This window comes from Manacus candei, unplaced genomic scaffold (assembly GCF_025592945.1).
Source record: "Manacus candei isolate 608988 ecotype Guabito, Panama unplaced genomic scaffold, ASM2559294v1 h1tg000089l, whole genome shotgun sequence".
NCBI lineage: Eukaryota > Metazoa > Chordata > Aves > Passeriformes > Pipridae > Manacus > Manacus candei.
In genome coordinates, this window is record NW_026138137.1 from 2234245 (window position 1) to 2378423 (window position 144179).

At 39.6% G+C, this 144179-nt stretch overlaps 4 protein-coding genes and 1 long non-coding RNA gene across 7 annotated transcripts; 3 read left to right on the forward strand and 2 right to left on the reverse strand.

The window, feature by feature from the left end:
• Window positions 1-260: 260 nt before the first annotated feature.
• On the forward strand, window positions 261-3443 carry MNX1 (motor neuron and pancreas homeobox 1). The gene is made up of 3 exons (XM_051812875.1): window positions 261-873; window positions 2856-3016; window positions 3108-3443. The coding sequence occupies exons 1-3, from the start codon at window positions 261-263 to the stop codon at window positions 3441-3443; spliced, it is 1110 nt and encodes a 369-aa protein (XP_051668835.1).
• Window positions 3444-14613: 11170 nt separating this feature from the next.
• NOM1 (nucleolar protein with MIF4G domain 1) lies at window positions 14614-29758 on the reverse strand. Its single transcript, XM_051812889.1, has 11 exons — window positions 28553-29758; window positions 27655-27779; window positions 26527-26722; window positions 24207-24530; window positions 23601-23711; window positions 22338-22505; window positions 21638-21759; window positions 17733-17865; window positions 17239-17370; window positions 16426-16535; window positions 14614-15559 (listed from the first exon to the last, which is right to left on the reverse strand). Exons 1-11 carry the CDS (start codon window positions 29741-29743, stop codon window positions 15382-15384), a joined length of 2790 nt encoding a protein of 929 aa, XP_051668849.1. The 5' UTR covers window positions 29744-29758; the 3' UTR covers window positions 14614-15381.
• A 6828-nt stretch (window positions 29759-36586) lies between these two features.
• LOC127482524 (uncharacterized) lies at window positions 36587-45832 on the forward strand. Its single transcript, XR_007908644.1, has 5 exons — window positions 36587-36658; window positions 37977-38059; window positions 39148-39264; window positions 40928-41049; window positions 44670-45832. It is a non-coding gene; the product is annotated as an uncharacterized LOC127482524 (long non-coding RNA).
• A 4987-nt stretch (window positions 45833-50819) lies between these two features.
• LMBR1 (limb development membrane protein 1) lies at window positions 50820-117216 on the forward strand. Of its 3 annotated transcripts, XM_051812891.1 has the most exons (17): window positions 50820-51081; window positions 66317-66389; window positions 68805-68844; window positions 71223-71362; window positions 76476-76579; window positions 95041-95167; window positions 95380-95448; window positions 97902-97966; window positions 99054-99126; window positions 104647-104727; window positions 105739-105815; window positions 106080-106157; window positions 107066-107139; window positions 107375-107465; window positions 108943-109009; window positions 113265-113426; window positions 115347-117216. In XM_051812891.1, the coding sequence occupies exons 1-17, from the start codon at window positions 51019-51021 to the stop codon at window positions 115427-115429; spliced, it is 1467 nt and encodes a 488-aa protein (XP_051668851.1). In that variant the 5' UTR covers window positions 50820-51018; the 3' UTR covers window positions 115430-117216. The 3 variants fall into 3 exon arrangements, with proteins under 3 accessions (XP_051668851.1, XP_051668852.1, XP_051668853.1); XM_051812892.1 differs by lacking the exons at window positions 68805-68844; window positions 71223-71362 and having other exon boundaries at window positions 50843-51081; XM_051812893.1 differs by lacking the exons at window positions 50820-51081; window positions 66317-66389; window positions 71223-71362.
• An 11446-nt stretch (window positions 117217-128662) lies between these two features.
• On the reverse strand, window positions 128663-136051 carry RNF32 (ring finger protein 32). Its single transcript, XM_051812876.1, is given in 7 exon segments — window positions 128663-128821; window positions 129005-129125; window positions 129127-129164; window positions 129603-129635; window positions 134861-134883; window positions 135229-135507; window positions 136036-136051. Coding segments are annotated over 7 exon segments (669 nt in total).
• Window positions 136052-144179: the final 8128 nt, after the last annotated feature.

A 144179-nucleotide genomic window follows, 5' to 3' on the forward strand; every position in this document is an offset into this window, starting at 1 on the left:
ATCCCGGAGTCCCCCGGGGTGTGTGCGGGAGGGGGCGGGCGCTCCGCCGTGACGGGTGGGCGGCGGGGCCAGTGAGGGGCGAGGCCGCGGCGGTGCGGGGCCAATGGGAGCCGCCTGCGGGCCTTGAAGGGGCGCGCCCCGCGGAGCGCGGCCGCAGTGCCGCCCCCGCCGCCGGGAGACGCGGCCGGCCTGGGGCAGCCCAGCGGTCCCGCCCGCCCACGGCCGCCTCCCTCCCTCCTTCCCTCCCGCCGGCGCTCCTCATGGAAAAATCCAAAAATTTCCGCATCGACGCGCTGCTGGCTGTCGACCCCCCCAAGGCGGCGGCGGCGGGGCAGAGCGCGCCGCTGGCCCTGGTCACCTCGCTGGGAGGCAGCGGGAGCAGCAGCAGCGGGAGCGGCAGCCCGCCGTCCTCGTCTTCCTCCTCTTCCTCGTCGTCCTCTTCGTCCTCCTCCGAGCATCCCGCCGGCGGCCCCGCCGACTGCCTGCGCACCGACAGCCCGTCCCCGCCGCGGCTCCTGGCCGCGCACTGCGCGCTCGTCCCCAAGCCCGGGTTCCTGCCCGGGGCGGGCGCGGGAGCCCACCCGCACCACCACGCCTCGGCGGCCGGCATGGCCCTGGGACTGCACCCCGCGGCGCCCGGCGGGCCGGGAATGCCGGCGCAGGCGGCCCTGTACGGGCACCCCGTGTACGGGTACTCGGCGCTGGGCGGGCAGCACCCGGCGCTCTCCTACCCCTACTCGCAGGTGCAGGGAGCGCACCCCTCGCACCCCGCCGCCGACCCCATCAAGCTCAGCGCCGGCACCTTCCAGCTGGACCAGTGGCTCCGGGCCTCCACAGCCGGCATGATCCTGCCCAAGATGCCCGACTTCAACTGTGAGTATTCTCCTCCCTCCGCAGGGCAGCCGCGTCCCTTCCCTCCCCTGTCCCGCTGCGGGGGCCTACCGGCAGCTGCCTCCTTCCGAGAAGGGAGAAACCTCCTCCTACCCCCGCCTAAATAAATTGCAGAGTTAAACCTGAGGCGATATTCTTATTTTTTGAAAATTTTTTATTAAGAAAAAAAGGAAAGAAATAGCGGTCCACAATGGAAACGGGGAGGTGCGGTCACCTCTCCGTTCCCGGCCCTTGAGGAGCCCCGGGCAGCCCGGCCTCTCACGGCAGGTTAAACGGGAAGGTGGCAGATCTCTCCCTGCCTTTGCAAAACGCCCGTTCCGGAGGGTAAAAGCCGCTGGGGAGGGGAGGTGGGGGTGTTGTGTTTAGGGCAGGGGCAGGAATCCCCATGGTGTCCCCCAAAATCCCAATTTCAGTGTAGTCCCCCCCCAAAAAGCGGGGTGGCAAGTCACATCACTCGTGCAGCGTTCTTAATTTTATTTATCTTTTATAGGAAATAGGCTTTTAATAATGATGTCGGGTCCTCTGGGTAGAGGGGTGTAGGGAGGATCTGGGGTCGGCCAAAAATGTGGGGTTCTGCGCTCCCTGGGGATAACGAATGGACAAATATAATCGGAAGGGTGTAGGTTTGGGCCCAAGGAAGGCTGGGATCGCTGAATGGAGCCAGGCGATCCCGGAGTCCCAGCAAAGCGCGGAGCTGAGCTCTAGGCCTCGCGGCGATGGGGACCTTGCATGCATCTGGTTTAAGCAAAGATCATTTTCGGAGGTGTGAGCTCTCGGTGGGAATGGCCGGTTTAACAATACCGGAGGTGTAGTTTTACGAAAATCATGCCAGGAAAAGAATTGCGATTTTTTTTTTTTTCTCCCCCTTCTACTTCGCACACACATTCTCAGACAAAAAAGTCCTTTGTTTTCACTCGAATTGGGGTTGTTTAGACTGGAACATTCAGGAAGAAAAAATAATTAGGAGAGCTGTCAGAGCCCTGCCTCTCAAACAAGGGGCAGAGGGGAATAAATAACCGAGCGAAACGGGAATGGAGCCTCGGAAAATCGCACGGCGGTGAGAAAATCTCCCGGGCGCTGCGGCCGGGAGCGGACACTGTCCTTTTCTTTCTGCCGCTTTAGCGAGCTGCCACCAACCGCGGCCGGGGAGCGGGAGCCACCCCTTCCTAGATTTCTGATTTTTCTAAACCAAATAAACCAAAGTAGCCAAAATACTTCCAGACATGGGTCGTAGCGCTGCCCCGGGGGTGTCCGAACCCCACGAAGGGGCTCAGTCCCCGTTTGCTCGCCGCTGGATTTTTTTTTTCCTCATCTTTTATAAATCCTTAATTTTGCTTATTATTTTTGAACGTGGAAACTACGCCTTTTTTTTTTCCCCTTTCAAATATAGTTTTCCACCCCTCGCTGCTGATTTACGCCCCGAGGGGCGGGCGGTGACCGGCACTCCCAGGGCGGTGCGGAGCAGGCCCCTGGCTCGGTCAGGGTCCCGGCCCGCCGGAGGGGTGCCCGCCTGCAATCCCGCTAATTAAACGGATATGGGCGGGCTGGGATTGCGGCAGGTTTAACTAAAACATTAAATGGAGCAAATTGCCGCTCCCTCGAGAGCCCAGTGCCCCTTCGCCGCGATCTCTGGCTTCGGTTTATTGTCTCGCGTTTGTTAGGCTCTTGGGAAATCAAGAGACATATTTTGCTTTATTTAAAAGATTAAATTTAATTTTTTTTTTTTTTGGTCCCTGTGGGGAATCCCCTGACACTATGAAAGCCGGAAAACCTCGGAGCCGGGGGACTTGGAGGCTGGAAGAAATCCCTGCCTCGGTCCATGCTCCGGTGGATAGTTGTCCATCCTTGCTTCACACACACACACACAGAGTCTTTCCTCCCTTCCCACGGCCCTCCCGGGGGATGCGCGGGCACGGCAGGGCGGCTCCGCGCTCACCTCCGCGCTCCTCTCTGTCCTTTCCCAGCCCAGGCGCAGTCCAACCTGCTGGGGAAGTGCCGCCGGCCTCGCACGGCCTTCACCAGCCAGCAGCTGCTGGAGCTGGAGCACCAGTTCAAGCTCAACAAGTATCTCTCGCGGCCCAAGCGCTTCGAGGTGGCCACGTCGCTCATGCTGACCGAGACACAGGTGAGTTCCCGCGGCGAGGGGCGGGTGGGGGACGCTGCCCTCGGGGGTGGCGGATGAGGTGATGTGTGTGTGCGTGTCCCGTCTCCCGCAGGTGAAGATCTGGTTCCAGAACCGACGCATGAAGTGGAAGCGCAGCAAGAAGGCGAAGGAGCAGGCGGCGCAGGAGGCCGAGAAGCAGAAGGGGGGCGGAGGGGAGGACAAGGGGGATGAGGACCTGCTGCTGCCCGCCCCCGAGAAGAGCGGCGGGAGGAGGATGCGGGAACTGCCCGACAGCGAACCTGAGGACGAGGAAGAGGAGGAGGAGGAAGAGGAGGTGGCGGCGGCGGCCGGGAGGTGCTGCCCGTACCACTCCTCCGACTGCTCCGAGGCGGACGAGGAGGACACGCAGCCCCGGGGCCGGCACGGGGCCCCGTCGCAGTCCCAGTGAGCCCCCCCGCACGCCCCGCTCCCTCCAGCCGTCCTTCCGTAGGGGAGCCCTGCCGCTCGTGGTTGGCACCGGCCCCACTCCCTCCCTTGTTCCGATTTCTCCCTGCTTGGAGAGGGATGGAGAAGAGGATCCTCCGCATGCCGGGCGGGGAAGAGGATTTACGGTGAATACAGTGTTATTATTGACTGAAAAACAGACAAAACTTGAGCTCCCCACCCCCCATCCCTGCCCCCTGGAAGCTCGTTCCTTTCGCTAAGTATTGGAAGTGTTTTGTTCTTACTATATATCGGGAAAACTGTTTATGTCATGAACGTTAAAACTGCTGGAAATCTCAATACTGTCTTTATTTTTGTATATGGTATTTATAAAAAAAAAAAAATTACCTCTACTTATGCATGCTAAATTATTCCCTAGGCCCTCCCACCCTTGCGATGGGGTGGAAAATAAATGGCGTTTTGTACTAGCGGTGTATGAGCGCTGTGTGAGGGGGGAGAGATGCTCGGCGCTCTCGAGCCAGGGAATCCCGGTGTTCTGGGAGGTGCCGAAGCGCTCGGGAAGGAGCGGGGAACCCCTTTCTAACCCGAATTCAATCCGGTGTCTCAGCTGTCGTGTGATGTCTGACAGCGGCGTGGGGTTTTCCTGAGAGCAGCGCACGGGAGATGCGTATCCCGGGCGGGTTCCGTCGCGCGATGCTTTCGGGAATCCGGGAGAATGGCGGGACCAATCTCCCCCCTCGCAGGAGCAGCGCTGTCTTCCAGGGGCTGCTCGACTTCCAAAACAACGCGGGCCTCCGGCGGGTGGGAGGGGACTCGGGGCCCCCGTGCCCTCCCCGGTACCGAGGACTGGACCCCCCACCGTCCTCGGCGGCAGAGTGCGGGGTTTTCGATAACTGCGGGGATTTATCTCGCCAATAAATTTGCGGATCAATTAATCCCTGTCACCGCAGCTCTTCCTCAAATCAATTATAGCGAATTTAAATATAATCACTGGCTCATCCCCGCCAGCTCGGGGCCACGTCTGGCAATTCATCCCCGCGAATGAATTACGGGGCGGCTCCGCTCTGCTCCCGCCTAGGGCCGCGCAGGGGAGCGGAGGGACCCGGCCCCCTCATCCCGGGTGTCACCGCCTCGTGGGTCACCGCAGAGCCTCGGAGGCTGAGAACGAGGAGCTCTGAAACATGGAGCGTTCTCACTCTCATGCGTTTTTACAATTAATAATAATAATAATAATAATAATAATAATAATAAAAGGTATTTCCTACAAACGCATGTTAACCTTTCAAATGGAAACAGCGTGGCCCCTCTAAACGGCTTCTATAAAAATCCGGCCCGCGAAACACAGGCTAGTGGATGCATGAGATTATGGGATGAGATTCAGGAAGGAAAAGCTTCAGGTGGGGCGGCTGGAGGTGCCATTCAGGCATTAACGCGGTTAGTTACCAGCTCCCCGGCCCTGCACGCACAGCGCCCCGGGGCGACACGCCAAAAATCACGATAAATCATAAAACCGGATGGATCCCATGTGTCAAAATACTTGATCGGGATAAATTTGATTTGGGATTGATCGATACGTACGCCCTTGGACGGAAACAATCACCTAGGAGTCTCTGATTTAAATTTGTAAACGATTTTCTTTCGGCCACAGGCTGTGAAGACTTTAGGGCGATAGAAGTATAAAGGCATCAATATCTCTGTGGTTTTCACGCCGCTTGCTGCGGCTGCGTCTTCGCGGGTGAACAGCCTTGCAGGAGCGCGCAATACCCGCGCAGGGCCGCGGTGGCTCCTCCACCCTAATCCCGGTGACACGTCCGAGTTACTGTCATCAGGATTTACCTCTTGCTCACACCTTGAAATGTCTAAACCGTATCAGTCTGGAGGACACATCGTTATCTTAAAAAATTATCTATAAATGAAATATAATGCATAGCGTGCATAATAATAATAATAACAACAACAATAATTATTTTAATTATAATTAATAATTTTCAAGAGGTATCTGGGATCACCTCCCCGGAAAAAGATCTTCCCTCAGTCATTAATTTCCAGTTAAATACCCACTAAATAAACTGGCAGATGTGCCCCATCGGAACAGAAATTTTCTGTATGCCCAAGAGGTGTGTGTCCAAACGTGTCCCAGCCCCATGAAAACCAGCCTTGCGGGTACAGGCAGCTATTCACGGACTCGGTATCAAAGTCCTACCGGTGTATTGTGTCTGTCTCAATAAAATTAATCTCTTTAAAGCCCAGCGTCTCACAAGAATACCTTCAGTGTTCCAGACTACAAGGGCAAATATGTTTTTCAGATTCTGTTTTTATGGACGGATTAAAGTTTATTTTCCATAATAGGGCACCTAATAAAACTCATAAAGCTCTGTCAGTCTTACAGCTGGTGGCCTCATTTAACACTTTCACTTCGTAAATCATTTTACAACTTACCAGGTGTTTCCAAAACTGAAAGGAAAGGAGGGGGGAAGAGAGCAAGAGGGGGAAAGAGAAATTAAAGTCACTTAAAATATAGATACAGTCCTTTGGCGGTGGCTGCGTTTGCATTGTCGCTTGGACGGGCTTCAAAGAAGGTGTCGATCCCAACGGGGGAGAAAAGCCTTTTAATCAGGATTTCCCACGCTCTTTTGAAGTGCGGAGGCTCGTCCCCACGTGCAGGGCAATCAAAGGCTCAGGGTGATTAGCGGAGCCGGTAACATGCGCGACACGCGACACGCTCCGCGCTCTGCGCCGCGCCCCGCCCGGCCCGGGGAAGCTCCGCGCCCGCCCCTCGAGCGCCCTGGGCCGGAGGGGTCTCTGCCGGAGGTGCCTCGGGGTTTGCCCAGCCTGTCAGCAGCAAAAGGGCCCGTTGTCACTCGCGCCCCAGGTCAGCCAGAGGCTGGAGACGGAAGGGATGCTCTCTCTGGCTGAGCATCGCTCGGAGTCCCCCTCTCACCCAGCTCCGGGGTGCCCTCCCATCCAGCCTCATCCCTCTGCTCCCGACCCCGGTATTCCTCACCCTGCCCCAGGGGCCTCGTAATTCCAGTTTACCTCCACCCCACCCAAGTTTCCTGAAAAAAATATGGGCCTCCCTGCACCCATGCCCAGGGTCTCCCCCACCCAGGCCTGGGGTGCCCCGTTGGTGCTGGTGGGGTTGCAGTGCCTCGAGCCCCAGAGCAGGCAGGGCCAGCAAGGCTTTAATCTAAACCCCTGTTTGTAATTTCATTATTCTGCCGGTTCCCTCCCCCAGACACAGTAGGTAACAAGCCTCTTAAAACTTTCATTGCTGTACTTGAGAAGTGGTAAGTATGAACATGGACCTTTGGTAGGCATTTTACTTTAAAAAGCAACATGGTTTGGGCATGGATGTCATTAACTGGCAATTTCATAAGCATTAAGTGCTAAAACAAAAGAACCAAAATAGGATCCATATGTTCCAGGTAAACCTGCTAAAAGTCTTTCAAATGGGAAACCATAAATATATAATCTCCCTCAAACTCTCTGTGAAACTGCTGGGAATGAAATACTCCACTAGCAGAAAGATTATTGATTATTTCTGAAGCCTAAACTGTTATGCTCATCCAAAACTAAGGGATTAATGTTCTATTTCTCTATTTCTCAGTAAGACCCCATCCCATACTTCTTCATCCTCCTCTTACACCCCTTCCCTTTATGCTTGAGGGGCTGGACACAGCAGGGCCGTGGTGGGAGGACTGCATTCTGCATCCCTGCTGCTCCCTGAGTGTGCTGGCAGCTGCATCACTCCTGTGGATCCTTCCTGGCTCTGATCTCTGTTACAGCTCTGATTCCTTTGCTGGGGAGCTACACTAAGGCTTGGTTTCACCAGAGACGCCCCAGGATGGTGAATCTTGGTGTAGATTCCCTTTCTTTTCCAGCTTTCCCCTTGTGTGCTGTGAGTGCCAGGATAACCACACCATGCTTCATTCTTTTTAATTCCTGAGCCAGGCATCTCTCCTGTGATGTGCAGGGTGCTTCTTGGTCAGCTGTTTGAATTCCATGAACAGCAACACAGGACAAATAGTGAAAGGGATTAAGCTCCCAGGGGACCTTACTCTCCCTCAGGTGTTGTGTAGTGCCCAAATTACAGTCTTTCTGTCCCCAGAATGGTGGTTCAGGTCTGGCCAGAGTTAAATACCACCTGCACATTATTCTGGGAATTAACAACTGTGATACAGATCTTTCATTTTTCACTAATACTCACGCAACCAGAATAACATCAATGGTGGATTGGGGTTGCCCTACATTAGAAGAGGTGGTTCTGTGATTTCTGAGACTTTTTGCGTCATTTTTCTTGCCTTGAAGGTTGTGTAATATCTCCTCCAAACAGTCTTCTTCAAGGGTAGTGGACCCAGAAGGTATTTACTGTGTTCTTCTCCCTACTCTGAGGACTGAAGTATTTTAATTTAGCTGAAGTCCTGGGTCAAAACAGAAGCATCTGCAATGGAAATGGGATCACCTACAACATGTAGGTGGTCTTTCTCTGATCACAAGATACTATAAAAATTTGGTTTTCATGTTTCTCTAGGAAAAGAAACAGTTTTTCCTGAGTTAGTCTAACTGGGACTGGTTTCTAAAATGAGTAGATGAGAATAAAAATACCCTTTTCCTCTAGAAAAACCCAGCAGAGCCAGTGGCTTGCAATGAATTGTGTAGCTGCAAGGATTAGTTCCATTTTAATGCTTGCAGAAAGGACATTTGCAGGCAGATCACAATTTCCTCTAATTAATCCATTATTTTAAATTATTATTCACAGGACTTCTGTTAATGTTCTTGGCCAATGGTAGCTTTGGGCAGGTGGTACCCATGTCTGAGGAAGGAGCACAGATAGGCAATGCAGAAGCCTCTAATTCAGCTGCCTCCTCTCTTCCCGCTCAGAGGAGATGGGGACAAAGAATTCCTTTTCCCATCCAGCTCTGCTTGGCTGTGGGTACCATTTCCATAAATAATGATTAAAAAAAAAGGCAACCAGCATGGATTTTAACGTGAGGCTGGAGCAGGGGAGCAATCTGAATTTAGAACAACATCTCAAGGCATGGGGCAGAGTGTCCATTGCTTGCTATCCCTGGATGCCCTTTCTGGAAAGTACGTGGAAGCCAAGCACAAGCCGCCTCCAGCGCTAATTTCTGCAGTGTAATAGCAGCTGGCAAAGCACAGGGGTCTGCGGAGACGATCTAATGATTCTTTCTGGACTTCAACATGATGAATCTATAAAGCATGCATTGCTGTAGCAGCTAGGTGCAATTTTAGAAATGTTAATGAGTAATTACACAAAGGTTGTCCACAGTCATCGATGTTAATCACTGTTCTTTTGCCAGGGATAATTAAGATGACACTTCAGCAGCATCAGCCAGTGGTTCCCTGTGTCTGTGCTGTCTCCTTCTCCCCTCCCAGCTCCTGCTGTGGCTCTCATCCTCCTTCAGGGATCTCTTGACTCCCTTTATTCCACCCATGCCCTTAGCCCCCATCTTTTCCGAAGGGCCTGATTGACCATAGATTTTTAAGCTGTTTATGAACATTTCACGTGGTCTTGTGAGGGTGAGCTGAGGGTGCTGGGAGAAGCAGATTTGGGTGATATGAGGCTGCCTCTATACTCCTGCTCAGAGCATCACAGCGCTCAGCTCTGTTCTGCAGGTCACTTGTTTAGACAATGTGTGCAAGTTATTTCACCTTTCTTCAGCCTCTGCCTCATGAAACAGGTGGTCTTCTCACCTTTTTTGCCATGTTGTGTCTCTTGGAGACCTGAAGAATGGATCATGGCCAGTATAAATGACCACCATGGAGGAGATGGAATAACAGCTGTGTGATTTGTTGTAATAAAACTTATACATTTTATCCATATTTTCACTCTTCAGCCCGTGATCAGATGCTGTTCAGTGTAACACAAGTTTCAGGTCACAGAAAGCCCGTGATGGAGGTTTTAGCAGAGGAGAGATACCCCACCTGTGCCACTGTGGGCAGGTGAGGGGTGAGTTCACTCAGGCCTCTCCTGCAGATTTCCCAGGTAAATGAGTGGAACTGCCTGTTGGCTCCCTGGCTGTAGGATAGTGAGGACACGAGCGTGTGACCTGTTCACCTGCAGGGACCACAGACAGAGTCACATTGAGAACGGGAAGGCCAACCCAAGGAGTCTAAAGTTGGATCACTCTCAGGGAGCAGGAGCTCCTGGCAGCTTGCACCATGAAGAAGATCTGTTGTGTTGTCTTTGAAGCTGCCCTGAGGGGACACCACTCCTGTAGTAACTCAGAACCTCATGGGTGCCCTTTGCTTTGGGGATGGGAGGAAGAAATCCCTTTCGTCAGCTAAGGATGGCAAGATACCTGAAGCCCCCACTCCTTTATTCCTCCAAATCTTCATCTTCAGGAATGATAAATACATATATAGGTTAGATTTAAGGGTCAATTCTAATAACAGAGGAAAATGGGCTAATGTTGAAAAGGCTTAAATGTGCCCTTCTGCAAAACCTGTTGATCCTGTGCCTCTGACAACTCCACGTCAGCCCTGTGTAGCCCTGGCTCCTCCCTGGAGGAGCCCATTTCAGGGAAACTGTTACTCAGCTTCTGTGAGGGTGTCAAAAACTTGGCCAGGAATAAAGATCTGCTTCCCCAGCCCTTAGCAGTGTGAAGGCTCCCTAAACTCACAAACCTGGTGTGAGGTTTCACAGGAACAGGGCAGCCCAGAAGCATGGATGGGTCCAGTGTCTCTCCGGATCTGATTCTCACATTGATTTCAGACCAAAGGTAGGAAACCTGAACTGATTCAAAACCCACAGCAGCTTTTAAGATGACTTAATGCCTGCTGCTCAAGCTCTGAAGCGTTGGTGAAGAGTTCCCTTGAGCCTCCCTCAACAGCTTTTATCATCACAGGAACCATTTAAGAGTCTCAAATGCCATCCCTATCTTACTGCAGTGCTTCCTCATCCCTGCCACACAGTACCTGCATAATCCCTGGTGTAATAAAAGTCTTCAAGAGACCCACAGACTTAGTCTTAAACCATTTAGGTAGGGAAATTTGGAAAGTAAACACCATCTAGCCAACATTTTAAGGGTGAATTGAACTACAGAATAAGGAAAAAGAAATTCCATTCAGAGTCTAAGGCTTTGGCTGAGGAGGAAAGATGCTTTTGTGAATAAGGTGCAGGCCAAGGAGATGCAATCGAGGTGACTTATTTTTCCCCAAGGTGACACCAAACATAACTTATTGTCTCTATACTAGAAAAACATATTGTTCCATCCCCTGGCTGTAACCAACAGCTGCTCCCCAGTGGCTTCACTGCCTCCAACAATATTCCCTGCTATTTCACACCAGAGCTGTGTTGGCCTGTGCACCCAAGAGAGAATTGAGGGTACTCTTACTGTCTGAATGGTAAAAGGTCCATAATGGAGTTTCTAATGGAAAATGTGTCACAGTTGGAAATCTCTCACTTATGAAAATGAAACAACCATCTCACTGTAACTGACAAAAGACTTTGAAGGAACTATTAAAAAACGGTCTCTATTATTTAATTTTACTCAGTACCTCTCATTCTAGTAGCATTGGTTAGGCATTTCCAAATCACTTTGAAGTGAATTCCACTCCATTCACATGAGGTGGGCTGGTTTTGGTGTGTGAATTTCTTTGTCCTAGGACACAAGTTTTAAGGAACTTTTGGTGCCAGCTGGCTCTCCCCAAGCTTATCCTTGATAAATGCTCATTCATTTCCTTAAAGTGTTATTAGGGAAACCACGTGGTATCCGATTTGGAATTGTGCATGAATCTAAATTAGCCAAAGTCTTACTGTAATTAGTTTTAAAGCAAGGCTGCAGGTCACACCAGAATTTGGGGATAGCACAGCTGTTTTATATGGGCAGCTGTGATGTCCATCCCTGCAGGCCTCCTGGTAAACTAAGCTTTACTGGAGGGTGAAGGAAAGTTCCTCCAGGAGATGAAATCACAAAAAGTGGCATATGGTAAAAGAGTCATATCTCTACCTACAATTCCTGAAATCAGTCCAACCCAAAAAGTCTTCGTTAAAACATGCACTCAGCCTTTTAAAATCGACCCTATGGATCACATTGTCTCCTGAAAACAAAATTGCTTCACCTACTGCAGGAAAAAAAAAATCACATACTGACTCTCACACACACATAGCCAGGCACTAAGCTGCAATTACACTCAGTGCAACAAAAATTTGAGTATTGGAGTTACCACTTGCATATTTATTAAGCTGAAATCACTGTCGCGCACAATTGGCACCGCGCTGCTCGCGGGCTGTAACTTCTCACGTCCAGAGTTCACCCGCAGAACAATGGGAATCAAACGATCCCAGATGTGCTCTGAGCACAGTATTGGGTTGCACACCTTCCCCAGCGCCAGGCAGGGCAGACCCGCCGTGTCTGCGCCTCCCGAGCACGACTGACATCAACCCGTCATCCCCGGGGCGCAGGACAATGGAAAAACGGCAAGTTGGAAAAGCCCTGCAAATACTTGGCCCATTCAGGTGCAGTGTTAAAACCCTGCCAGAAGGACTTGCCTATGATTTATCAGCGTAACACTCCGGCCAAAGCTAAAAACCAGACTTCGCTGCCCCGTTAGTTTTGATACAGAAAACAGAGAGAGTTTAAAACATCGCTGTCCAGCTTAAAAGAAAACAAAAATCCAAACTGCTGTAATGAGTGGATCGTGCTGTTTCAAGGGGGAATTCAAATGTGCTGCTACATAGCTCAAAAATCAAACATCCAGCTTTTAGTTAAATGCATCTAAAGAAAATGACGCCGTGTTTTCCACTGGCTTGTCAGGAGTAAGGATTGCTGTTGCAACCGTAGCTTTGGTTTTCCAGCACAGTGTATTTTTACCAACCCAAAGCTCTTTTCCTCTCGTTAAGTAGCAGCTCCCCTAAACCTCCTGTATGGAAGAATTTTGGACGTTTTAAGTGGCATCTCTGTCCCTGGAACCATCAGGGAACATTTCTCACAGAGGTTTGGTGTTGGCTGACACACCAATACTCAACAGGAATAAATCTCAGTTTTGGGTATGTGTGTTATTGAGCACTTATTCCGTGGCAGACAAAGCAAAATGTGTCCCAGCTGGGTGTAACTTCCCCAGCAGCCTCTGCTGGCAGGCAGTGCTGAGTGTGCAGTCCTGCAGGAAGCTGCCTGCCAGCATTTTCAGTCTTGCTGCTGTTCCAGAGAGACGTTATAGCACTGACAGCCCTGCTGTAAGGAGGAGACACTCCAGCCGGGCCAGCTCTGCTGGGACAAGTTTTTTCTCCAGGCTTAAAAGTATATATATAAAAAAAAAATTCTATATATTTTCTGTATATAAAAAAACACATTTAGGCACACACGTAGACATGTACAATACCCATAAAATATGTGAATATAAAATAATCTCAGCTTTCCTTTTCACACATGCTTTATATCCTTTATGTCCCTAGGATGCATTGATGGCAGAAGCGACAGCTTGCAGACACATACGTACATCAACAGCAGACTCTGCCAGGCCTTCCACCTTTGGAAAGCTGTGGCAGTCTGGCCAGTAGGACCATGGAAAAAATTGTTAAATATGGCAAGATCCAGGACTTAGGAATTCACATTTATCTTGGAATTGTCTAATTTTTGTTGGACAGTTACTCCCTCACCAAAGCACAGCAGGAGGGCAGGACTTATGCAGAATCACCCACAAAAACTGTTCCTGCACCATGACTGTGGCTGGCAGCATATTTCATCTGCTCTCCTTGAAAAGTCATTTTTTAAAAAAACCCTATGTTTTTACATAAATATGGCAAATATAAAAGCCGCAGGCAGGTAAAAACTGTTTTCCTCAGAAACAAAGGAATGGCTCTGATAACATTAAGTTTGAATAAAACATACCAGACTTTGGGATAAATAATAACTAATTCAAGTGTCACTGTAAAAAAAAAAAAAAAAAAAGCAATTGCAATGTTCGACTGTAAGGTTAAAACCATCCCCTCTAATTGCACAGCAACACCTGCATCCACTGCCTCAGGCAACTGCAGCAAGTGAATAGACTCAGACCCATAAAACTCCTGGCAATCCTGCCACTGCAGCAAAGTGTGGTCAGCTCTGATCACTGAGCACAGTGCTCACACCAGGGACAGGCAGCCTGTCACCCCTGATCTAAGGAAGATGGTTTGAGATTTATCTCGAGGAGCAAAGTCACCTCAACCTCCCTGCTAGAGCAGTGTGTTTCCATTTAGGTGTTATTAAACCACAAACATGTTCACACACTGGGTCTACCTAAACTCCTACAGAAAAGGTAATTAATTAGGTGGCTGCTGCAGTCTAGGGGGAGCAATTTTTACTCAGAGTCCCATGCGTTCCACAGCAGCCAGCTTCTAGGGGCTGGCACAGATTTTCCCCTGAGTCCACACTCCAAAACTTAAATACAAGGTTTGGTGTGGTTGGTTGTAAGGCAGCTCACGCTGCCTGAAGTTGTGACTTTTGTAGCCATCAAAATAGTGTCGATTCTGCTGCTGCCCATGTTTCTGTTAATTGGCATGAATTCCAGAAATATTGTAACTTAATTTTTTTCTTCTTCTGTCTTGTTGCATCTATGATGCAACTGAGGGGAAATGGACAGTTTTGTACTCTTAAAAGCTGCCAATGATATGAAACATGAGGAAAAAAAAGCATCTTGCTTTGTTCTTTTGATAGTAATTCTCTTCTGTGTTAGTTGTTACCTTGCTAGTGTAACCTGGGGTTTTGAAAGTGGATCTTTCTGCTCCCAGAACACCTTGCTCCCTACAGAGGAAAGGTGAGGAAAAACAGCTCCCTGGCTCCTGGGGGAAGCACTACTGTGCCTGAAAACATTACTCACACACCTGAGCAAGCAAAGGATTCTACATTCAACAATTGGATTAAAAAATAATTTTTCCCAACAGGGACGGATCAATTGGTATCAAATGCAATTAGGAGGCACCATAAGTGGCCTACTGAACACCAGAGGCCAGCCTGGCTACAGAAATAGGGCCAACACCTCCAACATAAGTAGATCATGTAGATACACACTGCAGACAATAAAGTACTTTCCCCTCTCCACCCAATTTAAGGTCATTCCTTTCCTGCCAGGCCAGCTAGAATAAAACTAATACAAAAAGCAAAGCATTTAGAAAAACGGCAGTTTAACGTGTAGTGGTAAGGTGACAAAAGAAACAAACCATTAACAGTGTGTTATACAGAAATGTACACCATTTATTTTAAACATCCGATTGGAAGATGTGAGCAAATTCTTAAAGAAGGTGTTCTCTTATTAAATATTCATATTGATGATATTCTTTATCTTTTTTACACAAGTGACTAGGCAAATCCAATTCTAAAGCTGTGGAAAACAGGCTAAAAAAATGCAATAAAATTACGCTGTGATGTCTAAACCCAATATAATTGGGCAAAGTCAGATCTTCAAGTCACTTTTCGAGAGCTTTGAATCCAACTGAAGATCTTTTTCCTGACCAACAGTCAGGGAAACAATTCACAGAATTAGCAAATAACTTCCAACACTTAAGGAAAAAAGTTGATTTCTTCCCAAACCGACTCACCAGTACTTGTGCCATCTAGTGGCCCCTTTCTTTAGGCAAGTGCCTTTAATTAAGTCTACTTTATTATTTATGGTGCCATTATTTTACAATTTTAAAAGGTTAGGATGTGCAATGCAGAACACTGCAGCTGACTGAGAGTATCATGGAAGAGAAATTCAGCCTCTTTTCCAGATACCAACTATCAACACGAAGCACTTGTATCAAAAAGGGACATGACAAAAATATATTTTCCCTTTCTTCAAAAAGGCCTCGTATCCCCTTCAATTAAACCTCTCACTAGTGTGTAGAGCAAAGTAACTATATTTACATTAAAAAATGAATCCTTTAGAGTAAAATGGCCCTCCTCATTCTCAATTATTTGTGTCTGAAATATTTTTCTGTATGTTTTATCAGAAAAACAGAACTATAGCTTCAATTTGGGTTCTTTTGCCTCCAAAGCTTTGGTTGCTACTTCAACTCTTTCTTTTAACAAGCTAGCTTCTTCAGCACTCTTTTGGGCCTGTGCATGTTTCAGTAAGAAGTGGGTAAGGAAGAGTTTCAAGCCTTCCCGTAGCATTCCCAGTTTGGGGTTGTCTGATACCCTGTAAAGATACAGATAAAAAATATTATTTACTCTTCTGCCATTTCAGAAGTTTCTTAATTTTCTTCATCTTCTTCAAATAGAGACATAGAAAAACCCCAACCTATAAAAGGAGCTTTATTGAAGAGGCTTTCAAATTACCAAGTCTGGTTTGGCAAACAGCCCAAACACTCAACATACAACTGGCCCTCAACAATAAAATAGAATACTGCAGCCTCAGACTTGCTTTATGTAAACAATTACATTACAGCAAAAAATGAGGCAAACACTCTGTTCAAACTTCCTTGTGTTAAAAGATCACCACCTAATTTCTTCTCGCTTCATGTGACACTGCAAGTCTTATCCACTCAAGTCCTCAGCCTCTTCAAGGATGGAGATTTCCCAGCCTCTTCAGGCCACCCAGTCTCATATCAAAAATAAGATTTTTCAGACAGTGTTGATGAAAACCCCATAAAGAAATCCCCCAAATCTCTTCCTCATTAGTACTACTTTATTTTTCCTTCTTAACATACCTCCTAGCAATGACTGCTGGCAGAGTGAATCCCACTGCACACAGATGGTAGAACAGCAATAAGGGAAACAGGTAATTACAGAACTCTGCTCATGAAAATCCTTTCACCAACATGATACATTGAATATTTGAAAGCTTTAGTTTGTGTCACACTCGTTATGCTGCATCTCTGTCAGAGCCTGTGCCAACACACAAGTGATACACTCACTTCCTGCACTCATCCAGGAGAGCTGACTTTTAAGGGATGGCTGATGTGTGGAAAAGGCATCGTGTAACTCCAAACAAAATAAGCAAACTTCTTATCTTCCTAATTACTCCCCAACAAGGGTTCCCTGGAGATCTCTCTGATCACTTACCTCATAAAAATGTCAGTCAGTTCTTCAGCATCTGCTTTGATTAACAGTGTGCTTAATACTTGTCGCAAGAAACGGACTTTGGGTTTGTCTAGTTCACTAAATTCAATTACCTGGTAGGCAGAGGGAGAGAATTAGATTAATTCAAATATTTCAAACAGCTGTCTTCTCTTCTAAATGAACAGCAAATGAACAGCTCTTAGCACACCAACTGGCCTCTGCATATACTGAGTCTTGACTTTGGCACAGAAGAATTAGCTGAGAATGCTGCCTCCAAAAGCCAATCAATAAGGAAAGCAGAGAATCTTCTAAGGAATAGAAGTCTACTAGTACCAGAACACCAGATGTAATCTATCAACTAGGTAAATACTTCATAAGTACCTAGGACAATCCATTTAATTGCCTGTTTAATTTCAACTATTCTTATAATAAGATTCTATGGACTTCCCATTCTGAAATCCAGATGCTCAGTAGATTTCCTTTCTTGTCTAATAAAAATCAACATCAGCTAAAAATCATAGCACAAAATCCACTGCTAAAGCCTGTTAATGAAGGAGCCTCAGTTCCAACTCTGGATACTCTAAAGAAAATAATCTTAAAACTGTAGATTTGCTGTATGCCCAGGTCACCACAGGTTCTCCTTTCCCCAAATGACAGCACTACTGTAATCAAATGGAATAATTTGCTAAGCTTAGAACAAATTTTGTCTTAGCATAATCAGCTAAAGTACCATCTAGGTAAGAGAGAAAACACACCTTCCACAGAACTAGAAAAAGGAAGGAAAACAAAGAAAGATTTGGAAAGAGACACACCAACCTTGAGAACTGAAAGTGGCAGTGACTTTGTCCTTATTAAGTGAGCCAACAGTGAAACCAAGTTGGAGATGGCAGCAGCTGACAGGTTTTCTAAGTCTCTGATTTTGTCCCAAATACTGAACTGAAATGTCACCTAGGGGTCAAAGGTAAAAAAAGTAATCCTACAAATCAAGCAGCTGTTTAAGTGAGTAACAACATAACAAACCTATTGACCTTCTATTCTTTACGAGCCCTCTGTTAATTAACAGAAATGCTTGATCAGACTGTTCCAATTCTTTTAAAATGCATGAAACAGAAGAAAGCAAACCTTCTCCAGTAGTCATTTTATTTCCTACTCATATCTGACCACAAGTCCTGAATGCACAGCTATACCAGCAGAATTTTTCCCTGGGATCAAGATCGTAATGGGCATGCATCCATCCTCAGGTATTTAATAATTGTTTTCCTAACCACAGTCATGACACTAAACCAAAGAAGGAACAGGTTTTTCTTTACCTGAAATCGTCTTTCATATCCACAAAACTTGTTAGCCAAAAATGCATAGAAGGGGTTAAATGTCTTCTCCTGTAAGCAGCAGTACAGGACGACATGAACTATTTCTCTCTCCTGCTGATCTTTCAGTCCAAGCCTAAAATTTAGCAAGAGGATGAGAATCATTTAGTAAGGAAAAAATTACTGATGCAAAGTAAGAGCTACAGTCGACATCTGAGAGTAATACTTTAAAAACCCCTCCAAACATCACATTAAATTTTACTTGTTATAAAGTTCTTATGAAGCCTTTACTGAATGGACTCAAAAATTTAAGACTGTGAGCTAAACCAATATCCTGGTATGGCAATGTGGAAATGCTACAATATTATGGGTGTTAAAGGAGTGGCTGCAAGAGCAAGACCTCAACAGACAGACGTTGAATGATGCAAGTGTAATCACTCCCTGTTGGAAGGAAAGGTAGCCCACTCCATGTTTGTAGCTCTCCACAAACTAAAATAGAGGAGAGGGCACAGTTACTATGGTTGTGCCTTTGAGCACAGCAGTAGGACTGCAGCAAATGCTGCTGCACAGAGACCACTACAAAGGTTAAACAGTGGAACAAGAACTGTAGGGCCCTGTTGCAGTTATCTCACACTTGTACCTATGGCCATGGGAGGAAAAACAGCCTTTGGATTCACTGGAGAAACACATCCAGGGTGCTTCACTTCCGTGGTACTTAGTTGGGATAAGAAAATATTCTAAGGTGTTTTTCCTACTTAGTTGGTGATATGAATTTTTTTAATCTGTATGTCAACTCCATCATACTTGAAATCCATTTTTGTTTGATAGCAGCCTAAGAGGATGCAGTCAGTGATTTCAAAGCACCTTAGAAAAAAGCCTGAAGAAAACAGTATCTCTGACTACTTATGCTGGCTGCCTCTGTATGAAGGCCAAGCACTGAACAGCCTTCCAGTCTAAAGGAGGGCTGAGACACTTTGGCAGGGAATGGTAACTAACTGGCAATGCACCTGGTCTGTGAATTATATGATTTAACTTCTAGGGCTGCCAAATGCTTGGCAGCATTAAAACCAATTAAAATGAAAAATGTTTCGTATTATAATCTGAAAAATATCAAACAAAATTCTTCTCATTGCTTCAAGCTCAAGTTTCACATTAGTACAACTCAAGCATACTTTCTAACCAGGTTTGACTCCACTGGAACTTGCCTGCAGAGTAGTTTGTCATTGCTTGATTCTACTACCCCTCGTTTGTATACACCCCCAGACATCTGCATTGCATTTGATCACAGACACACCAGATTAACAGAGAAAAATACTGCTGGTTAAGCCACAACTCCACAGAATTTAAGGTTTTACAATAGGAAAATCTGTGATGATTTCTAGGCTGATTGCTAATGAGCAGTGAAAACTTAGCAGACTTAGAAGTCTGCTTCTCCAAAAGAGACCATCACTGTGAGTGCTGTGTCTATGATATAACTCACCTGCTCCCTCATCAACCAAGTTCCATCTGATTTTAGTACAGAGCAACTAAAAGGGCTTTTTACAAATATACAGGTTTTCAGCCACTGGACATGCTTTTAATAGATGACTTGTGAAGTTACACTGTAATTATTTATTTGGTACACTCTCTTTTTCGTTCTTTATCATCACTTCTATCATAACTTGCTTTTTTAGGAAATACTCATGTTGCCAGACAGTTGTAACCAAGTAACAACACTTGGATATTCAGTTTTGTTCTTACCTTCACTTTTTCATAGAACTAGCAGTATTGTATCTTTTCAGACCTAGCATTCCTAAGTATTTAAATTTGAAGAGTCTGGACTTTCTTTCACTGCTGAGCTTCACCATAAACCTGTACAGATTTCATAAACCCAAAAATATCTGATAAAGAATGTGCAACCACCTCACCAATTAAATCTTCATGAGTTACAGTATTCCCATGGACTTGTATGTGTTGATTGCTTTAAGAATTTCCCACCATTAAATGGGATAACTGCCTCTGAAGTAGGTTATTTACTGCCAGCAGAAGCCTGCCTCTAAGTGGGTTAGTTGTCACCAGCTGAAGTCCAAGACTATCACTGCCTTCAGATCAAAATTAGCAACTCTCAAACCCACCTTTTAAAAGTCAGCTCAAATTATTTCAGTAGATACAATCCCTTTCGTAGATACTCGCTATCCTGAATTACACAGCCCACTACAACAGGATAAGTGAGCCTCTTAAAAAGTGTTAATATCTTCTGTGATGCCAAGTTTCTCACATTCATTATCTATACCAAACAACTTTTAAAACTGCCTCTCCATCAAACTGAAGCAGCATTCACTTCCTCTCCTGAGTGAAACTGGGTGTGAAGGAGGTGTGGCCTTTCAAGCTCATGAAGAAGATCAAGTCCCTCTCTCTTCTTTGTCTCCAGTGATTTCCCAGCCCTCCCTTTACATTTACTCCTCTGCAATCACAAGCTGAGCCACTTCAGGGAACTGTTCTGGCTTCAAACTAATTACTTTCATTTGCAGTAAGGAGGAGAAGGACTAGCAAAGCTATAGTAGCCTGGATTTTAAATAGTTTAAATTATCCTTTAGCCACACCTCAACTCTGCCAGCAGACCTAGCAGAAGGTCAATCAACAAGAACAGTTAAAATACTTCTTTATATGCTCTTCCTCATGAGACTGACATCAAACATATGAATATAAATTCCCATGCACTCTGAAACACATGTTCACATTGAAATTAATTCCTTCACTGACAGTTCTGTGTACTTTCCACTATACTCTGCCAGATGTGGGCAGATTAGGGAATTCCCCTCTCTGAGTTTGCTGTACAAAATCCTTACCAACACACACCAGGCAATTTGCAGAGGGTTTTTCTGCCAAGCCTGTATGTATTCAGATTTGTGTACTAGTTTAAATAGTACAGATGAGAGTCAAACCCAATTTGCAAATTGAGCTACCAGGTCTTGGCAAGAGCTGCAGCAGCAGCAGCTAATTTCTTTTAATTGAACAGGCCATATTAAGATATTGGAATGACTCCATCACAGTCTTAAATTCAAGCTGTGTTTTGCAGAAGTGGCATTTAATCAAATATTAGTTGACTTTATTACAAAGTCTGTTTTGGTTTGGTAAGCAAATTAAATAATTGCATGCCACCCTGGCAAAACAATTCCTTTGAATTACAAGGCTGTGACAGAAAAGTTCAGACCTGATCTCTCCCTTCCCACTTACTTAATATTCTCACAATTAATATTCTGACAAACACAAAGAATAGGTTAGTTTGAGGTTTTCCCTGATCACATCTTGTTCTAAAGAGCTGTTTGCCAAGGGGGAAGGAAACTGGTCAATGTGAAATGTGACCCTGGAGCAAAGCCAAAGCTAATAAATTCTGCAAGAGGGAAGTGGAGGTGCTAGAACACTACCAGGTCATGCAAGTGTGGGCAGAGACCTACAACATGGCTTAACAAGGTGGCAAGAAGTCAAGGAAGTGGCAGAAGTACAGAAACCACAGAAATCCAGCTACAAAACCAAGAGATGTTCTGCAGGGTCTTTTGGTCTGTCTCTGTAAGGGAACAAGCCTGCAACAGCCTTCCATCCACTGGACTGGGACACAGCTCCAATGCCAAAAGATACAGGCTCCTTATGCCAAAAGATGCCATAAATCACAGTTATAGCTGTGAGTGACAAGAACAGGGGCTACACCTTTCCTCTGACTGCCAGTCAGTTCTGCCTGCTCCCATTAGCCCTTATACCAGGGGTTTGGTCCCTTCTCCTACCCTTTCACCTTACATGGATCCCTAGCTATTCACTTCTTTTAATTGTACTATCAATTAAATGCTCTTAAGCCCATTTAATGCTATTTTTCCAACCCATTCAGTGCTATTTTTAGTTCTGGGTTGTCTTCTGTTCTAGTCTGTACTTACTTGAGCAGCTTTTCAAAGGCATCCATGAAGTCTTCACTTGTCATCAAGACACAAAAAATACTTCTCCTGATATCAGTGTTCATTCTCTGCTTCCGAGCAAGCTCCATTATCTTTGAACTCACCTGAAAATAAGGTTATATGCTATTATAGTTATGAGTTATGCTTGATTTAAGAAAGCTACTTCTGTGCAGCCTTGAATAATACCACTAATGAAGCTCTCCAGTAAACTATGAATCAGCAATCCAAAGGTCCTGAGCTTTTGTCCAGAGGCACGGGCATCATCAGGAGCTTTTTCAAATATGGAAATACATTTTAATCCATTTTAATTGTGCCAATCATTTTTTAAGACGTGCTTCTCTGATGTAAGTCACCATGACCATCTCACCACATTACTTTTAGAATCAGCTTGGATATATGCCACAGATAGACAACACTACTAGCAAATCCACTTCTAAATCAAGTCTCTTCTTTCACTTTTGCAATTCCACAGGATAAGAAACAGCAAGCTACACCAAAATATTTGTAGTAACAGCTTTTGTGAAGTGCATCAGTACATTTTAAAAAACATAACAGCAGAATTTACAGTCTTACAAGTGCCCGTGAAAGTTTTCTTGGTGGGCTCTGAAATGAACTTATTCACCTGTACGAAGAACCTTCAAAAGATCACAAACACTTAAGACTTGTAACTGCCTGGATTTACCTTTCCTAAATGCAGTTTTTGCTGAGTCCTGCTGTTTGTATCACTGATCATTGGTGCTCCACTCCAGGATGACCCCACGATCCACCACCGACCAACCTGATCGGCGCTGAGCAGAGATTCCAGGGAGACGCGGAGCTGAGTGTCTCTTCCCGAAGCACCACTGCGAACCTTGAGTAACAAAACACAAACAAAAACCAACACAGAAGCTTTTATTTGAAACTTTTTTTTCTTTTTAAAAGAAAACAACAAATATTTTAATTGCTTAAAATTACTTTTAAACAAATACTTCAAACAGGTAAGTTAATCTCCATAAGGTCTTCCCATGTTTCCTGCCCAACCTTTGTTTCAGTCAGCAGCCTGAAAAGGATTTACAAGCTCCCCATATGCTATAATTTTTGAAATGCAAAAAGTTGGCTAAATCTACATGTAGAAGCTCTTGATATTTTTTTAGTTTTAAAAAGGAGATAATAAATGAAAAAGTAGCCATCTTCCAATCACAAAATTTGACTGGAATTCCGACAATGCTGATACCGATGATTTGCAGCATCTTACAATCTGGTCATGATTTTCCTTTTGAACACTTGGGATTAAATAAACGACACAAGAAACTGCCTTAAGTTCTGCACAGTTCAAATAACAAAAATGTTAAACTCTTTGAACAAAATAAGAATTTTCAACAAAAGAGTCTAGAAGTGTATCAGGAAGACCCTGAAAATTTGAGGAAATTCTACAAACTAGGTTACCTAGCTTGTTTTTGTCTGGCCTATTATACTAATATGCATATCCAGCACTTATAAATTACTTTCATCCCTTTTATACTGGGTTGTTCTAGACAAACTGCCCTCTGTCACAAAAAAAACCTCAAAAAAACCAAGAAGAAGGAACATCCAGCTTTTCTGAAGTGTTAGACTTCCAAAATAATTCTGGTGAAGCAAGGAGCAGGTGTGCACACCCAGAACCAGAATTTGTCATATTGACTCGTTTCTTCTACACAGTCATTAAACATCTAACAATCTTTTTCATATACCTTTTATAGGACTTTGAGGCAAAGTCTTTGGCTAAGTATTTATGTCCTTTCTCAAACTGTTCTGCCGAAGGCTGGACAAGGAGATAAAAGTTAATGATATAAGAAGTGATTTCTGTCCACCAGTTTCAGACTGTTAAATGAATTAAAATACTACAGTCCATCAAGCCAACATACAATACAGATAATTACTCCTGGTTTAAGGATAACTGGGCTACACATGCCAAGAAAGTTCTCACCAGTGTTCTTTGCAACTTGCGGAGTCTTTCGACTGGCTCGGGATCATAACCAGGGATCTTCCTCATGTCATTATTCCTTAGTGCCAACATAGTCTCCAGCATAAAACGAACCTATAGGGAAATGTTTCTGTGGGTTATGTGCTGTGGGTTTATTAAATACAGTAGAGAGTGTACTTTGAAACTACAACTCTGTGAGAATAAGCAGCTCAGCTGGAAACAAAGGTTTAAGATTACATGACTACAAATGGATGTTTACCCCTATTATATTAATTTGTGTACAAGCTTCAACTCAACGCTTAATCTGTCAAACACCACGTCTCAGTGACCATTTTTTGAAGTGTGCAAAGTATCATCAAACTGTCCACTGCATAAGATATAAAACAGTCCTGTGTCACCATCACAAGCATTTTGGTGTCTGTGTCCTAAGTACTAACAGAGCAAGACAGAAAAGAAGAATGCAAATAAATGAATGCAACAACCAAACACTAATGGTAATTTAGAACATAAGTAGAATGTAGCAGAAAATATTTTTCTAAATTAAGTAGCGTATCCAGGTACTTATTAAAGTCTATTGAGATGATAAAATCCTTAAAAACACACACATACCCTAGTCTGATCCTGGAATTTCTTCTCTGCTGTGCTTGCTTTCCTCTGAGCTTCGGTAATCAGTTCCTTCAAAGCCAATGCATCATCTTTTCTTAAGGAAAAGCCCACGTTTTTCAGAAGAAACAAAATCAGCTCAATCTCTTTTTCAGTGAAAGTGCTAACAAGCTTTTTCAGAATATCAAAGATCAGCAGGCAATGAACCACATGGAAGTTATAGAGATGAGCAATCAAGGCAAGCAGATTTTCACATTCTTTCCCTTCAGCATCACTTTTACAGAGTTCATCAAATTTCTTCACCACAGCTTCCAAAAAGTGAGCACCGACCTGGCAACAATTCCATTAAAGGGAGAAAAAAAAACATCCAGCAGTTAACTGTAAGTAGATTTTACAGACATCTGTAAAACATTTATTTTTGGGTCACTGCCACTGTTAATTTTAAAGAAATATTGTTGCTCCTTTCAACTATTACAGATGTTCTAAATTTGCATGCACAAACATCTAAGTGGTGTGATGTTTTCAAAACAGTTTATGTTATTTACACCTCATATATGACATCCAGTTGTCTTCTAAAGCCTGCGCAAGAAAAACACGTTATAAACTTACAGTACACATACATCAGCATTTGTTTACATAATTTTCATGGACAGATATAAGCAATTTTCCAGCTGTCAGGCTAGCATGCTGCTACTGCTAGTCATTCATCCAGTAAAAGCTGTATATCAAAAGCCAAACACATCACTGAGTTCAGCAGTCCAGAACAAAATCCTTAACAGGGGGATAAAAAATAATATTGTGAAACAACCCCCAAAATACTGAGTTTTCACAGCTTAGGCTGATTTTGAAGTGGGGATAATTCTTAGCCATTTGTCAATGATACAGTTTAGAAAAGAAATTTTGGAATCTCTGTATTTCTGAAGAGAAGGTTGATGCTCAAGACTGGAATTAGAAAGCATACCAAAACATTGCTGCTAAACAAGACTCTACCCATTATTATGGTGCTAAAATCTGCTGACTGTTCTTATGAAAACCAGGAGTCCCAGCAGCAGCACTGACTTGCATTACAAGCCTTGACTAGCTCAGGTTTTAACTATCCAATGACTGCACAAATGTATAAACACAGCTACTGGAATCTCAACTTCTGCATTGCTCAACCTAATCTTCAATCCAGCTGTACTATCACACTTTCATGTAATGCATATACTACATTTATTTTACAGAAAAAAATTATAGTAAACTGAAATACTTCAGTCTTGGATTCAAAGGTGCTGTGTAACCAAGCCAGTGGTACAGAACAGAGTCTGGATATCATCTACCAATTTCTGACACCTATTAGTATATCTGTATCTAAACCTCATCACCAGGTATTTTGTAAAGTTTCAACTTCTGAGAAGATTTTGATTCTGTTCTTAATATAGCTTTGTAGTATTACATTATATTTCCAGTCAGAACTGCCATTCAAGCAGAAGGGTGACAAAATAAAAGTTTGGTATCAAGGTTGCACGGAGAAAGCTGCTGTAATTGCATCCATCTGATATTTAATACGGTTTCAGGGCCAGTATTCAGGCCACTATATGACAAACCCAAGAACTTGCATCCATACACCTTTTGCATTGAGATGTAGGAAAAAAAAAGTGTAATTTGATGGGAAGATGGTGCTAAAGCACCTCAGTTCCCTGACAGACATTTCATTGAAATTAGCTAAAATCTTTGACATCAGTAGCTTCAGCATTTCCCTAACAGTAAGCAAAAGAGATTTTTTCTCAATTATTCATCAGGCTTAAAAACACAAAAGAAAATTCCCCCCCAAACTACCATGCTTTTTGAATTTTTTTATATTCCGGAGCATTATTATACCTACTTAATTCCACTGATGCTTTGGGTTAGAAAAGAACTTATTTCCACCAATGTGAAAGGGCTTCTGTAACTGTAACACTTTTCTTATCTGGATACACATAATTCAAAATCAATACCCTCAAATACCCCAGAGAATAGAAATGGATTAGTGTAATTAAAGGGGGGAGAATTCGAAGTTTAAAAATTTTTGGTTCCTGGATGCAGAAAGATTTTGATGAAAAAATGGTGGTTTTAAAGCTGACCAGTGGTAACTCATGGAGGAAATAAAATCAGATAAAGCAACAGACTTGGACCCTTTCACTTGTGGACACCTTGCAAATAAGTTACAATTATTGATGAAACTCAACTAAAGATGCTTTTTAGTGACACGCATTTAAAAATGACATGGCAATCAAAACAAAACATCAAGGAGAACACTCTACATTGTGTATTATTAAACAAAATTAGTCCCAGACACAAGAATTACCTCAATTCCTACATTGTGATGAAGAATGCTAACCAGAAGGACATGCTCCATCACCAACCTCGTAGGCATGGCAACTGCAGTGACGCAGGCATTCATGAGAATATCTGTCAGAGTGTCATTCATGTCCTTTCTGCTGTTGGCCATGTAGAGCTCTTCCATCTGTCCACTAATGGAGGACAAGTTTGGTTCACTCAACCTATGGAGAAACAAAATCCACTGTTCACTTTCTCTTTTCTTTACACAGTTCCACAATTTTGAGTTTACCCAGCAAACAATAATTTTTTTAGAGAAATTAGAGTGGCTTAAGAAAAGACTTAAGATTGAAAAAATGACTGGAAGGAGCCTTTTGTATTTTTGTGTGCTCACTTAACTAAAAAAGTAATATATTTAATTCTGGTGTAGCTTTTGAAAAAATATTTACATGTAAAAACACATTAGCAGCATTTATAAAGCACTGTTGATGTGCTTACTGATACACCAAACAGATTTATTAAGAAAACAGACTATGCTTAGCAGTTGTAACTATAGCACATCACAGTCTCTGAAGAAATGAACTATGCAAATAATTCCTACTGTAACATACAAGGTGTATCAAATTTTGAATGACTGAACAACCTCTAGTCTGCATATTACAGATAACAGATAAAATGCCATTAGATTTCTTATTTAAAAATATTCTAAAACTACAATGAATGTTCATTATTTTTTTCTGTTCTGAAGTACTTTAATTTAGGAAGTGTTGCTCCTTCTCAGTCATAGTGCTGGAGAAATTTAATAATTTAAAAAAAAACCAGAGGTTTTTTTGGGAAGGAGTTAAAGCTCACACTGAGGGTTTTTTGTAAGCATATTCCAACTGACACTTAGTGAATTATACCTACCACTTGCAGGCAACTGCTGTGTGGAATTCTGCCCAATCTTAAATTTATTTTCTAGATTTTTTAATGTCTATAATGACTAACTTTGAAGAATTTATATCAACACAGATAATTATTCTTAACAATAGCAGACATGATTGCCAACTTAAAATCAGCTTGTGGAGAGAAAAGTCACATCCTTGTCACTTGGCTTTGACTGATGAGCACTGTCACACTGAACCAGAAAGATTAACAACTTTCATTATTACATTACCTATTAATGAGGCCATTCACCATTTTCTTCAGTCTTCCCAATTCTTCTCTTTTCTTGTCATCTAATGTCTCCTGAGCTCTCCTTACTTGTGGGGGAACATACTTTGTAGCACTGTGATTATGACTCTTACCAGGAAAAGAAGAAAACAAGATACCAGATGAAACCATGATCTTAAATACTTGAACTCCAACATACATTTCTATTTAAGATTAATACACCAACCTTAAAGATAAATCTTACTATCTAATAACCAATGCCAAAGGAACAAAATACAGAAAAGAAGCAGGCAAGAAGTTACCCTTTACGACCAACTTGACAGCGGGAAAGCCCCTCTTCCCTACACATGAAATTTTCTTTACGTTATGGTTACTAAAACCTGACATCCTATGTTTTACCCAGGTTTTATCAGTGACAGTTTAGGTTAGCGCCATGAGGGCTGTGTGACCTCCTCTCCTCCACTCATGCTACAAGAACTAACACAGGCAGGACCTCTGGGATCATTTAGAAGTAACACTTCAGTGTGTGACAGATGCTAATTTTAACACAAGCTGTCTTTGCCCACAGCAGAAGCACTTAAGGATATTCTCACACTCTAAAGCCAGAGTAGCTCCAGATCCCACGTGCCTTAGGTATTACCAGCCACCATCCTGATTTGGGGTGGTGTCTATCAGCTCTCCATGTCTATCAGCTGTCCCTAGGTCTTGGTAGACCTCTCAAGCCAACACTGCTGCTGGGCCAGGTGTGGTTTTGAACCAGGACAACACTTCACGTGGCCCGACTGGACAGCAAACACCTGTGCTTTACAGAGGCGATGTAACTCTGCTCTGTGTTCTGGTCGCCGCATGTCCTTTGAGCAGCAGGTTTGTGTTCTCAGAGGCGAACATCCCACCTCTCCTACCTCATCCTCCTCTTCATCCTCCTCCTGCTCCAGGGGCTCGCTGGCCTCTGGCTCCTCGTCGTTCTCGGGGGATGAGGACGAGCTCTCGCTCTCCCACTGTCCTTCCTCGTCATCCCCCTCGGAGGGGTCTGAGGCGTCTTCCTGATCCTCCTCGTTCTCCTCCTCATCCTTCACTTCCTCCTCATCATCATCATCCTTCTCGTCGTCATCCTCCGGCTCCGGCGGGCGCTCCCGCGGCCTTGGCTTGGTTTCCTTCTCCTTTCCCTCCTCCTCCTCGTCGCTGCTCTCGCACAGCCTGCTGAGCCCAGCCCGGGTGCCCAGGGCTCCCAGCACGTATCCCAGCCCGTCCCGCAGGAAACTCTGCGGTACCCGCTCGGCCGCGGGCCCCTCCTGCTTCCTGCGCCGCTTCCCGAGCCCCAGCTGCCGCTCCAGCCGACGGATCTCCTTCTCCTCCTCCTCGTTGGCCTCCAGCAGGGCCCGTTTCCGCGCCGAGGCGGCGGCGGCGGCCGAGGGGGCCGAAAGGGCTGTCGATGCTGGTGCCGACACCGGACCCGGCCGCTGCTTCCCGGCGGCGGGCGAGGTCGGGGCTGCGGGGCGGGCGGCAGGAACCGGCTTGGCTGGAGCATGTTTAGCCGGAGCAGGCTTGACCGGAGCGGGCTTGGCCGGAGCGGGTTTAGAAGAGTACGGCTTGGCAGGAGCAGGCTTGTCCGGGTCGGCGAGAGCCTCCACCAGCTCCCCGCGTTGGAGTCGTCGCCGTCGGCTCCGCTTGAGCCTGCGCTTCTCCTTCCTGGCGTCCCGACGGCTCCTGCGGCTCTGCCTCTCTGAGTCCCTCAGCAGGGCCAGCGGCGGCTGGTCGCCGGCCGCCTGCACGAAGTCGTGCACCGCCTGCCGCAGCCGGTCCAGCTTGCCGCCGCGGCGGGCGCGGGCAGCCCCTGGCCGCCTCATCCCCTTCGCGCCGCCCGCCGCCACGCCGCGCCTGGGCGCCGCCATCTTGGGGCAGGACCGCACCGCCTCTTCCGCCGCGCGGCCGCCATGGCGGTCACAGCGCCCCCTGTTGGGCGGCGCCTCAGGCCGCCCTAGCTCTGAAGGGGAGGGACTCTTGTGACTCCACACCGGAGATCCCCCCTTTTGTGCATATATATATTTAAGAATTCCAGAGTCAATTAAGTTGGAGAAGACTTTCGAGATCATCGAGTCCTACCTTTGACCGAACATGACCATGTCAACTAGACCGTGACGCTGAGTGCCACTTCCAGTCTTTTCTTAAACCTTTTCTTAAACACCTCTTAAACTGCTCCCTGGGCAGCCCGTTCCAATATCTAATGACCCTTTCTGTGAAGAAATTCTTCCTAATGTCCAACCTAAACCTCTCCTGGCACAGCTTGAGACTATGTCCTCTCATCCTGTCGCTGGTTGCCTGGGAGAAGAGACCGACCCCCACCTGGCTACAACCTGTCAGGCAGTTGTTGGAGAGCCATAAGGTCACCTCGAGCCTCCTTTTTTCCAGGCTAAACACCCCCAGCTCCCTCAGCTGCTCCTCATCGGACTTGTGCTCCAAACCCTTCCCCAGCTCCATTGCCCTTCTCTGGACACACTCTAGAAAGAAAATACAAGGCTTGTCTATCTTCTTACACCAGAGACTGGAACAATTTGTCTCTCACAGCCCTGGCTGCGGTCACAAGGGCCCCATTGGCCACGAGGCTCTTGCTGATGCTGAGACACACCAGAATCCCGGCCTCTCCTCCACCTGCCCAGACCCACATTTTAAACCCCTTCCAACCCTGCCAAGCTCAGGTGTCTCTTCCTGAGCGTGCCAGAGACAACGTCCATGGTCTCTGTGGAAGTGCTGGCTGCTCTTGGGACATTTCCATCCACGGCAGGGTGCAGGAGAAGTGTCCCTGCCACAGGGACGTCTCCTCCCTGCTCTGCACAGCCAGTGACAACTTGTCTGTCGTCTATGTGATCAGCAGGAATTAAATGTCCCATGGCGGTTTGCTTCTGTCAGCAGGAAAACCAATTGGTTGGTCTTATTTTTAGTCTCTTTGCTGTGCTCCGGGGCTATGCAGCCTGCTGGGTGCATGCTGGTTCCAGTCATGTCTGGCAGATGCCCGGAGTTTCTTAAAACACTGAATTTCCCCCAGTTTCATCAAAAACTGGGCAGAGCAAAGAATTTCTCGGCTGAAAAAAGTGCCACCAGATGAGCTTAGACCTCAGCAGACACCAGAAAAACATAACTGAAAGCCAGCACATATGACCCAGTTTCAGAAAAAGGTTTGGTCTTGAATCTCCCGTGGGGACCAAATCCATAGGAAGTCAGGCTTCATTTTGTTCGTTGTTGTTGCACTCCTGACCTCTCTTGGACAATGAAGTACTGCATAGGACTTATATTTTACCTGAAAATTTAATATGGCTTTATTACTCTGAAGATTAGTTGTGTCTTTCTATGCATTTTTCCATATTCTCTGATTACATCATATGTCCTAGATGACCCATGCCTCAGAAATCTAGCTTTCTCAAGGGTGATGCATAATGAATCTTTCACCCTCAGTGACAAGATACGTTGCATTGATTTGTCAAGGCATTCCCTTTGCTACATTTTAAACTATATATTATGCTGTAATTTATTGCCGGGCCACTCTTTATTCATGCACAGATGGCTCCATGCATTTTGCATCTTATTTATAGATTTATTGATAACAGTAATCCAGCAGCATGCCAGAATGCAAGATAAATACAGCTGAATATAATTTGAGAAAATATTAGGTGCTTTTAAAACTTCGAGATTTGCATCTTCCTTCTGTCTCATCGTGTAATTTGTCATTCAGGGCAACAGAGCTTTCCAATAATGCGAAATTTCATGTATCTTCAAAGAGAGAAAGTGCCAATATTTGCCTTCTTCAGTGCTTCATGTCACAAAGCAAAATATGAAAAACATGTGTTTTGCTGAGCTCCATAATCCCCAATTTGAGTGAAAATGGGCATGCTACTTTTGCAAAAAAATACACAAGTAGAATTATTATTACCTGCTAATAAACCAATCCTGCATTCAAATCTAATGATGCCATATTAAAACAAATACAACAAATATTTTAGAGACTATCTCAGAATATCGTGGTTTATTATTTTATATTTACCAGTTTGGCTTCGAGTACCTGGTAAATACATTCGTCTTAGGATCTAAAATGTGAATAAATTAGAAACTCCTGCCAATGACTCTTCCAAATTTCCTATGTTGTCTAAATATCAGAAAAGGGAGGAAACACAGTTTCCATTTTACACATTTCACATTTAGGTCTCCGCATCATATGGGCATCACTTACCAAATAGGAATTCAGAATCGAGGGAACATTTTGTATTGTTCCTTGTTTTGACAGTGATCCCCCAGCAGAGAACAAGCCACAAGGGCAGGTTTCACATTTACAGTGAAATTGAGCATAATGGCACAATTCACTGGAAATGAGAGTTCGTATAGAATTGTTGCTTCCTGCTGAGATAATCTTTGTTAACAGATTTCCTTTCCTATTAAATTATATTCAGGGATTATTATTTCTCACCCCTCAGCAGAATGAGTGGAATACAATTGCTGTCTGCTATTGTCTCCTGGTCACCTCCCACATGCCATGAAAATGTGATTTAGTGGCTACATAATGCACATAGGTAGCTTCTGGCTCTTTTGTAATTTGCAGCTATTGAGAATGTTCATCACCACAGGAAGTATCAAAGCAGCACCAGAAAGACTGAGCTCATAAAGGTTGTTCTTTGTTCTTATCAATTGAGAAAATAGCCTGATTCATGTAAGAATATGGCTTTAAATCCAAAGCCTTTTTTGGCTCTGCAGACTAAAAATTTCATGCCAGAATGAATTTATTGCAGTCAGTGAGAGCCTCAGAACAGTGCAAGTTACCTGAAGACTCTGCTGTGAGTCTCTAGCACAGCACATACTTGAGGTACTGCTTCCCTCCATGTCATACTGTCACCACTGGGATCAGCAGAACTGAAATTTGGTCTGCTGGGAAAGATTGTCTGTGGAAGGATACTTTTCCTCTGGAAAACATTTTCCAGAGTCTCAAGGCAGTACAAAGTTGTTGGCTCTCAGATGTACTTCAGTCCTATTTCAGGAGATATTGGTAGATGATGAAAGCAATTTCCTTAGTGTTTTGAAGATACATCCCTGTTGCTTAGAATCTTGGTGTTTTTTGTTTTGGGGTGGTTTGTTTCCCGCCCCCCCCCCCCCCCAGGGTCTATGTGCTAAGCAATTTCTGAAATCTTGGTCTTTAAACAGATGAAGTGAGACCTGATGAAAACCAACTACACAAAGAGTCTAGAAAAATGTCTGGGACTTTCTCCCACAGTTTCCACCGTCTTTGTACCTGATCTTGGGCTGCTCTTTTATCTTCTCTGTGCTGCTTTTGTAACAACAAAATGAGTTATCTTCCATAATTCTGAGACACAAATATATCCTCCTATATCTCCAGATTTGTCTGCTGAAAAGTTGCCACCCACAGCACCTACCCTTGAGGGGCTTATTACTACCTCTTTTCTGGGGCTGCCCCAACAGATTTGCTGACCAAAAACTGTTTTTTGAGGTTTTCATGTAATTGTTCTCTTTTATTCCCCTAAATCAATGTCCCTTCAGTCCGTGCTCACTGGTGACACTCATTAAGAGAGATCTACATTACTTTAAAATAATTTAGGCTGTTTGATTGAGAAAAAATAGGAAGTAACCATATGAATATCTCAAAAGGGGATGTCTGTAGCTCCCCCCCTCCCCTCCAAAAAAAGAAGCAGCTGAAAGTGGAAACCTCAGATGGCAAAACTCGAGCAGGGAGAAGATGTTTTCACTGATTTTAATCATTAATATCTTTTAGTTCATTGGAAGGAAGGAGTGGGTACTAAAGGTTATTATTTAGATAAATGATCCAAAAGACAAGCATAAAAAAGACAGATATGCTGAGTGAAAGCAGAAACCCATTTCCCCAATCCATTAGCATTTTTAGTTTTAAACTATAAGGAGATTATCTGATACGTGACACAAGGATGACTGAAAAAATGCAATCTCATTACTTTATGGTTATTAAAAGGAAAAGGTAGGTTGCAACTAAAATGAGCTTTTAAATTAGTGTTTTGTGCACATCACAGTTTAAAAAAAACACAATTGTAAATCAAAATAGTACCATTGATCAAAGTCTCACATTACAGCACTTTGCATTTCCTGCATGAAATTTATATAATCAAAGCTTCTGTGCCAAGAAATGTCTCTGGGAGACTTAACTATGTGCTAAGCACTGACCTTATCTAAGGAACACTTGTATTTCCATTTATAAGGCAGTTTTCATCAAAAAAGCTGTAAACACATACCAAGGGACATTTCCTTTTCTCTCTGTTCCTTCTCCTTTGTTCTTAATTGCTTTGCTTTAATATACCAGTTGTAATTCTGTTCCCTGAAGATTATTTGTTATTAGCTATTTCTTTGATTCTGACAAGGCAACTTTAGAAAAAGAATACTTGGAGATAGGAGTGACAGTCCAGAGTAAATACCTGTGAATGGTTGAATTCGACAAATTTCCTAAAATAAACAGTTACTGTTACTTTGTTAAAATCACCTTTTACCTGGCCATTTATCTGCAAAAGTGGAAACACTGGCAAGAGTAAGTGCTGTGCCACTGACACAGGAGCAGTTACACCAGTAGGACAGTGCAGTGTTACTGTTCATCCCACTGCTAACACTGTCTTTTTTATACAGAATCTAAGGTGATTGCTCTCAGGGACAACTTCCAGCAGGTTTTTCAGTTCAGTGAGCTGCTCCTAGCTGTTAACAAGAGTCTTACTGCTTAAAAAAAAACCTTAAAAGTTTTTCCTGAAGGCTTTGTTAAACATGCAAAAATATGATACGTGTCTGAGTCAAATAGAATGCAGTCTTTGTAGGTCTTTCCAGGATGACAGCAAGCTTTGGATCTGGTAACTTGTGCTGAAACTATGTGATCAATTTATACATATTGGTTGCCATTCTACATCTTAATCTCACTTCCTCTAATGCATTATGTTATTATGTATAATACAGTATAAATTTCATATACAGTTCCTGTTCAGGAGCTCTACTTACCTGACCACAAGCAGAGTGCAGCAGTGGAGTGTGCCTGCCCCATTCTAGTTACAGACCATTCTCTCAGAGTACTTTGAAATAGCCACACTGATTTAAGCCTGACAGACAAGATAGAGATCTTCCTTAGTTTGGGCACATCTACAGCAGAGCCAGTCACCTTGCTCTCTGTTTATAGTCAAATGGAGAGAAATAATGATTTATAGAGAAAAAAACTGATCTGGGGCTTCTGAATCAGGATGGTCAGTGCCTTAGACTCCATAACTCAATGGTTAAAAGGCAGCCTTGCATGACTGGCTTAGCTGCAGGCAATTGCCTTGCAGATACCTGGTTAGGTGACTCCTGTGCAAAGGACAAGGCAGCAAAACAAAACCATGCACACATGACCTTAAGTAACCCCATGTTTACACAACTTCTGCCCAGCACGTATCTGACACCAGATCCCACCCTAATCTACTCCTACGCCTGCTGACATCCATTTTGAGTAATTGTCATCTTTCCAAACTGCAGTTTTGCAGCTACTTTAGGTCAACCTCAACCTGCCATGCATTTGTCCAGTAATGCATTTCCTCATCCTTCTTCATGCTGACAGCAGGACTCTTGTCACAGTCCACTAAATCCAAGATTTTATCCGAATAAAGCTGAGAAGCTTTTTAATTGGACTGGGTTCATTTTTGATTCAGCTACAGAAAGAGGTAGCTAGTTGTGGGAAAGGGAAGAGAACTGCTCCTTCCAGTAGCAGTACAGGCTAAGATCACCCTAAATCAGTTATGAAACCACACCATTAGCAGATTACAGAAATTACTGTGTCAAGATAGCCTGCTGGAAGGACAGTTATTTTCCATGCTGCTTTAAAGGAGAATTCATTATTCAACAACTACAGCTGATCCTTCTGTTGCCCAATGTGTAATCACTTGCACCTGTGCCCAGTATGAATTAGGTTTTGAAACACAGGTGAAAACAGGAACAATTACTAAAACCCTTTTAGTTTAATTACATTGTTTGTAATGAAACAGTTTGTCTTTTTTGCTCTCCTGAATAATTTTCTAAAAAAAAAGAAAAAAGCATGCTAACAAGTAAGTTGACATTAAGAACAAAGCTCTACACAACTGTATATGCGTGCCTAGGGAGTTGGCTGGTTCTGTACAGCTTGAATTTTCTTTTTCTCTGAAAATTTCTTCCTTGCTTGCTGGTGGCAAAGGTAAGGTGTCTATTTTTAGAACAACCCACCTTTGTCTGGGTGCTTTTCCCGAGTGGCAGTGTTAAGCTTCCTGCATCCTGTTCCTGTACATAATCATAGGAAAACACACACTTAAAATGAGGTACATGTTAGTATCATTTAGAATTTTATGATTACAGAAATCAATTGAAGAGACAGTTTTATTCTTCATCCTTTAATTGCAGTTGTAAATTCTTAACTGCAGGTGCCATATTTTCATTAAATGTTTAAATAAATCCTCACAATGTGAGGCCCTGATCCCTAATGGGGGACTCCTGCAGCACCATAATGAAAAGGAAACAACAACAAGAATAAACAACTGTGCCCTTGCTTCTAAGCCGTGTCAAGATGTTTGTTTAAATTCCAAGCTCTTTAGTTAGTCCTGAGTCCTGCGTGTGAGTGGTTCTGCTTCTAAGACCTGTTACCTGTGTGCAGATGTTACTGCCTTGGTGAGCTCTGCACATGAAAGAGGAAGCTTGAATGGAAGAGAAGCATACTGGTAATTTGACCACATACATATTTCTTTTCCTAGTAGAGAAGGTAATTAATGTATAGTAATACATGGCAATAGTGATGATGATACCAGTTTACAGAGGAGCTGCCTATTTGCAGGACTCATTTCCTTCTCTGGCATTCACAGAAGTAAAACAACACAGGCTATGTGATCCTAATGCTCCTTTTTTGGTAAATTGATCGTGGATTCTTTCCGTTTCAGTTTCAGTATTGACAGAAACTTGATCTACACAGGACCAAAGACCAGATGTAACTGAGTTTCAGCCCTGCTGTAGTAACAGTCACCCATTATTTGAATTTTAAGGCTTCAATTTTTGTTATGCAAAATAATTATAAAGATGTTGTGGCATTAACCTGAGCCACGTTAGTGGTGGGAGAACTGTTTAGATGTTCTTGGTAAATGATGGTGAAGAGGAAGTTGTGCCAGGCAAGAAGTGTTACTAGAGATACATCTGAGCAGCAAAATTCAGATACTGAACCTAACCTGGGTGTCCCTAAAGATGAAAGAACACCAGGATTTGGGGTTCAATACAACACTGACTGTTTATTAATTCACAGGAGCAAGCAGTTGGCCTGTTTTGTTAGAGATTTGGAACTTCACATTCTTCCATAAGTTTCACATGCCCAATTTCAATTGTTTTTTCCCATCAGCAGAAAGGTCATTCTCATTAGGAGACAAATAATGCAAATTGGATGCATTCACTTTGCATATTTGAATATGCAAATGACCACATGTCTCATTTTTCTTCCCAAAGACTGACCTCTGAGTCAAACAAAATTTATTCTACTCTAAGCTGAAAGTGAACTTCTATACAATAAAGATGGCTGAGTGTCACAGGGCATCTGACATATTTTATCTAATTGTGATTCCAGATATTTGATGGCAGACAGAAAACCTGTGGCTGCATTTCACAAGAGTGAAAAATTAGAAGTCAGCCTAGATTCCAGTTTTTGTGTGAAAACAGAGGTGATTAAGTGAAATTATTAGACTTGTTCAAGGCCAACATCAAAAATAGTTTTAAAGACTTGTGTTTAAGATTGATGTTACCAGCAACCCCTTGATGAAGACTGGGAATGTAGCCATGGAACAATCCCAACCTCCAGCAATAAGGAAGCAGATTCAAGGTCACTTACAAGCTGAGATGCTTTATATAGCACATTTCAATTCTTGCTTACATTCTGGACTGACCAGAGGTTCTTATAGTACCAAGGATTGTCCTTTTATTAGGTAATCACTATGAGTGATTATCAGATGAGGAAAACCTTGCCATCATTATCAGTGATGGACAATACACCATTATTCTGCAATAGAATTTAAAAATATCACCACACTTTATTCTTTAGTAACTAGGTGGAATAAGGGTGTGATCCAGTACTACTCTCCAGTTCCTTCAAAAATAATTACGTGCTAAAAATCGCAATACATCAAAAATTTAATTACACTAAAAGTGCTTACTAATGTTTTGTTATTACTCTGTTTAATCTTGGCATCTGCATGCCATCCATTAATTTACTTCAGTAAAAACTATAGGTCACATTGTGAAGTTCTTATTATATTTCTATGTAGTCAAAACTCCCATTTTTTTTTCCAGAGTGTAGCATAAGTGAAGACATTGATTTGGAGTACATGACTTTGTGCAAGCAATGACACATCTAACAGGGGAAGATAACTAAGGTAATGCTTTAGTTTATGTATATTTCAGATTTGTCTGTAATATTTTTTTCAGTTTATAACACTTTAATTTATTTGTTCTTGTATTTAATTCAAGCAGCCATTTAAATATTTCCTCCATTTTAAAGTAAAGAGTTTGTTTGGGGCACAAACTGTAATGTTCCTTTTAAGAAAATAAAATATAAACTGCATAATAAAATGATAAGCTGAAGAGGCACTCCAACTGTAATTAAACTATATTTTTCTTTTGTTCATATACATACACACACAAACTCATATGAAAGAATAATATAAGTTGCTGCTTCTTTGTAGAGGCAAAAATACTATTTTCAGAAAACTCAATGAACACTGATTTTGTAAAAAAAAAAAAAAAAGAGAGAAAAGGTAATACCCATACCTTGGTTAAAATGAATTTAGGATACAAATTAGTATATATTCTGTCTCTTGTAAAGAAATTCTACAGAGGACACTATGCAATGCTGTCTTCTGTACAAGCTTATTTTAGTAGTATGTCAGGGTAACTATATTTTGGAGAACTTTAAATATAGATAAAAATAAGCACGCACACATAAAATAGATATATAAATACACAAACACACATTATGGATAAGTATTCATATGATATACAAATTCATTTAATGATTTGAAAATATACACTTTAAAATCTATTGTATGAGTGAACCTCTAAACAAATTCTGCCAAAAAAGTGCCATAAACTTGTCCTGCTGATGTTGTGCATAAGCATTTCTTATTCCATATCACAGGGCAGGAAGAACTATCTGAAAATTATGGTTTATAGTCATTTCTTGACTCATGAATCCTTTAGGAGGATTGTGTGTGCACAGAGCAAAAGGACAATATAGTTTCTCACATTTTCTATCACTGTCACTACTACAAATGGCATTGGCCAAACAGAAGAACATATTTGTGATTGCTCTGTGTGTGTGATGTAGCTCACAAGCCTTTCCCTCTTGTAACAGTGGTGGCTGGAATAGCTCCCTCTGCTCAGTTACGTCGTTCCTTCTGATGTGTGGGCACAGAATGAACTGACTCAGAGAATTCATTCTGATTAAATTTTTTATTTTTGCCAGGTTATTTTCCCCATATCTGTCTGGCCATGCACTGCTGTGTCCGTGCTGCTGAGGGGTAGCTGGAATAAATGGAACAAGAACTAAGCTGGACCAGATCAGCACTACACCCTGAGAGGTGTTTGCTTGAGTTCTTCTACAAATTGCTCAGATGAAATGCTCACTTGGGTTTTTCAGAGGCTCTCTGGAGATTATTAGCCTGCTGTAATACAAAAATCAATTAGCTGTAGGGAACTTGGAGTAGCCCAGTGTCTGCTGCAGGATTACTTCACAAGTGCCAAACTATGTGATAAATTTCAGAAATTTAATAGACAAAACAGGTTTTGATTCAGGTATTCTGTAAGGTGCTTTAGGCCATAAAGAAGGAATCAGAGGCTTCCTTCAGAGCTGTTTGACAGGAAAGCTAATGTTCCCTCACACCTGGCATGACTCAAGGTATGACGAGAAAATATGAAGGCTAGAAGGGTGTACCAGTAGATCCTGCTGTGGGGTGATGGAGCTGAATATGGGAGCCAGTGGTGGGGATGCAAGACAGAGGAAGGGAAGGAGTATGGCTGGCATTTCAGCCATCAAAGACTGTATTTCACTAGGGTGTTTTGCTGTGCAGTGAAGAGAACTTGGGAGAGGATGAGGTCACTGCGGTGCTATCCCTGCCACTCCCACAGAAAATCCAAATGTCTGCCATAGCCTATAGTGTTATTTAGGACAAGAGCAATTCTCAATAAGGAATTCCCTCACAGGTTTGCTAGCAGCCTGAATGCATTCCAAACTAAATGTAACTTTGGTAACAGAGCTGAGCAGGGAGAAGGCCTATCTGGGAAAGGTTGATTGTTTTCTTACTACACAATGAGACAGCAAATTGGTCTGAAATTATACCCTCATTATGCTAATTCTTTGTTCCATACAAATGGAGCAAAGCATGCTGTGAGCTAGGATTTAAAGATGCTGATGTTATCAGGTCAGTGTATACCCAGAGTAATGGCCCTTAGACACCCCCAGGGATGACAGGACACAGTGTGATGTAGGGAGATGAGCTGTCAGGCTGCAGAAACAATATTCAGTGCACACGTGGCTTCATAAATAGTCAAACTCTGTCATATGCTGTGCAGCACTACCGGTACTTCAAAGAAAACTACCTCCTGTGCAATACTTCAGCAGTGACTACAAACTGCAGAGTTATTTCCTATGGTTGGTTGTTTTTACTATTCAGGACGAAGTGACCCCTTTGTATCCATGTTATCTCTTGTGCCTAATAATGACTTTTAATCTACTCTTATGGTGTAGGTTTAGTTATTGGCAAATTAACAACAATGTAAAAAATATTGTTTCTGTAAAAGCAAATAAATTTTGAGGTATCAACACACAGGATGTAAAACAGTATGAATATATCCTATGAAGCATTGTTGACTTTTTACTATCTGTACAGTTTAAATAAGTGATTACTCACAGAATAAGATGATTTAGAAACAAAAAATCATCTGTCTCAAAGAGATGACATCTTTATAATCCTAGTGGTACTGAAAATAGAAAAACTAGATTCTGTTAGGTTATCAGTAACCAGTTTGTAGGGCATATGCTTCATAGAAGAATAAATGTAGGAATGGTGTACCTGCTTTCACATTGGAGAAATTCCTTGTCTCTGTGCTTCTCTAAAAACTCTACAGCCTTCTATCCTGCTATGTATGATGCAGAGCCAGGATACTGTGGTGAGCTAAGCTTACAATCAGTTCTGAACTCATGACATAATGGCCTATAGGGACCTTTATGCTTTTTTTCTTTAAAGGGTGAGTCCATAATTCTGGGAAGGCCTGATTACAGCAGCCATATCAACATGGAACATGTGGAAAATAGGGGGAAACTGGTGAGAGGTAATAAAGCTGAAGGACACCCATAGCAAGGCCAAAGGTATGATCATCTCCTTCAGCCAGGGATAAGATGCACTCCTCTGTCATGTCGTAGTTATTACAGGTGGAGCCATGCATGACCACACCTTTGATGAGAAATGGGGTCAGTGACCATTATTATACACTCATGGCAATGAAAGGATGACTATTGACACTTTCAACCTTGTGTGAATAAGCCTGGGAGTTGTCCCACTCCTCTCATATCAGCCATTAGCAGCTTGTAGGAGAGCAGGGTGCACCTGGTCAGGAAAAGAGGACACCTGATGTTCAACAAGTGCAAGATGTAACTTGAAAGCCAGTAATGTGGGGAGACTTTTCTCTCTGCACTGCTCCATTGAAAGACCAAGAGATCTGTGCCTTTTCTATGTGTGGGGTTCAACTGACACTGAGAGGGTTTGGGAGGACTTAATCCAGGCCATGGATGAGATTTACTGAGGAAAGGGCAAACAGACAGGCCAGGGAATAGAGGCATTGTCGTGAAGAATTTGTAGCCATGCTTGCACACCTCTGTCTGGAATATAGGAAAACCTGAGACAGATTAAGATGGTGGCACTGTGTATACACAGAGGCATATGCTAAATTCACATCACTGAGGGGGAATTAGGGTCTGCTTTTATAGTTGACTTATCCTAGATTCAGGTGCCTCCACAAATTCTCAAATCTAGGAAGCAGCCTCAGATATCAGGCTGTTAAGAGACTTTCAGGTATCAATGCTGTTTGACAAGACTGTCTTCTTCCAGGCAGAAGATGGGGCAGAGAGTGTAGCTGAAACATTTCTAACATAGCTGGTGGCATCCCCAGCTTTCTGAGATCAGGGAAAAGGGAAATGCCAGGACATCATAGCAGCTGATTCATGCCCACCTCCCCCACTCTTAAACTGTATATTGGACTTTTTTTTTTTTTTAATGGGAATGTAGACTGGCATGTCCCTCATTTACAATTACAGTACCTATAGAGATGTACACCAAAGAACTTTCTCACAGCTCCAGGATAACTTTTGAAACCTGGAGGATGCTAAGCCCAGCCACAGAGGCAGATCGCAGCCCTGAAGGCTTCTGCAACTACCCCATGCCCAGAGTAATTCTGTTCCCCAGCACGTTCAGTGGGGACCAGACAGGGTGAGGAGCTTTTTAGATGGATGTGGCTAACCTCTGCCACCTGCCCAGAGGTCAGTAGGTAGATGGGGCATAGGTGAAGGGTCCCAGTGGAGCTGGTCAGGGACCTATTGGGACATTCAGGGCACTGACAGCCTGCCCCGGGGAACAGGCAAAGTACAATCTCTGCTTGTACTTAGTCTGAACGTACTTTGAGATGTGCCAGGTGTCCCAAGGAACACAGGAAGATAGAACTATGTCTTTCAATATCTGATAAGTGTCTGTCTTGTTTGAGATGGCTTCAGGAAAAAGGACTGACTTATGAGATAGTTTCTCTTGTAGTTTTTTCAGCCTTCTTTTTAAGTGCGGCCTGGCTTTCAAGACGCAGACCTTGGCAACAACCTCTCTACACAAGTCAGGATTGGTAGAAGTGAAAAAAGTGATTGACAGAGAAGTGTGTAGACAGCAGTCTCTAGACAAACCTTGGATTTGGAAGTTTTGTAGGACAGCCACATGCTTTTCTGTATGTTGTGTAGATTGACCTTTCCTCTTGCCCAGGCTGAGGGCTACAACTCAATAAAATGGGAAAAAAAACCAAACAGGCACAGTGTGATAGTGACTGTCAAAGGGGTGCCTTACAGAAGGGAATGAGACTGTCAGGGGAAGTTCAGATTGGATGTTGGGAAAAGGTTCTTCACTGAGAGGGTGGTTGATCACTGGAACGGGGTCCCCAGGGAAGTGGTCATGGCACCAAGCCTGTCAGAGTTCAGGGAGCATCTGGACATTGCTCTTAGTCATATGGTTTAGTTTCAGGTACTTCTGCAAGGAGCAGGGAGTTGGATTGACACACCATATATAAAATATGGTCCAATATCACATACATGCCTTGTAACATAGACGTGGATTGAGTATTCAGCATGGAGCATCTCTGCAGTTGCAATCACTGGCAGAGTGGGTATAATTTGAGTTTAATGTATGGCTTACAGGACCTAAAATTAGGAAGAAAATGTTTTAAAGAGTTGGATGATTCACAGCCTATTCCTTTTTCTATCCTCCCACCTTCGAGATAATATGAAATCTCTGGAGTCTTCCATTCAAATACTTAGATATTCCCAAATGTTAAAAGTAACTAGAGATGGCTTTCGCTTTTATATGAGGGCTAGAGCACTATATATCATCCCAAGGATTGAGGAGCCTGCCTTTTTTTTTTTTTTTGTTACTTAGAGGTGTAATTACTGTAATGTAATATCTACTTGAGAAAGGAAATTAAACTCTGAAGAACAAATTAGCTAATTTCACATTGCGGGCATGATTTCTGTTAAAAGGCCTGCTAGAGTTGAGTCCAGTTTCTGAAAATAAGTATTGTCTTATGTTATAAAATAACCTGTTCTCATGGTGTCAGCATTTTCTGATAGACCACTGGTGGAATGGATGAGTGCCATGTTCCGTGGATCAAATACTAGTCATTGGAGCACTATGAGGAGTGTAATCTTTGATGGGACAACTGCATAAAATTCTCCTAGTTAGGAGATCAGAATTGACAGTTGTAGTGGCCCTTTTTGGTCTTCCAGCCTTTGGTGGCTTTTACAATGGCAATAGTCTTATTTGGCAACAAGAAATTTTAGGATGGCAATGGGCAAATGCTGTAAAAGTGTATTTTATATCTGACTGTTTCAGGAAAGAATACCTGCTGAAATTTATTTGCTATGTCCTTGAACAACATTGAATCTCCAGATTAGGTGGTGCCTGTGGTGCAAACCTATTCATTTTGCTAATGAGACAGAGGAGGAAGATAAAGATTTAAAAAATGCCTGGCATCATATTTTATTAGTCACCCAATATAATTATTGACAGGGATCGAGGATGTTAAGTTCCAGAAAAAGACTACTTATTATCTTAACACTCCTGAGATGCATTAAACACATTTGAATTTAATTAGAAAGGAGTATCCATGATTTAGGAATAAATCTTGCACCTATTAATTTTAGAAATTAAGATGATTAATTTCCTTTAAAATTTCTAGCATTTTGGATAAAAGTCCTTCATAAAAGGTGCATGGCTTACTTTCAAAGACTAAATTTATGCAATGTGATTTTGTCACTGAGATTGAAAAACGGTTGTAGTTTAATACTGGATAGATTTTTGAAATGCCTTCCATGTGGTATTTAACAATACAGTCATCTTAGCCATGATGAGTCAGGTACTGAATTTAAGAGAGAAAAAAAATAAATTATTTAACTACTACCAAAAATGGGGCTTTTAATTGTTTAAGGATTTCACATTGCAACCTATCTCCTCCAAAAACTGTAAAATTCCATTTCTTAAAACTATATAACTAACAAAAAGTAGCTCGAGGATAGTTCAGACTGAGCACAGATGGCCCAGCAGATTAACGACTTAATTTTTTTTTAAAGGACAGTGAGTACAGCCATGTTAAGTAGTCAGGAACTGATAATATGGGTGGATATTTGCAGCTTCATCGTTTATAATACAGCTAATGCATGGTCGTATCTTTTATAATCAATAGGAGATTGGCAGAGTAGGATGTCTAATGAAAGATGTTGACTGGCCTGCAAATCAAAGGATAATATTCCAAAAGGACAGAGAAACCATGGAAGGTAAAGGATCAGCAATGTTTGCAGAGAAAGCACAGACATGGTGATGGGTGAGATTTTACAGCCTGTGTGGTGTGTTGTGTAGATGTAACACAGTGTCACATACTCAACAAACCAAAGTGGAACAGGGCCTGGAGTCATTTAAAATGGTACCATGTGGGCATGTCAAGAGTGGGAACTAAACAGAGACTGAAAAGAAAGCACAGAAGTGAAGAAAGCATCTGTTCTGGAAGAACAGAAAAATCACTTGTGACAATTTGGTTTCAGAGGCATATGCTGGTTTTTATTATTGAGCCAGTGGTAAAACAACATTAAAGCTTCTAATGATTACTTACTAACAAAAATAATATTGACTTCATGCTCAGATAACTCTTTTGGATCCCATTATGATGTTGCCATGGAACCAACCTGTGATATTGGCAAGCTCATATTCCATAAGGGCAAACATAACACTTGCAACCAGTAAAATAATTATTATATGTACTTAGTACATCAGAAAGTTTCCAAAGATGAGAAAAAAAAATAAGAAAAACTGATTTTGATCTAAAAAAACCAAACCAGATATAGAAATTACATTTTTTAAAGGGTATCTTTATTCTGGTCAACAAACCACTGCTAATGCTACTGGCAGATGACACAGAAACATTGGCAAATACTTGAGATAAGAGTGGTAAATTACAAAGATGAGCTAATCATACAGAGCAATCTGAAATGTTTGTGAAACAGAAAACAAAAAAGTCAAATTTCATGGATGCACTGGGAACAAGGGGTTGAAGTCCCACCTACAGGACCAGGGCTGTATCTGGAGGACAGTGACTCAGAATAGAAATTACAGATTGGTGCTAGTTGATATGAACGAAGTTCAGAGGTAGCCACTATTTTCTGTCAAGGAAATGATTGCTGTAGCATTTGGATTAAAATGTCCCTAAAACTGGCTTGGCTCTGTGTAAGCAAATGAGTGGACATGGCAACCAAAGCCACAAGGAAGCCTTTTACCTACAGCCAGACCTCTGATAGCAGGAGGACAAGAGCAGACACGAGTGTCTTCAACGGCACGTTCCATTTACTTCTGGGAAGTAACCATGTTTTTCATCTCTGAATCTGTGTTCTGTTTTCCTCTGTAATAATTAAAATGGTCTGTAATAAAAATAAAGAGATCATAAAATAAGGGGGTGATTTTGTTCTGTTCATAGAATCACTGAAACCGAGCCTGAAGTAGTTCTCTCGCTTGCATTTTAATAAGTGTGTTAAAAGTTTGGAGACTATTCAGGCATGAAAGAAAAAAAATTGAGTTTGCAGTTGAGAAAAATCTTTAAAGAGTAAATTTACTAAGAGCAGATCTTTTTAACTGACTGTAAAGGAGATTTTGAGGTGAATTGTGATTAGCAGGAATTAAATATTGAACACACCATAAAGAGAAGTAGTGAGTTTTCACTCTTTTCACCTATCCATTCTAGTTGAACACCTTTCAGAGACTGATTGAATCTAACACTAATTTCTGGGCTCAAAACAGACATAAACTGATGAAAGGGAGGCTTTTGTGTTTGTGTGTGTGTTTGTATTGCTTTTTCTGTTGGTTTGGTTTTTGAGTCCTCAACTCTGTAACAATATTGACCCTGGCAGTAGTTTAGGAGTTTTACCAATAAATATCTACTCGAAGAATCAGCCAAATCAGCCATGGCTTCACAGATGGAGCAGATGTCCTGAATATTCCCTTTTACTTCATTCCTAATGTGTGTTTTGTTTTTTGTTTTTGGTTTTGTTGTTTTTGTTTTTTGTTGTTGTTATTTTGATCTGAGAAGTGCTTTGAATGCTCACAGTAGGGCATGAAAGACACTTAAAGGTGAATGGAAGCAAAGTGAGCTTTCAGGCACTTCATGCTGCCTAGATATGGAACTGAAACTGTTCTAGCTTCATGACATGACTTCCTGTATTGACAACACTGAACTCCTGCAGAGTTTATGCCTCTGCCTGTAAGAAATTCTGCAGGCTTTCTCTCTTTAGGCTCCTATCAGTGAAGCAAACTTAGGCACTAGAAGGGGTTTTATTCATCACTGAATCCTATTTTATTTTATATATTATGCCGTAATACATTTAGCTGGGCAGTTATTGTTACTGGGTTGACAGAATGAAGGTACAGGCTGGAAGTATTTGGAACCAAAAAAAATAAATAATCATACTATTTTGTTCTAAAAAAAGTAAAGAAATAGAAAGTAGAAGTTATGAATCCAAAACTGATTGAGCTGGATTTCTCAAGTTCTGATGCAACTCTTGCTATGCTTTAGCTTACCAAATATAAAACACTGAAATAATCACCCAATAAATAATCCTAATTTATAATAAATAACTAACAATTATGATTTATTATTAATTATCATAAATAACTATGATAGCATAAAATTTCTTTTATATCATGATCAAGTTATTTTAACTTTTTCATCTTTCTTTTTGTCTTCCACGACTGGCTTTTGAGTATGTAAAGTGCTGGGTATCATCTGTGGTGTGTGTTTACCCTAAGTTCTCTTTAAAATCAATGGCCATTCTTGGCAACATACTAAACTGGGCTTTGGGCTTCAATCTGGCCAATTCTTAGGCAATATTTTGAATATAAGCATGTAAGTATCGTATTAACTGAGAGAATAACTTCCTATTTTCTATTTAGTCCAAGCTGCCCTTGGCTCAATGATGGCTTGAAAAGAAGGCATCACCTATTCAATTGCTGCGAGATGGATTTAGGTTTTAAGGCATGCTGCCAAATTCACATTTACAGTTAAAGAGAGTGATTTAAAATCCATTGGCAAATTCTGAGGGAACCTTCCTAGTGAAACAGTTCCAAATTTAGAAACTTCCATTTTAGACAATTCAACTGAATTGTATTAGCTTGAATATCCCAACTTATTTTTTTAGAGGGTCTCAGAGGTAACACTGCACATAAAACCCTCCTTGGGGAATCAGGGAACCAGACACTTACTGGGTAATCCTGAAGCTGAAAAATGTATTTAAAACTAGACTGAAAAGTAATAAACTCGCAAAATCCTTAGGGTAACTGAGGTCCTAGGGATGGCTGAGGACAGTCCCTCCAGTACTGTCTTGTTTTGTCTTAAATATTGATGAAAAATGTCCAGAGGTCTTTCAAACACTCTCTGGTGCAAGGTACTTGATTTGTGAGTTTTTCTTCTGGTATGCTTCAAAATACTCCTCTCATCAGAAATCAATGGGTGCATCAGTCAGTGGGATGCATCTCCTCACTGGTTTGCAAGAGCTGCCCACTATGCACTGAACTTCCTTTGATATAAATAGATTTTGCTGTGGTGGCTACCATGACCTTCCTTTGTGATGCAAACACCTCAGAACTGAGCAATAACTTCTGCCCAAGAAAGGGTCGAAGCTATTTCCTCCCCTTCCCTGCCTTTCCTGCAAATACAAATGTGTATCGTGTTTCTGATGATTCGTCTGCTAGAAATGGAAGAAAGAACTTGCCAGTCCACAGAATGAGACAAATTATGTCCTGTGTCTCCTCCTCAGGTTTATTTCAAATTCAATAGATTAAAAAGAAAATGTACATTCCAAGTGGAAGTGGAGGGTTCAGTTCTTCCAAATCACAGTTTTAATTTCTATAACAGCTACAAAATATGGCTAATTTTTTCACAGTCTTCCTGTGTTTAATATCTTTGCAGATAAAGTTAGAAATGCATTAAATACTTGGTGCCTAGATACAACTCTCAGAGCTCTTTAATAAAATAAACTTAGTTTCAGATTCCATGAGCTGTTCCTGGGCAGTGGGTGAATAATTTCTCAGGTAGCTCAGGAACTGAGGCTCACCTCAGGCCTAGATTCCTAACCAACAGGCAGCAGGCATCAGTATGTGCTGGCAGAAGCTCCCTAAGAGCCTACAGAGTCCTGGCCCTGAAATCTTTCCCTGACTCCTAACTATGGCTTTTATTGCCTCTTCTTCCTCAGACTTTTTCACTCTTCCATCTGCTTCTTGTGGGTCATCCTTGTGCATGGATCAGCTTGCTTGCTTGCCTGTGGCCTGAATCTCAACCATGCTACTCCTTTGTTTTGGTATTAGTATGTATGATTTAACATATTCATAGCTGGCTGAATATCTGACTGTTCTCATTTTCCCAATTTAATTGGACCTTCTGGTCTCCCCAGTTCTTAGATCTCGTTTGTTCTGGCTACGGCACTTCCATCTTCATCATAAATCCACTGAAGGCCTAACACTAGGTTCCTTACACCCTGGTTATAATGCCATTGTAATTTATTGTGCATGCCTTTTATACAAGATGATGAAAGCAGGGAACCTGTCTATATACCAATATTTCTATAGGCAGGTCTGAGAGAATTTGGTTTCCCTGAGATCAGATTCTTGCATACCAGACAGCTGTCTGCTCTTGCCAGCTGTGTTTGTTGTTAAAGTAAAAGATATTGCTTCTACCTATAAACCTTGCCTGCAGTTACACTGTTCACTCTGGACCAGCTCCTCAGCAGAGAACAACATCAGCTGCTCTCACAAGCCCAGGTCTCATGTCAAATTCCTCTTGGCAGCTATGGATGCTTTCCCCACTTTCAGCATCTGAAGAAGAAAAGGAGATTGAAGATAAGTGGAAATAGGTGAATGAAAAAACCCAGATGAGTAATAATATTGTCTAACAGACAGAATCTAGTGCTGTGTGGGGAATAGCGGTAAAGTAGGACAGCTTTCCCCAAGAAGCAGCTCCAAGACTGTGCTCCCTGTTCCTTCAGCTCTGCTTTTGATTGTCTTCTGTTGCTGCAGCTTCAATGAATACCTAAAGTCTCCCTCCTTGAGCAGTGAGCTTCAGGACGAGAGAGAGTGGGAGTATTTCTGGCCTCATACCCACGGTGTGATTCTGCCTGCAAATACCTCGTCTGTATCTTCACAAGTATCAAAAAGAAGGGTGGAACTGTAACCATACTGAAGCTGTAGGAAGTTCTGCATCCATTCAGAACTACAAGAAATACTTCTGCTAACTCCAAAATTTCCTAAATACCTCACCATCTGCTTTAACCAAGAAGATGGGCCAGAGCCTGGGGAGTGAATATAATCAGAATTATGATTGGCATCGACATCATGGATAATGTATCAATAGATGTAAATAGGCAGATAATGATAATCCTTATTTTTGAAATTTATTTAGAATAATGTTATGAATTTGGTTTGAAAGAAGTGTTTGGTTTGCTAAACCAAATCTATATTTTGTAGTGTGTCCTAGATCAATAGTCTTCTGCGTGTATTTAGACAATTGAGCTACTTGCAAACTCAGAAGCGAAGATTGTCCACGCGTGTAGCGGGAACGGGGAAAAGAGGGTGGTGCGGCTTTGCACCACAGCGCTCGGGCAAAGAACAACACGGTAGAAATCACCCAAAGGCAAAAAGCTGCTCCGGGGAAATGGAACTCAAGTTGTAACTCCTTTCCCCTCTCCCATCTCCCCTTCTCCCTGCCCCCAGGACGCATAGGGACTCCGCCTGTCCCTGCCTCGCACAGGCACAAACAGGTGACCTGTTTCGACACGACCCGAGGTGATCAGACATTGGAAGGGGCTGCCCGGGGAGGTGGTGGAGTCACCGTCCCCGGAGGTGTTTAAAGAAAGACTAGATGTGGCACTCGGTGCCATGGTCTGGGTGAGATGGTGGTGTTCGGTCATTCGGTTGGACTCGATGATCTCAGAGGTCTTTTCCAACCCAATTGCCTCCGCGATTCCGTGAAACGCGCCCTTGCCGCTAAAACCAAAACCACCCCCCAGCCCGCTCCTCAAGCCCCGCCCCTTCGCGTCTCCGTTCGGCCTGGCCCCGCCCCCAAGGCCCCGCCCCGCCTCCCCTTGGCCCCTTCGCCCTCCCTTCCTTCAGGCTAAGCCACGCCCCTTGCTGTGTGGTCACGCCCACACCCCTTAGCCCCGCCCCTCTGGGGGCCGGGGGCGGGGCTGCGGCGCGCGCGGGGTCGCTGCGCGGTGACGCAGCAGGAGGAGCTGAGGCGGCGCTGCCCGCCCTTCCTCCTCCTCCTCCTCCTCCTCCTCCTCCTCCTCCTCCTCCTCCTCCTCCTCCTCCTCCTCCTCCTCCTCCTCCGCCGCGCCCGCCCAGGACGCACCGGCGCAGCCAGAGCCCCTCCGCCGCCGCCGGGGCCCGGGGGAGCAGCCGGGCTGCCGCTGGCCATGGTGGCCCGCCCGCCGCCGGCGGGGCAGGAGCAGGCGCGGCGGCGGCGGCCGCCATTGCGCGCGGGGGCCGCGGGACTATGAAGGATGGAAGCGGACGAGGTGACGATCCGGGAGCAGAATTTCCACAGCCAAGTGCGGGAGTACACGGTAGGACCCTCCGCCGGGCTCTCCGGCTGCGCGATTCCCGCCCGCTCTCCTCCTCCCCGCCCGCCTCCTCCCCGCCCTGTCACTGCGGGACCCCCGCCCGCCGTGCTCGCCGCCCCCAGCCCTGGCCCCGTGCAGCCGGGGGGGTGTCCCGCTCCCCCCCGCTGTCCTTGCCTGCCCCAGTGCCCGGAGGGACTCGGGGGCCCGTCCCGGGTGGGCAGCGCTGTGCGTGCTCCTCCCTCCGGGCCGGCTGGAGGATCCCAGCGCTGACCGACCCTCTGGAGCGTTTTCTTCTCCCCGTGCTTTCAGTGAAAAGGGAGAATGCTGTGTATCCATACAGGACATCGGTGTGCTCCATCGGAGTGCTCTGGGAACAGATAACTGTGCAACAACCTCGTGAACAGTGTTCAGCCTCGGGAAGAGAAGACTGAGAGGGGACCTCATTAATCTGTATAAATATCTAAAAGAGGGTGCTAAGGGGATAGATCAAGCTCTGCTTGGTGTTGCCAAGCAATAGGACGAGAGGCAACGGGCATAGGATATGCACAGGAAGTTCCACTTGAACATGAGGAAGAACTTCTTTACTGTGCAGTGACCGTGCAGTGGAACGCATTGCCCAGAAAGGATGTGGAGTCTCCCTTACTCGAGATATTCAAGAACTGTCTGGACACAATCCTGTGCCATGTGCTCTAGGATGACCCTGCTTTAGCAGGGAGGTTGGACCAGATGACTCATTATGATCCCTTCCAACCTGATCCATTCTGTGAACACCTCAGCCCTCAGGTGCAGCCTTGTTCCTGTCAGGTGCACATGGGATTTTGTGTTACCACTTGTGATACTGGGAGCCTCCTGCCTCGTTGAGCTGTTTTCAGTGGCTGTGTGTAACCTTCATGTTTTTTCCCTGACCCCTCATGCCCAGTGCTCTCCCAGTGGAGCCATACAGAGCAGGCAGGTGCAGCCCTGCATCCTGCATGCAGACAGAGAGAGCGGTTCTGGTTTCCTCTCTGACTGCCTCGTAATTGTTTTCAAGGCTATTCAAAGCTGGTGGAGGTGTTTTGATGGGGTTCCTGTCTCTCCTGCTTCAATTCCAGGAAGGAAATACATGCTGCTCACAGCAGACATGCAGTGTTGTCTCCTGTGCACGTGCTGTCCCAGCTCAGCTGGGGGATCACGTTCTCTCTGTGGTCACTGTTATCTGAGAAAGAAGACATTTCTTGAATTAAAATATGATTTCATAATTTACCTTTAAATATTTTTCAGCTACATTGGGAGACTCTAAAATCCCACTGTTAACTGATTTATTTAGGCCTACGGCTCGGTCATTTGGTAACAGAGACTTGCTTGGATCCCCAGAGTGTTAATTCCTTTTCTATATTTTACGAAGCGATGTTAAGACTTTCTTTCTTCTGGTGAAGTGTTCTCTTTCTGGGATGTTTTTTTCCGAAGAGTGCAAAACAAGCCTGTATGAAGAGAATTGTTACTTTAGGAGACGTTTTGGACTTTCTCTCTTTTGGGAGGGCAGGTAGCGTATGTCCTTGAAGCTGTGACTAGTGAAGGGGCATAAAAAGTAAAATACTATTTTGTAAGGAAGGCTTTAAGCATTATCTTAATCACCTTTGTGGTATGAAAACACTGGTGTATGCACAAATCACCTGTCTTCTCCCTTGTGTCTGTTTTTCCATTTGTATTTGTGTGCTAATTATCTCCTACTCATTTCCACCAGAGAGTCTTGTTCTGATAAATCTTATGCTACGTATGGTGCTTTTGTATCTGGTAGGATGCAAAGATTTTGAGTCTGAAGGAACTGTATGCAGCCTCTGTGGGTACTGTTACAAGTAGTGAAGGTCTATTAAACTCAAAGAAATGTCTTATCTGTATTGCAGCTGCTTTTCTAAAGCTTTTTCAGCCCATTTAGAGCAGTTGGTAACTCTTCCTATTGGTGTAGCCATGTAAGAAATCATATAAGACATCAGTAACTCATATTTTAGAGATGCAGTGTTGTTTTGTTTGGACAGTGGAGGCAGAATATTCTTTCTCTTGAAACTTTACTTTGATCTTAACATGGATCACTAGCCACCTTTGTTATTGTTTAACCAGTGGGAATAATAATAACAACAATTTTGCCTTTTAAGTCATGCATTGGTACAGTTGTGATCCAGTCTTTAATTTATGTTGGAAGACCACAGAATTCTAGGAGTGCATAAAGTGCTGCCGCCCCCAGCTGAGTGTGCAGCCTCATAGCTGCAGGAGCATATTACCAGTGCATTTGTGGTTGGTCTGAGCATGATGGAGCACACCGAGTGTGTTCCTTACATGCACAATTATGTTAACATCCTCTCCTACCCATTCCTGTTCTTGCTGCTCATGAAGTTATGTGGTTAATATAATTTCTTAAAATATGCAAATAGACAGCTGTTGTGTGGGTAGTGGGCATAATCATCAGCCCCTCAGCTGGAGGAGGGAACAGGCTCCACTCTGACATGCACAAAGCCTTGATTCCAGCTGCAGGTGGGCTGGGGGCAGTGGAGCAGTTAATAGAAGGATTTTGTGTTACAAGGGGTATTAGCTTTAAATTGGAACAGAGTAGGTTTGGAATAGTTATTAGGAAGAAATACTTTAGTGTGAGGGTGGTGAGGCACTGAAACGGGTTGCCCAGAGAAGTTGTGGATGCCCCATCCCTGGAAGCGTTCAAGGCCAGGTTGGGCTTTGAGCAACCTGGTATAGTGGAAGGTGTCCCTGCCCATGGCAGGGCATTGGAACTAGTTGATCTTCAAAGTCCCTTCCAGCCCAAGCTGTTCCATGGTTCTGTGTTTGTTGTTTAATATTACAAGGGAGGAAACCCGTATCTGTCTGTAAGGAGCAAAACAAATTTATGTAATCTGGTAGTAGTGTCTTTGGAGAGCTAGTTGCCTGCCACAGTCTTTACTGGAAGCTAAAATGATACATTCATGAGAGAAGAGAAATCAAAGTAAGCTGATGTAGTTGAAAAGAAAATCCTTTTCACTTTTCCCTTAGAAATTTTCTTTGAACACGTACAGGATTTTTAGACTGTGCTTTCTGATGGAGTCCTAAGGGCACACTAAACTTAGCTTCAGTGTAATGCTTCATTTCTGTTTCATCTATTCTCTGAACTGGCAAGCTACAAAGTTTTCCATAAAGTTGTGTAACATAAAAAAATTCGAGGCTTGTTTTCCTTCTGCTGGTGGTGCCTGTCTTTCTGCAGGTGCCAACTTCTGCTAATTCCACCTTCAAAAGACAAATATTTCTGACACATGTTTATAGATTGAGCAAGGCTAGGGAAAGATTTTTTAAAAAATAAATCCTTCATCTGCTTTTGAGGTGACTCAGTGGTTTAAAGCTTAATTTAACTCCGGCCCATTCGCTCTTGACCTCATTTGGAGTGTCTGTATGGTACCTGTTTTTTTCAAGAGGGTGCCTGTTGGCAATAAAATCATCTGCCCTGTATTTTGTTACTTCATGAGGAGGATCTTTACTACTAGAAGCTGGTTAACTCCCTACTCTAGTTTCAGCATAGCTCTTTTATGTGAGTCTTCCATGTCAAGGATCTGTTGTTTCAAACAGTTGTTGAAAACACCCAGACTCTCAGACTTGTGTGAACTTTAAAATTCAGATGCAGTGAAGTAAACGTGGAGATTGTGAACCGATGACCCAAGTGTTAGAGACATGGCACAGCCACGAGTTTACTCAAAGTCAGCAAGAGCCTTGACTTAACAAAGCCTGAGTCATACTCAGCTCTGGCTAAAAGAGGCATCTTTCTGAAAAGTGACTGTAGGTGATGGCAAAATATAGAAGAAGGTTTGTATTCTGTACTTGATCAGCATTTGTATGAAAGAGTTGTAAGGGCTGGACAATGTTCTGTGCTGGTCTGATATGATCTGTTACTTTGTACACTTAGTTTGCCCTTCTTGATCCTTTAGGTTCATTTTATAATTTGCTGAGATCTTGCACATCCATGGAAGATATTTGAGCTTTTAGGGACCTGCTTTTCCCTTGTGACCTGTTATTATGTCAGTTTATAAAGTGTTCCATTTTCTGCTGGTGTTGTTGTGAACTGTTTATTTCAAATGTAAATTAAGTGCAATGGTTCAGTCTCTTTCTGGTCCCCTGGGTTCCCGTTTTAGAATATTCTTACGTTCCTTTTTTTCCGTTTTGAGTCCTCTATTCTGCAACATTAGTTTGGACTTTTAAAATTTAGATCTACTTTTTTAATTGTTATTTTTCCACTTACAAAGTGTAGAATTTTGAGTTTGTAAAAATATGTGTACACTTAGTTATGAGGTTTCCCCAGCAAAATACATACACTGTACTTGTATTTGCAGTGTGGGGAAAACTATGGAAGGCTCAATTTTGTGACCACAGAATTATTACTTAGAAAGCTTAAGAATACACATAGTATGTTTGGGAAGTAGTTTATTGTATTAAATATGTCATGAAAAAAATCAGTCCTGGTAAAATAAGTTGGAATACAGAAGTGCTGTTATGACTCTGAGTGCTTCAGGCAAGTTCAGGCAGATGTTGAAACTGGTGTAATATGTAGTTTTATATTAAACGTGAGATGCTTCCATTTGAAGGTCTAAAAGTTTTCAGGCTTCAGATACTAAATATTCTGAGAAACCTAGTTTCTCTATTTCTTAATGCAATTTTCTCTACGATAAGGCCTGTTTTTTTTTAACCATACAGCTTTTTAATATTGTTTGTTTCTTTCTTTTTTTTTTTAAGGTGACAAGATTATTTTTTTATGTGCACAAATCTGAATATAAAAATAATTTCTAGCAGTTTAAAAAGGCCTTTTTAGATAGTTGCAACTGCCTCATGTCTTTGATTTTTGTTTGTTTGTTTGTTTGCAATTTCACACTAATACCACTGGCTTTGTTTTCTTTTCCGATTTCTTTTCATACCTTTTGTCGTCTTGTCCTGTCTTGGGGTAGATGGTGTTCAGGATTCTTCTGTGAACTAGTTCAGGATTCTTCTATGAACTAGTGCAGTGTGGTTACTGCTGGCATTTGTCCCATATAGGGCTGTAAAATGAGAAAGCACCGTACTCCTGTTGGGAGTGTGCTCTTGTTCCTGACCGGTTCTGCCTCCTTAAAAAATTGTGATCTTCACAGGCCCTTTTTCGTGCCAGAAGTGATGATATTCTGCAGGTGGGCCAGGAAGAAAATACTGATTAGAAGGGTGGGTGATTTTTAAGAACAAATTTGCTACAAATACTGAAATTTTTTCAATCCATGCGTTGAAAACTTAAAGACTAATTTATACCTTAAATGGCTTCTTGTATCTCAAAAATAAAATTTTCCCAGGTTTCTCAGTATTGCTTCCTTTTATTTTTTCTCAAATATTCTGGAAAAGATTTGTAACTGAATAAAGACTTATTTGTGGTAGTGGCATGAGATATAAAACTGAAAAATGGATGTGTATTGAACATAATTAAGTACATAAAATGTTGGCATAATTCTGTCATCTTAAAAATATACCTTTACTTGTAAACATGGGTGCTGTACTGAACTTTAAGAAGTGATGAGTCATCTTCTGGCTGCTGGTCCTGAGGATCAGCACTGTGGATCCATCTGGAATCAATAGGCATCTCCAAATACTTGGCGTAGACAAGTGGAGAGAGATACTTATTCCCAAAACAGAAACAGCTTTTGGAGAGTTCCACTTTTTCTGTTTACATAAAATAAGCATGAAAGGCTGAAGTATACAAAGGTGCAATTACTTACAGTTCAAAATAATTCCCTTTGAGTTCCTGGTGTATTTCTTTGGGGTAGCAGTTGACCAGAAGGGTGACACACTTCATGGAAGGTACAGACATATGCTTAAGAAAATTTTATGTTAAGGTATAATTAGATTTCAGAAAATCTAATGAAAAGTGAAAGAATGATAGCAAACAAACCCAGCTGTTCGTTGTAGGACCACAAACAAGCATATCTGTCTTGGGTTTTGTTTGGGTAGCTGGGCATGGAGTAGAGAGACTGGATAAGGTGCAGGATATAACTGGGAGATCGGAGGGTTGTGATGACATCTCAGTCTTTGCTGTGATGGGGGATGCTGACTGTTACTGAGTTTATTAGCAGAAGATTCTCTGGAAAGAGTTGTTTTCAGAGATGTTGAGGAGGATTGAGGGGTGGGTGAGGAGGAGAACAGAGCAGCAGTGGAGATGGTGGTAGTGTCAGAGTGGAGAGAGAATTGAAGCATGTTGCCAGTGAGGTTATGATAAGAAAGTCGGAATTCCATTCTGGTGACATACTTGGAAATGTGGGTTAAGGAAGACTATTTAAAAAAACTATTCCATTCAACATAAGCTTACCGCTTTTATTTCAAGGTTAAGCGAGTGATTTTTTTATTTTAAACTGAAGTGCTGTCTCCTTTCCTGTCTTTCACCCTCCTGTATTTAATTTGGTATTTATTCTCATTTAGGAGGGCAGTGATAACTCCTGTTGCGAAAGTCTTCTGCCTCACTCTCTACTCCCTTCATGCTCCCCTTTTTACCTTGAAAACTGCAGACACTTTCCTATAAATGTGTGCTGTCAAATGACTTCTTGGGAACATTCACATGCAAGAATTTGCAACACAGGAAGAGGAGAGAGTTTGCAAGTTGTGACTGTAGTTTGTTTTTATGCATATAATGTCCAGAAGGTGAGGATACAACCAGGTAGAGATGACCTGGAATGAGCTACTGCCTCCAGATTAGGCATTCATGTGACAAGGGAAATTGCTTCATACTTTCAGCAACTTTGATCTGTGTTTTCTGGGGCCCAATTGACTCTCTTAAAGGTGATTTCAAAACTCACGTTGATGTTTCATCAGCTTGGTGTTGAATATGTATGGTAGTGCTGCTCAACTGCTTCCCACGCAGAGGTTTCTAGTTTCTTGATTATTCGGATATGTTAAAAGTTGTTTCTAACTACCAGCAGCACGATTGCAAGAGAGAGGCCTGTGCTTTGTACTGTTTTAATATTTGAACACTTCGATAATTTTTGAAAATTTTGATTAACTGTGTTTTAGTTCCTCTGTTTCCAAATCACATGTGCTCCACAGCAGGTATTATGTTATCGATGGCATTAGAATTCTGTGTAGTCTGCATATGGCTGAGTTCAATACACAGAGGACAGAAGCACTGTATGTGTGTGATATTTTTTTTCCCCTTTCACCTTTTTGTCTTACAGTGGTGTGGTTACCAGAATAGGTTTCATGATTGTCGTCAAAACACAGTACTTCACAGTTCTACTGTTGATTTTAAGTATCTGGTTATGCCTCTAGTATCCCATTTTTTCCATTATCTCACTGTAATTTCTATTTTTCATATATTTTTGGGAAGAATTGATGCTGATGAGTTTTAGTTGAATTTGACAATAGCAACAGGTCTAAAATATTTGCTAAGTTGGACTGTGATTACTTATGTCCAGTAGAGAATTATGAAAACACACAGATATTGCAGTTTAAATATGTTTGTGTTTTGGGAGTACCACTTAAAAAATGCTACAGATGTATGTGTGAGAAGACAAGGAAGAGTATTTTTATGTGTTAGGATGAGAAAGTTCATTAGCTCTGTCTTCTAAGATATGCATTTTGCCCTGAAAAATTAATATGAGCCGAAGAAGCTGTCTTAAACAAATAAATTGTTTACTAAGTCTGTATTAATGAGACTTCCAAGGTTATTTTTTCAGAAATGCATTTTTAATGGAATGACTCTTAAGTTTTAATACAACTGTTATCATAGCCTAGCTGTGCAGTGTGGAGCAGTACCTTCATTCAGGGGCAGAATGGTAGCATGGTCTGGGTTAGTGCTGTTGGTGTTAATTCTAGAGAGTGTTTCTAAATCGTGTACTGATGTGGAAAAGTACTCCTGACTCTGATTTTAATGCTGTAGCCTGTACAGGTCAAACAAAAATGACTTGCTGTCGTTTTCTGAGGGGATTTGAGTGTATTACTGGGTATGGACTGCAGAGCCCTGAACACAGGTATCTTGGGCTTGTTACTAATAGTTGTGGAGATGCCATATCTTTTTTTTTTTCTCTCTACCTGGCAATATAAATACATTGCCATTAAGCACCTAAAAGTGAATGTAAAAGCTAACAAATTAATTTATTGATTTGAATTGCTTCATTAGTTTGAAGTGGAGCTTTGCTGTTGATGAAGTTAATGTGAGTGTAGTTTTAGGTGAATGACATATGGAAGCTACCTTCTGAATGGCTGTAGAAGCTGATTTTTATCTTCAGCAGAATTTCTAGCACATGGAATATATTTTTGGATGTTTTTTATTTTCTGTTGGATCCTGGAATCTTTTCCTAGATGGACAAGTCTAGGCACACAGCCTATGAACCACTTATAATTTCTTGATGACTTAGGAACCAACAAAAAAAAGTGGGTCAATATCTTGCACATGTTTTAAGCCAGGGAGGAGTCCTGAGAGGAGACCATACACGTGGAGGAATCATAGTTGTGGAGGGTGATGTTAATGAGCAAAATTAATCTGTAGACATAGGACATATTTGACATCTTCTCCTAAGGTTGAATTTAGTGTGTCATACGAAGTATATAGGGCTGGCTGATTGAGATTGTACTTAATCTAACCACAGAGTGCAGAGTTTTTAAGAATAAATAGTTAAAATCTCATTTTGAGAAAAATAAGATGTCCAAAGCAGATGATATAATGAATGCCGAGATAACTAAAACTTCTAACTATGCTCTCAGTTTTTTCTTTAGTGTGCTTAGTTTGTTGTAGGTCACTTACTGTTGACACATCCAAAACAGGTGGAACATCTTGTTTGCTTTTTAGATGTCAGTGGGATAATTGAGTTATTAGAAATAGACCAAGCAGAACTGTTTGTCTCCACCTGAATCTTCTTGGAGTTTATTCCTGTCATCCTTTCTGCAAGTAAACAAAAGCAGTTGCCAAGTGGAACAGTAAGAAGAAGCTATTTAGTTGCCATGTGGCATTTTAATGCACACTAAAATACTTCAGCAGCGTGAGAGCAGTGAGAGATGAGTGTACAGTGCTGTGTTTGGTTGTTTTCTGTTACAGAAATTAAACCCCAGAAGTGCAACACAACTATTTTCTGTATGTAGTAATCACAGGCAAAACACAGACAGTTCCGTTTTGAACACTTAAACATGTAAATGGACATATTCTAGATGGTGATGTTACCCAGAGTGACTTCTGCCTTCTCTTTTTTCTGTGCTGTTTTTTTCTACTTAGGGAAAAGGACACAGTCTGTAAAGTAACAACAAGAAGTGGAGATATTCTTTGTTATGTCTGTAGCCTTTTTTTGCGTGTATCATTTGCACAGAAATGCTGGTGGCTGTAATAACAGGAACAATTTTTGATACTGACACAGCCACTTGGTTTTAAAGTTATTTCCTTTCTTCCCTAACTCCTTAGTTTTTTAGAGCTTCTTGATCTTTCGTTTCTTACATAACATAGTAAGATGCTGTTCACTTCTTGTCTGTTTTGCTCTTCCAGATTTTCTCTCCTTATGGTAGATGCTACTATGCAATCAAGAGAGAGGAAATGATAATTTATCTGCTTTGGTGCTTTTCAAGTCGAAATGACCATGTGTTGAACCTGTGTTTTGTGCTTGGAAGTGTATTAAGTCAAAGAACATTACTAAGGTGTGTGACTTCTTTCTGTGAACGAGTTCTTTGGTGGTTCCTACTGCTAAAAGTTGTTCTGTAAGATGTCCGGATCTTTGGAGGACACCCCTGACACAGTCCTAGAGGAGCCTGTGCTTATACTAATACTTTTAAACACATTCATAAATGACCTGGAGAAGGGTATAAATTATGAGCTGACTAAGTTTGTAATGGTGCTTATTTATTTAGGACAGTAAAAAAGGCTGACTGGACTCCAAGCTCCTGCTCAGGGGAGGGTCAGCTGTGGTGTCAGGCTAGATTACTTAGGGCTTAAAAACCTCTGGGAATGGAGATTGTACAACCTTCCTGGGCAACTGGTTTCACTGCTTGTCCCTCCTCATGGAGTTGATTTCTTCTTGCCTTCACTCTCATCCTCCCACTGACACCATGGTCAAGAGCTCAGCTCTGTCTCCTTAGTGAAGCCTTTTTTGTCTCAGGCTGAACATGCTGAGGTCCTTCAGCCAGTCTGCACGAGGCAAGTGTTCCAGCCTCCTGACCACCTTCCTTGCTGCAATTACCAACATCTTTCCTATACTGGAGTCTCAAAACTAGACTCGGCAACTCCACGTGACAGGATGAATGCTGCCTGGAGTGAGATAATTACTTCCCATGATTATTGGCTTTGCTTCAGGTGATACAGCCCAGGATGCTCTTTGGAGTGTGTGCTACCAGGGCACAGTGATTGAGAGGTATTGGACAAGGCACCTATGTGCTTTCTTCCTTGTGTAAACTACACCTGTGCTTCCTGCACAACAGTTGGGAATAATTCCATGCTACATAAATAGAATCTGTGGATCTTCCTGTACATGAAAATGCAGCTTTTGATGCACACACATGAATTACAGTTGTAAAAGATGGTTGAATCTTGTTTGTAAGAGAAAAAAAAAAGGAGAATCTTATTCATTTTGAGCATAGTGTTTCTTATCATGAAGGGGTAGCTCTAGCCCTTGCAACAAAAAATGATGCTTTTTCCAATCTGAGGCATGAATTTCAGTGCCAGAGTTTTAAAGGTCATCCACATGGACAAATTAGTGTCAGCTGATCCTTGGTAATTGTCAGTGGGATAAGTACAACGTAATTTGAATTAGTTCAGGCTGTTATTGCTCGTGTTTAATGTCAGCCCCTTAGAGACACATAGTTACGAACTGAAATGTATGCAGGTGATCTCCAGCTCCAGTCTCACAGGAGCTGTGTGCTACAGATCCAAAAGAATGACTTGGATCATACTTGGATGACTTTGGGTGAGAAATCCAGAAGTATGACTCTGTGGAAGAGTTGGATACCAAATACCTAAGAATGTAGTGCAGTGTGTCTCCAAGTAGCCTCTCTTGGCGTGTCTAGTGTGTAATCTAAGCAGGAGCATAAAGCACTTCCAGGGGAAGACAGGTTTCTTTTGCTTGTCCCACCAGAGGTTGTATTTGGTCCATGGGAAGAGATGTGGATGAATTACACGCATGAGGTTTGAAGACTCCTTAATGTGCCCCCTGTTAAAAGGGAACCCCTCTATGTGACATAGAATCCATGTGTTTCGTTTTTAGTTACTGAGTGGTGTGGAGATCCACAACTACTTTGTCTCTCAAAGTTTGAGTGAATTTAAGGAAATAAATTTTAATATTGGGAGGTATTATTTCTTGTGAAGTGTGGTTTTTTTTTCTTGTTTTTTTTTTTTTCAGTTAACACTATCGGGGGCTGTCAGAAATCCTTACTTATCACATTTGGGTACAGTCTTTGCACAGTGTCTTAACTGTCTCTGCAAATCAAACCTGAAAGAGCTTCATTTGTGCTCCAGTGAAAAACTCCTTGCTGAAAACTTGGGGATCCGAGGAATATAGCTTGTCCTAGATTTGCTGTATTTTAGCATCCTTAACTTTTGTCAGCTCTTACTGTAGAGATGATGGCATGAACCTGCTTTTTGGTTGGAAACAGCTTGCAAAATGATTTAGATTTAGCATTATATTTCAGTGTTGGCTCCAATACAGTCACTTATGCTAGTTTTCTGAAGAAAAGATGGAATTGAAAGAATAAAGGCTTTTTTTTTCCACTGAAGATATCGATGTAGGTTTTTTTATGGTGTTCTGAGTAGTGCCCTATGTCAGTATGACTACCTGTGCTTTTTAATAAGTGATTAGAAATGAAAGCTGACAGATGATTTAGGGTACTATGAACATATGCATATGAGAATTAGCTCTCTTCCAGGGGTTTTTTGAGAAGGTCAAATCAGGACTTGCTAAGAACTGTTTTCTGAAGCCACATGGCTATTGTTAGTGTTCCTTTTGTGGATGCCAAGGGCTATACCCAGGAAATGCATTAAAAGGTATTTCTTAAACTAGGGTCAGTGTTCCTTAGTGGAAGAGCTGTAAAGTAACTAAGAGACTGGCTGTATTGTACATGACAAAAGGTGGTGTGTTTTGGGAGGAAAAAAAAGCTACCATTCAGTTTCCTCAGGTAGCATTAAGAGCAATCTTGCTCAACTTAGGTGAAAATGAAGTAAACCACTCTGTTGTTAGCAGAAACCTAGTTCTTCAGGAGATGTAGTCAACACAACAAAGGGTTAGAACGTGGTTAGAAAGGACTCAATTACCCCAAAGCCATAGACATAGTGTGACATTAAGGTGTGGTTTTTTTTTTTTTTATAAAAAAGATGTGGTGATGAAGGTGAACTCTAAATCCACATTTCTACTGTAACTTGAGAGCTGGTCTGCTGGAAGTGCTTGGAAAAGACAGTGTTGGATGGATCCAGTGAATCAGAGGACAATGCTGAGTTACTCAGGTGAATGTGGTGAAGCACTTTCAGCACAGCAAGAAGGACTTAATGCTGTTCCATACAGCTGTAAGGTTGTACCTGGAGCGCTGCACACAAGCCCAGTCACTCATATGAGAAACATGAACTGAAGCTGAGCAAGTACAAACAAAGCTGGTTTTCTTTTTTCCCAGTACAAAATATCCTGAAACAAACAGCAGCATGAGGAATAAGAACCCAGGATTGCAGCATGTCAGGACAGTGGAGCCTATTCTTCAGCTATCATGGGCAACACATTCCTTTTCCCCAGCTTAACCGAGTTCCACTCTATAAATAGTTAGGATGCTGACTTTAGCTATTCCCTTTAGAAAGCTGTTCAGAATGCATGGTTAGAAACAGTTCAGGATCAGAGGTTTCACCGAGTATAAATTGAGACTGCAGTAATATTTCTGAGTTTGCCGCTTGACTTGTTTTGGTCAGTTTGAAGGACTTTTAGTTTATGAGTTCTCTTTTGCTAAGATCCTACAGCTGTCATTTATCAGAATTTATGTGTTTTCTTGCCCATCATTTTAAAATTATGTGAATTCTCAATAATAAACAACTTTATCGAACATGTACAAAGTTGTTCTCAATTCTGACAGAAGTAGGGGCATGATTACACCAAGATACATACTTACCCCTTACTGTTGAGTTGCAAAGTAGCTGTTATTTAAAACCAGAAATGCAGCATTTGATAGTTTGTGTTCTGGACAGCTTTTATCTGCTGTGCCCTTCAAAACATCTCCTTTATCTCAGTGGTACCTTTTAAGCACAGACCCACATTTTCATTGTAACGTTGCTATCACGGATCGAATAAAGGTCATTTGTTTTATTTGAAGGTACAAACGAGATTGCAGTAACTTTTATTGTTGTTTTAAATAAAATTAAACAAAAAATGAACTTAACTACATATTTCTTTTATGTCAGTACAGTGTTATTTGGATCTGACAGATTTTTAAAGAATTCACTGACCCTGTGTACGTGATACCCGATTTTAAAAAGTGGGTGCCTAAAATTAGATGTCTCTATCTGTAGCCTTGGTCTAGTTTTCAGAGGAACTGGAAGCTTGGAGAAGGATTCTCTTTCAGCACTACCATTGCATTTTCTGATACTGACAAGATAAGCTGGGTCAGAGTACTGAAAAACCAAGGCTGTTCTCAGTTTCTTTTGTTCTTCCTGATTCAAAAATATACCATCTTTTTTTGTTAAATCTTAATAACATTATTTATAATTAGAATTATTTATTTAAAGAATTGAATTTTTTATCAAAACCTTTTCCTCTTTGAAGCTTCCTCAGGAAAGTTGGAATGGTGAGCTCTATTCAGATTAAATGTTTGAATTTGGAGATCTAGTCATGGAATCTAATTTTCAGCATCTGTATTTTGGGTGTTGCTGCTGTGTATTGCCTGCACAGAGAATGAACTTGGTTGCCACTTTCAGACCTACAGCACTGTCCTACTTCTGGGAGGCACCTGTAGGGCAGTTCCAGGCACCCAAATGCCTTGCTCAGACACTTGGATATACTTTCGTTTTTTAAATCTGAAATGTCTGACTACACAAGGGAAATAACTTTCTCAGTTTATTTTTATCAGTATTTTATAAAAAGGCTGTTCCTTCCTGAATAATACATTCTTTCTCCCTCTGAATCTGCTGACTTGGATGCAATATGCTTACTTAGATGCAAATTTTCCAGGGTTATCATCACTACCTTCTCTTTCACTTTTCCCTTTTTCTTAGGGTAACTTTTCTGCTCCTGAGTTTTTTAAGACAGTGAGTTTTTCAAGGCAACAAATCTACAAATGATTGATTAAATAAACAGATCAGCTGTTGCCCAGTGAAGTTATTTTGCTGCACAGAAGATGCTTCCTTCTTGCTGCGTGTCTGACTGAGTCACGTTTTTAATAGTATCAACACCCAAGATGAAGAAAACAGTGTTGAGCCACTGATGCCTCATTCAGGAGCAAATAAAATGTGTTTTTTTGTTTTTTTTTTTTTTTTTTTTAACCCCACAAAAACTTGGAGGGTTAAAACTGTCCTGCTGTTTGAATCCTTTCCTCTAAGATTTCAGACATATTTGTAGGTGATTTGGTCTTACCTTATTGTGTTGAAATTCCAGTGCTACATCTTAGAAACAACTTGATGCAAGTCACTCTGGGCTCAAGGTACATCTGACCTAAATAAGCCCCCAACTGTATGAAGAGGAAGATTGTGCCCCTGGCTTCTGACTGTGAAGAAAACATCATGTTTTAGCTCAGGCTTGGACATCCAGTGTAGGCACACGAGTCTCTCTGGAGTGTGTGTTGTCACCTGGAATTAGTTTGATTCAAGACATGATGGAAATAGTAAACATGTTTCTTTCTTTCCACAGCTTTACAGCTTACTCCAAAATAGATCTTCAGAGTGTCCCTTGTATAAGATACAATTATCCTTAGGTTACATGTGAAGGGCGTATAAGTCTGATAACTTTCACAACTCAAGTGGATTCAAACTTCAAAAAACAACCCACTCCACCCAACCCTCCCCCAGACAAAAAGAAATCCCACTGTAAATAAGGCTTTTTTCTTAATTTTAGAGTAAAACTTGCTGGCCATATAATTGCCCAGTACCTGTTATTCTAATTAAACTGTTCTTATGGGTTTAGCTTTCTATTAATAAGATATAAAATGTAAGAGTCTTGAAATTTACATAGAATACACTTTTGTTGATCTGAATTCGGTTTTAAATTGTTGAGACTGGATTTTCTGTTTATTAAAATCCAGACATTTCTTCACAACCTAATAGATGCAATTTTTTTTTCTTTTCCAGATCTGTTTTCTCCTGTTTGCTGTTCTCTACATAGTTTCCTACTTCATAATCACAAGATACAAAAGGAAAGCAGGTAAGCACAGAATTTTTAACATATCCAAAAATAATTCCGTTTTTCAAGTGAATAGGTGATTTGTCTTCTCTCTGAAAAAAGAAAGCAGAAGAACAAGATCCTTGACCAAAAGTGTTTGCCAGGCTGCTGGTCTGGGACAACCTGGACTGACCTGATTGTCTGTGCTGCTGTCTATGCTGCTGTCTTGCCCTCTCTCTGTTTCCTTTGTCCCTGAGCCATGAGTTCCCAGATCCTCCCTTGTGCCTACTCTGGCACTCCTCAGGTCCTTCATTGTGCATGTGGGATCACCAAGCAGGGCAGGGAGAGCACTGAAGTGTCTCAGAAGGGGATCAGTGATGTTCTCACTCTGTGATTGAGTGGGAGGGCCACAGTCACTGGTTCTGTTGTGGCACTGTGACAGCCTAAATTTTAACTTTTTTGAGAGGGAAGAAAGGGATTAATGTCAAGTAGACGCTTCTGCCTCCTTTACCTTTAGATCCTGTTGCTCTCCTTTCACGTCAGCTTTTCCAGAATAAGTATTTTCAGCTCTGTTTTAGCACCAAAATCAAGTTTACAGCTTTAGCTGGTAAAGTAAAATGTTACCAGTGATACAGAAGGAAAGTGCTTTATTTCTTCTAAAAGTTCTGCTTTGCTCAGGTAAAGTTATTTTAGTATTCTTAACCTGTTCCTTATGACTTCCACTGAAGTCTTATTTTTTGAGATAATACTATAGTTTTTTTTCCTTTAGAAACATTGTCTGTCTGAAACTAGGCTGTAGGAAGCCCTGTCATTTTCATCTATATTTTTTTCTAAAGACAGTAGCAAAAAATCTATATAAAATGTCAGAATCTTTGACTCTTGGCAGCTTATCTGGGACCTTGGTGCTTGCTAATAGTCATACTCTAGAAACATTCTTGTGCATGATGATCTTGGCACTTTGAGCTTTAATGGAAACTGTTTATTCAGCTATAGTGACCTGTGTTATGATAGAGCTGCTTTCATATAAGGAGTCACATTTTAAAAAGCAAATGCTTCATGAAATTTAATACCTTAAAAAAAAGATGCATCTCTTTAAATGTAGAAAGTAAGACTGACATTATCCTCTGATCCTAATATGTATTTTGGATACTACAAAGCTGTTACCATTTGGAGATACAGAAAAACAGGAAGAGGAAACTGGTTTGGCAAATACTGTTGGATGCAAAGACACTTTTACTACCTTTTTCTGGCACTTAGTCTTGGCTAGGAAGAGGAACTGCTCTGCAGCTGTCTTTGTGAAAGCTCTGTGAGTATTTAGGTAGACAAACCTTGTAGCTTGTTAGGATCTTCCTGATGAGACATTTTTGAAGAGTTAACACAACTGGAACTCTTTAAGGACAAATTGTTCATTCTTTATCCAAAAAGCTCTTTAGCCAAAATGATTCATAAGAGACCTTGACTTAGTCTCTCAAAATACCATGAGCTTCCCATCAAAAAAATCCAACAACCCTATGTACTTTCACAGAAGAATTTCAAAATAGCATGATGTTAGTTGTTTATTTCAAGTGTGTGCATGACTCTTAAGTACGTAAAACGCCTGACTTTATTTATGCTTAGATTTTAAAATGAATTTGATTTACCTCTTATGGAAAACCTGACAAATGCAAGAAAGCTGAATGTAAAATGATTTCAAATTTAAAAATGCTTACATTTGTGTACTGACGTAGAGAAGATTGTGAAGAATAAATTATGTGTTAGTGATTGATCTCTTAGTTAGATGTTGATATTATTTCAAATAGTTGTAGTATTAAGTGAGGAATAAATAAACAAAAATTGTCTGAAATGTGAAATACCAGAAGGGAAGCCATGATACCTTAAATCCAAAACAAATAGCAAGAATAACAAGACCCTTCCTTGTTGTCACAAACCCCCAGGAACTGGGAAGAGGGATAAGTAAGGGGAAGCAACTGAATAGTCATCACTACTGCTCTGGGAATGCTTTCTTGTTTTGAGAAGACATTAATACTGAAAATGAAACATCTATTTAGGGATTTCCAGCAGTAATTAACTTGGACCCTAAGACTTTGCTATTGCTTGCCTGCTCTTCCTGGTTTCAGAGATGCCCAAAGGGACAGTTTCTAGTAGCAGCCATGGCAGTAGTAGTTTGAAGGTGTGTTTGCCACAGAACCCTCTGGAAGGTGTTTCTGAGAAATTTTGATCTGCATATTTAAGTCAAGTGAAATAACTTTGTTGTTACATTGATTGAAGAGAGTTCAACTAGGGAAAAAAAAAGGCAAGAGTATTCATTTTTGGAAGGAACCTTCTGAAAATATTGATGCTAATAAATTGTATGTCTAAATTTTAATTGTAAATTAAAATTATTCCTATGTATATACATTTTAGCCTGAGGAAAGACATGTAAGTATTGAATATAACCTGCTGTAATTTAATTTTCAGATGAGCAAGAGGATGAAGATGCCATTGTTAACAGAATATCGTATGTATAGCTCTTCTGTGCAGAACTTTTTTCCTGAATATATTGTTATGATAAGAATCTTGTGTGCTTTCAGATAAATAACAGCCCTTTTTAGATGTGACAGCAAATAGATTGCTAGAGGACAGAGGAAAAAGATTTGGTTACGTGGTACCTTGTGCTATCAAAGTTTGGTCTGGGGCTTTTTTCACCTATGGTTTTCCTGGTAGGCATGAACATTGCATTAGCCAGAATATTGTGTGAGGACCTGATGCAAGAGGTAGAACTCAGTGCAAGACCTGCACCTAAGTTTAGATCTCTAAAATGCAGGTATTTAAAGTTCCCCCTGTAGTCAATGGAAGCCCTGTCAAGGGAGGCAGTGGATCCTGGGAAGAAAGTTAGCTCCCTCTGAAGTAGACATCTGTATCTGATCATTGTAAAAAAGCTTAAAAAAGAATAACAAGTGGAAGACAAACACTTGCCAGACCTACTTGTTTGCCAGCAACTCTGTCTTCATCCTGTTCCTTTATGAAGCTGGATATTAATATCTCCTATTTAAATATGCCTCAGGATTTACAGAACATCCGTGAGCTGTTGCTGCCATCTCAATTACATGATTTGCTGAACTGTGTGAACCTGCTACTTGCTTATGACAATGTTCTTAGCTCTTCCCTGGTGGTACTGTCATCCTCTTGGAAGGAGAGCCCTTTGAGTACTTTATTGGTTTGTCTTGTACCCTGGGAAGGTGCCGAGTACATTGCAAGCTGTTCACTTTTAGGGGTGCAGTGGTGGCAAGCACAAGATGTAAAATAGATGTTCAAAGGAGATGTAAATCTTAGGTGCACTTCTCCCTTTAGTGTGATACTGATACTTTTTATGAATTCAAAACATTTATTTGCCACAAGGTCTACTTCAGATCTAGAGAACAATACATATTTTTAAATGCCATGAAGCTCTTCCCTCTCAAGTCCAGGAACATCTTTCCTGTGCTTTTAAGACTACAATGACGGCTCTTCTAGATTGAATTATTTTTATAGCACCTGTGGTCCACCTGTGGTTCTGCATTTTTCAATATTCAAAGGGTAAAATTTGTCTTGTTAACTATTAACCCCCTGTGTTTGTTTTCTAATTTAGCTTTAAAATACAACAAACATACACTGTGTTTGCATGAAGAACAATTTAAGACAAGCTTAGCACTTCCATCAGAGTAATAGCATTTTGTTAAAAGTGTTGTTATAAATACAAAATGCTGTTTTTCTTTCAGCATAAGCTTTCTTGTTCCTTAAGAGTGTGCATGTTGTTTTTCAAAAAGCAATAACTCTCAAGCATCTGTACACAGATTTTTCTTCACGTGGCATAATTGTCAGGACTTAAGAGGGGTGTGTGTAGAGAAAACAAAACCAAACTGCTGTAGCACCTTTCTGTAGTGTGTTAGGTTTCACAATTCTGTCTTAGAATACTTAAACATCCTTAAATCAATGAAAAAAAAAAGTCTCAGAAACCAACAACAATGGCATAAGAATATTTTTAAAAATAAAATTAGTCACTCAGACTTTCTTCTCTTGATTAAGTATTGTGTAAGTGAAAAATGGATGTGTAGACTGTTAAAGAAAAGTAAAATTTCTGTAAGCAAGTTACTGATGCTCCTGTTGTAGTGATGATTTATTTAAGATCACGTTTTTTGTCATGCTATTTTTAGAATTATTTCTAATTTTATTGTAGCATTGTATTTGTTCTGTAAGAATGTTTTTGTTGTTTTTTCTTTTTTCTAAGAACGCAGTTCTTTTTAATGCCACAAGATGGCATTTGCTATAAGTTGTATTTGTGATCTGCAAAGAAAAAGCTTAAGTATTTGAAATAATTCTGACAATTTCTGAGTATTGACTTTACAGCTATGAGATGATAACTACAATAACTACTTTGTGAAAGAAAAGCAATTTTTTTTAATTTTGGTATTAAAGTATTTATGTATAATTGTACTCTTTAGACATTAGAAAGCTTTTAAAAATTGTACTAAGAATATAGAAACGGATTTTTTATTTTCTTGCATATATGTGTATGTGGGAAATGAAAACTAAAAGAGGAGACTTATGAAAAGATATTTCATGAACTCCAGTAATTTAACCTTTGTATCACATTGGAATTGAATGCATGCAAGTCCCAAGAGAATAATCGTGGTAGTTGGTAAAAACTAATTCTTTTACTGGATTCTGTAAACTATTTGAAAACTTAAATTTGGTTTTTGGAAGTGAAATGTTGTGGAAATCCCAGTTTTTCCTGCCCGTTTACAGTGTAAGAATGTGTTGCCTTCAGACACTGATTGACAGGTAGGCTAACTACTTTTTTTCCCCCCTGTTCAGAGCATGTTGGTGGTAACAGTGGTACATTTCTTTAAATTTCAGGCTGTTCTTGAGCACCTTCACTCTAGCAGTTTCAGCTGGTGCAGTCCTGCTTCTACCTTTCTCAATAATCAGCAATGAGATCCTGCTTTCTTTTCCACAAAACTACTATATTCAGTGGTTAAATGGCTCACTAATTCATGGTTAGTACTCGGCATAATGTAATTAAAATGGATGTCTTCATTATACTTGCACAGATGTGTTCTTATTTTCAAACTGATAACTCCATTTTCATTTAATATGCTAATTGAATTGTTAATGTTCTGTTGGTTCATTGTTTTTGCTGCTGTGATATTTCACAAAATCTGTCTTAACTGTTCTGTTGGGTTTTTTTTAAGAATTAGGCAGACTTGATGGAATTAAACCAAATTCATTGCTTTGAATATTAATGTAAATAAGAGCTACTAGAAGCTAACTTGAAACATGCTATTCAAGCTTCTTCCTTGTGTGTTAATGCAAGATTCATGTTCCTTTCTCTTTAAGATGATAGCTATTAAATTTATTCTCAATATAAAAAAACATGTTTTAAGAAACTTGCTATGAATATAAGCATATCATGTGGTAAAGACATGCAGTAAAATAGTAACTGGTGAAAACAGGACGTTCTTTGGTAGATTTGGCTGGAGAAAGTAGGTTTACTATGTGAAACTATTTAATATGGAACAAATAATTTACAAGTTAACTGTGGTGTCCTTTTAGCTCTCGTGAACAGATAGTAATTTGGCTTGAGTGGATATTTCTCTGAAAAAATGTATGCTTTTGCTAAATGTCTAATAACACAAGTAGCAAATTCATGACTTTCCAGATCCCTCACTTGCAAGGATGAGTTTTGGGGGTGTGTGTTTGTTTGTTTGTTTGCTTTTTTGTGAAGTGAGAGGCCAGAAGTGGTGTTTGCAGAACATAAAGGGATAATTCTTCACATTGGGGATGATTGGACAGTCGAAAAGGTTGTCCAGAGACACTGGGAGATCTTGAAAGTTTTCTAAAACTCAGCTGGTTAAAGCCCTGAGCAACCTGATTGCACCTGCTGTTTAGCTTTTTTTAAAGGCAGATTAGACTATGTGACTTTAGATGTTCTTTCTAGTTGAGTTATTCTATGATTTGTTTTGTCACACATCGTAGGGGATTGTTAATTTGGTGTGTCTCCTCCGTGGGAGGAAAAAAACCCCAGCTAATTCTCATTTTTCGCGTGGCTTTGGCTGCTCAGACCTTTACATGCTTTACTTGCAAACATAAGAAAAAAATAAAGTAAATCCTTCCTTCTATGTCTGAATTGTCTTTGGAAAAAGGACAGTAAAATATTTCAGAGACTGAAAATGATATAATAGCTAATTCAGAATTTTTCCCTTTGTCAGAATTGCTACACTACAGCAGAAAACTTGGGTTAACAAGAAAGCTGCTGCAGTAAGTAGCTGTCAAATAAGAAGGCTTTTGAATTTTCCAGTGACCATCTTCTTTTGATTTTAATGTGGTAATCTTTGGAAAGTACCACTTTATGCCTGCACAGTGTAATTTATATTCTGTAAGTCCAATAGCAGTGACTATAGCAAGAAAGTAAATTCAGCGTTTTGGTGCTTCCAGGTGTGTGTATTGCAAAGCTTACCGCAGGGGCAGGTACGACTGTGGTAAACCTTGTGTGAGTTACATTGGTGTGAAGAACTCCAGGAGCATCAGGAGGTTTTGGAGCTGTGTGCGGGAACGTTTCCCTGGGGGAAGAGCTCCCTCTTGTGGCACTCGCCAGGTTTGCACATCCGCGTTTCCCGGCTCTAAACCCTGTTCGGGTCTGGCAGGACCTCGGCGAGGTCAGCGGCAAATACCTGTGCGAGCTGTGAGAGCTCGTAGTGCCATCACAAGCACTGAAGCCCAGCCCATGTTATGTCTCTGTCCAGCACAGCCTTCGCGTACGGCTTGTGTACTGCTTTGCAAGTGTTATCAAATGGAAGAATTTGTATTGCTTGAAAACAGTTCATTTTTTCTAGAGTTATCAATTACAGCTATAATCTGAGGTTCTTGAACCTGACACTAAGGAATTTTATACTTCACATAGTTGCTTTATTTGTGGCATATAGAAAAGTAGAAAATATATGCCTCAAATTTTTGAAACTAGGCAGAAAGGCAGAAAAAACTTCTAAAGCCTGGATCCAATATGAGCACTCTTACCTAATACATGCTGAACTAAACCCAGAACTAGTTCTGACAGCTGGTGTTCCCCTGTGCTGCTGTTGGGTACAACCACCAGGTGGGGGTAAAACGTAATGAAACTGCCGTGAATAAGAAGGATGAGAAGTTGCTCAGGGTCTAATCTGTTTGTCAAAGACTGAGAGATTTTTAATTTCTGTGTTTTATTAACGTGTTTTATGGGGGACATTCTTAAGTCACTACAAATGCAAAGGAAAAAAAAAATTAAAATATTCTAATAGCTTAAAGCTTTTTTGTATGTTGATGTCTGCAAGTCTCTTGCAATTTTATGATGCAGTCAGCGTAGTAGGAAATAATTCTTTTTCTGGGTCTATTTTAATTTGATTTCTGGACTATCAAATTAGGATAAGAAATATGGAGGGCTCTGTATGTTCCTTCCTTGGAGGAACGTGCTTTTGTCTGTCAGCAGCAGAACGTCACTGTCCTTCCCTCTCAACTTCAGGTGCATGTTGTAGCTCTGTAATTTAATATTCTGTAAATGTGGTTGGTATCAACTGATAATGTGTAAATTTGTGGATTTTAACTTCTTAAAAATCACCTGGATATGCACCACTCTTCCCTTCCTTAAAATGCTCTACATGCTGTGCAGCACCTAAGCACTGTTTTGTATTCTAAGATACATGTGTAATAGAGCTGCTGAAATTAGGACAAGCAGGTATTCAGCTTTGCATTAGGTGACTAAATGCACTGTCTGTCTTCAGTTAGAGAAAACTGCTGAAATAAGACTCCCACCCCCATCTAGTAGTATTTCTACTCTAACTCTGGTGTCTTACTTGTTAGGGAGGAAAAAAAAAGCAGACTGCTTGAGTTAATGTCCCCTCCTAAGGGCTGTTAATGACATTCTTGCTGATGTTGCTATGCCTGAATGTTTCTCGAATGGTAACAGGAGCTTCCTGGCTAAGCAAATTCAAAAGGAAAAATCCCCTTCTTTGTTAGCTGGAGTTTAGCCACCTTTAGGCAGTCTGTTTTCCTTAGCAATTGAGTGTTATATTTCACGCATCTATTGGAATTTTCTCGGGTTTTTTTCTGTGGTGTATTTGGCTAAGTTTAGTTCCTGGTGTCCTGGTGCTGTCAATTGCTGAAGTAGTAGTTCTTTTGGTGCCCTGCCTCCCTCTTCCCACCTTGTTTTTATTTCTTCTTCAAATTTAAATAGCGTAATTTAAGGAGAAAGGAAGTATATGGTGAAAGCATTTTTTAGGAGGTTATAGGTGAACATCACTGCTAAGTATTTTACATTTGGAACTACATACAGAAATTCTCTTAATAGTAAATTCCCCACACACCCAGTAAATGTCTCTTTCCTTACCTATTCTTTCCAAAATGAACAGTTTCAAAGAAGAAAAGGAAAAAAAACCTCTACATGGGAAGAAAGGAAACAAACAAAGCTGTTAGTTCAAATTTTCTTATCATGGGGGATATTCTTTTTTCAGTGATATTCAGGTGATACAACATAGTCCCACAGAATTGTGGAAACGTGCACTTTAGGGAAGGCGAGGGACTAAGTCTGTTTTTCTCTACAAAGTAAAAGCTGTTTTTTTCAGGATGCAGAACATGTGACAGTAGTTAGACCTCTTAGCTGCAAAACTGCAGGTAAGCTTCTGCTTTTATAAAGAAGAAACACCACATCCTGTACAACTTCTGATAGGATGAGTGATGATGGGTTTATGTTTAGGCACCAGAAACTGGCTGTTCAGAAAGTGTTCAGCTTAAAAAAATCTTTATAGAGCAGATACCCTAATGGAGATTAGCTGTCACTTCAGGCTGTTTGCTAAACCTATTCCCTTCCTGCAGATGTCACATGTGTCTTACAGATGTCCTAGTTGTAAGCAGTTGTTGATTTTTCCCGTGGTTGAGAATGGTTGAGGTTGGAAGGAGCTCTGGAAATAACCTGCTCCAAGCAGAGTCGGTCAGGGAAGGCTGCTCAAGGCACTGCCCATTTGGGTTTGAATATGTTGAAGGGTGGAGGTTACAAAACCTATGGGCAACCTGTTGCAGTGTTTGAGTACACTCACAGTGGAAAACATTTGGGATTTTTAGTTTGTTTGTTTTTCTTCTTTCCTCTTATGGCAAAGTAGATTTTCCAGTTTTTCAGTTCATGCTCATTACCTCTTCTCCATTCACTGGATATGACTGTGAAGATCTGACTCTGTTTTCCTTTCCTCCTCCCTCATCAGATATTTTTACATATTGATAAAATCTCCCTGAGTCTACTCTTCTCTGCTCTCTGTCCGTTTGTCCAACCTGTTGAGGTTCATTGGAGTGGCAGGGGAGGACAATGCTCTTCCCCTTCTTCTCTCTTGAACAGACTTGCTGGGGATGTGGTCTCTGCCATCACCCAGGTCACTGATGAAGGTGTTAAACCCACCATGAACTCCTTGGGGTTTATATAGCAGTGGTGACTGGCTTCCAGCCTAACTTTGTCCTGCTGGTCACAGCCCTGGGAGCCCAGAAGCTGATCCAATGTTCAGAGTCCACTTATCTAGACCTTACTTCTTTAATTAGACTGTGAGGGGATTTATAGGAGATGATTGAAAGCTTTACTAAAGTTGAGGTAAACAACATCTACTGCTCTCCTCTTGCCTACTGAGCCAGTGGAAGGCTGTTGTTGCTATCTTCTGGTTTGGAGGTGACAATGGCATTTGTGTATTGCTCATGTTGAAATCCATGGTTTGTCGGAGTTTCTCTTGGAAAAATTATGGAGGAAGTGATTACACAGAACTGGTTCTTGTGAGATTCACTGATAACAGTAAAATACTTTTGTCCTGAAAACTTTGAACACAGTTCTCTAAAGAACCTTCAATGAGGTTTTGTGGAAGTACTCCGTGGTTTCAGATGTTTGCTGCTGTGTAAGTTGGTATCCAATTTTTGTTTGAAGATCATTACACAGAAATGGATGTTTTTCAGCAATGACCTGCCAATAACTGTATCCATAAAAACCTGGCTGCTGTTAGCACTTGTATGTATACTACTTTGTTATATATAAGGGAGGAAAATGTAGTATCTTTAACTTTTAAACCTTAGAAACATATAATGTAAACTTTTTCTTGTCTGTTGCAGGTTTGTGGAATCTTGCTTCTCTTTTTTCAAATCTATGTTTGTTTGTGTTGATGCCCTTTGCGTTTTTCTTCCTGGAATCAGAAGGATTTGCTGGCTTAAAAAAGGTAGGAAAACACTGTTAAATATGGAATAACTGCAGTATATATTTCCTTTTCAGCTCTTCTTTCTGATGAAACTGAAATTATAAATTTGGGAGGATTTGGCTCTGGGATGTGTGTGCTTATGTGAAAGTGTAAATACGGCTGCACAGTCTTGCACAAGCCATTGTGTGGGGGGAAAAAGGTATCCTGAAAAGCTACATGTACTGAGACCAAGAAAATGACTTAGCTCTTTGGGTTGTGTTTTTTTTGTTTGTTTGTTTGTTTGTTTGTTTTTGTTTAAATGAAATTATTTAGTCAAGATTTTTTTGGAAAATGAGGTTTAGTCAAGTTTTTTTTGAAAATGAGGTTTTTTTGGGGGATGGTAAAAGGAGAGAAGGTTCAATAAGTACACTAGAAATAACATAACAAGGAAAAGGAGGACAGGTTTCTCGCTAATGGGAAAGGTGATTAAATAACAGATGATCCTGTGAAGACATGATTGATTTGTAAATTTTAAAATTACAAGTGTCCCAAAGAAGATTCAAGTATGGTCAGTATTTAAATAATATATTAAGAAAACTATCTTAAATGGGTTAAGAATACCCTAAAATATTCAACTTAGTTGAATATACTTAAGAGAGCCAAGTATTTCAGTGAGGCATGGAACTTGGCAAAGCAATTTTTGAACAATAGAATGATAACGGTTGTGTTAATATGTGAACTAAAGAATTACAGTGAAAAATTACTATAATGGAGGCACATCAAAATGAATTTCAAATCATAAATATCAAATAGATTAAACTGGAATGACTGTCTGGGGACCAATTGTAGCGTGTTTCCATTAATCTTTATCATCCAAATGATTACACTTTTGTTTTTAATGATACTGCACTTGAGGGAATTCTGTTCCCTTTGGATGACAGTTCTCAGAAAGCAAAGGGTCTTGGAAAGTGATCTGAAGTCTGGAAAATGCAAAGAATTAAAGATGGATATGAAAGACTATGAATCATTGATGGATGGCATGTCATGTAAAGCCACAGGGGCATAATTGTGTTTGGAAGGAACACGTAATTCCTGGTTGCATTGGCAGGAACTGGCATGGAGGCAGTGATGTTGCCATTTTTGCTCTTGGTGGAATTAGGGAAAACTCAACTGAAGTGCTGCATTCAAGCTGGGATTTTAGGGCTCATTTAAGAGAGAAAACAGATCCTTCATGCAGTAATTTCTAGGAAAAATTTTAATTTGAGAGAACAACGTGGAGAAGCGAAAACTGTATTCCACAGCTGAAGGTACTGGGAGATATTACTTAGACTGAGCTGTGGCAGAAAACACCACCCTGGCTGGGCCCTGCTGGTGCATAAGTGTTGTTTGGTGTCGCCTGTGCTGAGTTGATGATGCCGTGTCTTTGCCATGTATTGACCAAAGTGCAGATGTGTGTCCAGGGCCCTTCAGCTACGAGTTTGGATGACCAAACTAATGCAGTCAACTTTAAAGGAGTTTGATGATGGGCTACTGTGTTTAACTCCTTTTGTCACTCTTGGCTGGAAAACACTCTCCTCTCTTCTTCCTCCACTTCAGGTGTCTACAGGCCTAAGAACTTTTAGCAACTCCATTTGTCCTTCCAGTTTTTGTGTGGGGGCCGCCCCATTTTCCTTTAAGTATCTAGCCATTGTTAATATGTATCTTCTAAAAAAATAACTGATTTCAGTGAGGTTTGTGTCTCCTACAATCCAACAAACCCAAGGATTCTCTCCATTAGCGTGCCAGGTACCATCATTCTGGTGTGTCCCCTTGACTTGCAGAGTTCTCTTGGCTCCAGCAGATACTTTATGTATACATTGAACTTGCACTGTACATGAAACTTTGATAGTAACAGTGATAGTGGCTATCAATAAATCCCATTCAGGATAAATAAGATGACCATTACATGTTTAAGCTGGGAAGCATCTGTAACTCCAGATGAGATAGAACCATAATCTTTTTCAGATGTCAGGAAAAAGGTGATTGTTGCTGCTTTAGAGTAGTTTGACTTTTTCATGGGGTAGATGAGATCAGATTTTAGTATTAAGACCCACCTTTTGAAAGGGCAGTGAACTCAATTTTGGAATATTTTTTTTTACTTCTCGATGTTTTTGGAACATCCCAGATGCCAGATGTGATTCCTGGTATAAGTGCTCAAGGCCTTTTTCCAATATCTGTTTTACCAGACTGCTCTATTTCAAAGTACCCAAAATGGATGCAGACATACTGAATTGTTTGATCAGTTTGGAGTGAGCCTTAAGGCCGATGGTGAAGATGTAGAAATTGTGGTCTATTTTAATATGAACATACCTTGTCTTTGATCACTTTAGTTGGAAAATAAATGGCAGATGTCACTTCTGGACTAAGTTGGTAGTTAAAGTTGAATGTGCTGTTCTGTTCAGATGCTCATGCAGATAAACAATTCTACTTGCAATAATTACTATATATATTTTAAAATATTACATCACATAATTGGGTGGTTAGAATCTGGGAAAATTTATGATTAATCAAACTCAGGATTACATGTAGGCTTTTCAGTTCTAGAATCTGTGAAGGAAGGGTATTTCCCATCTTATTTTACTTCCTGTAGATTTTTGTTATATTTCTTACCTCTTTTCAGATAATATTTTGAGACCATGATTGCTTTGTAGAATTCTGTTACTTTAACAAATTATTTTGTGTAAATTTAAAAAAATGTTGTATTTTGTCATCCATCACATCAAACTAATAGACCAGAGAGATAAAACATTGTTCAAATGCTATTACTGTTCGCTGGAAAAATCAAGATTTCAGTGGTCTCAATTTAAAAGAACATTTCATACATTTGGCAAAACTTGCAGCATTTAAGAGAAGAGCAAGCTACTGTAAGTGTAAAGACATTCAGTAAAGAGATTTGGCATGGATATGTAATCTTTAATCTTTCAGTTGGGAGTTGTAAAAGCAGTTGATTCTAGATACCCAACTCAGCTCAAAATTTGGATAAGATGGCTGCTGCCATGGAAGCTTTTATGCAAGTCATCTTGGATTTGTCATTGAATTACCTTCGTTATAATGACTACATAGGTCATTTGAGATTTAGGTGTGCACAGTGGAGATGTCTATTTGAACGTGTTCACGTATGAATTACTGGCTGGATTTTGATAAAAGTTCTGAAAATGAATCATTAAAAGAGGTTCATTTCTGAAATGGAACAGATTTTTTTACTTTTTAATGGATGTCTTTGTTCAGATTAAATAGCAATAGTAATTTTAGTTATTATCACATATGGACCTAACCCCCAACGTTTTTAGCCATCTATTTGAGTGTTTATCATAGACTGTGCTATAAGAGCTGATTTTATGCACTGACTGTAATGTGACTTTTTTGCAAGCTATGATATTTCAAATAGCTCATAGGTTGCTGTTAAAGCTTTGTATAACCTTTCTTTCCATGTTCCTGTATTGTAGCCTTGCTCCCTTAACTGTTTGAGTTTCCTGAATCAGAATGGGTTTGATTAACCATCTTCCAATTTGCTAAGGTTTTTTTTCTTGGCTGCTAGTATACTTTCTAAATGGCACATGGCCCCCCTTGTAGACTCAGTTTAATTCCCCAGGGCAACAGTTTAAAACAACCAAGGGCTTGCATATTGTGCAGAGGAGAGAAATTCGGAAATTAGACACTCGCCATGGACGGATGCAGTGCTCTCCTGAAATTCAGACTGATTCCTTGCCTAGTTTTTAATAAAAAACCACTATGTTAATTCAAAATGGCATTTTGGGCCTAGGGAGGTTGACCATGCCCTTTTAAAGAGCTTAAGTGCTGCTCTTTGCTCTAGTTTATTTTCATTTAATGGCAGTTGCAGATTTCTGATATCAGAACAATAATTAGAAAAACAATATTGGGGGTGTATGATATACAGACATGTATGTGCGTATATGTGTGTATGGACACGTGTATTTTTGTGCACATATGTGAATTTAGTTTTTCAAAACTACTGAAGTAATTGAAGGTCACAGTGATACATTACACCTTAGCCAGTGCATTAACTGAGCTATTGGAGTACCTGATGTAACTTTGATCTCCTGCATCAGTATTAAAAGCAGTTTCATATCTTTCTATGTTCTCCTTGTCTTCCTTTGTATAGTCTGTGCATAAAGTTATGTTCCTTGTTTAGATAACCTTTCAGTTCTTCGTCAGTGATGTGCTCAGATTCTGTAGTAGTTATGAAGCAAAGATGTCAACTGTGTTTCTTTGTGTCAGAATTAAGCTCGTTCTTTATCATTCCCTCCAAAAAGAAAAAATGTGATATTTGCAGCTGAGCATCTGTAGGTCACAGTGCTGATGTTTCCATGTGTGAATAACAGACTGCACAGAAAATTACATGTGTGCTGCTGTGTGAAGGAGGCAATCATTTTTGAGGAGATAATTGCTATACCTTTTCTTGACCTTTAAAATATGCTTTCTCTTGATGTAACTTCAGCAGAAATTTGTATGTATTTGAAGTTGACAAAGGTAAAGATGTTTAAGAGTAATTTCCTTGTAAGAAAATACAAATAGTGCAACCTAACCACTGTGACAAACTGGAATAACTGGGTATTGTATAATCACAAGTGTAGAGTTTTAAAAAGGCTTTATGAAGTATTTTACCTTAATACTGATCTTTGAACTTGAAGTCATAGCATAAAGTTTAACATGAGCGACAGCAACATCCTGACCAATTATCCAAATTATCCAGACATCCCAAAATGTTCAGAACACAACACACAAAGTCTGTGGATTAAGAGGTTAACTCCTGGAACATCAAAAGAAGTGCATGATAGTAAAAACAAATAGTACAAAAATTTGAGGTAACTTCCTTGCTTAATTAATTAGGTAGACCAGGTGGAAGCGAAGAGGCCAGAGCTGGTGCTCAGAATGTCTATAAAGCTGAGCAACATGACAGCACAATGGAGGAGGAACAAAGATTTTTTTAATATACTTCTATCCTGTGTCACAGTTTGAAATTGTCCTGGTTTATGTCCCTTTTGGCAAACTTACATAAAAGTGACCCTGTACTGTATTTTATGACCAGATGACTTTTTTCCCAGTGGCTAATTTGTATCAGATCCCCATCTTAAAGAGACACAGAAATGAGTAGGAAGTCCAAGCCGGTTTGTCTCAATGAGCTTTCATTGCATGCTTTCATTATTTTTGCTCGTTTTTGCCACTGATCATCCATAAATTGTTGGAAATGAGTGATTAAGGAAGTGCTGCTTAGTGTTAGTGGCACATGCACATTCTTGGTATGTTTTTTGTGGGTGAGAGGAAATCGCGTACTGCACAAACAAAAAGGAAAACTCCTGCTGGGAACCTTTCAAGGAAATTTAACTTGCGTAATGTTTTGATCTTGGTGTTTATTACAGAAAATAAGAGTAATATTTCACCAGCTATTGTTATGTGTCAGCTAGTCTCTCCATCTGCTTGCCTTTCCTTGATAGCTCTTCCCAAATCCTCATTGAGTTTATTTTAATAAAAACACCACTTAAAAATGTAGCAGTTTATTCATACGCTGAAGGCAGGTGAGCTGGGCCAGTGTTCAGAACATTTATTGTGTAGTGCTTGCTACTGTATAAAGATTTGGCTGTGGTGGCTGCAAAGTCCTGCCTGAGTTAGCAGCGGCAGCTCAGCCTGTGCAAGTAAAATGTGGGGTGTAGGTTCCTTTCCAAATGTGAAATGCAGTGGTTTTTGCTCTTAAAGACAGATTTCTTCCCTTCACCTCTTTCACTGGAGCATGACTTTTAAAAATATGTTTTACAAGTAAAATTACTTATTTGGGGAGAGGATGAAAGCTTGAAGCTTTGCAGAAATACCATTATTAACATTTTTTGAAGCTGCTTTTTTGCTGTAAAAGTAAGTTATTTTTAGTTTGCTGAGCAACCCGTGTGTGTATGTCTTCCATCTCCTCAGTAGTTGATTTGATCCACTCTATCCGTAGCAATGACTTTTCCTATTCATGTCACCACGAAATAAGACTGACCTAAGCTTCAGTGTCTGATGTATTAGGTTGCAATGCATTGTATTTGCAAACTCTAAGTAACTAAACACAGTAATAAGTACAGTGAACAGTGAACCTGCTGAATTTTTTTCTTGGTGTGTATGGAAATTCTAATTTCTGTATTTTTCCAGCAGCTTTGTTATTTGTACCAGTAAAACTCTGGTACAACTATAGGTGTAGAACACTGTAAAATATATTTTCAGGATGTGACAAAGCCAAGGTAGGAAGTATATTTAAAGTCAATTTTGAAGTATTTACTTTCAGAACCTTTTTTGCTTATTTCAAGCAGTTTTCCATGGAAAGAAAGTGTTCCTTTATGGCAAACTACTGGCAAATAAGTGGTCTGGAATTCTTTTCCAATATGAAATTATCTCTAATTAAAACCAGTCAGTTTTTGAAATTTACCTTGATTTTGCTGGAAGGGGGATTTGGAGAGTGCATGATCTTGAACCCTGTTTGCAAACAGCATTTAACTGTGCTTTATGCTTGCATGTCCCTCTGGCTGCAATACCCACGGGCCACTGTGTGTGATGGTTCCCCAAAGAGTCTTGAGGTGCCCTGTTAACAGTGGATGTTTATTTGGCATTTAAGCTCATATTTATTTGTCTATAAAATCATTCAGCATGAACTGAGACTTTAGTGCTCTGATCTGTATGAAATGTTTACTAGTATGTAACTGAATTATTATACATTATATTACAACCCATTTACTCATTCCATTAGTGATACCAGAGACAAAAGTTGTTTAATCAGTCACATCAAAGGCAGCTGTTTGGGTTTGTATTTTTGACATAAGCTAACATCTCAAGTTCAGATATGAAATCCAGTTTTTAAACTGAAGTCCTTTAAAATGACACCACTTAAAATTTATTAGAGTTTGTTGTTGTTTAGAAGCAGATCCTGATTATTCTGGGATTCTGATTTGGCAAGCAGCTTGTTCAGGGTTTTTTCCTCTCCCTATTAAAATAGAAAAATACTTAGCTGACATTTGCACAAACCCATAACATAATCTGTAAGATGTAAGGTGCAGAGTTAAGGACTGTATTTAATGGTAAATCTTGCATTAAGGATGGTCCATATCCTGAACCTTCATGTGCTTCCTGCTTCCACTGAAGTCTTGGAAATGCTGTGTACATGGCTAAATGTAGATTGGGTTTGTAATTTGTATTGTAGAGGACAGGCCCATCTAATATTAAATTTGAGAAGACCCTATAAAATGGCAGGAAAGGGAAGATGAGAAGGTTTACTATACTTGTTAGCATGTCACATTGATAAGTGTCTACACTAAACTCCAAAAATGTGTTAAAATTATAGCTACACTACCGGGTCCTTCATTTGCAGTTCTGCAGAGGAAAAATAAATTCTTCTTTTACAGATATATATCAGCAAATTTGTCTTAAAAGAGTTTCGTGAGTGCGTAGCTTGCTTTTGCAAACTTGTGACAGGAGTATGTAACTCTACTGTAGATTCATGTGAGATGAAAATACCTTTATCTGTAAAAAGTATTGCAGTGAAGTCTGTTTTCTGTCCTTTCACAAAGAGTGTAAGACAAATTTGCATTACACACAGTAAGAACATGGAAATTACTACAGGTAGGTCAACAGAGGTTGGAAATGCTGGTTGTATTAATTTTTATAATTCAAAACCTCAACTTCAGTATGCATAAGGTTTTTTTGACCTAACTGTCTGTATTTAGACATTTAGGATCCAAGACTGTGCAGGACAGATAAATAACATGCACGTATTCATCAGCTTAAGGCCACACCATGTGTCAATGAGAGTGAAATAAAAAGAAATTCAAGAATCAGTGGCCAAGAGAGAAAAACTTGTCTGATGAGGAATAATGGCTTACTAGGAATTTGTTTTTGTAAGTATGTAAAATATTTCATAAGGTTTTATAAGATTTCTTGCTTAAGTCAGTTGGAGACATTATATGCAAAAATCTGTCTTTTTTATTTTAGCATAAGGAGATCTGTGGTTTGTTGAATATATGTAACAGTTCTGTACCTGGGGACAGCTGAGGGGGAAATAAGTGGATGCTGGTTGCTGCACACATTGGATCAAGATGTGATGAGATGTGATCTGTGCTCCGTTTCATTGAAGTAGTTAAATGTCAGTAGGTTGCTTCCATAAATTAGAATGTACTTCATTTAAAGAGGCCTCAGTGTAAGTTACAAAAAAATAGGCTACCAGGAGATAAGCTAATGGTAGAGTTTATTTGGGGTAGCTTTTCTGGACTGCCTGCCTCGCTGCCACGTCGTTAGCTGAACAGTGCTTCAGCTTTTCTGCCACAGTATGTGGGGTTTAGGTTATAGTTACTTTTTTTGACCAACTCTATAATGCTGGATGAGATAGAAAATCATATATGTAGATAGAAAATCAAAATGTGTCAGGTTAATCTGTGTTCTTGCAACGTTTTCACGTGTTTGAGCTGTGGAAATTTTTAGAGTAACAAGATGAACCAAGGACTGTTAGTAATATTGGGATAAAAATACTGCTCAAAGAAAATTATGTGTTCTTTTGAACTGTGGTTTTCTGACCACAACTTCTCCAGCACACTGTGAGAAACTGCATTAGGTGACACATTATGAGTAGGTAGAGTCGTCTGTAAAACTGCTCAGTTTTGGAAGCTAGCACTGGAGCATTAGTTATTCCACCCCATCTGAGCCAGGAATGAGATGCATTGCTGAACTTTTGTGCCTTCCCCATGCCCACGTCGTCCTGAACTTGCACATTTGTGCTGTATGTAGCGTGTTGATGCTTTCTAGAATTTCCACAGTTCTTTGCTGAAAGCCTTAAGGTGTAGCTGGAAGCCTGCAAATGGAATGAGATGTGAATAATTTTCTCTGCTACTCTCTTAGTGAATAAACTGAGTGGGGTTTTTTCTGTTACAGTTTTTATTTGGTTTTAGGATAACTTGCGGAGTTCTGCATGAGCAAAAATAGACACGTTAAATACTTCTACTACTTGTAAAGTGTGCAGATGGAACAGCTCCCAATGCTATGCTTGAGTATCTTCATTTATTATTGATGTAACTGAAGCACTGTGTTCTAAAAGACTTTTTCCCTAAGACACTTCTTTTTAGGCAGAAGTGAGTAGTTTTTAAATTTTATTTGGATGGAGCATTCTTAATGCCCTCCATAGACCCTTCTGTTTGTGGTAGATGACAGATGTGTGTCTAAAAAGCCCGAGATGTATTTCTTCTTTTTTTATTTATTTTCAGTTTATAATAAAATTAATGTAACTGTTTAATTTAAACTAGAAAAGTTTGCCATCCTTTGCAAGGGAAGTATTCACACATGCAGGATCCCTGAAATGACTGTAATTCAGGGGATCTAGAAGGCCCCTTTCTTAGTCAATGGAAAAAGGCAGGTAGGTGCCTCAAGGATTTGACATGTCTGAGTTAAAAGCTTCAAGAGGCAATATGAGCATCTTCCCATCTCAGTGTTTGAGTTTCTCTTATTAGATGGTAGGAAACATTAAATTGATCTCCTCTTTGAAGAATGTGATTTGTTTTATAAAAATGGCTGGTTTATGCATGAGAAATCTCTTAATTAAGATTTGAGTATTTGAATACTTTTACATTAGTCTGTGTCTTCATTTAAGTCTTCATTAACATCAAGCACTGACAGTTCAGGACAAGCAAAAACTTTGTCTCTGTTGTAAGTCTATTCATGTGTTTCTGTTAATTTATATAAAAATTTAAAAATACTTTACAGATGTAATATAATTAGAATTTTAATTCACAGAGAAGAAAATTTCCACATAGTTTTATATTGATAGTGGAGAGGTTTAATATAAGTGTCCTAATTGTAGAAAGTCATTAAACATTTTTCTAATAGAGTTCCTTTTATTAAATGTGACTTTACTAGGCAAACACCACTTTTGATTCCCTTTCTAAAAGCAACAGGCTTTTATTAATACTGATAACCACGTGATACTTAGACCTTTAGTCTGTATTATTTATTTAGTATTACTAGAAATACTCCACATTAAGGATTGTTCTGTATTAAGAATTACTTATTTTGAATTGACAACACAAGGAAGGAGCTAATGCATCTGTAGTAAGGATTTGTGGGGCAGACCACAACTTAATTTACAAAGCAAAGGAGGAGGGAGAACCAATGAGTTTCTCCTGACCTTTTTTTTTTTTTCCCTGATGTAGCTTTTAGAAGGGTTTCCCAGCTTATTAATAGAAACTTCCAACTTTCTGGTGCTTTGACTAATTCCTAGAAGTGTCTTTTCTTCTTATCTTATTCACCCTATCAGGGGGTTAGTAACAGACATGACCTCAGGGTTTTTTGAATTTAATTTAATTTTTTATTTTATTTTTCTATTATTTTTCTTTATTTTAGAACTTTAAAAGCGACCTGTGTGCTTCTACATGTCATTTGCTTTTGGTAGCTGTCTTCAGGGTTTCTTTCTGCCAGAAGTATAATCACGAATTCCAAGTCTTTCATTATACTTTTGCATTACTTATCTTAATCCTCTGCCAAGCTACATAGATGTTGGAAAATTTGTGTTTATCTTCCTATCACGCCAGTCCACCAGGAAAGATTCTTTCTGATCCAAAAGTAAGTGATTAGAGGGAGACTCATAGTGTCAGAAATCCCACAGCTCCCGTGCTGTTGTTGCAGGTGGCTTTGGAAAGTCTGGGAAACTTGGTAGGTGGAAGGAATGGAGCATCTGAGAGCTCCATTAGTGAGGGCTGGGCTAGAGAATGGAACAGCAGAGCAAACTTGTGGGGGAAAGGGTGACCTTGGGACAGTCATCATTTTACAGTGTTACCCTTTCATTTCTTCTTTCCCTTCTCCCCCAAAGGTTTGGGTTGTGTGTCAGTAGATCTGCATCTGTCCTTTTTAGGATGGGCTGCAGCAGGGTAGTTGTGTACATCTGACAACTGTAGACTGTAATTATTTTATTCCAGCAAGTGTGTGTTTGCATTTTCTTTGCTAGTCTGTCCAGCTTTTCCTTATTTTCAGAAATTTTTATATATTCTGTTACAAAATTTGGAAGGAATAATGTTTCTAATGTACTATTTCTGTGTTAAATCTACAAGAATGATACCTAGATGTGGAAGAGCCGGGGTATGCTCTTTCCTTAAATAATTTAAATCCATGTATTTGAAACAGTGCCTTAATTGCTAGGCAATAAATGAATCCCACATTATCATTCTCACTGGAGTCCCTGTTCTATTGGATAATTAAATAAGTCCTAGGGAAAAAAGTGAGGAAAAACCTGTTTTCTATCCGAGTCGCAAGGATACAAGTCTGCAAGGAGTCCATCTTGGTTCTTAGGTTATTTCACTGAGTTATGTCTGTGCAGTGGTGTCAACAGGAAAGTTTGATGGATATGGACCCCAAAATATACTATAACACTGGGGTTTGATACTCCTCTGGGACTTTGAAGGAGAGCCTAAGTTTTCTTTGGCAGAGGAGTCAGTCCAGTGGGTGTACTGCATCCTGGATAGATGTCCTTTTCACCAGGCTACTAAATAAAGACATCTTTTTCTTGACCTCAAGTTGAGGTATTTTGGTCCTTCATTTCCAACTCTGCAGGCATAGGTCTAATACTTACTGGTACATCTCTTTGGCCAGTACCAAAGAATTAATTATGTTTTTTTCCCCATCAAGTTCCTTTAACTTTCATTTGTTTTTTCTCTCTCCAGTTCTTAGTTTCTCTTTGAAATGTCTGGATTTTGTTATTTACACTGTGTTACTGTTAACTTCTATACAGTTAAATGATTTTAGCTGCCTCCTCTCACTCCATTGGCAGAATGGTAACCACTGTGAAACCATTTGAGAAAATATACTAACACAGACATCAGCTGAAAGTTTCTGGGAATGTTTTATGACTGATTTTTTACTGTTTGTATTGTGTGGAAAATAAATATAAACTTTAAAATATGTGTATTGTGTTGTGATGAAAAGTGCTCATTTTAATCTTAACATTCCCACAGGCTGGAAGGATTCTGTGAGGGAAGATGTGGTGTGGGAGAAGACACAGTTGGTTCTGGTTACAGCCTGAAGTATTTGGTTCTTTTATGGACAAGGAAACATTTTTTCTGATTACTTGAATCTGATGCCTGAATATATTATTTCTTGATTAAAATTTTCTTAACTCACTCTGTGAGGGTCCTGAGTCATTAGCATCTATGTTTTTTTAAAGAACTGAGTTCTCTTAAAACTACAGCTTCTGGGTTTGACTCAGGAATTTGTATAGTCTCATAAGGTAATGACCCCATAACTAAATATCTGTGTGCTTAATGTAGTGTTTCATGTTACCTGATGCAAAATGGGTCTCCTTTGCTTATTAAAAAACGTCTTTCTGCACTGCCTTGAATAGGTTGGAACCAGATTGCTCCAAGTTTGGTGGAAATGGGTGGAATGCTTGATGCTCATCTCTTCACTAATGCCCCCAAATTGAGAAAGAGGGGGTGTCTCATGCTAAAATTGTAATTGATCTTAATATATAACATCCCCAACCTCATACCCACTGTAATTTTCACTTTTCTAGTGCCTCCATTTTTCCTGCAGATGTTTGTGTGCATGTTTGTTGCAGTCAGCCTTGCACTGAACAAATCTTGAGGTTACTAAGACTCCTTACTGTCACATGAAAACAATGGGCTTCATGTGTACTTTAAATGTGCCATGACTGCAGAAATGTTTCCCAGGCTTTCCCCATGGGTCAGGGCATGGTGTAAAAAGTGATGTTTACCTACCTTGCAAGAGGTCAAGATGTCCAAGCAGAACTGTGTTCAAATATTCAGCACCATAGAAACCTAGTTAGGGCTCTCTGGTTTTGTGTGTAACATGTAATTTTTACTTCATTGATAATAGTTTTTTTTGTTTTTTTTTTTCTGCACAATTTGCAACCAAATTAAAATACGGAATTAACAAAAGCTATTCCATGTCCCACATTGGCAGTGTAGCTCCAAAAATGTCCATTTTATAGGAGCTAATAATATGTTCATCAAAATCACTACAGCCAGGTAATGTTCTAGCAAAGAAATGCTTTTTCTTGAGGTAAGGGTGGGGCTGTAGCTCTTTGATTTTACCAGGAATTTAGCCTCACAGAAAGAGAAAATAACATGTTGAAAGTTTTTAATCATTCAATTATTTTTAATCAGTTATTTATTCAATCAGCATTAGAACAAAGGAACTCTTGGTAAATATTTGTACATATGTGTTAGAATTCATAAAGCATTAGAAAGCATTAAAAACTAGGCTTAAATTTCTGAAGAATATTTGTGTTTCTAATCACAACTGGCAGAGCAAGAATTGGCAAAAAATGGCTCGATTGCTTTCATTTTTTTTCCCCAAAAAATAACTTGTGAATTTCTGGCACAGAGTTGTGTCACTGCTTGGAAGGTAATGGTATCTTCCACAGTGAGTTTCCTGGAATGTGGTGCATGTTTTACCGTAGCCTTGCTAGAATGGCAATTGTCAGAGATTTCCTTTTAAACTTTCCAGAGTTAACTTGAGGCTCTTAATGGAGAGAGGAGCAGTCAGGATGTTTCTTGCCTGTGTGCTGTCCTTGTAAGTCACTGTGGTCAGGAAGGATCCCTGTGCTAATCACTGGCTGTGTGAGATGTCTGAAACTTTGTGGACAACCAGTGTCCAGAGGAAGGTCTTCACTTGTTACCCATGCCAGCTTAATGGCAAAGCATTTTGTATATATACAAAATATATACATTTATATAATATATATAAATATATAATATATAATACATATATATATACATTTATATAATTTAAAGTAGTCACAGAATTTCCAATGGGAAGAAAAACGCCCAGCGCTTACTGTCTCCATTATCAAGAGCTCTTCCTTTTCCTTATTGAAAAGTTGTAAGAAACTATCACTGCACATGTTCCCTTCCAAAGTAAAACCAGTCTCTTAAGTATTATGTGTGAACACACACAGCAGGAAAAGTCTTACTGTGTTGTAAGTGGCATAATAGTCATCCTTTAACACAAATGTACTGATGAAGGAGAGATGGTTTCCTTAGTAATTTTGCTTTCTGAATTTCTTATATGACATCTGTTACCCCTTCAAGATTGTTGTTACCACTTGTATTTCATTGGCCTTTTCAGCTGAAGGATTTCCTTTTTTGGCTGTGTACTGGTTTTTAATATCTTTTGGCTATTTGTCATCCAGGATGACTTATCTGTGTTAATCATAATAGGAAAGAAACATGGTAAGATTTTGATGACACCTTCCAGAGTAGCAATTGAAAATTTGTCGGAACACTTCTAGAATAATTAAAACCATTCCTGCTAAAATTAGGTTTTTCTGGAAACACGAACCCCTAGGCTTGGTGCTCCAGGCAGCATAAGTAGCTCAGGATTAAACTAAAGACTACTGAATGTCTTGACAATTGAATTTTAAAGAATTAGAAGTCTGAAAGTCAGGTGTCTGTAAGGCTGTACAAACCACAAGATGCATAGAATGTGTTTGTAGGAAAGCTTTTATTTGTAGTCAGACCTTGAGAGCTTCAAATGCTCTTTTTTTTTTCCCCCCCACTTTCCCCCCATTAGTGTATAGAGAAGATGACAGATGTTACTGGGCTTTTGGCAAGTTCCAGTCAACTGGGATTGATGTGTTAAACATCTTTCCTTTAATAAAATACTTCACTTTGTTAAGTGCTCACGTTAAAGAACTAGGAGGATTTTGAAAATGTGCTGTGAAACTTTGAAGTTTAGAAGAAAGGGGAGTGGGGAGGAACGTTGAGAGTATAATCTGTCAGTCCTTTTACCCAATTTCCTTGCTAACCAGTTTAATTACAATTTCTATTGGATTATAGTAATTTGTTTCCAAAAGTTTTTGTTCACCATATTTTTTGTTTTTCCATCTTCCACAAGAGACCCATTTTATGTGTCAGGTTGGCCTGTATGATGCTAGACTTCTGCTCAGGGACAACAGGGAATTGACTTTCAGAAGTGGCTTTTGCCTTATGGATAATCTGAAACTCTTTGAGTGGCAAATAATCTTTCTAATCCCAGGCTTTATTCTAGATGAGGATTTTTGGAAAGGAATAAATTTTTTCTAGGTCTTTCAGCTTCCCTTATTTCTTTCCCACACAAATATAAGCTGAAGTCACAGCAATATTCTTAGTGTATAACAGTGAAAGTATGAAAACCTTAATGTATTTCAATTACCAATTTAATTTTAAAGTTCAAACTCAATTACATTTTGTGTGTTTTTTGAATTTCTTTTTGATGTGCCAGGATGTTTGGTTTGTCTAAGAAATCTGGGTAATATAGTGGGACTGTGTGAGAGAAGCGAAGTGACTCAAAGAAGAAATGTTAAGCCAAAACCAAAATGTCAGGGAAGAGGTTTTTGCTCAGGAAAAAAATAAAAATAAAAACCATTGAATTTCAAGGTTTATTTGGATAGTTTTGCTTTATTGAAATAAAATGCAACACTGCTTGTATTTACCTGTATCTTTCTCAAAGTCAGGAGTATAGATTTTTGCCCAACTTTTAAATTAGTGATGTTACTAATGACAATGTTCAAGCTGTGGATTTTTTCACTGGAATGAACAAAACTACCCTCAGCAGAAATAAGAAGTAGTAAGGGTGTCTAAGGCTCATTTCTCACTAGTTTGTAATGTGAGGGTGCCTGAGCACTGGCACAGGTTGTCCAGGGAGGTTTTTGAGTCTTCAAACTTGGAGGTACTCAAAAAACACGTGGACACTGTCCTGGGCATCCAGTGGTAGGAGGCCCTGTTTCATGTGGACCAGGTGACCTCCCGAGGTCCTTGCCAACCTCAGCCCTTCTGTGATTCTCCAGAGGTTTTCTCCATGTGAGTGTATGCTTGGGGGGAAACTTCTGTAACTTTTCGTTCTTTACAAATTGCAGCTGTTTGGCAGATACACTAGTGTGTGTAAGTATGAACTAATGTGCCTGGAACATTAATGTTTTCATAGGGCACAGTCTTATGGGTGCCTAATTGAGGTTAAGTGTTTACCTATATGCCTTAAGTGTCTTAATTTTTTTTTTTTAAATCCTTGACCGTTACCAGGTATTCATTGCTGTCTATGACAGAATATTTCTATCTAATTTCACTGAAGTTCCTAAAAATATTATTATTTTACTATTTTAAAATGATCATCAGTGTGTGATTCCTGGTGTGTATGTGCTGTAATAAAAACAGTGTCCTGCTTTGGAGTAAACCGTCAGTCCTACTTTTTCAATACACACATGAGACTGCAGTATTGTTGGTGTATCGCACATGTGGAGATACATATAACTACTGAGAAGGAGATTGATTCAATTTTCCAGGAATCAAAGATTGATCAAACTAGCATGGAAACAAAAAAATGGGGAAGGCTCATTGGGCAGCTAACTGGCTTTTTCTAGGGTTTGTGCCAATGGTACTTGTGGGCAGAAGCAATGGTTAGCTCTGGGTACTTGCTGTGGTCATTCCTTTTTTTGAGAGTGAGTGTTACTTGTATCGTCCTAATCTTACCTGTCTTTAGAGAACACCTGCAGTATGAAAAAGTGTTATTTACATTGACTGTCTCCATAGTAGTGTATTTCTTCTTTGTCTATTTTGACAATCCAAGGGAGGAGGATTTGGTGCTCAGGTCACTATATAAAATGAAATATTTTCCAGGTTTGTCCAGAAGAATCTGCTGCTGTGACAATTGAAGTCAGAGAAGCTGAGATTTGTGCATGTGTCTCATAGAAGGGAAGAAAGGAATCCAGTTTCTGTGGCTGAGGCCTTCAGGAACCCAGACAATAGATTTATATTTATTGTCTTGGAAAGCCTGAAGTAGATCTCCGTGCATGTATCCATGAAAGTTTTGGGTTTTCTTTAGTCCTTTGCCTTCTGCTGTAAAGTAAAGGCTCTCTATCAGTGCTCAGTACTTAGACTGTAATCTGTTTGTTTCCTGGTAATTTATTACTCAAGTTCAAAACTTTACACATGTATTTGCCTTTGATGCTCACCTTCAAAATAATTCATGGAAGACTGAAAGCTGGTTTTTGAACACTACAAAAATAACATTTTTACAACTTTTAACAACCTCAAAGCTCCTTTTCTTACATGCAAAATACATTTTAGGAGTAAAACTGTATCCTATCCTATGCTACTTTAATCTGAAATTTAGTTGTTTGAGATTGTTTATGGATTTGGACTTCATCTGTCCACTTTATTCTTAAGGGGAATTTTGTGAAGGTCTCTTTTTATCTATTTTCCTTTGTGCCACCTTAGCTGTTCTGCAGAGGCCTGGTGGAGGAGAGGAAGTGGTGTGCTACAAGTCATCAGTGCTCATGGTCAGGATGCCTGAGGTCCTTGTTCATGGTTGATTGTTGTGATTATGTAGGGAACGTAATTTTCAGGGTAAATGCCATGTAAAGATTACCCTGTTAGTTAAGCAGTGAGGGAAGAGGTGACAAAAATAGACAAACAACGAAGTAAAATGAATTTTCTGCTTTTAACTACCACATAGTCTTTGCAGTGAAATATCCCCAAGTTGGTGTGAACCTGTGTGAGAAACAAGAGTTGGGTTTGCTTGTGGAGCAGTGTACTGGCAAACAAAGAAAAATAAAAGTAAAATTGTTATTTGAACATCAATCTAATGGTCCCTTCATAGGCCAGGATGCCTGAAGAAAGTGTCCAAATTGCTCTATTACTCAAAATTAGTTAAATTAGTGATAAAAACACCAGCAAAAAATAGGTATGATTTTATGTGTTGGTATAGTTATATTTGCAAATCTAAGACTCAACTATTAGAGCAACTATTAGAGCGTTGTTACATGTTTAGACTGGAGCAAATGCTGTGCTCTGTCACCTTGTGGAGGAGTGATTTGTGTTGTGTTTCACGAGGCACGCAGGGATGATGGGAATGATGGGAACAGTGGCTGCAGCAGGAGCCAGGAGCCAGCAGTACCCCGGCTGTGCGCTGGAGGGCTCTGAAGACTGACTGGTGCAGCTGCAGCTGCAGAATGTATTTTAAGGAAATTGGTGCATTGTACCTGCGCAGGGTTTAATGCTTGCCGGGCCATTTGGCTATTTGCCATAATTGGCTTTCCATTCCCTTGATTGGAATCATAGATAAAAATTTGCTAATCCACTTTCTTTGCTGAAAGTATTAGGAAAGTAATCCATCTTTTAAAAATGCTCGAGCAAAATCGTATGGTATAAAGAGTACTTTATGGAATAATGAGATTAATGAGAACTGTAAGGCATATGCAATTTAAAACGTTTTTCTATGGGTTTAAGGGGGAAAATGCAATCTGGACACTATAAAACCATAAGTACTTCCTTTTTTTATGCACTGCCTTTTAAATGTGCATTACATGTTATGCTTTTGTCTACATGATAAAATGTATGTATTTAGGAAGAACGATCTGCTATTTCTTTGTAATTTTCTTATATTTAAAAATATCTGATTCAAACTTCTTGACTGTGTTCTTTCCTTCCTCTCCCCTCTTCTGCCCACAGGGCATCAGAGCACGCATTTTGGAAACCCTTGTAATGCTCATCCTTCTTGCACTGCTTATCCTTGGAATCGTATGGGTGGCTTCAGCACTCATAGACAATGATGCTGCCAGTATGGAGTCTTTATATGGTATGGAATGCAGAAGAATTGTAACACTAATTTAATTTTAATTACAGAAATGGGTGTTTCCAGTTAAGTATATTTTTAGTAAATGCTATGTGAGTATTGCACAGGTTGTAAAGAATCTCTGTTCATTCAGTCAGTGCCATTTCTCTGTTAAATTCTGTGACATAAGTAGCCTGTATAATAAGCTAAGGCTGTGCTCAATGTTTTCTTTACAGACCTCTGGGAATTCTACCTCCCATATTTATATTCCTGTATATCACTGATGGGATGCTTGTTACTTCTGTGTAAGTATTTTCCTGATTATTCCAAAAGATGAACCAATTTAATGTTGGGGGGTTTTTGTGTGGGTTGGGGGTTTTTTTTTAGTAGTAGGGTTTTTTTCACGATTAAAGAAAATTTTTTGATTGTGAAAGTTGTTTGATTTTTTTTTTTTTTTCCTTTTCCTAGTAAGTTTAAATTCAGATGTAAATCTGTTAGGTTTGGGCTCTGAAGTTTAAACAAATGGTACCTTACATTTCTGGGTTTTGAGCAACTTCAGACCTCACCCAAAACAATTTTAACTTATAACTTGTTAAAGTAGGTAGGTGAAAAATAGGAACTCCATTCTGCAAAGAAAAGCACAACTTTTAAATGAAATGTCTGCAGGAGGTTGGCGATATGGTGAGAAAATTATTTTGGAACACTTTGTCCTATATTCAGTAAACTACCTTTCTTCCTGTTGTAATTGAAAATGTTGCTGTGTAGACAGGAGTTGGAAGATGGTGCAGTCAGGTTTCATAATCACAGAGCTGGTATCTGGCCAGTCTGCAGGTCAGTTATGCAATTGCATTTAAAACAAATGCAATGAAACCCCCAACTTTATATCAACTGGTCTTAGCCAGAGTTGAGTCTTTCGTATTTAGGGGAATAAGAAACATTATGGAAGGCTCCAAATCCCACTTATAATCTCAACCCCATCCCTGAATGCTTTCTAGAAAACTGCTGAGAGGGATAGAACATATCCCTTTCTAGACTGTCATGGTGTCATCCCTTCTCCAAGCTTGATACATTCAGAGCTAACCCAGGGCTGCCACTGTGGAGAAAGGGTGGGGAATGATAATCTGAAATGTCCCTAATACTGAGCAGATCTGTCTATGAAAGAGACCTTGGTGAATCTCCCTAGGTTCTCTGGGTGTGCAGATTCCCAAATCCACTTTGGAGGAAGCTGGGAGAGGTAAAACACTGTGGTTCTTGGTGTCTGGTACAGCCTGTTCCAGAGTGTGATTCACAAGAGGTACTAATAATGGGAAGTTGGTTTACAAAACTTGTGCATATGCCCTGTAGTTTTGTTTCAGCAGAGCTGAAAACACGACCTGTGTTCTGGGGTTGTTGTAAACCAGTTCACCAAAATTGTTGTGATTAAATGCCGGTTTTTGGAAGAGTTACGTGTGTCTTGTACAAGCAAATCACTGAGGTTATTTAAGGCCCTCCAAAAGCTGTTAGATCTGTGTAGCTGAAAGGGCAGCATAACAGCAGTGAGTCAGCTGCTGGAGTGGAGCTCCTGTAGATCTTCAGCTGGTTTAGTTGCTGCAGCAGTGTTTGAGTAAAGCCTATTGCAGTGGTGATTTGGAGCATTGCTTCCTTTCTCTTTTCTCCTTTTCCTGCAGGCTTCCTCTGCAGTAAAGGAAGAGTGGCTTAAGTTAGATTTTTGAATATCTTGTATTTTTCCTGTGATACATAGAAGTTACAGTGAAGCACTAGTTAATAAAAATAAATGTAATCCTCACTATAAAATCTTGTGTGCTTCTCCTTTTTTTTTTTTTGGCAACACCTTTATTATAATGGAAACTATAAATATATAACCTCCTCTGTGCTGTTACAAATTCCTTCATCTCCTACAGGTTTCAGTATTTGAAAGCTGTTCTCCCTAAACTGTTACTTTTTAATAATAATTTTCTATTAGCACATTGAACCTTTCTCCCAAGAAGCATATATGCAGTGTTCCTGGAAACCATCACTGGCTAGGATCGGAAAGGACCCATTGTTATTTCTTAGCAAGTAGCTTAAAATCTGGCAGCTGAGCCTGTTACCAACTGAAGTTGCAGGATGACTTTCAGAGCAAAGCGGCTTTGGGATCTCTTGACCTTGCAGCTATACCTGTGCTAATAGTTGTAATGGACCTGAGATGTTCTCCAGTGCAGTGGCCAGCCAGTGTCATTCCATTCAGGATATTGCAGTTGGCAGAAGGTGTCTGTGTATGTATTGCCTCATGATAATGGTTCCTGGGCTGCATGAACTCCCGAACTGCACTGAGAATTGTTTGAGAATGTGCTAATTGGCTCAGGGCAAATCATGCCAGGGATAGTTCTAGCAAAATACTGGTGTGGGCAATGCATTCTTAAAGCCCCGGAATGTATCCTGGTACTGCTGAATTTACTAGTGTAGACATATCCTCTGGTGCCACATGCTTTGAATAAATAATTAGTTGAGAAAGTTTTAAGATATCTGATAATATGATGTTCCTTGTGGCAGAAAGAAAAAAATCACAGTTCAGCTCTTGAAGGGGAGAGATGCTCATCTTGTTCAAAAATCATATGATTGCAATGTGCTTAAAACTTCACCTTTGGACCTTGAAGCTCTTGCAGTTCTCTTCAAAACCAAAAAATGGTTATGTGTGGAATAGCACAGTGAGTGTCCAATAAAAAATTGGTCTTTTTCTTACAAGTGACTGTTTTGCATACTCTCTCTTCCCCCACAGTGTGCACGCCAGTGGGACTCTCTCGGATGTTTACAGTAATGGGTCAGTTGCTGGTGAAGCCGACAGTAAGTGCCACACAATTCTGTCCTCCTGTGCAACCTGTGCCAAGGTAGAATGGCATTTGGGTACTTTCTTTTAGCATGCTTGCACTTCTATGGAATTCTGACTTCAGGTGATCAGAGTTTCTATAGCCATGACTTGTGTACTCATTTGAAATTTTTTATATAGCACAAGAGCCTGTTTTTTTTTTCCCCAGAAAGTTTTTCTTATAATAATACAAACTTCCTCTGATTTTTCAATTTTTATCAATGCTACTAGTATTATTCATTGCCAGTATTCCCTACTGTGTTTTACAAATACCTGAAAAGTGTGGGCTTGTTCTGAGTTCAGGAGCAAAGGATCCAAGAGCAAACAAAGGCTGTATAACAGGAAGGGTACCTGGGAGTACACTTAGATGGGTGAAATGTGGGTGGTTGGCATAGCAAAGAACTTTTTATGCACAGATATTCTTCTGTTCACATACTGAGTGCTGTGAGGGATGTGAGAAGTTTGTACCACGTACAAGTGCTCTAGTGATTGGCTATTGCATTTCCTTGTTCATAGTTACTAAAATTTGGGTGCACTTAGGTCTTGCATTCCTTTTCATTGGTCAGTTCAATCCTGGAAATACAAAGATAATATGTACTGTTTTGCTATCCATAAATTTTAATCTCAAAGCACCTGATAGTAAGGTAGACAGACTTAATTTATTTGGTTTTAGCTTCCAATAGCAGTTTATATTTGCTTGAAATACTGGCTTCTGTGAAAAGTTAACTTTTTAATATCCTTTTTCGAAGTCTGCAGTTATTTTTGTTTAAATCAAGTGTGAGGGTTGATATGATTTGAAGGTAGGTCAGATATACTGTTCCATCTCTTTAGACTGAAACTGAACGTAAATAAAAACTGAACAGGAAGTTTACTTGCAGTAAAGAAACAGATCTGTGGCAGAATGGAATAATGTTTCTGTGAAGTTCTCATTGTGTCAGTATTGTAAAGTGTAGACTCTATATTTAAAATATAGGTTACTGGAGCAAAGTGAACCTGATTATATTAGTGCAGTCAGGAAAAAAAGTACCTCTGATACTCCGTTCATGTTTGTGTTTCCAAATACAGATCCTGGAAGACCTAGATGAGCAGATGTATATCATCACTTTGGAGGAAGAAGCAATTCAGAGGAAGCTTAATGGTATGTATGGTATGCTTGTTGTAATTCTGCTCCAGATGCAGTATGTAGGGTAGAGTGGTTCTGCTCAGGAGCATTGGTCTCACTGTTTTCTCTTAAAATCCAAAATTTTGACATCTTAGTGTGTAGAAAGCATTATATGTGTGTGTTTCATTGCTCACTGGGTTGTTCAAGATTGGCCCTTATGTGTGTGGTTCCCTTTGGGTTTGTTTTTAACATGTTCATCAGCTCTAATGTGTGAATGTTCTGAGTAAGCAACTGAGCAGTGACCAGACCCACAACTGTTACTGCAAAATATCTTGGCTTGGTAAATGACTCAATTTTAGCCTTGTCTGAAGAACTGGTAACTTCTATAAGCAAAAGATTCCACTTCCTACAGTGTGCATTTTGTTTTCAATTTGGAGGGTTTTTTGTGTTTCAGTTCATTGTTATTCAGAATTTAAGGCAATAATCCATTAAAAATCAGAGCAGTCTTTTTATACTCTAGGAACTATTTGATGAATTTAATACTTCGAATAATTATATTAATAAATAATTAAAATACATAATTATAAAAATATAGACTTCTTGTATTTAATATTACAGTCTTGCGTTTCTTAATAAGGTGTTTCTGTTTGGAAGTATTTAAAAAACAGTATGAAGCTTTGGCTTCCAAGAGAAAGAGTATTGCAACATGGCAGGTACCAATTATGGAAAATGTATTGGTTCTATAAACCTGGAAATCATGTGCAGATCTTCTGACTTGCTTTTAACTGCACAGATAAGCCATCCATCCACAATTTTTTCAGGTTGGAAAACCAAAGAATATTCATGTCATGACAAACCCGTTGTTGTGCTGTCTTATGACTTATTTTAGTCTTAATTTTCTTAATTTCCTGCTTTTTCTCTCCTACTTTTCAGTCTTCTGTCATATATCTCAATCCTTCCTTCTTTGAGGACTCAGTAAGACTCCTTTCAAAGTTGCTTGGTGAGGGAAAGTACCTTTGATAGCAGACATCATGGTGGTCATCTTTATTCCAGTGTTTAAAATTTCTGGAGATTTAATGATTTCTTTGTGCTAAAATCAACCATTGTTTCAGTTTAAAAGTAACATTCACCTTTGCTTTTTTGGAAGCCCAGGTTTCTATACTATTACACATGTTTATATGTGCAGTCACATACAGGCACACAAAAAGGTGCATGCAGCGAATGTCTTTGAAGCTGTGATAGGGTAATTATGATTATTCTGTGTGTTTGATGTTATCTGGGAACTGTAAGATATTTGTTATGAAGTATTTTATGTTGTCATGGTGATTGTGTTTGTGTACGACAAAAAAATGACCCGATGGTTATTCAAGTATCAATTGGAAGTAGCACAGGGCAGGTTCTGCTGTTCAGGTAGGGAATGTGATTATTTAGGTGATGCTTTTCTGCTGTTTTTCTGTGCAGAAGTCTGTGCAACAGTTGTTCATATTGCAGTTTAATATCACTCGTGGGGTGGACCTAGTCTGTGTGAAGGTGTCTGCTAAATGGGTCTGGATTTAGGACGTGTGCAAGTGGCTCCCCAGCTGCTAGTGAAAGACTGGATTCTCTTTCAGCACATGGGTTGGTATTCAGTGAAAAGTGGAACAACCCACCCATGGTCCAGGGAGCACTCACCAGCCTACTGCTCAGCGGTGAAAGATGTGGGGGCTTAAATGTCCTGTGACAGGAGAGGGAGCTGAATTCCTCTGTTTCCCATGCTGAGGAAATGGCATTGGCACCCCCACCTGAAGGAATACTTGAAAAACCATCGTTTGGTGTACAGAGAAAATTAATGGACTTAAGCTGAAAAGTAAATGAAAATCTAAACTTGGAGATAGCACGTAGGTTGGGGCCAATAGATGTGCAAGAAGATACTCTGCAGGATTTTTGTGAGTAGTTAAGTAAATTTAAGCATGGTTCTCACTTAAAATGGCAAGCATGGAAAGCTTCATCTTCTCTTCTAGAAGTCTTTCTAATGCGTACAAATTATGCCAGAAAAATAGACATGATTATTGCCAGACTATGAAGGCTCGTGCCTACCATGTTTATTGCATTTTTAAAAAATGTGTACAAATGAAGGTGGTGCTAATTACATCAGTAAATCTAGTGCTGTGATGTTAAGAGGCCATAATCTGTGTCTTAACACAGAAACTGTGTAAGTCTCTTTGTTGCTGTATCACAGCAGATATAATCTGGCTACACATTTCCCCTGCCATGGCTATTGCAACTCTTCCACAGTGTTGGTGGTGGAAATATATGTGCTAAAGTAACCCTGCTGGGCAGGTTTGCAGTGAAGAGTTCTGAAATATATACTTGACTTATATATATAACCAAAGAGTTCAATTTTTATTAAAACTGAGGAGGACCAGAGCAGGGGCTTAAGCAATACTTGATGACTGTAAAGCTCTTCATATTTGAAAATAAATCTAACTGTGAAACTGTAGATCTTCTTTGTGGGAACTAATTTTCTTCCTCCTCAGGTGTCTGCAGTGTCTAACTGAAAATTGGAGGAGGAGGGAGGGGAAAGTTTGATTGTGTTATCTACCCTAGTATTTTTATCTATTGAAGAGATACTGGGCTTTGGGAAAATGTTTGTTTCCAGTGTATTATATTTCAGTACCCACATCACTCCTACAGTCGAAGAATAAAGCTGGGACTTTTTTATATTAAAAGAAAAAAGTTGCCTTCAGCTATTAGTTTTCCTGAATCCAAAGAGACGGGTGGGGTAGGATCAAAAATACTTACTTGATCAAAGTTATTGGCTCTGAAGGTATCCTTACCTATGTAAGAAAGATGAAAGGTGTTGTTTTTATTGCACACTAGTAACAGTGTAATTTTGAACTAATTGGTGTTGAACTGCCAATCACCTTGGGGGAATGCAAATAGATACTCTTACAATTTCCTTTGAGGTACTGAAATCTTATGTCGGGGCTGGAAGAAAAACAGAATAATACCGTTAAATTGACCTTAAATGAGCTGCTTTGTGGCTTTCTTGGAGAATCCCTTCTAACTTTTCATTGCTAGTCCAAACAAGTCTCGTCTACCAATTTGATTTATTGGCTAGACAGCGCTGACATTGAACTTTGTGCGTGTTTGAAATAAAGCTAATGTTAGAGAGCTTTTAAGAATTTAGCTGCATCCTTTTCAAATACTCTTTTGACTGATCTGAAACTTTGCCTTCCCCTCTCGTAAAATATCCTTTTGTATAGCAACTTGTTGTTTGCAACTGCTTTTAAGGAGGAACTACAACAGCACTTAGATATGATTCAGGATTTCTACTGACCTGTCTCTTGGGGACCTAATGTGATCATACTGACTTTGTTGAAAAGACTCCAGAGCTCAAAACACTGATTTCATAGGATTTTTATATTGAGGGGAGAAAACAACATATATATTCAATTGAGCTTTTCCTCAGAGACCCCTAAATCAGTTATGGAGAAGAAGAAAGTGTCAGATACCGACTTGAGTTTTCCTTCTTTTTCAACTGTTTCCATTAAAGTTCTTTTCCCACTGAGCTCTATATCTGTCCTTTTCCCCACCTCATAGTAATTAGTTATTCCATAAAAAAGATGTTTTAGACGTTTTTTTCAGAGAGAATGCATCAGCACAAAAGCTTATTTTTATAGTGATAAGTAGCTTCAGGGGCTTTTTTTAAAAGACATGACTTTTTCTGAAAACCCACATTATGATTACTCATTGAAAAACATGGAGAAATTAAACTGACATTCATATTTCAAGCACTTCAAGTGAGTAAAAGTTGTTACAGAACAGTGTTTGGAGGTCTTACTGGTTAGTCCTGGGATTAGAGATATTTATATGTTTGAAGCCCTGTAAATATTACCCCCCCCACATTATGTCACTATAATCCAAGATAAATGTTTAGGCATAGCACAGAGGTTATGTGTTATATGCAAAAATGTGTGTGAAGAACATTTGATTAAATGTGTAAAAATTAATATTTGAAACAGTTGGATATCTCATTGATGATTTGACTGCATTGAACAAATCAGTATTAATACTCTGCAGTAAAAAGAGTAACCTTCTTTTCTTGTACTGAGATTGCTGGATGGATGAGCAGACAACAGAAAATAAGGAAATAATGAGACTGGACTACAAAGTAGTGCTAATGTGCCAGCAGCCTAAGTGCTGTTTACTTTTTGTTGCCAAATGATCAAGATATGAGATAAAAGCCTGGAGAAGAATATTAATCTCATATTAAAAAAAGTATCTGGAGCATGGTGCTACTACAGGGTAGCCCACAGCCAAATGTGAGGCCGTGGGTAGGGAATGGCCAACAGGTGAAGGGTGTGAATGTAAATTGAGACAAATGATAACAGGAGAGGACTTTAGATTTGTTAAGACCTTGAACTGTCACTGCCACAGAGTGTTTTTGCAGAGTGAGATTGGTCTAGAATAGACAGGGAAAATATGAACTTTTATTTTCAGGTGAAATTATTGAGAAATAAAAGGGATGAAAGTGGGGCAAGGGTGAGTGGAGAGTGTTTCTAACTTATCCCAGGAGGAATATTTTCAGTTTGTGATTGCAGAGAGTGAAAGCTAAAGGAGGAATAATGAGATGGGAACTGAAACAGCAGATTTCTAGTCATCATTGCAGAGCTGTGTCAGTACCTGAACACTGTGCAGTGTTTGTGGAGGAACTGGCATCAAGGAGGGAAACCACTGGGAAAGAGAAGTGGTTGGAAGAGCATGGGAGGTTGAAGAGAAAAATAATGGAGTGAGAAAATGGGCTGGGTTTCCTAGAGGCTGTGTAGGGATAGGAAAAAAAGTCGCTGAGCAACTTTTAGGGAGAAAATTAGCAGGAAGAAAAGAGTTAATATTATGGTTGTCAGTTTTCAGCTGCTGCAGAGGAGAGAGTATGAGGAGTTGCACAACAGTGACACACATATGTTGTAAACTGTGAAAAGGAAAGTGGAAGAGTATGGCCTTGTGGGGTTGTGGACAATATCTGATTGTGGCTGTCAGAGGGGAGCTCTGTTGCACGGAGAGACTGACAGATCAGGCAAACTGGTATGAGCAGAAGATATGTTACCAAGCAGGTCAACAGTGTGCAAACTGAGCTTGCTGAGGAAAAGGACGGTGGGGCAGAAGCTGAAACTGGAGCTCTAGACACTTTGGAGGCAAAGCTCCACTTTGCCTTTGTGTTGCTGAGTAATAATGCCCTTGAAGGCAAGAATCATATAGGGATGCAGAGTGAGGCATTTGACACATCCTGCCTGTCACACTGTGGTCGTTGGACCTGTGCAAAAGCTTAGCCATGGCTGTTCTCAGCAGGACAGGCGTGGATCACAGATCACACTGAAACCTCTGATGTGCTGAACTCTACTTGTTAGACAGAGTTAGAGGTTCTTGACTGTTTTTTGAAAAGCAATTGAAGAGTCTCAAAGAAACACCTGCAGTTTCAAGTCACAGGTGTTAATGTGATGCTTCCTAAATCTGAATTGTCACCGTGTGTCTCACACTACTTAGTCTCATCCAAAATACTGTGTTCTTTTTTAAAAGGTATCTCTTCCACAGTGGAATACCAGACAGTAGAGCTGGAACGGGAGCTTGAAAAAGTGAAAAGCAAGAAAACAAATCTAGGTAATGAACTTTTTCAGTGTTTCCTGTGAATTATAGTTCAATAAATGACCTTAAGGTGCTGTGTTTAGCTTGTATCAGTGTCTTGATTGATTGCAGTTTGTTCTTAACCAAATTTGTGCCCTACAAATTGTCATAGTTTCTATGAATACATGACACAGAATCCTTGCACCCCTCCAACAAACAAATTTAAGTAGCGAGTCTGATTTGGATCTTATCTTTAACATAATTTTAGAGAAATTGAAACACTTGACTTCCTTGCATGGAGCTCAATACTGTGGTCTTCTCATAATTAATAATATGTTTATGATTATTTGTGTTAATCTAAGACAATACTTTTCCTTTTTGACTTCTCTCTATAGAAGTCAAATTGTGTTAAAGAGCAGTAAAATAATTCTTAGCAGGTTTGTGTCTTTTAAAACTGAAAAGTGATACTTCTGGTGATGGCAGCAACTCAACAGAGATTTCCTTACTTACTCAAAGGATTGTGGGATTTTTGCATTTATCAATTTGTTGTGTGCAAACTAAGACTGTGGTAAGAACGAATTGTGGGGTTTTTTTTGCACATGCTGGTGATGTCCAGTGAAGTTGGTCTTGTCTTTCCTGCCTTACAAGAGGAAAATACCATTTAAATATCAGAAATTCTGTTCTGTCCCTTTAGGTCATGCTAATATATACATGTAAACAGCATATTTTTAAATTCAGTGTATTTTCAACTTTGTAGAACTGCTGTGTGCCAGGACAAGAAAAAACTAGGGTAAAGCATGCAAGAGAGAAAAATCTGTTAGTTCTGTCTCCCCAGCCTTTCTCTAGAGAGGCTTCATATTTTTGGCATTGCTTTGTACAGCTCTACAGGGTGGATGTTTTTATGAACTGGTTGATGTTTGTTCCAGATAAAGTTACTGTTGTTACCTGTAGGTACAACAAGAGTTTATAGATAGCTGAATGATTCGTACTTGTTATATTCTAAGGTGATCTATGCTATTAAGCTTCTGGTTTTTCTCTTCTGGACAGAAAGGAGGAAAAAAGCTTCTGCTTGGGAAAGGAATTTAGTCTATCCAGCTGTCATGATATTGCTACTGATTGAGACGGTAAGAACTCTCACTCCGTTTTTTTTTCTCCTTTTATCTTTTTCTTTTTCCTCAACAAAAATTATGAAGAATTCTTTGTTTGTTTGTAGGGGGAATAATTTTAAAATTTTTGGGTGATGTGTGTTTAAGCAACAATCTTGATATTTCTGGATATTTCTGGACCATTTTAAAAGAACTTGACATTATGGAGTCCGATGGGGATAAATGTATACCTTTTAAGCATGTGGAATACTTTTAAATAACAAGACTATTTCTACTTTATAGTCCATCTCAGTTCTCTTGGTTGCTCTCAACATTCTTTACCTGTTGGTAGATGAGACTGCAATGCCAAAGGGATCAGGGGTAAAGTAAACTTTTTTTATGATTTTTATAAGTTTAGTAAAACTTTGGAGTCCTTACAGAAGTGCAAGTGAGAACTTCTGCTTTAATAACACGGAAACTAATGAGCCTTGACCTTGACTTTGCTTCTAGATTTTGTTCCTGTGCAAACACAAACATTTATTACATGTCATGTTATAGTGAGTTCATATGAAAACTAGTGCAGAAGCTTTATGTAGATACAGTGATTCAGTAAAGCAAAGCTGTAAAGTTTGTGCTTTACTTACGTCTTCTACTTTCATACAGACTAGTAATGTTCAATTTAAGAATCTATATTAAAAAACAATATGAAAAGCTTGGCTTGGTTTGTGTTCCTCTTAGAAAACATGTCATTTTTTCCTTCTTTACTATAAAAATACTTAAAGAAAGTAAAGAACAGCTCATTGACTCATAGTATCTTTAATCATGAGGGCTGTTTTATTAACTTTGTAGTGCTTTCCCCAGGGCATAGCTGGGTATGAGCTGCCAGAGCTGTACAAGGTGTTCGGTGTGATGGCCACTCTGCCAATGGCGTTGTGAACAATTAGAAATTTTTAACTTTGAGACATCTTATTAAAGTTTCCAAAGCAGTGGAGTATGTATAAAATACAGCCTGGTGGGTGGGTGCAGAGTGCATCCCAAGTGAATCATTATCCCTTCTGTCTTGGCAATACATTTCACTGCAGTTTCAAAGCTGCTGATGCCGTTTCATGGGATGTTGGACTTGCAGGTTAGGACATCAGAACACCCCTAAAACACTGTATTCAGAAAAGGCTATATTCATGGAAGATGTTAATTTTTTGGTCCTGGTAGATGTTAACTTTATGAAGTGTTATGTATCTTATTAAATTCTGTGATTCTGTGAAATTATGCAGAGTTTTTTCTTCTTGTAGGGGCCTGGAATAGGAAATGCCTCCCTATCCACCTTTGGCTTTGTGGGAGCAGCACTTGAAATCATTTTGATTTTGTATCCTTTCTGTAAGAATTCTGTCTGTTAACAAGTATTCTGTCTAGTTTTCTGGGACACTGGTAATTTACTAAGACACTTGCCTGTAAAGAAGAAAGAGATAGGTCAGTCCTTCTCAAACACTTGAAGTGTTTTTGTTTCTTTTTTCTTTAGTTCTTAAGACTTTTAGGAGACTGCTGAGAACTTGAGTGAAGCTTGCATTCCTTGGAGGTTCCTTTTTCCTTGATTCTCACAGCTATCTCATGGTATCCTCTGTTGTTGGCTTCTACAGTCTTCGTTTTTTTGAAAATTTCACTCCCAGGAAGGATGACACAACTATGACAAAGGTGAGGTGCAGTCTGGGATGGGGATGGCCCCCTCCTCTCTTTCTTGCCACCCAAGACAAACTGACTCTCTTAGTAATTGCCCTGAATGGCTCATTTGCAGTGATCAGTATTTGTTTGTAAGCTGCGTAAACACAAACTGGAAGATTTTCAAAATGCTGAATGAGTGGGAAAAAGGATGTGCTCTGTTTAGTTTGGATGGCATCCATTCCCTTGTAAAAAGCCAGGAATGGCAGAGCTTGTTAACTGGCTATAGAAAAGCAAGTGAAAGAACTTTTTTCAAAGAAAACGTATTGCTAATGAGTAACTTTGATTGTGCTAACTGTACTTCAGGGAGCTTGTTTGAGTTCTGAACAAGTCGGTTTCTAGAAGTAATACAGACAAAGTAATTCAAATTTGAATAATTAAACTAAGACTGAGGAGGGCTATTCAGCAACATTTAGCAATCTAAAGCTAATTTGACTTTCTACAATTTACCACTAGCTTCTGAATAATAAATGCTGTTACCTAATGCCTAGGTTTTTGGCAAAATATTCCCACAGCTGACAAGGGGAGGTGATCAGTAACTAAGGAACAGATGTTGAATTTAGTTAGTTTTTCAGTGTGTTTCATTGTTTGTTTTTTGTTGTGGGCTTTTTGGTTTTTTTTAAGTAATGGATGAAGATATTTTTACTATAAATTGTTGGAAGGGAGAAAGTAGGTCAACACACAGAATGGTTATACTAGATAAGTTGTAGAGAGTTGGAATGCTCTTATTGTTTCCTTTTAATTGTTTACAGTATGCCAGAAATAGTGTAGGGATAAATAGTGAATGCACAAATGTCTACCTACTTTCAAAAAGTTTTCAGGTTCGTTTTTTTTTTCTTTTAGATACTGATAGAAATAGGACTGAAGAAAATGATCCTTTGTGAAAGAAAGTTTCAATTACTCTTTATAAAGGCTTCACAAGAACTAGAGTAAAATCTAACAGCTGTGAATTTTTTTGTACTATTTAAAGTAGACAACAGGCATTGAATTGAAAGGAAGCTCTTTGTTGTAATTTTTTAAATAATGCTAATCCTGCAAGCAGTTACATCCAAGGCTTAAGCTGATGATGTATCAGTCGTCTCTTCTAAGCCCATGGAATGATTCTTTTATAAAACGTTTGCAGGAATTAAGTAAACAGTTGATGCTTTGCAACGTGGTAGTTTTGAATTGTTTTGAATCTAAGCATATATAACACTTTGATTAAAATCACATGATGACATTTGATTTTTTTCATGGATCATCTTCATCTTGTGTAACACCATATGGGAAAGTGTAACAGAAGTCAGCGAGACTAACAATATATTACTGTATTATTGAAGTAAATTGCTTTAGGTTTAATTTGTAGAATGTACCTTTTAAGAATTCTTCTTTTTCATCTTGACCACTGTTTTTCTTTGTGTTCCCTTCAGCAATCTCCTTTATCATTTAACTACTGTTTATCGTTTTCAAACAGATCATCGGGAACTGTGTCTCCATCTTGGTGCTGAGCTCTGCTTTGCCAGTGATGTCAAGGACACTGGGTAAGTGAAATGGAAGTACAACACACTGTAATAAAGGATGTTTAATTGAATTTAAAAAAACAACCCGACAACACAAAAGAACAACCTACAGCTGTATTTTAATTTGCCATCATTTTCAATGGAAAGAGCATGTATGCATGGGCTTCTTTTCTACACCAGAGTGAGCTGTTGAATGTACATTCGACATACATGAGCTGCAGAACATACTTTCTAAGGAAGAGATGCGAAGCATTTTCTACAGAATATATTCTTTTAAAAAGGTAGGTCAGATTGGAAACTTAGAACAGGAGATGAGGAGAGGAATAGTTATGAGAACTGATTGTCCGGGGAAGTATAAAATAATTTCATGTTCACTGTGAAATTACAGTGCTCAGTTTCTGTCAAAAAACACATTCAGGGATTCCAGGTAAAACATTTGAGATAACATTGAGTGAAAATGTTTTTTTAAAAACAGTTAATGACCCTTCATTTATTAAGTTTTTTCTTTATCAGCAATGATACCAGGCTACTTTCATTTTCTCTAAAATAATCTGCTTGTATTTTTTGTTAGTTCATTTTTCAAATTAAAAAATTCAGAGTCCAGCGTAGCAGAACTGAAGAACTTCTGATTCTATTGTTAAGAACTGGCAGTAGCATTTGAAGTAGTTAAACTATTTTAACCAGTTTGAAAGATGTTTTGTATCTTCACCTTGTTCAATAAGGTAATCTGCAGCTTGAATTCTTGAAGTTAGATTTCAAGGCTATTATATATTTAAGTGGTGCGGAATTCTTGCAGCTAATGTGAATTTCATTGGGAACATTAAGTGGAACTAAACAAAAGTCTTCACCTCGGGCTGTACAAGTCTTAAATACAAGATGAGAAGTTTTGGCTGAGGCCTACAGACCAGCAGTGCATGCCCAGCAGTTCTGTAGCTGATTTTCTTTTCAACCAGAATACTGCTGAATCAAGAGTAGTTAATGTTTTCTAGTAAACTACACTGTATATTGTCACACTGGGTGTATCTACGGATGAGGAGTTTTAGTAGATTCAGTACTCATTTCTACAACAGACAATAAAACCTCTGTAATGCATTTTGGAGCGTTGAATCTTAAAAAATGCATTCTAGAGCTCATTTTTAAAAAATCTCTAGTAAAACTTCACAAAAGTACAAAAGAATAATTCAAGTATTTAAACTAGTGCAGTTTTAAAATACGGACAGTACAATAAAGATCTAAGAAGTAAAACGGTTCTAGCACACAGAGCAAGATGTTATGTTGAAAAATCAGTGTTTCAGAACAGAATTAAAATGTTAGTTTGTGTCCAGTGAGTTACTGCATTCAAGAATTGTTTAAAAGAAAATAAAATTAATTGTTAATGATCCATGAGATTAAGAGTTGATAATAACTGGATTCTGTGGCAGTAAGTGTACACGCTGGGTCCATTGTTGTCTCATAGGAAACAGATTAATGGTAAAACTCACTTAAAAAACAGACTAACAAATGAAATTCCTGAATAGTTTGCCATAGAGATAAATAAAAGAAGAAAAAAGATGGAACAATTAACACACAGCTAACAAATGCACAGTCACAGCTGTCCAAACAGGATTAATAGAGTGTATTAGAGTACAGTGAGTCATGTGGTGCTTTGCAAAAATATCAATGTGTGTTGCACTACATGCCACTGCCCTGTGGCACTGAATAGATGAAAAGAAATAAATATGTTAAGCAGATTCATAGTCTTTTCTCTTTATTAAAAAAGCAAGTTTCTAGACTATACTGAAAAGGCTGGACTTTATCCTTATGGGAAAGGTGAAAAAGCAAAAGTTATCTGATACATGCACTGACCTTCTTCAAGTTTTAAAAATGGAAATAGAATTTTTTATGTTTCATAGCATTCTTATTAGATATGTAGGTGATGGATGTGTCTAATCTGTCATTCTTCCAGAACTCCAGGAAAGTTTTTACTAAAATAAGTTATTCTACTTAAATAAGTTAATTCATTTTTTCCCAGAACTTTTCAGTCTTTTAGCAGCCCTTCAAAAATGTTTCCCATCAGCACCATACTGCTAACCACCGAGAAACAAATTGGGAACAGGGCACTTAATAATCAGGAACACAGAAACAAACAATTGCAGACAAAATGGAAATTTCTAATATACAAAAGTTCTCCTAGAATTCTACTCTTGAGCGTTAAAATCCCCCGTAAACAGGGATTTTAAACTTCTTTGTATGTACAGTCTAAAAACATACTATTTTTTTTAACCTGAAGAATTCTCTAATATTTTGTAAATTGTCACCAGCTCTTGTGTATATGTATTTGGAGCAGTAGAGATGCAGGTTTCTATTCAACTACTAAATAGTTTTTCAAATTAGTCTTGTTTTTTTTTTCTCTGTGAGCTCAGTAGGTACTTCTTCTGTAAGAAAGTCATCCAAAGCTTTTTATCTCTTTCTCCCACAAGTTTACGAAATGTTACTGTGTCAGATCTTTTCTCATGAGCAGTGACATTTTTTATTTGTAAGAAGAAGTTGAATGTAATATATAGACAGTATTTTCCCACCTGCTCTAACAGAAGTGTCAGGGTTCATTTCTGTTTGTCCTTGTAACACTGCTCTGTGGGTTGCTGTTCTTCTGGACCTATTTGTATCAAGGAATGTTATTCCTTTTCCAGAGAACTCTCGCCCTGGTGTTCTACCTGTTTTGTTTCTTTTCCTTTAAAGCTCTGGAAGACTGTACATTCAAATCTGACTTTCTCAATTTTCCTGTAACCTCACAGTCTGACTGAAACACTGCTGCCTTTGGAAATGTTAAGGACACTGTTTGCCTTTAAGTGGAAAAGCAGTTTTTTGTCCTTCATCTCTTTACCAGTTAATTCAGGCAGCCATTTTCTTCTTTTTGTGGTAAGATCTTCTGAGCTTTTTTGATATTTCTCCCTGTTGCTATTTTGATCAGCTTCAGTGATTGTTTTGCTTCATCCTTTGAAACTTTTTCTTTTCATTTTCTTCATTTTGGGATCTTTTCCTTAGATATGAAGTTTGATTCCCGTGTTTTGATGCCGAGTACAAGAAGTAGGTGTATCTTTTAACATTGTGATAATTAGCTGCAAGTCTTTGGTATCCAGTCACAATGAGATTCCTAAGTGCCAAGCTTACCCTTGAAAGGAGGGTAACTGACCCTTAATTCTGTCTCTCTTCCTTTATTATCACTGTTGAAGTCAGTTCTTAAAAGACCCCAAACCTTTATGAAATAACTTAACAGAAAACTCACTTCCAGGAGCTTCAGAGCCAGGGCTGTTTTGTCATTGCCTCATTTGGTGCTGCTGTGTTAGTTCTGGGATAAAGCAAATCTTCTTTTGCCTGTTGTAAGAACAAGTTTTCCTGTGACATCATCTACACCAGAGGTTTTTTGGGAATATAATGGTTTAGCAATCATAGACAATGGTTTTGTGGGTATCCTCTCAATGTTCTGCCATTTATTCAGTGTGGTACTTGCTAAGACTTGACAAAAGAGCAGCCTATGGTTCTTCCTCTCCTGCTTTCTGGGATGGGCCCTACAGCTTGTAGACATTTCCACGTGTTGGAAAAATTGTGTTCATTTAACTGTAGTGATTGACAGGCCTTTGATCAGCACAAAGCCCGAGTGTCAGGGTTTGAGATGCACTGTGAAGGAGACCTGTCAGCACCGTCTTTCAGCCACATACTCCATGGCTGTAGTGGTGGGTTTATCCAGGAGAAAAACTGCAGTTGCAAAGATGTCTTTAAACTTTGGTTTCAAAAACAATGGCTCTGGAAAAACACTTACAAAGGCTTAGTGTTTACCACAAGATGTTGTGGCTCTCATAGAAAGGCTCTTTCCTACGTGTATTTTTTTATAAGGAAGCCCATGGGGCATTTCATCCTTTCTGGAATAAATAAGGATTTCATAGAAACTGAAGTTTCAAGCAGTTTTCATGCTAAAGCTAGATTTTTTTTTTCCTAGTTTTATTTATTTATTGAAATTATAAAAGCCTAGAATAGACAATTTCAACTCACATTATTCAAGCATTTTCCTAGGAAATTTAGGAAACATTTTGGTAAGGGTTTTGGTATAGTTTTATAGTGGTCAACAAAGTAGAATATGATCTTGAGAACACTGTCTTGTGCATTTAACGGTGTGTCTTCTAATGTGTTGTCTGAAAGAAATCTGCATTCAAATGTAAATGTAATAGAAATAAATTTTTATGTTTCTTTAAAAAATGTTATAAATATTTTGATCTAAATCTTACATGCAATTTAACAGGAATCACCAGATTTGATCTGCTTGGAGACTTTGGAAGGTTCAACTGGCTGGGGAACTTCTATATTGTACTATCTTACAACTTGCTCTTTGCTATCATGACAACATTGTGTCTGGTCAGAAAGTTCACTTCTGCTGTGCGAGAAGAGCTCCTGAAGGCATTAGGTAACACAGCTCTGAGAATTCTGTTTGTGCTTGAAGATTTCCTTTCTCCACTGTTGTTGCCTTGATGTGCATGTTACTGGTAAAGTTCTGGAAACTTTTCTTTTGGTGGAAGTTTCCGTAAGTTAAAATGAGGATTCATAGCATTGTGGTTTTTTCTGAAGAGTCCAGAGCTAAAGTACAGTGTTGATTTTAATGATATGTGAGACTTGCTGATCTGCAGTTGGATTTTCAGCCTTTGGAGAGCACAGTAGTGACCAATTATTACAAACCAGAACTGCAGCTTGTGTATGGGTTGGCTGTTTTTTGTTTAAAGCAACTTATTAGCTCCCTAAAATAGTGGAGGTCTTTGCTGCTTTGTTGTGATGCTTTTTTCCAGCACGTGTTCAGAAAATCTTTGTATGGAATATACAGAATCTTAGCAGATGTCTGAGTCAAACCTGTACCTGATATAACAAAAAATTTGATCAAATTGTGCATTCATATTTCTTGATCATAGAAGAAAGACTTGAAACACATTTGATACTAAGAGGATAAAATGTACATATGTATTGTTGTTGCTACATCTTGTCTTTACTAATTAACAAGTCTCCTGTCTTTTTAGATCCTTAGAGTGGTATTTGCTTATATTGTGAGGATTAATGGTGAAACTTAATTGTTTCTTTGTAACTGTGGATTCAGTTTGCAGCATCTAAAAGTTACTCATGTTAATTTTTACTGATTACTGCTTTCAGAGTTGTGATGCTGAAACAAACTCCAAGCACTTCTCAGAGTGCACCTCTGCTGGTAGCAAATTAGGTTAAAATTATTGTAAAATAATTATAAATAAAGTATTTAATAAAAAACTATGTATGTTGAAGGCAGTGTAACAGACCTGAAAATGCAGGAGCAGTAGGATAGGTGGTCGCTGAATTTGACACAAGTAGGGAGTTATAAACCCTGAAATGTCCAGATTCCTGACAAAAATTGGGTATTCACTGCTGTACATAACAAACAGTGTCAAGAATGAGAACCAAAATTGGCCTATGACCAGAAAGAGTTCATGTAATATTGGGACTTACAAATAAGACACTATTGAGGAGTTTTAGGTTCTTTAGTAGTGCAGTCAATTTTGGAATTCCAGCAATGCAAGAAATTTAACTTTGTATGTCATGGCACTTGACTAAAACATTCAGTATAGTCTACACTAAATGAATTAGAAGCTCTTTCCATTTTTGATTCTTAATTTTAGAGGCTTGATAGGAGAGTTCAGAGAGGAACTGTAGCAAGCAAGGAAGGACTGACATCATGCCTCTTGTGAATAAAATATGTTTAAATTTACCACCTTTCCCCACCTCCCCTCCCTCCCCCAAAAAAGAGTAATTTAATTACTTGCCTGGGGCAGGATGTGAGACTTGAATTAGCACTAATAGTAGAGAACTGTGCAATAAGAACAAATGGCTGGAAACTGAGATAAATCATAATAATGTAGGCCTAAAAATGTTATTAGACATATAAACACTTTAGAGAGGTGATATGGTCATCACCAATGACATTTGGATCAACAATGGGTGATTTTCAGAAAGATGCTATAGTTTAAAAGAAGTATTTTAGGTAATTACTTAGGTCTTTGTAGGTTGACAGGGTAAAGTATTGCAAGTCTTTCTTGGTTCTTAACATCTAAGCCTGTGATTTCAGCAATGTTAAGTGAGGATTCTCTGGCTTCCATACTTGTCTGTTTTAATGGGGTTTTCTCACTTAAAAACCACTGAGGGAATTTCCCAGAAGTAATTCTTACCGGAGCTAGGAGGTCAGTTCTGGTCTTCAGCAAATGTGAAGTCCTTAACCACAAAGTAGAATTTGGATTCTCTGTATTCTTTTGAACTCATGTATGCATGAAACATGGGAGAGTCTGAGTTTTATCTCATTCTTAATATTTTGCAGGATTAGATAAACTTCATCTATCAAACAATCCAAGAGACTCGGAGACAAAGCCGTCCGCAAATGGCCATCAGAAATCACTGTGATAACAATCACCTGCAATCAACAGAGCTGAAAACATCAACCTCATGGCATTCCCGTCATCTCATCAGCATTTTTAGATTGCTTTTAGTTGTTGTTAGTTTGGGTCCAGCCTTGTCTCATTTTTGATGCTCTGTGCTTCTGAGGAAGTTAGGTGTGTCACATTCTTCTCTTTCCAGTGAACTTTTGGTCTGCTTGTTTATTCCCCAGTAAGTTAATGCAGGAGGTGCCTTGAAGACTGGAAACTGAAGAGAATAACGCATTCCTTTTTATTTGTTGAAAGTCTCACATCTTTATTTTTAAACTTGTTACCATTTTGAATGCACAGTACCTCCTGTGTTACACAAACACAGCTATAAAGAATAACTTTGGGACTTGGTTAAAAAAAAAAAAAAGAAGAAAAGATACACTTGAAGCCCAATATGACCCTTACTGGAAATGTAAAGTACCTGGAGTAGGCATCCTTGACAGGAGACAAACAGTTCTACAAGAATGTCTTAAAAATAGCAGTAACTGGTGGAGATCACAGTTCCCTTTGTGCTGCATACAGTAGGCTGTGTCACGATGCTTTCTTGGAAGGCCAATGTTTTCAGCTGTCTGTCCTTGGCTCTAAATGCCAGGTTGCTTTACTGGTGGTCAAACAATGTCTTATTGAAGTCCACATGAAGATTACCTTCAGTGTTAAATCTGAGCCTAGTATGCTTTGTAAAAAGCTGTGTAGACCCCCTGTCACAGCTCTTACAGTTCTGTGAGCTACTGTGCTGTGGAGGTCCTTTACCCTTCCCAGTACCCCCCTGTAAAATTCTTGATGAACTACTGTGTGTAAGCAGTACTTGTAATCAATGCAAGGAGCACAGGCCTAGGAGGCTGCAGTTGCAGTTTTCTACAGTCTTTAATTTGAAGTAAATTTCTCTGAATTTGTACTCCAGTTACCAGGCTTTCTGTTCAGTGGCACAGTTCAGTGTCTGTCACTAGCCTGTTTTTTTAATGTACACATGAAGATGTATATAGGCCTATATGTATAGATATCGTAAATTAAGATTATAGAGATGACATAGGTGGTCTGATAAGTAAAACTTGTGTGTTCAATCTTGGTAGTTTGAATTTCTGCAGTGTTACAGTTTAACTGCTCAGAGGCCTTAGATTCAGATGGCATTGGTGGGTGGTAACATCCTTTCTCATAGCATTACTGCAGCCTTGGGAATCCTGTAAGCAGTTTACAGTAAAGAAAAAACCAAGTAAGTATTCAAAATCTGGTTGCATTTTTGTCCTGCTTCAAACAGATTGGAATGGGGACATGTTCAGTGAGTGCCCATCATGTAGGGAGCCAGAAAATATTCCTGTTTATTTCCCATTTCTGTAAAACAACTGTGTCAGTCTGTCTGTAGTTTGGGGTTTTATATATGATCAGTTGGGGACAACTTGCTTTCCACTGTGGTTCCGAAATAAGGTAAACCTTGTGTCAGAAACTCTTTGACTGTTCTCCTGAGATGACTGCTCTGGGCTGTCGCCCTTATTGCTGTCTGTGTGAATGTCTGCTTGGTTTTTTCACTAAAATGCTTAAAAAATCAAGCTCCAGTACACATGAGGATTTCTCTCTTTTTTTTTTTTTTTTAAGCTGCCTTTTCTGACTTGATCTGGGGCATAATGTAAATATTGCTGTAGTAAATATGATGCTAGAGAGTTACTTTTTTGTGTGTGTGATTGGTATAAATGCAAGGCTTATTGAACTGACTGTTGATGTGTTGTACCAAGTCTTGGAAGACAAAGTAAAATTGCTTGATTTCACTAAGATTTACAAGCATCTTTTCTGTTGTTTGAGTTTAATGCTGACACTTTAGAGAGAAATCTTTATCTGAGTCAAAGTTCTGCAACTAAGAACAGGGAGCTGTAACTGAAAGTTGTTTTAAAATGTGTTTACATTTAAAATATTGGGAGATATATTATTAGGGGCACCATTCAGGTATTCTCAGAGCTTGTAGCCCTATGTGTTAGCATTATAGTTAAAAACAACTGAAATGTGTCCACTTCTTCATGCAAGTCATTGTATGACCAAAATTGTTCTCATGTCTTGATGGGACTGGTGAATTGTGGTGTGTGAGGCCAGTTAGCTATATAGAAATATTTTTGTTACAAAATTAAGACAGTTATTTAAATACACTCTGAAACTGAAGAAATTAATATTAGGAATACACCAAGGGAGTGTGAACCATCCTTGGTCTTGCTCTTCATGCCTTTGGAGAGATGTTTGTCCTGACACCAGTGACCCAGGAACACAGAAAAGGGTGGATTATACTGTGTGTGTGGTTTCTGAAAGTGAGTTGGGCAATTACTTAAACTAAGCAGAGGCAGTTCCTGCTGAGAAGCACCCAAGCTTCAGGCAAGGCTTTAAAACTCATTTTCAAAACAAGCATTGCAGCCTTGACTGTCCCCACCCCTTCTGCTGGGTATTGCAGGCAGATGTATGAGTTAAGCTATGTGTGGAAAGATTTTACACTGGAATCTGTGGGATAGTTGAGATGCTGTGTGGTTTCCAAGGTGGATGGGAAATTCAGAACTACCCTGTGCAACTACTACTACTGACAGTGTTTTGATTTAAAATGAGCTGTTGATGTTGTGACACTGTCCACATTAAAATACACCTTTGGCCTTGAAAATGACATGCTTATGCAAAACTTTGTTACTGCGTGTAAGATACAGGTCACTGTATACTCTTCACAGAACATATTGTCACTTAAATACAAGCAACTGGTAATTCATTAATGGATATTGACAGTACATTCCTAGTATTTTGACTCATGTAGAGTCAGGTGTTCTATACCTTCAAGGTATATACAGCTGATCTTAGTAACATCAACATCTGCCTCACTTCTTATGAGGCAAAAGCACATCAATGCTTCCATCTTCAACTAGATACCACACAAGACCAAAAAATAGATGTAAACTAAGTGTTTTAAGTTAGCCATTTCTTGGCTTTATTCTGTGTTGGTAGCACAATATTAAATGGAGTGGCAGAACTGTAATATTGTGGGGTTTCTAAGCCTAAAGCACACATGCTTATCACTTTTAAGCTAAAAATTAGTGGTATTGGTTACTGTACAAGTAACAATTTTTGCATTCATAGGAAGCTTTGTTTACTGTCTGTAATGTGATGTTTATCTTTGTCCCTGCTCCTCCAATACCTTTGACCCTGTTGACTGTTTTAGTGTCATAGAAATTAAAGGATTTGACAAGTTGTTTTCCTTGTCTGGTTCCCAAGTACCACCTCGAGCACCACAGAGGGGAGGGCAGGAGCTCCTGCAGCCATGTGCTCAGTGGGCTGGACAGTGACACTTCCTCCAGTGTGTCACCAGGAGTGGTGAGTGCCAAGGGGCTGCAGCCCTCCTCTGTCCCACCAGGTCTCTGCTGCTCTCCCGTGTGTCTCTGCAGCAGCTGATGCTACTTGAGGTGCTCACATGTGCCTACTCCTGTGTAGTGAAGACATGATGGCCCTTTTCTTAAAGAATTTACTGTCTAAATTAGGAAGGAATAAGGTAGAAACAGGTAGAAAGGAATAAGGTGGAAACCTCTTCCTGCATATGGGCTTTCCTTGAATTCTTAAAATTTTTTTTTTATTTTCCTTTCTCTTTCTTTTCTTCCTCTTCCAGAGGTGGGATGGTGGCGTACATACAGCAGCTGAGCCTCAAGATCATATTCTCTGATCTTGAAAATAGCAATTTTTTCTAATCTAGATGAAATAATTTGAACAGAGACAGGACACTAAGGCCTTACATATAAGTAACCTCTTTAAAAAGAAATGTGCTTAGTTTAATTTAAAAAAGTATTGATGTGAACTGTGAACCTCTAACTGCTTTAATGAAATAAGATCCCCTGCTCCCTAGCATTAGGATTTTTGTTATTTTAGTGCTGACTTGAGACAATATTCCCTACACTGACTTCCCTCCCCAACCCATGACTATTGAATTTGCTATTGGTAAGCTGGCAGGTTATTTCAGTCACATTAACAGTATTTGAACTCTACAAAAATGCTTCTTTTGAATTCATCCCATTCAGGGAGAGCAGTCTAAGCCCACAGCCACCACCTAGATGGTGATATAACCTCTGCCCCTTTTTCTACCTTGCCCCCTGCCCTTACCTCAGGCAAGGTATACACAGTCTCTGTTGTATGAAGTTGTGATGGTCCTTTCTGTGATCCAGGTGTGAGATCAGCCCGTGGTGTGTCCCTCTGCCACACACAGTTCTAGGTGCTGAACTGGGTGATTTCAGGTGGGGATTGCAGCCCTGGGTTTCCAGGTGATAGCTGGGGTGTTTTTGAGCTGGAGCTTGGCGCTTTCAGCTCTTCAGCTGGGGCTCAGAAGTTGTTCAGGATCTCCTGTCTGTACATGACCGTGCAGTCATTCTCTATTTGAATGGCTTCTTGCTGTCCCAAGAGTGCTGCATGGCTCTGAGAGGAACTGTGTCCCCCCCAGACCACAGTTGTTGCACTTTAACAATTAAAGCCTGAGAATATTGGTCAGAATCTTAGGAAGGAGAACACATCTCACGAGGAATTGACGCTAAATGTGGCTTCCAGAATCCCCAGTGTGCCCAGTAATTGGGGAAGGGTGGTAGGAAATGATGTGAGCTCACCTGTGCAGACTATTTGATTATATTCCTAGTCAGTCTTTAAAATTCCGTGTTACTAAAACTATATTTAAAATCCTGAAGTTCATGGAACTCGGGGGCTGATGAAACTTTTTTCTAAATCTGACCTTAGTTCTTGAAGACATCTAACATCTCATCTTGCTTCCCTTTTCTGTGTTTTCAAGTCATTCATTGTCGTACTCTGTGACGTTGATGTTTAGAACAGATACTCTTCTGGATCCAGACAAAACATGAAATAGCAGAAGAGGAATCTACATAGGTCTGATGTATGCACTGTAAGAAAACATACCAGAAGGCAGCTTTAGTGGAAGGTTTTTGAAATGTTTCACAGTTGAAGCACCTAAAACTCTTCTTTCTAAGAGAAAGAAGAAACACGTATCATTAGTATACAAACATCAATTGTAGGGTTTCTAAATACGCCAGTAATTCACTGACACTGAAAACAATTTCATCAATTCTTAAAATCTGTTTTGTGATTCACAGTGCAACGTTATCTTGGACTTTATAGAAGCCTGTGAACTTCTGAAAATATCTCTTGGCAACAGAAAACCTGAGGATGCTTGCTACTTCTGTGTTCATCACCATATTTTTTCAGTAACTTTTAAAGTTTCATTTATTGCTCTTAGATTTTTTTTTTAATATATATAGCATTAAATGTTTTAACAAATATAGAAGGTGACTCCAAACAGCCAGTGGTGTCAGAAGTATCCTGTACATACTGATACTCCTGACATATCTAATTCCAAGCTATTTAAAAGCTGTATCTGTATGAAGGCCTCACATAAACACAGAAATTAGGAAATCCTAATTCTTCAAGGTGTTTAGGTGTCTGAACGTTCATATGTACCTCCATGAGCATTTTGAGATGTTGCTTCTAAATGTTTGTTGATCACTAACCTCAAGTGTTGCTGTTGCTTCTGCTCCCGCTCCCCCCATTACATTAAGTTTTATAGGCAGCATCACTGGATGAAGCTCCTTCCTGAACAGGGCCTTATTTTGCATTCCTCATATATTCAGTCCTTCCATAAATACCAGCTATTGAAGTTTTGGGGCACTTCTTTGATTTTAATATATTTCTTTTCTCACATAACCTGTACAGAGACATTCCCTAGTTAGAACTGTTCCTCCATCGTGAAAATGTTAGCATTTATTCATTAATTTTTTGTTTTACCACTAGATTCCATTTAAACGATCCTGTCACTAGAGCATCCTCTAACAAATTACCAAGAGATAAGTCAGTTTGAATTAGGAGTGAGAGGGAAAAAGTTTAGTCATTGCATATATTTGTGATTTTTAACTTCCAGTGGCGTGAGGCAACCAGGCCCTTTCTCAGTGGGAGTGACGTGCTGGTACAGCCCCTCTGAGCCTGTGCTGTGGCAGTCACTGCACAGTAGCTGATGTTCTGTGGAACTGCTGCAGTTCATCTGCCGTGGGATTTATGGGAGTGGGAGCACAACTCTCTGTGCCTGCTGCCTCGCTCCATCAGAGATGGACACACGTTGTGTGGGCAGAGTGTTCTCCTCAGTCAGGCTTTGTGTGGTCCCAGGGTGAGGATTTCCGTGTGTTTTTGTACCTTTGTATTTCATGAGCATGTTTTGGACCTTCTCTCCTCATGTAAAGTGGTCATTCAGAAAAGTGGCATGATGGCAGTACCTGTGCTGTGGATACAATGGATGTGTTGAAATGCTTAAGGAGAAAATTAATTGGTGCATGACTTCCCCACTTCCACCTAACCATGAGTTTTTCCAGTCTGGACAAAAATTCTTAGAGTCACAAAATCTCTGTGAGTAACTTTCTCTCCCCGGCTTTATATAACTAAAAAAGTTGAGCCACTTACCATTTCTTAAAGGTAGGTTTCAAAAGTATTTTTCCCTTACCTGCTATGAGTTCTATTGCTTTAAAAACAAATGGATAGAAAATGAAGATACATTTGGGTCACGGATTTGAAATCTCAAAGTGTGTGTGTGAAACACAGGTATATACAAAAAAAGGCTACATTTCCTTTCCTTCCCTGTGGGGTTTGAGACCCAACCCTACGTTACCTAAATAGAAAACACACACTGCTCTTGTCTCCGTGGAGCTTTGTCTTTAAAATTCCCACTGAGGAGACAGAGAACATTCTCAGAGTGCTGCTGGCACTCTGATCCCTGTCACCTGGGACCAGCTTCACGTGGGCTTGGATGACGCGACCGTCAAAGTCCGATTCTGAACCGGTGTTTCTATGGCTGTTGCTGCAGCTGGCTGGGCTGTAACGATGGCAGCAGACACCTTCTGTCATGCACTTTCAGGTTTTTCATTGCAGTGTTACTGGTTGAGATCTCAGTTTACAAAAAAAATTAGAAATTACGCACAATCTGAACCGTGTGAGGCTGGGAGATGTTGAACAGGGAATTGGTGGTCCCCTCTCGGTCCGGTTTGTGCTTAAGGCTTTGTAAACTCAATCTTGAGCAACTGACTTTCCTTTCATGTGGGTGTATCTGACCAAGGTATAATACAGCTGAAAAATTGTGCTTTTAGCGTTACTTAAATCCAAACAATACCTTTTCCCCACCAAACCTTTCCCAGTTTGTTTTAGGTCATCCAGGAATACGATTTATAATGTTCTCTGTTGTGGATCCTTTGTTGTGTTACAAAAATAAATGAAAATACTTGCTGCCTTAGGTAGGCTGATTTTTTTTTTCTTTTTGTGAAAAGCAGTGGTATTGTGTTTTTTCCTTTGTTTGAAATGTTACACTGAATGTTTTGTAGGAAGATTTTTTTTTTTTACTGTGTTTTCAATAAAGGTAAAGTGTGATTTATAGCAGGGTTTTGTGCCTTTATTTTTTTTTTGTTTTGTTTTAAGCAATGAAAAACCAAAAATCTCTGTGGCATTCTGAATTATGCTGCCAGCAATTGGTGTGAATAGTTGTGTTCCTCCCTTCTCTTTCCTCCTCCCAATTTAACCTGCTTTTCAGATTCTCCAATGGCTATATTTCTAAAATAACTGATGCAGGGAATGTGTTGGAGATTCCTATGCATTCAGAGGCATCACAGCCCTGTGTTTTATGACAGGTGTGCAGTTAATTTGAACCCTCTGCTTTAGGCCAGTGGGGATTGTTTATAGGAAAGTATGGTGATTATGTAATTTGTGAGTAATTTTCAATAACTTAATAGTTTGACTGAAGGGCAATTTTTAATGTATTAAAAACATGACCACCATGTTTCCTAAACTGTCTGAAACTTAAACAGCTTCAGACTTTAATTTCCATTTCACAGGAGCATTTAGGCTGTTTTTAAAGTTCAAGAATCATGTGGATGGAAGGGACCTGGAGACGTCTGATCCATCCAACTGGGCAGGATCAAACATACCTGCCTTATTCCTGGTATTTAACCAGGCTGGCAGGGACTGTCTGTGATGTGATTGCTGTCTCTAGGCTGTATATTCCAGTGTTTAATTGTTCAAGGTTTTCTAAATGTCAGATGCGAAGGGTCCTTGCTGCGCTCTAAGCTTTAATTTGATTCTCAAACGTCCACAGTAAAACAAGTATTTCTACTTGCACCAGCTTTTTCCACACCTGAAAGGTTACATTTCCCTTTATCTTCTGTATAAGAAATGACCCCCAATTCCCTCAACTGTTTTATGCAGGCTTCTCATCATCCTTTTTGCTGCCTGTGGGGGTGCTCATGCGTACCTAGAAATGCAGAGCTCAAGTGGACACAGAAACCTTCAAGCTTGAGCCCTGGCAGTACATTATGTCTTCAGTAATTCTTTCTTCTTTTTTTTTTTTTTTTTTTGACAAGCAGTAAGAGAAGAGGCATCTCAGTTGTTGTCCTCAATATGGATTTTTATGACCTACTGCCTTAAATATATTTCCACATATTGCATATAGGCCTGAGAAGTCTTGTCTTCATATCTGAAGATGCTCCCACCTGTGCTCAGCAAAATAAATACCTAAAAGCAGTGAATGCTTTTCTTGAACTTTATCATCTCCTTGAGTGCAATCCCAGCTTGCTGGGGGTTTCTCCCAATGTACCACAGTATCAGATCTCTGCAGGGACTCACACAAGTCTTAGGCTTGCCTTTGTGTCACTGCTCCTAAATAGAGCAGTTTTAAGGACCATTTTGACACCTGTACCATGACCATACAACATGAGCCTTTTTCTCCATGCATTTCCTGGGAGTGAAAACCTGATAGGAAAACAAGGAGCCATTTTTTTCAGGGAGTGTGGGTTGGGAAGTGGAAGGTGAGGTGGTAGAAGGGTTGAGCTTAAGGTCAGGTAGCCTGATGGCATGTGAACACTTTCCTAATGTTTAATTTTTTTTTTTTAATGCTTCCTTCCTACTGCTAAGGTGACCCTTCATAGCATATATCAGAATATTCAAAGTCAACTTTTCTAGACCCAGAGAATCAACAGTCCAAATCCTAAAAAAAGGCCACAGAAAGTATGTGAAGAGCCCACTTAACCTTCTAAGATTTCATATAAACTTCGAATTTCCTGAATTTCCTGCTAAATATCAGATTTGATCCCATGTGTTCTTTTGATTCTCTGGTCTGATTCACTTCTAATTTTGAACTGTTATAACTTAATGTATTTCCAAATGATCCCTAACACAACAGTTTATTGAAAGAATGTATCCGTGTGTCAGTACAAACTGGATTTAGTTTCCTTGTTAGTTAATGCTGATTTAACAATTTAACATAACAGAAAAGTTCCCCGAGAGCCCTTGTATAGTGTATTTAAATCCCAATGTGATGAGAGAAGCAGCAACCCCTTGTGTTGTCTGTAAGAGAATTCTGTGTATAGCAAAGAGCTGATGGGGAACCTTGTGCTTCCCCTCACAACTGCTCACTGACAGGAAAGACAAATCTGAGTGTCTCCCACACTGACCTTGGGTGGTATGTGTAAAACAGAAAACAAATAAACAGGGATCCCACCACAGGCCTCCTTCAATATTTACATTTTGTGGTCTCCAAACAATCCTGAACAATGACACCGTGTGCTCCCTGAAGGACTCATGAAATAGGTTATGTCTTTAATATTCTAAAGTGATTATGTATTTAATTAAGCAACAACAACTCTAGTGAGTTGTACCTGAACTGTTGTTACCTGGGTACTAGAACTGAATCTACTCCACACTGTCATTTTAACTGCTCTTACTGATTTAATTTTAAAGCCTAAATTCAGGAAATACAAGGTAAGATGACACCTAACCCTTATATAGCTTATGGTTTCTGTTCACTATCAAGTAAAGGTTGATCCATTTGAAAACAATTTTGCTCCTGATTTTTGCTTGGTCTTCATTTATATGGGTATCAAACTTGAACAGACCTGGCCTGTGTTTGTAAGCAAGCGAGGAGGGATGTAACAGAAAGGTAGAGCAGCCACGATGGTGCTTTCCAAAAGCTACTCAGGACACAAAATTTGAAGAATAGCAACCGTGCTGTAGCTCAGCCCTTATCCAGGGTCTATTTCTGTGAATGGGAGGGAACACAGGCAGTTTGGGGTCAGTTCCAGGACCTGCCCTCTGTCTGTGAACTCGGACTAGACAATCTGCTGAGGACAACTGACCACCAGGGAGAGCTGAGGGCAGGGGGCAGCGTGGGCTGGGACACATTAAGCCCCTCTCTGTGCCTCTGCTGCTTGTGCCTTCTTCCCTTAGCAGTGAGAAGCCCTCTGTTTCTTCTCCAAGCTTGCACTTCCCTTCCCTGTTTCACTAAGTGATCCTGAAAGTCCTTTCCTGAGCCTCCTTGAGCTGGAACTGTAAAAATAAAGTGGAAAACTCTTCTCCTACCTGAGACAGGGATCCATGAAGTTCCTCTGCTGCTAAGATACTATCTCCTCTGAGCTACTCCTGTATTTTCTGCACTATGACCTGACCCAACTCACATCCATCAATCAGCAAATAAAGTCTAAGATTGAGAAGAAAAAAAAAAAGGTAGCTGAAATGTGATCCAGAAGTTTTGCTAGCTGGCAAATCAGCCTAAACTATCAATGAGAACAGAAAGGAAATCAGCATTTTGTATAATTTGTTAGTGTTAACATGTTCTGGGATTTAAATATTAATGCATAATACTGAATAACCTTTTTTTCCCCCTAAAACAACTGGAACTGATTGATTGCATTTATTTCTGAAAACACCATGCCTCTACGTTTTAAGTCTGTGACTTCTGAAAGCTCGACTAGAATGGCACAAACAGGCTATGTGAAATACCCCATTGGTATGCAAAACTGCATCAGTCATCTGTACAGCAGCACAAGACTATGATAAAATGAAACGGTGAAACAAAGTGCCGAGGTGAACTTTGTCCACAGGGAAGCCTTTTTAAGTGATCCAATGTCAGCAAATTGCTTACTAATGTGTTGACTTATGGCAACCCTCAAAAGTAAAATGAAAAGGCTGGAATTTACAGCATATCAATGAATCAGTTGATAAGCTTTTACTGGTTTAATATCCTCCTAGTTTTGGTGCTTGGAGCCACTTCAAGTTAGCAACAGAATGTTTACCATCTCCGTGTGATAAAGGAAGTCAAACGACTAAACAAATTCCAGGGCCATTATACTGTTTGGTGAGATTTAAATTAAAATCGTTGGGAGAAATCATGTGGAGGGGGAAGGAAGAAACTAAAGTCTGCATCATTTCGCAATGACTTACCTCGCTTCCTAAACAATGGCAAGATTTTTAGCGGAGCTGGAGATAATGTAATGCACTTGAAAAGATTTAATTGCACCAATAAAAGACTATACCACAATTAAATGACATACGGAGTGACATTTATAGATAGGATCAAAGAAATTCACTACCTAACATGCTGAAGCAACACCCTGCTCTCTGTGTATAGTAGTGCTAAAAAGTAGCCTACTTTGGTTTCAGTGACCTTTCTTATCTACTTTGATCTAGATTATTAAAAATTTTAATGACAGATGTAATAAGGGCTACTGTAGCACCCTGAAACAAGTAATATGTGTCCTTCCCAGTACTAATATTTCAGACCTTGTTTTTTATTTTGTGATATTTATTTAAGTGTATGAGACTTGACATTTAACCTTTGTGATCCTTCCAGAGGCAGCAGGGTTATTAAAAAATAAATTAGTTTTTTTCCCAATTGTGACCCCTTTTGGTTATGCTAATGTTTAGGGAGTGACATTTTAAAAGCACAGCACAATTTTGAGAAGCAAGTTTTATTTTAGGAAAGCTTTTTAACATCTGGAAATGGATAGCTCCTTGTGAAAACTTTCTTTAGTGTTTTCATTAACCAACACTTAAAAGTGTAAGAGTGAATGGCAGGAAAACTCATCTCCTGTTGCCACTTGAAAACCACTAAGAAAAATAAGTACATATCCTTTAATCACAACAAGTACTGAATTCATTTAGACCTGGCTAATTGTTATGAGAAGACTATAAATGTATTCTTAATAGAAGGTGAAAAAGTGGTACCTGTTTTGTTCCCTGCAAAATCCTGAAGTGTTACATATGAAAATGATTTCCTACTGCTGTGGACTATATATGGAAACTATATTGAATGAAGACCTACCCACGCCTTTTATAATTGAGTGATGAAGTGTGAGCAGTCTATCAAGCTTTTTCTCCCTAAATTAGGTACAAAAAACAGGGACCCTAAAAGCCAGCCCACCATAGGTAGCTTGGTAGGTTGCTGCTGTAGCCATCTGAAGTTCTGTGGCGGAAATTTTAACAGATGATACTTTAGGAACCTTCTTCAACTTCCCATTAGTGACGCCCTGTTCATAGCTCAGCATGGTATGTTGGGCCCATGGAAAACTGGCAGCCTTTTTGGGAAAGAAGCATATGACTGCTTCCCTGGTCCTTCATGCAGAAAAATCTAAGTGTTGCTCTTGTCTGTTCTCATCACGCTTCTTGAGGACAGTCACGACCCACCAATGGATTCATTTATTCCAAACTTAAGTGCTTGAACACTTTTGAAAGTAACATCAGCTTTTTTCAGTCACCCCCATATTCATTTGCTCTGCTACAGGGAAGGGCTTTGCATTGATTCCAGAGGCAGCACAACAACCAGCAGTCTGTCTCAGCCTTAAAGCTGAGAGCAGTGTTTCCTCTCCCTCCTGCCGCTGTCAGCCCACAAGCAGAGCAGCAGCACCAGTTTTGTTCCACCACTGTGCCAGGACACTTCTAGGGTACAATCTCACTGTCACAGAGAAACACGGAATATAGCAAGAGGGGGTCTGTACCTCCGAAGCTCTCTTTTTGCTCTCTGAGCAGACGTTAGAGAGGGGCAAAGCAATGGAATGGAGCTACCTGGTTCAGTGTTCAGTGAGAGAACGGTGACAGTGAAAGGAAGTAATGATTGTTTATGGATTTATTTGTTTCTCCCCTTACTGTACCCCCTTCATACAATTCTATAGGAAAATAGATCACTGAGATTTATCAAAAAGAGAAGGGAAAACAGAGAGCCTCACAAAAAGCCCAATATTGTTGGGCCTAATATTGCCAGGCAACTGGCAGGCCTTAAAATTAAATATTTAAATAATTTTCCTTCTAAGTGGAATGAACAGACTAACAAAAAAACTGAGTGACTCCCGTGCTGCCTGTTTGATATGAATAAGAAGAAATAAATGAACAAGAAGAGAGCTGATATTTAGGAGTTCTGATTTAAGGAAGGTGAATCACACAAAAGAAGCAGACCAAAGAAGCGAATGCAACATAACTTTTTCTCAAATAATTGCTTTCTTAATTTACTATCCTTAGGAGGCACTGTTTCTCTCAAGTCTTTCTACGGTTTTCTAACAATATATCCCTCCAGAAAGCTTGAATTCCCTAAGATGAAATTTTGCTCAAGAGGAGGAGACTCGAGCTAATATACCTATTTGTATGAAACAATAATTTCATGCATTTTTTCAAACTTTAACTTTTGTAGTGCATTCATTCTGTCTATTAGCAAATATTTAAAACTTTTGGAATATTATTTAGAAACTGATACTGTCCAGTGACACACAGGTAGCAGAAGTAAGGCTTACCTAATAGCACACTTTATTTTAACCAAACATGCCACATCATGTATCACTCTGGTCTGATACTGCTCTTTTCTACACATAGGACAACTTTTTGCCTGTAAGTTTTCCAAAGGTTTTCAGGCATGCCTGAAAAAATAATTACAATTACTTATATTTAATCTCATTGGCACAGATTAAACAGGATAGATTACAGAATGTAAAAACAGTTTATTCATCAATCCATGAACACTCTACAAGATGCATATTTTTAAAATTAAAGTGTTAAGAGAATTTTGTAAATCTCCATGTGTTTGCATGAAATTTCATGAATTAAAGTACTCCAGCTTAGTATATCCAGGTATAGCTCAGTTAGGAACTACACATACAGTTTTTAAAAAGGTAATAAAAAAGAATAAAGTGCTTCATCATAAAATAGCCTTAAATTATATTTCTTATCATAAAAATCTGGAATCAAAATTACTTTTCAAGATGATTACATTTAATTCATTAAGATATTCACTTAAGTGGTTTAATTAAAATACTCATCTATTATGTGCTTGAATAGTTATATGAAAATGTACTCACTTTATGGAGTACATGGGAGCATGAATGCAGCACCTGTTTTATCAAAGGAGAAAAATAACCCCAAGAACCAAACCTGACTTTAAAGCATTCTAAAAGCTGAAAAGTAAAAAATGCTGACAAGAAAAAATCTGGCTGCCTGAAAGGTCATCAGTTTCTGTCTGTTACTACTGCAATCTTTCCAGTGAAAATAAAATTAGTTTGTGAATCTGTGAATTTTGTATTAACAATGCATGGAGTGGCAGAAAGCAAGAAATGCCAAATGCTACTGACTGGAGGAAAGATTACAAAAGAAACACTTAAAATGAAAGCTGATTAATTTTTGTCCTTTTTCCCAACAGAGATGTTAAATTTAGGGAAGTGGTACACATCAATTGCAGCATTTCACGCATACCAAAAAAACCCCAAAACAAAACCAAAAGAGAAACTATGTTCACAGGCTACAGGAAAACTTCACCTTTATCTGACCTAAGTTCCCACCAAATGCTGATGATCTACATCCCGACAAAAGACATAGAGTTGGACAAAAAAGGCAGTTGGCTCTTAGAGGAAGGAAAAGCTGGGAAAAGAGTGAACAAGTAGTGAGCTCTACTGAGCTGGCAAACACAAGAGGATTAATGGCCAGCAGCCAGCTGAAGGCAAAGCTTTCAGATACAGTGGCTTTTTCCCTTGAGGGAGGAAAGCTAACGAAACACTGAGGACAAAAAGAATTCCAGAGGCATTTCCCTTTTTTGTGCCAAATCTGAAGTAACCTTTTTAATGAGTGTTGTCTTTTGCTCTCTCTTGTCAAACTTCAGACTTTCAGGGTAGCCAAAAATTGGCAGAATGGTCTTTTGCCAGATCTGTCCTACCTGTCTTTGGACAGTCATACACTTTCAGTTGATGTAAAAGGAAGGAAAACCTCTGCATCTAAGGTTATTGAAAGGCTTTGATTCACATCACAGACTTGGCTGTAAAAAGTCTTCTTGAAAAATTAAAAGGGAGAACAGGCAGAAAAAACTACCCTAAATATGCACTGCAGAAAGAAACTTGCAAGCAGTTGGGATAATTCTTCTAATTGCCATCATCACCTCTCTGAAGCAGTACTCTCTTCAATCAGTCACTTGTCCCTTTTGCTTAATATTTTCAAGATGATAGATGAGAGAATGTAATAAAGCATGATGTATTTATGCTTATGTGTACACACATACACTGAACAAAGCCATCAAGGTAAAATGCAGGAATTTCATCAGGTAACCTAAGGAAGTGACTGACTGGTATTAAATCTACATCTATTTCCATGTTCCAAATAGAAGTAACTATTGCACTAAACTGCAATTAATGAAACTTGTGAGAAAACAAAATATATCTTAGATTGTATAAATAGCGAGTGTTTAGCATTCTGATGAATGAAGGCCAGGATTGTATCTAACAGCAGTTTAAATGAAGCAGAAAATAGTCTATACCTGCTTTGAAAGAACAGATAAAAAGGCTGATTACCTTCTCTACTATCATAACTTAAGAAGTGAACAAGTACTACCAACCTTCCTCTGCCATGTCATGTCCAAAATAACATCAGACAAACCACTGACAGGCAACATACTTCTTCATAGTGAGTATCTAAAAGGGCTACAAAAGAGCTGGAAAGGGACTTTTTACAAGGGTATGGAGTGATAGACAAAGAGGTAATGGTTTCAAACTGATAGAGGGCAGGTTTGAACTAGATATTGGGAAGAAATTCTTCACTGTGAGGCCCTGGCACAGGTTGTCCAGAGAAGCTGTGGGTGCCCCATCCCTGAGCAGTGCTCGAGGCCGGGTTGGATGGGTCTTGGAGCAGCCTGATCTAGTGGAAGGTGTCCCTGCCCATGAGAGGGGGCTTGGAACTCCATGATCTTTAGGGTCCCTTCCAACACAAACCATTAATGAATTAACTATTCAGTAACTATCAGAACTTCTTTTACATACAGGATTTATACAGGATTTTTCTAATGTAAACTTTTATCTGTGAGTAATTTGGATTTATTTTGTTACCTTTTCAGAGCCATTAAACTGAGATTAACTAAACAATGTAACAATGCACAATAACATAATTTCAAATCATCAGTATAAATAAAATCTGTTAAAATTAATTTGTGAAGTTTTCTCCAGCATTGCATTCATGTGTTCTTAAAAAAAAAAATTAATAAAGTGGTATAATAAAAAACTGTTGCTGCTGAAAAATACTGAATTGTGATGAAACTGTAACATATTCAACAGAAATAAAGAGCATAAAGAAACAAAGATATTGTCACAAGACACCAGGGATAGTGTCACTGTGATTGCTGAGCTTGTTGATCTTAAATGATAATCGTGAGGTGCCTTGCTGTATGTTCATGTGAAATCTCTGCCTTCTTAAAGAAGGGATCAGTGAAAATACTTACAGTATTCCTGCCTATCCCCACAAAGTCCAGAGTCAGTATCCTAGTAGTAAAAAAATATGCTGGTATGTACAGCAATGTATAGATCTTTTCCATTTTTGAAGACCAGAAGAAGCAGCTTGTGTGGATTTACCAAAATCCATGGAGGAATGTCGAAGGCATGTTTAATAAGCCAATAACATGAGTCCATGATGAGGCCTCAATGGTATTTGACAAAACAAGAAAGGAAGAGGGATATACAATAATTACAATGAAAACTGATGGCACCTAGATGAGAGTTCTAGTTCTAAATGGGAAGGAAAGGGTAAGCTCTTTCATTCATACCAGAGTCTTTGCATAAATCTGACATTACTGTTCGAGACATATTTGTTCTGTATAAGCTTTCAAAACCCCATCAGGCAGCTTGTGTATCCAAACCCATTGTACTAGTTATGAAGGAAAAAGGAATTCTAGCAAACCAAAGAATGGGGTCTTGGTGATCCCCTCACTCAAGCAGCTCATTATTCTAGGACAGGATTTGTTAATTTTTGAGACATCCATCTACAGATGTATATCATTAATCATCTAAAATCTGCACAAACTGCCTTTGATCTTTTTAGAGAATTTTGTGAGGTGCTAAAGAAATTATAAGGAATACTTTCTTCCCTTTGGTTGAACTATGTGCCTACCCTACTTCCTTGTGAGGTCATGACATCCTTCAAACGTAAATCTGTTTGAATCCATGTCTTGGAACAACAGGATGGCTTTGAGATTTCAAGCTGGGTAAATTTATGCTTTTGGAACAACGCGAAGAGTGATTTCCCTGAATGTGGTTTTGCTCACATAGACCCCACATTGTTACTTTTGTTACCCTTGTAAAGGTATCGAGAAACAAGGTCCCATTTTGATAGTGCAATACGGACAAGCAATGATGAGAAAATCTGGATAGGGAGGGAGTGAACAAGAAGCAAAGCAGCCATAGCATGAAAGACAGTATCACAACATAAAAAGTGCCTGCCCTTGATTTCCTTCCAACTACAGTGGTCAGAGACTGTTTTTGTTTTAAGGAAGAAGATGAGATGGCTTTGTATATATCCCTGGGGTATAAAAAAAAAATGCTTATTTAAAATTTTCACATATGGATTATTGAAACTGGAAGGTATTTGTGGTAAAACCTAACTTCAAATTGATACAAACCTGTTGGGATATTTGTGAGGGACAGGTTATACAGGTGTTTGGAAGGAAAGATTTTATACTACATAGTTGGTGAAGGAAAACTGGCAGCAGGACACAAAAGAAGGGATGTGTGGTCAAAGCAAAAGGCTCTGTGAAGAGATTCTCAAAGCACCATTTAAAAAAAATTAAGTAATGAAAACTTACATTTACCACAGCTAAAGACATTCAAGAATTTTCATCCTTATGCATCAAGTTTACAAACCCAACCCATCTATTGACACACCAATTTACATCAAAGTTATTTATCCTAATATGAAGATTATCAAAATGATTGCATGCATTAACTTTGAAACTATTATTATTTGATTTTCAGACTCAAGTGCCTATTGGAAAAAAAAGGAATTATAGAGGCCTGTGTGATTTTGTTTGATTACCCACAAACTCAAGAAGACAAAGTTATATTGAATTACATTTTCAAACTTGTTTCACATTTGCAAGTTTTAAACCACACAATTCTTATTAAGAAAGCTTGGCGCAAGCATTTTAAAATAATGTGACACTACAGGTGAAAATGTTAAAAAACAAAACCCAGAAACATTTTCCATTTAAAAAAATATTTTGGCACATTCTTTTGAATCACTCCCACAAACATTTATATGGAACATTTCAGTAAGTGCTGGGATTTAAAGAGAAAGTACTTCATCTTATAATCAGAGAACATGTTAACACTTGGGCTGCATTTTTTCACCCTAAACTTTAGCTTCCATAATCACTCATTATCAATACTTTTGTTAACCCCAGTACCTCTTTGCTGTTTTCCCCTCTGTTATCCTCTCTTCAAAATGAACCAAAGAAAACCCTGCCCATCTTTAGAACTATAACCATGTAAACATAGTAATAATCAGCTTGTTCTACTACCATTGTCCTGTCACTTGTTACACTCACTTCTTTGTTATTTGAAGTTTCCCTCTTAACCTTCAGCTGATTCCAGAAGGCAGATGCCTGTGCTTGCAGGGAGAGTCACTGATTTACATGGTTCCCTTTAGAGCTGGGACTCTGCTACAGCAAAGGAAACGTGATCTTCAGAGAGGCCCGAGGCTGTTTCTATGAAAAAGAATAAATAAAACAACTATTAAGGACGATGAAAGTTCATTATGTTTAAAATTGAAAATTGTGGAGCCAAGTGACCCTGTAAGTAGTGCCTAATCAGGGCAAGTGGAAGGATGGAGACAAGAAGACATTCATGGCAAAAATACTGTTGAAGCCTTTAGAAAAGGGAAATGCAAGACTGAAACTGAGAGATGGGAAGCACATTTGCTCTCCTGGTCTGTTAAGATGCTCCCTGGCTTTGTTTTTCTAAGAAATATCATCTGTTGCTGCTCCACAACTGTACTATTATAATACTATTTAAAAGTGAATTTTCTCACCAGGCATCATTCCAAGCCCTCACATCTGTGACTTTTATCTCGTTGAATGTTTGCTTCTAAACTGAAAAAGGTATTTAACTACAGGTGTTAATTCTTCCCTGTTTTAGCCCCAGGACCATTGTAAAAACAAACCTTTTTAACTTGGAGCAAAGGTGGGTAGATATTAATGAAGAATACATTTCATGCAGCACAAGTAAATGTTTTTTTTACAGAATAAGGAGTAAAACAGTTTCAAATAGGCTTAAAAAAATCTTAATGCTAAAATATTCCCCCAAATAAATACAGTATCAAAATCACTGCTGTTTCCTTGAGAATAAAAGGTAAAGAAAGTTATAACAGTCAATATACATTAAAAACACTTCTTGCTTCTTAATGAAGAATTTGTCTTCATGAAGATGCACTATCTTCCTTTTTACTTTCACTGTTACAAGCATAATATTTTAAAATACACTTCAGATATGAAAAGAAACATTCAAGCAACTGATGGCAATTCCATTGTTTACCTAATGGACTAAACTGTTGAATTTTGTCAAATTTTAAAACAGATATTATGCTGTTTAGCATTAGGTTATCCTACTGAACAGAAACTTTAGTGTCCTCATTTTAGATTATTTTAAATAAAAAACAAAATTACAAATCAGAATGGTTTACCTAACTTTAGCTGTGGAGTACTGGGATCAAGAACATACTCCTTTTCTGCATCTTCCTTGGTTTTGTGGTGAGTGCTCTTTTTTCTTAGTCCAGTATCTACTATTCTTCTGTCCATTTCTTTGTTCACAGGTTTGTAAATGTTCTTGGTATCCCTTATCTTTGACTTAAAATGTTCTGCTAATGAAAAATCCTGGAGCTGATGAGTGTGTATTATATGATCCTGCAGACAAACTGCAGAAACTGTATCATCTTTCTTTTGGAGGAGCAGCCCTAAAAAAACAAGAACTCCCAACCAATCTTGAATAGTTATTGCTGTAAATTATTTAAACCTGTACATATTACACTAAAATAAAAGAAACTTCACTCTTAGCCAATATTTTTGACTTGTCAAAGGCTTTTATACACATACAACTCCAGTACTTGAAACCTAACGTACAATTACCATAATGTGAAATTTAAGATTGATGTTTCTGACACATCCTAGTTTTAACTTATAAAAAGTCAAATGAAATCTTTGATTTATCATTTATATTAGATAAAATAGCAGTAATTTTTAAGTTTTAATTACTGAGCCTATAATTATTATATGCAATAAACCCATTAAGAACTATACAAGTTTGGCATGCCCAAACACACTTTAACTTCATATAATTAAAAACAATCCCAAAGGCTAACTTTGCCTTCCAGAATACTGAATATAAATAAGAATGAATTATTTTTATACAGTGAATGGGCTTATGTACCTAATCCTCCATTTCTCCCCACACTTATGCTTTATTTTAAGAGATGTGAAATCGTACAGTGTAAAATCATGATGTTCCATTGATAGCCTTTAGCTGATTTTACAGGAATAGTGTGGCTTTACAAACAGACACGTACAAGAATTTGAGTAATGTTTCTCAGCAGAAACAGCCTCATCAATAGCAGATGAGAAATTCACTAAAATTTCACTTGTTTTCTCCTAGGGCTGCCATGGGAGAGAACTTAACATCTGCTCCAGGCACAGAAGTGAACTTTGGATCCATAAACCACCGTGTCCCTGCCCTGTCAACCTCGTTTCACCCCCAGTCAACTGCCCAGATGGACACAGAATGGCTTCAGAATGAATGGGAGGAACCACAAATTTCAAGCTGAACTGAGGAAAAAATATAGCCACAGCAATAAATCCCACTGAACTGCTCTGCAAGGTTAGTTTATTGTAGACAAGGAAACCTGTGACATTCAGAGCAAGGATGATGTTAGCAGCCCCTTTGGGGCTGGAACTACTCTGCTGTGATCTCAACATCCTCACTGGTACAGCTGGAGAATGTGGCTCAGTGGTGGAGTCTGGCAGAGGGTGAAGAGAGACCCTTTAACAGTGTCTGTAGCAAAGGAGAGCCACTGCTTACAATGCTGTTCTGTTTCACAGAATCAGAGGATGCTTTGGGTTGGAAGAAGCCTTAAAGATCATCTAATTCCAAACCTCCTGCCATGGTCAGGGACACAGCAGTAAGATGGGAGGCAGGCCCTGTAGTTTTCATAGATTTATAGAATATTTTAGGTTTGAAAAGGTTTCTAACATTGAGTCCAACCGTTACTGCCAAGTCCACCACTAACCTGTGTCCCTATATGCCACATCTACACATGTGTATGCCACATCTACACATTTTTTTAACACTTCTAGGGATGGTGATTCCATCACTTCCCTGGGCAGCCTGTTCCAATGCTTGACAACCCTTTCAGTGAAGAAATTTCTCCCAATATCCAATCTAAACGTCCCCTGATGCTACTTGGAGCTGTTTCCTCTTATCCTACAGCTTGTTACTTGGGAGAAGAGAGTGACACTCACTTCACTACAACCTCCTTTTAGGTACTCACAGAGAGTGATAAGGTCCCCCCTTGAGCCTCCCCTTCTCCAGGCTAAATATCCCCAGCTCCCTCAGTCTCTCCTCATAAGACCTGTGTTCCAAATCCTTCATCAGCTTCCTCACTGCCATTTTGGGTGACCTGTATTTTTGGCAACTCCATAACAGTCATCATTATAAAAAAATATCATCTATACAAAGAGAACATGGTGGTGAATTGTATGAGATGAATGGTGTCCATACAGATCACACAAAGAGTTTTGTCCCCTAATGTCCAATCTTCGCCCACCTCTGGAAAGCAGACAGCTGAGGGGGACAGTAAGACTTTGGTACAGCATCAGCTCCTTCAGGGACTTCCCAGGCTTTAGAGCTTGGCTTCCTGAGCCAGAAACAATTCCCTTGTCTTTGATAAGCACTGACATGTTTCTTGCAGATCCAGAACCATTGAAGGTACCTCTAGCCCCCCAGCAGGAGTGTAGGCTTTCTCTGGCTATTTTCCTGGTTATTCTCACTTGATGGCCCTTTATTTCTGATGAGAACAGGCGTAGATGCTGTCTTAAGTCCAGGTGTGCTATTTATTTTTTTGGGTTTAAACAGTTGACAGAGTCCTTCTCAGCTGCCACGGACTTGAGAGATTTGTTTTCTTGTGGAACTGACATTTTCCAAGCAAAAGCAGTGAAGCTGTCCTGAGAGTAATCCTTCCAGCAGCATGTAAATGGAGTGATTAATCCATTGGATGCACTTCTCTGTAATTATAAGTAATTACTTTAAAGTCAAATCTGCAAATGAGAATACCTCTCTTTACTGTAGGGGATGATGTAAAAAGCAACTGAAGTGGCTATCTTTAAAATGACATTAAATCACTGATTGTTTCCAAAGGCAGGAATGAAAAGATAAAATAACGGTTTTTAAAGTGAACTTGCAAGTTAAGACTAACACTAAATTCAATTCAGTAAGATGATGAAGGGCTATTTTACAATATAAACTCCTAAAGATTTTTATCAATAAATTTAAATTAGGAAATAAAATAGAAAATTATTTTCTCCTGTCTAAAATTTAAATGGAAATATAAATGCTGTAATATTTGTAAAATTAAAGCCCCTGATGTGTAGAAAAATCATTAATATGTATCAATTAAATACAAAGATACTGAAAAATATCTCTCTTGCACCTATTTTGGTTTCACTGTTTTATGCCTGAACTTGGTTCAACATTCTTGTTTCTTTTCAGTGCTGAATTACTTTTTTTTTTTTTTTAGGAATCTTTGACAGAATTTCCTAAAGTTGTTAATAAGCTTCTTTAAAATAATATTTGCCATTTCTTCTGTTTCTGTCATACCTCATTAAGGTGATCCTATACACATATATGCTTAATTAAGGCTTTTTGTTAAAATAAGCCTTTAATCCAGAGGTGCTGGGCTTTAATTGAAACTCAGAGAAGATTAGTGTAGTCTCTTATTTTGCTTTTCACTTTTACTGTACTTCCTACTGCTTCTAAACTAAAATGTCTCTATTAGCCTTAGAAGAAACATGGTCAGGAAGAAATTAAAATTCATACTACAGTCTTCTGGAGAGTAACATGCCATAGTAATTGCTCTTTCTTATTAAGTGCCACCTTTTACCAAGAGCCTCCACTCAAAATGCAAAAGGTTGCTTTAAGCACTCCAGGGACATTAACATAATGAACACACTGCCTGTTTGGAAGGTGACTAATAAGTGACTAATGATACCTGGTTTTATCCATGTGTATAGTTTTGAAATCTTAATCATGTGTTTAAATAGTGCTGAAATGATGGAACTGTCTGGAATGATTGACTTTTACAGAATCCTTTTTTAAGAAGACTTAGAAACAATGAGAATTTTAGTCACAGAACAGCAGCATTCAGAGGAGGTACCATGGGTGTAGTAAGTTTTAAAGCCTTTTTGAAGGAGCAAAACATAGATTCAACAGCTTCTGGTCTTCCAGAACAAAATGCTCCAGCCAAAGAGCCAATCTGTTTTCTTGTTATAGAGCTGCAACAGGACATGGTATTGCTAATTAACAGAGGCAGGTGGCCTGCTGTCATCAATGGCAGGAGAGCAACTTTTCAGGAAGAGCTATTAAATTGTGTCTGTGGAATAAATCTGATACAGAAACAGTAATTCTAGTTCAAAGGTTTGAAGTGAACTTTTTAGCACAGCAACTGAAATGAGCTTCACTGATATTGTATCTTTATATTATGAAACTTACTGTCTGTAATATGTTTTTACACTTAGTCGTGTTTAGAGGACTGTAACAAAAATGTTAAAACACTTGAAAGGAATGCAGTAATTTTGTGTAGGCTGCTTCAAATTGATCAGTGTTTGAATGGTGTTTTTTAAAAAGAATGTGTTATAAAAGTGTGTCTTGGCACAACAAGTAAAGCCTGTGTGGTAAATGAGCTTGATGAGCTCTGTACCTGTCTTAAGCTTCTCCCTGAAAGGGTTGTTATGTAGTAGTTACAGTGATGTTGGGTTATGTCACTGCCTCCAAACCAGGCTCCAGGGACAGTGAATAGGATGGGTAAACCTTTGCACATGTAAACATACAGATTTTTTTCCCCACTGGAAATCAGGACATTTATGCTACCAAAATTTTACAAGCCAGTTTTTCATCTGAGAATCAAGTGCACTGTTGTCATAAAGAATGAGAGCTGAATCTGAGTGCATTAGCAAGGAATTCCAGTTTGAAATACTTCTGCTGACTGAGGAGGGCAGGTTTTGGCAAATCTGCACATGTGAGCCCTGCCTTTGACTCAGCAAGGAACACGGTGTCACAGAGCTTTGTAGTTGCCCTGTTAAAGGTTATTTTAAGAGAACTGAATCAGACGTCCTTAATTATCAAAGTACTGTGTCTGCTCTTTCTTCTCCGAGTTTGAAAATGTTCTACCTTGTTTACTATTTGTTCACATATATTCAGTGTTTATTTAGTTATTTGTAGGTGTACACAGGCATACTCTGTATTTTTCATTGTTGTGCTCTTTGTTTACTGTTTACATTTTCTGTGAACTTCTGTTAACTTCCAGGCACATTCTTCCAAGTCAGTAGGAAAGCTGCACAATTTTATTTTGTAAGAATAGTAGAGATGTTACTAGGTCTCATTTAAAGCCCTTTCAAGTTAGTAAAAAGGCTGTCATTTGTTCATAGTCAAATTAAAAATCTGTTCTGTTAAGTAAGTATTATTTCCTTCTCTGGGAGAAAAACTTTAAGGGGAAATTTGTATATATACATTTTTGGATCAAATTAGACTCCAAACTGAATGTGATTTCATATATGACCATTGATTTTTATTAGCATATGTCATAGTGAAATTTTTTTTACTCAATTTGTGCAAATGTAGAAAGGATTTACAGATATGAAGTGCCTTATATTTGTAGAAACTTTCAAATATTTTATAAGAATGCGTCAGCAATTATTTAGGTAATGTTACTGTAAAAAGAACAAAGCATCTTGTTTGCAATATTTCTGATGCCTGTGCATTAACCATGCGTGGTACTAGGCTGTGTAATGTGATAGATGTAGGAATGTTTAGTTTTGGATCTGTCTGTGAAGTGCTGTCTATGCTTTAATCCATAATTTCCGGTCAGATTAATATTTGTTCAGTGGAGGCATTTTTCACTTTGTGGGAAATCCATTTAATTGTGTAAAGGGTGAATTTTTTGCAAATGTGTACCATAGAGTACAAGCCAGAGTACCACTGTCAGCATTTAATGCACTGACATTGTTCCTTCCTTTCTGTTTGTCTTTGGAGAGGTCCTCATTCCTTGGGGATGAAGTAAAGCTCTGGTTCCATCACTGCGGTCTTCAGAATTAGCACTGAAAACACAGGATTCTTTTCCTGGGTTGATGAAAGTAATTTCTTGTTTGCTGTGTCAAACAAAGCATGCTATTTGTCACATTGTGGTTTGTGTATCTTTTAAGAAGCTTTCAACTTTGATCTGCGCCAAGGTACACTCAGTAGCACAGATGACAGAAGTAACAAACCAGTGATGTGCATTGTCATTCATACAAACTCTTTAAGTCAACAAATACTGAGACTTAGATGTAGAAAACCATATTGCTTTTGAGGGGGCTTGTGCATTCTTGTGAGAAAATGCAGACCTTTGCTTTTCTTGTTTCAGACAAAGGTGTGGAACAATTTATTAGTTAAGGATTCAGTTCAGTGTCTGCACTCAAAAGGTGCCTCATCTAGTTCAGATTCTGGCCCTTGCTTATATTTTCTAGGTAAACAGTTGCATTTAAAAGACATTGTAGAGATGGGCTCAGTAGCACATAAAGCTGCTTTCTTCAAACTGTCATCACAGAGGTTTTCAGAGCATGCTTTAAATACTTCCAGTGCTCCTGTTTGTGTCTCTTTCTCCCTCTCTCTCTTTTTCTACGTAAAATGCTATTTGAAACAGGAGTGTTTTTTTAAATACAACTTTCACCTGCTTTTTACCTACTCTGTCTGAAGGGAAATTAACCTTTTGTGTAATAAGGCAGAGGGTTAGAAAATTGTTTCACAAACGTACCATTTTAAGAGAATGCAAAAAAGACAGTTAAAACAAACCACCAGTAGTTAGGAATGGTTGCGTGATTCTGAAAGTTATGTATTGTCACATGTTAAAACTTTCAGGTTTGAGGCACAATTTGATCGCCCAGTTTGAGCTCCTAAGATTGTGCAAGGAATGTTATGCAGGTAGCAAAGTTTAGAAATTAAACCATTTGTTTAAATCATATATTTCATAAAGCCATTCTGTTTTCATCTAAAAATTTCATAACTTGAAGGAGGTTGTCTGTTCAAGTGATTAATCATCGTTACTCTTTATTATATCTCATTTGAATTTGTCTGGCATCAGCTTCTAACCATTTGCTCTTTTTATGCCTCTCTCAGCTAGGCTGAAGAGCTCTTTATTAACTGGTATTTTCTCCTTGAAAAGATACATTAACAATGTCATCAAGTCATCCCTCAATTATTGTTGCTAATCTGAATAGATTGAGTTTGTCAGACCACTCTTGAGACATTTGCCGATGCCTAGAATATTTTCTTGTCTTTTTTTCACCCTGTGCATTATACAAATTTTAACTTAAAAAAAATTAAGGTACTTAAATAATATAGTATTCTCTTCTTTGTTTCATCAGCAACTTATACAACTCAAAAATATTTCTTATTTCTATTTAGTATTGTACATTTCCTGATAGAACAAAAGTGTACGCAGTAAACATTCTTTACAAGAAAAAGTATTCTTCTACAATTTTACTTTTCTCCTCTTGGTATTTGCAGACAAAAAATGTCCCATTTCTTACGTATTGTTCAGACCTCTCACCTTTGCATAATACGCCCAAGAACAGAAGATAAAGCAAGCAACTGCATCTGTGGTGCAGCAAGGGTGAAAAGATATCTCTAAAGAGGAACTTTTCAGTAAAATAATAAAACTTGCAAATACTGATTATAAGGAGCTTAAAGAAAACTCTGAGTAGGGCTTAATGTCTGACATCAAGATAATGTAGGTATAATTTATCACTTGGGAAATATGGTGCTCAGGAAAAAAATCAATGAGGTACAATAATTCATTTCTGTATACTGTGTAGGAAAGAGTTTTGGATGTGGAAGTGGGAGGCTGTTCTATAAATTACATAGTTTTGTTTTTTTTTAGGCAAGAAAAGGGAAGAGTATATAGGACCAAGAGAGAATATCTGGGCTAAATACTAGATTGAATTGGTTGAGAATGACAGTAAAGAGCACAAAGCAAAGACTGTTCTCCAATGTGGTTTTAAGGAGAGCGTGAGGAGAGGTAGATGACATTATTGGTGTGTATTTTAAATAATAAGGTTTTATTATTTTTTCAAAGCTGTTTCCCTGTAATACAAGTGTAATTAATCTCAAACATGTCAGAGGAAATCTGAAGAAAGTTTAGACTTATACTGCCAATGTGCTGGAAATGCATGAGAAGTCACCAAGGTACAAAGGGAACAAACTAAGACAAAGAGCTTATGCAGAAATAAAGTAGTTTGGTGGCTTAGAACTTCAGCAGAGCAGATCATGAGGAACTACTTGCCTTAGTATTTGCTATTTACTAAGAGCAATCTTTGCCAAAAGCAGTGATGTATATACAGGGTTTGCAGCAACCATGGAATTAAATGACAGTGAAAGTCAGAACATGTGGCATTCATCCAAGGAATCTGAAGGAGCTAAAGAATTGCTAACTGAATTCCTATTAAAATGTAGGTAATTAATCAGCAAAATGTGATACAACAGAGAAAAACTGAAGGTAGACAGATTCACAAAACTGTGTTTGGGTAAATGACTCTGAGTATGATTCCAGGAATTAGAATGGTGAACTTCTTTTAGTGTTAGGAAACTTAATTGATAAAATCATTTAAGATAGAAAACCCGAAACTATAAAGAGCTTGGATGGAGTACAATTCGAAGGAAAAATAACTCTGACTGTTGCAGCTGTATATCTTGCTGCTCCAGCCTTACAATATATTTTAAAGATTAACAATTTAATGGAGAAGTTTGGCAGTAGAAGTACCCATATAGTTTTCTCAAAAAGTCGTGTTCCACAAAGAATGCTACACAAGGTTTCTCTACAGAAACTAGAAACACAGGTCATCATAAGAAACCCCCTTGTTAATTAAGGTGAGGCAATTAAAGCCAATGTGGGGAAAAATTAGGTTGGCAATAGAAAGCAAAAGCTTTCATCAGAAAAATAAATCAGTCAGTGGAATGTCCAAGGTTCATTGTAGATGTGTTTAAACTGCCATAGAGACAAAGCATGTGCCATCTCTTTTTCTGACAGAGCAGGTCTTAACACCTGAGTCTCCTTGGAAGCTGCAGGGTGTGTGTCCCTTCCTGCACCTCAACAAACTGTGGAGGTGCTGCAGAGCTTTTTGTGCTGCACTCTATTGTGAGTCTGATTTTGGAGGAGAGGCTAGAAGTGGTGACTAATGACATCCCAATTTGCTGATGGAACAAAATAAAGCATTTTCTCACTACGTTTCTAAGATAAAAACCCAACCTCAAACACGGGAAGGGTCAAGGGGGAAAATAGAAATGATTAGAGGCATGTGGGGAGCTTCTTTACAAGCAAATTAGCAAGAATGGTCC

Coding starts and splice junctions, on each gene's coding strand:
- MNX1 (XM_051812875.1), top strand. CDS start 261: ATGGAAAAATCCAAAAATTTCCGCATCGACGCGCTGCTGGCTGTCGAC. Junction 874..2,855: donor CAAGATGCCCGACTTCAACT/GTGAGTATTCTC, acceptor GTCCTTTCCCAG/CCCAGGCGCAGTCCAACCTG. Junction 3,017..3,107: donor TCATGCTGACCGAGACACAG/GTGAGTTCCCGC, acceptor CGTCTCCCGCAG/GTGAAGATCTGGTTCCAGAA.
- NOM1 (XM_051812889.1), bottom strand. CDS start 29,743: ATGATCTCGAAAGTCTTCTCCAACTTAATTGACTCTGGAATTCTTAAA. Junction 17,866..21,637: donor GCCTTTGAAAAGCTGCTCAA/GTAAGTACAGAC, acceptor GCTAAATTTTAG/GCTTGGACTGAAAGATCAGC. Junction 15,560..16,425: donor CTGACTGACATTTTTATGAG/GTAAGTGATCAG, acceptor GTATCTTTACAG/GGTATCAGACAACCCCAAAC.
- LMBR1 (XM_051812891.1), top strand. CDS start 51,019: ATGGAAGCGGACGAGGTGACGATCCGGGAGCAGAATTTCCACAGCCAA. Junction 68,845..71,222: donor GCCATTGTTAACAGAATATC/GTATGTATAGCT, acceptor TTTAAATTTCAG/GCTGTTCTTGAGCACCTTCA. Junction 106,158..107,065: donor CAATGCCAAAGGGATCAGGG/GTAAAGTAAACT, acceptor TTCTTCTTGTAG/GGGCCTGGAATAGGAAATGC.